The 144,179-nt window shown below is 40.4% G+C and overlaps 1 protein-coding gene across 6 annotated transcripts; it reads right to left on the minus strand.

Moving 5' to 3' along the window:
* Positions 1-29,859: 29,859 nt before the first annotated feature.
* Positions 29,860-97,491, minus strand: PUM2 (pumilio RNA binding family member 2; the record flags this gene model as incomplete). 6 transcript variants are annotated; one of them, XM_080711684.1, is made up of 20 exons in its annotated part: positions 29,860-29,991; positions 31,846-32,038; positions 33,670-33,791; positions 34,010-34,135; positions 34,844-34,981; positions 36,774-36,902; positions 39,474-39,603; positions 41,921-42,188; positions 54,112-54,348; positions 58,870-59,157; positions 59,268-59,411; positions 64,887-65,025; positions 67,580-67,722; positions 69,456-69,581; positions 77,456-77,549; positions 78,054-78,324; positions 83,673-83,842; positions 84,369-84,556; positions 89,848-89,956; positions 97,426-97,476. In XM_080711684.1, 20 exons carry the CDS (start codon positions 97,474-97,476, stop codon positions 29,860-29,862), a joined length of 3,198 nt encoding a protein of 1,065 aa, XP_080567810.1. The 6 variants fall into 6 exon arrangements, with proteins under 6 accessions (XP_080567810.1, XP_080567809.1, XP_080567813.1 ...); XM_080711683.1 differs by having other exon boundaries at positions 36,768-36,902; XM_080711687.1 differs by lacking the exon at positions 54,112-54,348 and having other exon boundaries at positions 69,456-69,566.
* Between the last annotated feature and the right edge of the window lie 46,688 nt (positions 97,492-144,179).

Genomic DNA, 144,179 nt, shown 5'->3' on the forward strand with positions numbered 1-144,179 from the left:
CGCTTGGGAGGCGGAGACAGGAGGATCGCGCAGGTTCGAAGCCAGCCGTGCTGGCGTAAGAGACCCTGTTTCAAAAATATAAAATAGGTCTGGGAGTATAGCCCGGAGGTAGAAGGGCTTCCAGGAACCCCAGTACCACCAAAAGAAAGAAAGAAAGAAAGAAAGAAAGAAAGAAAGAAAGAAAGAAAGAAAGAAAGAAAGAAAGAAAGAAAGAAAAGACTGCAGCCGGGCATGGTGGCACACACTTCTAATTGCAGCCTCTGAGTTCAATCTCCAGCAACACAAAAAATAAATAAAATAAAATAAAATAAAGAATATCTAGAGGAGGAAGAAGGGATGGGAACAACGTAAGAGAGCCTTCATGTTTATTCTGTAGTGGGGGGGGATTAAACCCCCTACCTTCGAGCTACACCCTCTTCCTAGTTTTTTGTTTATTGCTTGGTTGGTTTTTATTTAGAAACAGGGTCTCTCTAAGTTGCTAAAGCTGGCTTTAAACTTGTGATCCTCCTGTCTCAGCCCCAACTACTAGGATTACAGGTGGGCAGCACCATTCCCAGCTTGTATTTTTAAGTATCTATAATGAGAACATATATTAACTTGTTTTTTTTCTTTTTTTTCAGTACTGGGAATGGAACCCAGGGGCATTCTACCTTTGACCTACACCTATTTTTTTATTCTTTATTTTGAAACAGTATCTCACTGAATTACAAAGAGCCTCACTAAATAGCAGAGGCTGCCCTCAAACCATGATCCTCCTGTGTCAGCCTCCAGAATGCTGGGATTACAAGCGTGAGCCACCATGACCGGCTTTGTTTGATTTTTTGAATTTACTGAATTGGTCAAGACACTTCCAACCTCAACCAATTAAGCTCTCAAGAAGCTTGAATAACAGGAGATTTATGTGTTCCAGTACCTGCATTACCCACCATACAACCCAAAACCCAGCACTACCAAAGCTCAAGCTTTTTCTGCCCTTCAAGAAATTCTTTTATTTATTTATTTATTTATTTATTTATTTTTATTTTTTGTGGTACCTGGGATTAAACCCAGGGGCATTCTACCTCCAAGTTACACTCACAGCCCTATTTTTTTTTTATTATTCTTTATTTTGAAACAGGGTCTCATTAATTTGCAGAGGGCCTTACTAAGTAGCTGAGGCTGTCTGCAAACCACGATCCTCCTGTCTCAGCCTCCCAAATTCTGGGATTACAAGAGTGCGCCACCACACCTGGCTCAAGGAATCCTTCTTTGTGTGGCTCTATCCTCAGGATAGATGTCCGCCTTCCTTCCAGCCATCACACGTACATTTCTAACACAGCCACGCCCAGAAAGCATCTCCTCGTTTTTTTCCTAGGAGTGAAAAAATAGCTCGGGAGACCGAGTAAAGAGCTACCCAGTAAAGATCTATCAAAGGGCAATGAGAAAAGTTCCACTCTTTCTACATCCTCTCTGGATGAGCATTATTCAGTCCTTCGAGGGCCTGGTAAGGTCGGGTAGGGGAAGGGCAAATTCTCTTTCTCTCCTTGATCTAAAACATCTATCTATCTTCTTTTATTGGACACTGGGAATCCTGGTTCTCAGATCTCTGTATTCAGACTACAGGGTGTGAGACTTCTCAACCTCCATAACGTAGTGAGCCAATTCCCATAATAAATATATTCTCACATCTCTACAAACGTAGCTCTAGACCCTATTAGTCCTGCTTCTCCAGAGAACCCTGACTAATGCACAAATACAATTGGGTTTTCGCAACTTGGGCTTTGTTTTGACCTGTATCCATGTTGATACGTGTAGCCTTGGCTCGTTTATTTTAATTGCTGTATAATAATTCATTGCATTATAAAATGCCACAATTTATCCATGAACGTCTTGTTGTTTCCAGTTGTTATTCTTTCAAAGATATTACTCACACAATGTTACAGTCAGGTCTTTGTTATTTGCAGTGCTGGGGATCGAACCCAGGGCCTCACACATGCTAGGCAAATGCACTCTCGCTGAACCCTGCAGTCTACTCTTAGACCTGTCTCCTCCAGCACGTGTGTGAAACTTTCTCCACAAGTGGAGTTTCTGAATTATAGGTGCAAACATCTTCATCTTTCTTTGACTTTCTTTCCTTCTTTTTCCTTCTTTTTTCTTTCTTTCTTTATTTTTTGGAGTGTATGTGTATGATGGACCCAGGGACGACATTCTATCTCCAAGCTACCACTCCCAGCCCTGTTTTATTTATTATTTGGAAACAGGGTCTTGCTAAGTTGCTGAGAACTTGGCTAAATTGTTTAGGCTGCCCTCAACTCTGTGATCCTCCTGCCTTAGCCTCCCAAGTAGCAGGAGTACAGGTATGCTCCACCATGCCCAGCACATCTTCATCAATTTCTCTAAGCGAGCAGGCTTATAGCAATGTGCGTTGTCAAGGGCAATAAGAAGAGTTGCCTGTCTAGGACCTGTTTTATTTTGTTTTTGTTTTTGCACTACTGGGGATCGGACCTAGGCACATTCTACCTCCAAGCTACACCCCCAGCCCTATTTTTTATTCTTTATTCTGAAACAGGGTCTCATTGAGTTGCAAAGGGCCTCGCTAAGTAGCTGAGGCTGTCTGCGAACCGCGATCCTCCTGTCTCAGCCTCCCGAATGCTGGGATTACAAGTGTGCGCCACCACGCCTGGCTCCTAGGACCTGCTAATGCTGGACCTTGTACGTGTTGCTGAGAAGACTCAGGTTAAGGTGACATCTCACTGTTGTTTGATCTTGAATGTCCCTCCCGTTGTGAAACGCTTTACTGAAGGCTCATGCCTTGGGAAGACACTTCTGGTTGCTTCTGACATCTGTTCTCCTCTTTCCCAGTGTGAAAACCCTCCCATTTCCGCAAGGCTCATAGTCACTCCAAATAAAGGATCCCTTTGCCAGCATCTCTGAAAGCTGTGCGTAGCCATGTGATTAGGATTTGCCAATGGGACTGGCCAGAAGCGATAATGCAGCATCGGAGAAACGTCAAAAGAAGGAGGCTGGCCTCTTTCCTTCCTTTTTAGCTTTCCTCCTGGCTAGAAGGCAGAAATGATGGCTACAGCTGGAGCAGCCATAATGGGCCTCAAAGTGAACTTAGGAACAGAGACCACGCCGGGCAGAGGAGCAAGTGAGAAGCAGCAGGTCCCTGTTCCCTGGAGAACAGCCACAGTCCTGGGCCGCCCACAGGCCCTGGATGGGAAGCGGAGTGCGCTTCTTTTTTCTTTAAGAAACAGTTGTTCTGCAGCTGGGCGTGGTGGTGCACACTTGTAATCCCCGCGCTTGGGAGGCTGAGACAGGAGGATCACACAGGTTCGAAGTCAGCCTCAGCTACTTAGTGAGGCTCTCAGCAATTTAGTGAGACCCTGTTTCCAAATAAAATATAAAATAGGTCTGGGAGGATAGCCCGGAGGTAGAAAGCCTCTGGGTTCCACCCCCAGTACCACCAAAAAAAAAAAAAAGAAAGAAAGAAAGAAAGAAAAAAAGAAACAGTTATTCTGGATTTCCTAACACTTCCTATTAAATCTAATCCTCATGCGATGATAAATGCAGTCTTGTACACATGACTAAATGCACAATCCCAGGAGATGTGGGGAAGATAATTAGGAGAGAGGAAAAGAACTTTGGCCATGACTGGGCAAGCCTCCAGGAAGCAGCCTCGACAGTTTCCCAGGCCTGGACACCTGTTCAACTTGGAGATGACAGATGTGACCCAAGTCACCCAACATCTCCTGCCCCCAAAAGAAGTGAAGACAAGCAGGCTCGCTTCACAGGAGGGGCCCTGTGCTCCTCTAAGGCTCCCACGTGGGCCACGTGCAGGGCCACGTAGAGGGACCCCCGAGAAGTCCCTCAGCCACAATGGCTGTGGGGCTGCCCTTGGCCCCACTGCGAGGCACAAAGACCAGAAGGCACTTGAAAACTTTTGCTTCTCCCAAGGACCCAATGGGATTGCGCTCACCGGCCTTGAGAACTGTATGGCTAAGCGCATTTCTGTCTTTGCTTTGGTAATTAGGCAGCTCCAAAACAGCAAGGGGAGCCGGGCGTGGTGGCGCAGGCTTGTAATCCCCGTGCTTGGGAGGCTGAGACAGGAGGATCGCGCAGGTTCGAAGCCAGCCTCAGCTACTTAGTGAGGTTCTCTGGAACTTAGTGGGAGCCTGTTTCCAAACAAAATATAAAATAGGTCTGGGGGTGTAACCCAGGGGTAGAAAAGCCCCTGGGTTCCACCCCCAGTACCACACACACACACACACACACACACACACACACACACAAACCAGCAAGGGGTTCCGCACTCTGCAGGCATACTGGACTCCTGTGCCGGCACCGTCCTCATCCAGGACACTGGCCTTATCCAGGCTACCAGTCCATTTCCAATGTGTAGTTTTCTTTCCCTGCTAAGTTGCCTTTAATATTTGGTAAAATGTCAGCAAGAGCCAGGCGTGGTGGTGCACTCTTGTAATCCCTGCGCTTGGGAGGCTGAGACAGGAGGATCGCACAGGTTCGAAGCCAGCCTCAGCTAGCTTAAGAGACTCTGTTTTCAAATAAAATATAAAATAGGTCTGGGAGTGAAGCCCAAAGGTAGAAAGCCCCTGGGTTCCATCCCCAGTACCACCAAAAAAAAAAAAAAAAAAAAAAAAAAAAAAGTCAGCAAAAGAGAAACAGAATAAATGCCTTTTGTCGATATCATTGGGATTGACACATGTCAATCAGAGTATCCACTTCCTCAAAGGGTTCCCTCAGGAGCCACACTTATCACCTGATGCTGCCTGTCATCTTGCGGGCGGGTGGGGGGGGGCCTCCGGGAACCTTCTGTCTATGGGGATAGTTATTTGTTTGGTTGGTTTTTGAAGGAGGGGGGCGCAAGCAGTTCATTTCATAGATGTGTCCGGAGCTGCAGCATTTCCCAACCACAGGAAGCACAGCTCCCAGTGTCCTCCATGTGAATGGTGTCCCTGGGACCTGTGCCCCAGGGACTGTGCGCCCCAGCATCCGGCACGAACGGTGCCACAGAGTCGGGCAAAGTGGCAGCACCACAGCTGCAGGAAACCTCTGCGAGCCAGGCTCGGGCTGGAGGCTGGATATACAAGAGTGAAAACATAAGGTTTCCATTTTCTAGGAGTTCACAGTCTTTGGGGAGAAACAGATATAAACAATCCTGATAAAACAAAGAAGTGTGTATAATACTAGTCTGTTTACCAGCAGCTGGAGGGAACAATGGAGTCCAAATGCTGGGACAAGTTTCCAAAAGGTTTCACGGGCGAGGGCGGGGTGTGGCAGAGGCGGGGGATGCAAGCCATTAGAACCTGATCTTGGATGAAGAAAAAGGGTTAGCGCAGAATATTAGTTTCCTGTGACTGTTGTAACAAATTACTACCAATTTGGTGGCTTAAAATAACACACTGTTCTCTTAGAGTTCTGGAAGCCAGAAGCCCCAAATCGGTTTCACTGGGCTGCAGCTGAATTCGACAGGCCTGCGCCCCTCCTCAAGCTCTGGGGGGAGTCTTTCCCCGGCCTCTTCCAGCTTCTAGCAGCTGCCCCAAGTCCTTGCCAAATGGCTGCATCACCCCATCCTTTGAGCCAGCTTTTTTAGCTTCTCTCTCCTTTCTTTCTCTTTCTTTCTCTCTTTCTTTCCTTCCTTCCTTCCTTTCTTCCTCCTTCCTTCCTTCTTTCTTTCTTTCTTTCTTTCTTTCTTTCTTTCTTTCTTTCTTTCTTCTTTTTCTTTCTCCCCCCCTCTTCCAGCAAAATACTGACTTCTCTGTGTGTAGTGAAATCTCACTTTGCCTCTTTCTCATAAGAATACAGAGCTGGGTGTGGCAGCGCATACCTGTAATCCCGTTACTTGAGAGGCTGAGACTGGTGGGTCACAGGTTCAAAGCCACCCTCAGCAATTTAGCAAGGCCCTCAGAAGTTTAGTCAGAACTGTTTCAAAATAATAAATAAATAAATACATAAATAAATAAATAAATAACCAGGTGTGGTGGCACACGCCTGTAATCCAAGTACTTGGAAGGCTGAAACAGGAGGATCCCAGGTTCAAAGCTAACCTCGGCAGCTTAGTGAGGCTCTTCGGCAACCTAGCAAATGCTTGTTTCCAAATAAATAAAATTGGGCAACTGGGGTTGTTGCTTGGAGGTAGAATGCCTCTGGGTTTAATCCCCAGTACCACAAAAAATAAGTTTTTGTCAACGGTACTGGGCATGGAACCCAGGGACATTCTACCTCCAAGTTATATCCCCAACCCTATTTTTTATTCTTTATTTTAAAACAAGTTCTCACTAAATTTCAGAGGGCCTCACTAAGTAGCTGAGGCTGGCTGTGAACCTGCAATCCTCTCCCTTCTCAGCCTCCCAAGTACTGGGATTACAAGCGTGTGCTACCATGCCCAGCTACAAAAAAAAAATTTTTTTTAAATAAAATATAATAGGACTGGGGCATAGCTCAGAGGTAGAATGCCCCTGAATTTGATTCCAAACATCACACACACACACACACACACACACACACACACACACACACACATACACACACACTACAGCTGATCAGACCGGAGGCATGGCTCAGTGGTAGGGCACTTGCCAAGCACGTGAGCACGAGCCAAATCCTAGGTTCAGTCCCCAACACCACAGACACACAGCGAAGCAAAAACAAAAACCAGGCGATTGCAGTTAGGGCCCACCCAAATAACCCAGGATAATTGTTCCCAAAATGTTGAATCACATCTACACCTGTAAAGGTATCACCATCTCCCCCCCCCCCTTATTGTCTGTCTTATAAGGACACACGAGGAATGTCATGGGGAGACCGGCTCAGGTGTGCACCCTGCAAGGATCCTCTGGCCACTGTGAGGACTGGCTGCAGGGAGGGGAACTGCAGGCTGGATCAGCGGGAAGACCAGCGAGACCCAGGCATCGCGAGGGTGGCAGTGCCTGGGGCAGCGAGGGGACAGGCGAATATGGAGGCCAAAGGGCCTGCTGGGGCTTGGAGGTGGTTGAGGGCGAGGAGGTGTGGCGTGTGGGGAATCCTCGGTGAGGGTGAGTTTCCACCTGGAGTGTGTAGGTGGCCCGCCTCAGAGGGGCCCACAGGGTGTGGGAAGTGGCTGCCCAGGCAGGGCAGCGCTGGACATCACCCTGGGACTTGTGACTGGGTCTGGGCGGCCTCAAGGAGCCGCCTTTGTTGGAGGCTTGGACAGGAAGTTCTCTGAAGTGAGGCGTGCCAGCACAGCCACACCTCTCAGGTGTGCCAGGCCCAGTCACCCTGAACCACTTCCTGGGGTGTGGCGGCTGGCCCCCAGCCCCAGCCGACATCCCCAGGTCGTCACGGTGACCTGGTCTCTGAGCCGCAGGGGCTCCCTCTGACTCAACTGCAGCCTGTGGCGGGAAGGAGCAGCGAACCTCTGCCCCGCCCACCCTCAGGACTAGCAGCGGATTCACAAAGTCCCTGCCAGGTGTAATTTCCTTGCACACATTCTTAGAGCTACTCTGGCCGGGTGACTTTGGACAGGTGGCACCGCCTCTGCCCTTTCATTTGCCGCTCTAAATTGGGGAAGCTGGGAGACTCAGGCCTGCGAGGAGCGGATGAGGTGAGCCCTCAGAGCAGGTGCCTAACATGGTGTAGGGCTCTCACTCCCCGCCTGCGGACGCTGGGAGTACCCACGTGGGAGTCAGGAGGGGCCGAGTGCATCTCAGCTCTGGGCTCTAAGCTCGGAAGTTCCTTTAGCGATCTGAAAGCATTCTGATATAGCGCATATAAAACACATAACGCACCGGGCGTGGTGGCGCACGCTTGTAATCCCCGCGCTTGGGAGGCTGAGACACGAGGATCACACAGGTTCGAAGCCAGCCTCAGCTACTTAGTGAGGCTCTCAGCAACTTAGTGAGACCCTGTTTCCAAATAAAATATAAAATAGGTCTGGGAATATACCCCGGAGGTAGAAAGCCTCTGGGTTCCACTCCCAGTACCGCCAATAAATAAATATATAAAACATACAACACTTTACCTGGCACAAAGTGGGACCCTGGAAAAAGGCATTCAAAGCCTGTCATGGGATCTCAGGTGGGCTTTCAAGGGACTCTGGGCTTGTTGCTGCATGTACTGTGTGTAGCACAGGTGTGGGTGTGCACACCTTCACAGACACACAGCTGTGCCTCACCTCCAGGCCCAGGATACGTATGCAGAATCACAAGTGAATGGCTGAGATCCTTCAAGTAAAGGCGTCTGCTCATTGCATTAAGGAGGCTGCGGGGGGCACAGATTGCAAAGTGACAATGTGCAAGGCTGCATCTGACCTGTGGTGTTTTGCTTTTACAGTGTTCAAAGAGAGAAAGAGAAGCCGGCTGCTGGCACACACTTGTAACCCCAGTACTTGGGAGGCTGAGACCGTAGGACCTCGGGTCCAAGGCCGGCCTCAGCAACTTAGTGAGACCCTGTTGCAAAATTTAAAATAAAAAAAAATGGGCCTGGGGATGTAACTCAGAAGTTGAGCACCCTTGGCTTCAATCCTCAGTGTCACAAAGATAAATAAATAAATTTGTTAATTAATTAAAAATAAAAGAGAAAGAGAAGCTGGGAGTAGTGGCACATGCTTATAGTTTCGGTATTTGAGAGGCTGAGATAGGCGAGTTGCAGGTTTGACAACAGTCTCAGCAACCTAGTAAAACCCTGTTTCAAAGTAAAAAATAAAATAAAATAGGGTTGGGGGTGTAGCTCTGAGATAGAAAGCGTCTGAGTTCAATCCCCAATGAAACACACACACACACACACACACACACACACACACACACAAACACACACACGAAAGAGAGAAACTTCCTTATGGGAATTGTGTATAAAAATCCCTACTTCTGGAACAGGCTAGCTGGGGCATGCCTATAATCCCAGTATTTGGGAGACTGATACAAGAGGGTTTCAGGTTCAAGGCTAGCCTCAGCAAATCAGTGAGCCCCTCAGCAACTTAAAGAGAATCTGTTTCAAAATAAAAAGTAAAATAGGTCTAGAGTGTAGCTCAGAGGTAGTATGTACCTGGGTTCAATCCCCAGTCCAAAAAAATAATACATAACTGGGTGTGATAGCACATGCTTGTAATTCCATTACTACTTGGGAGGCTGAGACAGCAGGATCACAAGTTCAAGGACAGCCTCAGCAAGTAGTGAGACTTTTCATCAACCTAGTGAAACCCTGTTTCAAAATAAAAATAAAGGCCGGGCGTGGTGGCACACACCTGAGACAGGAGGATCGCACAGGTTTGATGCCAGCCTCGGCTACTTAGTGAGGCTCTCAGCAACTTAGTGAGACCCTGTTTCCAAATAAAAAGTATAAAATAGGTCTGGGAGTATAGCCCGGAGGTAGAAAGCCTCTGGGTTCCATCCCCAGTACTACCAGAAAAAATAAATAAATAAAAACAAAAAAGTAAAAATAAAATATGGTTGGGATTGTAGCTCAGAGGGAGAATGCCCCTGAGTTAAAATCCCCAGTACCACAAAAGAAGGGCGAAGAAGAGAAAATAAAAGGAAGAAGAAGAAGAAGAAGAAGAAGAAGAAGAAGAAGAAGAAGAAGAAGAAGAAGAAGAAGAAGAAACATCAAAGAATCCAGACTTCTGTCAGGCACAGTGGTACATGCCTGCAATCCCAGCTACTCAGGAGGCTAAGGCAGGAGGGCTGTGAGTTCCAGATCAGCCTGAGGAACTTGCAAGACTCCCTCTCTCTTTCTCTCTCTCTCTCTCTCTCTCTCTCTCTCTCTCTCTCTCTCTCTCCCCCCCCAAGCTATAACCCCAGCCCTATTTTTTATTCTTTATTTTGAAACAGGGTCTCGCTGAGTTGCAAAGGGCCTCACTAAGTACTAGCTGAGGCTGTCCGTGAACCGCGATCCTTCTGTCTCAGCCTCCCGGATGCTGGGATTACAAGCGTGTGCACCACGTCCGGCTCAGCAAGACCCTATCTCAAAATAAAACTAAAAAGGTCTGGGATGTGGCTCAGTGATACAGCACTTGCCTAGCATGCACGAGGCCCTGGGTTCAATCCCCAGTACCGAAGGAGAAGAAAATGAAAGAGAATCCAGACTTCTGACTTTTCTACCAGAATTAGAAGAGCTGGCTCACTGAGCCTTGGCCTGTCGTGTCCATGCCGAGCAGCCACGAGTCACGGTGTGCCATGTCCAGCTCATCGTTGGGCCCTCAGGGACCTGGCTCTCAGAGCAGCAGACTGTCAGGACTTTGAACCTCTATAAACCGGGTCTCTTCTGTAAAATGGTTGTATGGAACACCACAGGCTGAGTGACTGTAATGAGCTGAGCACGTTTGGCTCAGTTCTGGAGGCTGAGAAATCCAGGATGGAGGAGCTGCATGTGTAAGGGTCTCCTAGATGCATCCTCCTATGAGGAGAAACAGAGACAGAGCAAGAAGCGGCAGGGCTTGTCCTCTCCTAAAGAACCCACTCCTGAGAGGACCCATCCAGGGGCTGCACCCTCACGCCCTAGTCAGCTTTGGAAAGCCTCACCTCTCTGCATCTCCACCCTGCGATCAAGTTTCCAGCACAAGTAGCTGGGCATTGTTGGCGCACACTTGTAATCCCAGCATTCGGGAGGCTGAGACAGGAGGATTACAGGCTTGCAGCCAGCCTCAGCTACTACTTTGTGAAGCCGTTTGCAACTCAGTGAGACCCTGTTTCAGAATAGAGAATAAAAGCCGGGTGTGGTGGTGCATGCTTGTAATCCCCGCGCTTGGCAGGCTGAGACAGGAGGATCGCACAGGTTCGAAGCCAGCCTCAGCTATTTAGTGAGGCTCTCAGCAACTTAGTGAGACCCTGTTTCCAAATAAAACATAAAGATAGGTCTGGGAGTATAGCCCGGAGGTAGAAAGCCCCTGGGTTCCACCCCTAGTACCACCAAACAAAAAATAGAGCTAGGGGTATAGCTCAGAGGTAGAATGCCCCTGGGTTCCAACCCCAGTACCAGCATAAGAAGCAGCATCGGGGATGCATTCAAACCACAGCCAGGGAAAAATGAGATGCCAGAGGTAAAGCCCTTAGTGTCTGGACTTAGTAGGCGCCCTGTGATTTCCAGCCATTGTTATTATTGTGGGGTTTGGAAGGGACCCTCCTTAACTGGCTGGGCTTGTTTTCTCAGGTCTCACCCTGTCCGCTGATAGTCCCTGCAGAGCACGGTGGCCACTAGAGCCTCTCCAGGGCCTGTTGTCTCCGCGAGGCACCTGCCAACCACCCAGTCTCTGGCACCTGCGCTGCGTGGGCCTCCTCCTGAACCTCGCTCCTGTTGACCTTCTGTTCTTACAGAGTGTTATACTTGGCTATCTTTGCATCCACCTTAGAAACCCCTTGGTAGTCAGGCGTGGTGGCGCACGCTTGTAATCCCAGCACTTGGAAAGCTGAGACAGGAGGATCACAGTCTTGCAGCCAGCCTCGGCAACTTAGTGAGGCCCTCTGCAATTTAGTGAGACCCTATTTCAAAATAAAAAATAAAGCCGGGTGTGGTGGCGCACGCTTGTAATCCCAGCATTTGGGAGGCTGAGACAGGAGGACAGAGGATCACGGACAGCCTCAGCTACTTAGTGAGGCCATTTGCAACTCAGTGAGACCCTGTTTCAAAATCAAGAACAACAACAAAAAAATAGCACTGGAGGTATAGCTCGGAGGTAGAGTACCCCTGGGTTCCATCCCCAGAACCAAAAAAAAAAAAAGGCTGAAGTCCAAAGGTAGAATGCCCCTGAGCTCAATCTCCAGTACCAAAAAGGGAAAAAAAAAAAAAAGGGAAGGAAGGAAGGAAGGAAGGAAGGAAGGAAGGAAGGAAGGAAGGAAGGAAGGAAGGAAGGAAGTCCTGTGGCATAGGGTATTGATAACACTGAAAAGGAATTCCTTTTGACCCGGGCTGTAGGGACGCTGAATAAGGAGACAGTCCTTGATCTCCAGGGCTTCACCAATCTGAGACAGACACTCATTGCAGACACTGAGCCCCACAGAGTCACCAGGAGGACTCCGATGGCCGGCCAATGGCACAGCAGAGGGGGAGTGCCTCTGGCGGGGCAGGGTGTGACAGCAGAGAAGAGACTGGCCCGGGGTGGCTTTCCTGGACACCAGTCACGGGCACCTGGTGGAGAGGTGGGGTAGGCAGGGGTCATGAAGCCTGAAAAACCCAGATCCGGGTGGTGGCTGCTCCCGTGCGCTGTGGGCATGAGGGCAGGGCTGGAAAGGCACGCTTAGAAAACAGACCTTGTGTTTGTTTGTTTTGATCCTGGGGATTGAACTCAAGAGCATTCTACCTCTGAGCTACACCCCCAGCCCTATTTTATTTTGAAGCAGGGTCTTACTGAGTTGCTAATTTAGCCTCACTCAATTGCTGAGGCTAGCCTCAAACCTGAAATCTTCCTGTCTCAGCATCCCAAGTACTGGGGTTACAGGTATGCACCATTATGCCCAGCAATATCACCAGTCTCCTTTCTCTCTCTCTCTCTCTCTCTCTCTCTCTCTCTCTCTCTCTCTCACTTGGGCTTGAACCCGGAGGCATTCTACCTCTGAGCTACATCCCCAGTCCAGCTTTATTGATTCATTTACTTTTTATTTAGAAACAGGGTCTCAATAAGTTGCTGAGAACCACATCAAGTTGCTGATGCTGGCTTTGAACCTGCAATCCTCCTGTTTCAACAGGTGTGAGCCACCATACCTAGTTTTTCATTTACCCATTTTTAAAATGACAAATTGGGCCAGGATTGGTGACACATGCCTATAATCTCAGTATGTGGGAGAATGAGACAGGGAAATCACAGGTTCAAGGCCAGCCTCAGTAATTTACCAAGACCCTTAGTAATTTAGTGAGACCCTGTTTCAAAATTTAAAAAAAATTTTTTTTTAAAGTCTGGGAGTATGTCTCAGAGGTAGAATGCCCCTGAATTCAATCCCTAGCAACACACACACACACACACACACACACACACACACACACACACACTGGTTCATGAGTCTCTCATAATGCTACCTATTTTTTTCTTAGTTTTCTTATGATCTCATAGGTGTGTGTGTGTGTGTGTGTGTGTGTGTGTGTGTGTGTGTGTACTGGAGGTGGAACCCAGGGGCTTTTCTACCTCCGGGCTATACTCCCAGACCTATTTTATACTTTGTTTGGGAACATGGTCTCACTAAGTTGCTGAGAGCCTCACTAAGTAGCTGAGGCTGGCTTCGAACCTGTGCGATCCTCCTGTCTCAACCTCCCAAGCGCAGGGATTACAAGCGTGCGCCACCATGCCCGGCGATCTCATAGATGTAATTAAGCATATTTGATGGGTCTCAACGCACTGCAGTTACTGTCCTTACTAATTCCCGCTTGTCCCATCTTTGTCCACAAGGTGGTGTTCACAGGACCTTGGTCATCTTTGGGAACTTCCTTGCTTTCTAGTACGATCCAACCTTGCTGGCCCATCTTGTACATTTTCTCTTCAAGATTTGCAATCGGCTGTTTCTCCCCGGAGCTTGTTTCCTTTCGATGGGAAATCATTTATCCATGAAGGGTGTTCATTGCTCCTAAGCTGGTCACGGTTTTTTGTATCTCTCAGCAGACAGATCTAGTGTTCAGAGGATTTGAACCTCTTCTCTTTTTACCTGTGTATCTGCTGCTTTTATCAGTAACACCCAAAGCCAGCTTTCCCAGCTCCTGGGGTCCTTTATCCTCGGCAGATCCACCTCCCCCTGACAAACAACAAAGGCACACATCCTCGCGTGGGCTCCTGCACACAGAGCACGAAGCTTCCTTAAGGCAAATACAGGCAGGCTGTCTCGGAGGAGGTCCTCAGATCTCTGCAGACTTCTCTCTCCAAAGGCTGTCCTTCTGTGTGCTCCTTGGGATGACTCTTAACGTGGTTCTGAGCGTCTATTCTCCCCCACTCTTGCTACTGGGGATGGAACTCAGGGGCATTCTACCTCTGAGTTACACCCCCAACCCTTCCTTCCTTCCTTCCTTCCTTCCTTTCTTTCTTTCTTTCTTTCTTTCTTTCTTTCTTTCTTGTTTGTGTATGTATGTATGTATGTATGTATGTATGTATGTATGTATTTTTGCAGTACTGGGGATGGGACCCAGGGGCATTCTACCTCCAACCTATACCCCCAACCCTATTTTTTTTTTTTTTTTTTGTGGTACTGGGGTTCCTGGAAGCCCTTCTATCTCTGGGCTACACTCCCAGACCTATTTTTTTTAAAATATTTTTTGAAACAGGATCTCTTACACCAGCGCGGCTAGCTTTGAACCTGCGCGATCCTCCTGTCTCTGCCTCCCAAGTGCGGGGATTACAAGCGTGGGTCACCAAACCCGGCCCCAGCCCTATTTTTTATTCTTTATTTTGAAACAAGGTCTCACTGAGTTGCAAAGGGCCTCACGAAGTAGCTGAGGGTGTCTGCAAACTGTGATCCTCTGGTCTCAGCCTCCCAAATGCTGGGATTACACGTGTGTGCCACCATGCCTGGCTTGTGATACCCTGTTTTAAAATGAAAAGTTAAATAGGGCTTGGAGTGTGTAGCTCAGAAGTAGAATGCCCCTGGCTTCAAACCCTAGTAACACACACACACACACACACACACACACACACACACACACACACATTTATCAAGTGTTTATTATTTGTATATTATAGACAAGAAAGTCTGGGATTAGATACTTGATTCCCCCCCTACTTATCAGTTTTCTGAATAATCAGTTTCCCCACATGATCAAAAGTGATCCATTGAAACAAAAATATTGGATGAATTCAAACATTGCAGTGTTTTAATCTATTTGTAGTGATTATTATACTAATCACTAGCTAAAATTTCCTAGTTTGAGCCAGTGGTGACTTCTTCAGTTTATCTTCTGAGTCCTTTTGGCATGATCCCAGTAGTTTTAAATAATTTATCTTCTGTGGCAGATTATATTTTTCAAAGATGGCTGTGTCAATATACCCTGTCCCACTTGCTTTTCTGACTATGTGGAATTAACCACCCTCTTCCATCCAGAGATAGAGTCTATTTCCCTTCCCCTTTAGTGAACTTTATTTATTATTTTATTTATTTACTTTTTTTTTGCGGATCTGGAGATGGAACCCAGGGGTGTTCTACCTCTGAGCTACACCCTCAGCCCTATTTTTTATTCTTTATTTTGAAACAGGGTCTCACTGAGTTGCAAAGGGCCTCACGAAGTAGCTGAGGCTGTCCGTGAACCGTGATCCTCCAATTTCACCCTCCCCAATGCTGGGATTACAAGTGTGAACGACCATGCCTGGCTTTATTTTATTTTTTATTTTTTATTTTTTTGGTGGTACTAAGGTTCCTGGAAGCCCTTCTACCTCCAGGCTACACTCCCAGACCTATTTTATTTTTGGAAACAGGGTCTCTTATGCCAGCGCGGCTGGCTTCAAACCTGCGCGGTCCTCCTGTCTCTGCCTCCCAAGCGCGGGGATTACAAGCGTGCGCCACCACGCCCGGCCTTTATTTTATTTTATATTTTGCGTTACTGGAGATAGAACTGAGGAGCATTCCACCTTTGAACTACATACACCCCCAAGCCCTATTTTTATTTTTATTTGGAAACAGGGTCTCTCTAGGTTGATGAGAGTCTCACTACTTGCTAAGGCTGTCTTCAAACCTGCGGTCTTCCTGTCTCAGCCTCCCAAGTACTGGGATTACAAGCATGTGCCACCACGCCTAGCTTTTTAGTGAACTTTCGTGATTGTCTCCAGTGAGTCTGTGTGACGCTGGAGACTAAGTCATAGTCTACGATAATTCAGTTTTTCTCTCCTAGACCCCAGGCATCATGAAATGGGAAAACCCGCATGACAAGGACAGCTATGTGTGGGTGCTGTGGCTGACAGCTCCCCTTCCAGTCCCAGCCGAAGCCGACATCCAGCATGAAATGCTAGACATGTCAGTGATGAGCTGTCAGATGATTCTAGATACTTCCAGCCCTGGCCTCCAAGCTGCTCCAGATGATACCAGACGGCACAGACAAAACGCCCCACAAGTCCTGGCCCACACTGCTAATCTGTACGCTGAAAGACAGAAAAACTAAAACAAACCCAAACCAGTTTTGAGTGTTTTAAGTCCTCGTGGCTCATTACACAGCAATCCAGAAGTAAAACACATTAAAATGTGACAGAGCAGTCCAGGCACATCTTGGATATTTTCTTGACCTATAATTAGTCAATGAGAAATATTATTTGGAGACCACCGTTTGAATTTTTTGGGTGAACTGCTTTAATAGATGAACTTGGAGAGAAATACCAATTTACAAAATTGAATATTTCTACCCAGGAATATAGTGTCATTGTTTAGTTTTTTTTTTTAACCATAATTCAGTAAAAGTAAATTTCTTGTTTCATGTATTTTTGTTATGATCATAATTTTTCAAAATTTGACTCTTTTTAATGTATATATAGAAATGTACATTGTTAGCCAGGCGTGGTGGCGCGCGCTTGTAAGCCCAGCATTCAGGAGGCTGAGACAGGAGGATCGTGGTTCGAGGACAGCCTCAGCTACTTAATGAGACCCTTTGCAAATCAGTGAGACCCTGTTTCAAAATAAAGAATAAAAGCCGGGCGTGGTGGCGCACGCTTGTAATCCCTGCGCTTGGGAGGCAGAGACAGGAGGATCGCGCAGGTTCGAAGCCAGCTGCGTGCGCTGGCTTGGAAGACCCTGTTTCCAAATAAAAATGTAAAAATAGGTCTGGGAGTGTAGCCCGGAGGTAGAAGGGCTTGCAGGAACCCCAGTACCACCAATAAATAAATAAATAAATAAATAAAGAAAGAAAGAAAGAAAGAAAGAAAGAAAGAATAAAAGCCGGGCGTGGTGGCGCACGCTTGTAATCCCCGCGCTTGGGAGGCTGAGACAGAGGATCGCACGGGTCCAATGCCAGCCTCAGCTACTTAGTGAGGCTTTCAGCAACTTAGTGAGACCCTGATTCCAAATAAAATATATAAAGAAAAGGTCTGGGAGTATAGCCTGGAGGTAGAAAGCCTCTGGGTTCCACCCCCAGTACCACCAAAAAAAAAAAAAAAAAAGAATAAAGAGCCGGGCATGGTGGCACACACTTGTAATCCCAGCATTTGGGAGGCTGAGACAGGAGGATGGTGGTTGGAGGACATTGGAGGACAGCCTCAGTTACTTAGTGAGGCCCTTTGGGACTCAGTGAGACTCTGTTTCAAAATAAAGAATAAAAAAATAGGGCTGGGGTGTAGCTCAGAGGTAGAATGCCCCTGGGTTCCATCCCTAGTACCACAAAAAAAAAAAAAAATGTAGATTCTTAGTTGTATATTAATCTTGTATCTGGCCACTTTCTTGAACTTCTGTTAGTTCTTTAAGTTTCCAATCAATTCTCTTAGGTATTTTATGTAAAGCATCACGTTACTCCCTTCCTGTCTGATACTCATGATGCCAATACTTTTTTGTGTGTGTGCATCAGCTAGTACGTTTTTTATAGTGAATAGTAGTGGTGGTAACATCGTCTGGACTTTGTGTGTGATGCTGGGGATTAAATGCAGAAGCATTCTATCTCCAAGTTACAATCACAACCCTGTTTTATTTTTATTTGGAAACAGAGTCTTGATAAATTCCTGAGAGCCTCACTAATCTGCCAAGACTGGCTTCAAATCTATGGTCCTCCTGCCTAATTAGCCTCCCAAGAACCAGGATTATAGGCATTATTTCTGTTTTTAATAGAATCACTTCTAACATTTCGACATTACACTTGTTATTTGGGCCATTTGGGTTACCTGTAGATTATATATATATATATATATATATATATACTTAGGACAAAAACTTCTGAATATTGTTGACTTGTTATATGTTTTTTTTTGTTTATTTGAATGATTCTGTGATACCACCATGCCTGGCTTTATATGTTTTATTAAACATCAGAGATGCAGCCAGATATAAGCGGTGTGCACTTATGATCCCAGTACTTGGGAGGCTGAGACAGGAGAATTGCTGGTTTGAGCCCAGGCTTAGCAAGTTAGTGAGACCCTGTTTTAAAATAAAAAAGAGGTAGGTATAGCTCAGAGATAGACCACCCAAGGTTTCAATACTAAGTAAAACACTCACACACGCACACACACACACACACACACACACACATACACACACACATGGCACACCCCCCATATTAACCATCTTTAAGTGCACAGCTCAGCAGTATTAAGTATAAACTGTGTGTACGCAAACTGTGACATCACAGCAGAGCTCTGTGACATTCCATCTTGCAAAACTAAAACCATTGCATTCGCTAAGTAGCAACTCCCTGTTTCGCCCTTCCCCAGCCCCTGGCAACAACTATTTTACTTTCCGGTCCCAGGACCTGGACTGTGTTAGGTGCTTCATAGAAATGGACTTATACAGTATCCTTTTTATATTGGCTTATTTCACTTACCATAATGGTCTCAAGATTCATCCGTGTGGAAGCATGTGTCAAAGCCGCACTCCTTTTTAAGGTTTATTAATGATATCCCATTGTATATATACTAGATTTTGTCCATCTCTTCGTCGGTCAGTAGACCTTTGGGTTGCTTCCTCCTCTTGGCTGTTGTAGAGAGTGCTGCTATGAGCGTGGTTAAGCCGGCATCTCTCAGAGGTCTTTCTTTTCATTTTTGAGGCTGTGTTCACAAAAAGGCTATAGCCGGGTCATATTCTGTAATTCTATAATTTTTTTTTGTGTGTGTGTGGTACTGGGGATGGAACCCAGGGGCATTCTACCTCCCATCAACACCCCCAGCCCTACTTTTTTTCTTTTCATTTTTTTGCGGTACTGGGAATGAAACCCAGGGGCATTCTACCTCTGAACTACACCCCCAGCCCTATTTTTTATTCTATATTTTGAAACAGGGTCTCCCTGAGTTGCAAAGGGCCTCACTAAGTAGCTGAGGCTGTCTGCAAACTCGATCCTCCTGTCTCAGCCTCATAATTCTAATTTTCTGAGGAATCACTATGCTTTTTAATTTTATTTGCTACAGGAACTGCAGTGTTTTATATCTCACCAGTAGTGCACAGAAGTCCCAACTCCTCTACAATGCTATCACCTTGCCAACACTTACGTTTTTCTTTTTGTTTGGTACTGGGTGGGGATGGAATCCCAAAATATCCTACTTCTGAGCCATACCCACAACCCTTTTTATCCTTTATTTTGAAATAGGGTCTTGCTAGATAGATTGCTGAGAGTCTAAGTTGCTACGGCTCGTTTTAAACCTGAGATCCTTCTGTTTCAGCCTCCTAAGTACTGAGATTATAGGCATGCGCCACTACACCCAGTTTATAGGTAGACTTTTGATACATTATTCCTATAATTATTTTTATACTGGGAGATTAAACCCAGAGGCATTCCACCTCTAAGCTACACTACTAGACATATTTTATTTTGAAACAGGTTCTCACTAGGTTGCTGAGTCTCACTACTTGCCGAGGCTGTGGTCGAACCTGTGATCCTCCTGTCTTAGCCTCCCAAGTACTGGGATTATAGGCATGAACCACTACCACTCTAGTTTTCTTTTTTCTGGTTTTTCCTTGTTGTTGTTTATTTGTTTGCAGTACTAGGGATGGAACCCAGGGACATTCCACCTCTGAGCTACACGCCCAGCCCCATTTTTTATTCTTTATTTTGAAACAGGGTCTCACTGAGTTGCAGAGGGTCTCACTAAGTAGCTGAGGTTGTCCCCGAACCGCGATCCTCCTGTCTCAGCACCCAAATGCTGGGATTACAAGCGTGCGCCACCGCGCCCGGCGCTTACTAGTTTCTTGAGTTCATTTATCTTCACATTTTCTTAGTTAAACGTTTTTCTCCATAGCTTTTGGCCTGAATCCCTCAGGTTTTGATATATATAAGACACTCTTTGTTGTTAATTTTGAAATTAGCCTATAATTGTTTATTCCAGATTCCATTAGCTCTAACCTGGGAGTTATTAAGAAGACTACTAAAAAAATTTCCAAGCTAAATTTCTTGTAACATAATTTCTAGTTCTAAACAACAGGCTTTTCACTAGTAGCATAGTTCTGTTTCCAGGATATATTTTTGGTCTCCTTTTCTAATTCTACAGCAGTGTCTCCAGTGAATGTGCGCTGCGTGACCTCAGCTTTTTGGAATTTACTAGGTTTTCATTACGGCCTAATAAACACACAGAGAAAGGTTTGGAAATTACATACCCAGCTGTCGATAGTAACTACCCTTGAGTGGGGAGAAGAACCAGAGGTGGAGACAGTAAGGGCAGGCTTTTTATTTTTATTTTTATTTTTATTTTTTTTTTGCGGCACTGGGGATGGAATTCAGGGGCATTCAACCTCCGAGCTACACCCCTGCCCTATTTTTTATTCTTTATTTTGAAACCGGGTCTCACTGAATTGCAGAGAGCCTCACTAAGTAGCTGAGGCTGTCCGCGAACGGCGATCCTCCAGGTCTCAGCCTCCCAAATGCTGGGATTACAAGCGTGCGCCACCACGCCCAGCTGGCAGGCTTTTTTGTTTGTTTGTACCTTGTATGTTTTTATTGAAAAATTTCAACCATAAGAATCCACTCAAAGCCGGGCATGGTGGCACACGCTTGTAATCCCAGTGTGTGGGAGGCTGAAACAGGAGGATCGTGGTTCGTGGACAGCCTCAGCTACTTGGTGAGGCCCTTTGCAACTCAGTGAGACCGTTTCAAAATATAAAGAATTAAAAAAAAAAAAAAGACTGGGGGGTAGCTCAGAGGTAGAATGCCCCCTGGGTTCCATACCCAGTACCGGAAAAAAAAAAAAATTGCTGAGATTGGCCTTGAACCTGTGATCCTTCTGTCTCAGACTCCCAAGTACTAAGGGGGCAGATATGCATCATCACACTTCGCTGGGTTTTCAAAAGTAATTTAAGAACCCAGGCGTGGTGGCACATGCCTATAAGCCTAGTATTTGGGAGACGTGAGTCAGGACTCTCACAGGTTTGAAGCCAGCCGCAGCAACTCAGATTATAGTGAGGCCAGGTGGCACACGCCTGTCGTTCCAGCTACTGGAGAGGCTGAGGCAGGAGATCACGTTTAAGGCCATTCATGTCAACATAGAGAGACTGTCCCAAAGTAAAAATAAAAAGGGCTGAAGTACAGCTCAGTGGTGGCATAAAAAAAAAACAAAAACAAAAACCACAGAACAACTGAAGAAAATGGCATTGTAGGCCACTGGAAAAAACAGCAGTGACACTGCCCTGAGAGCGTCATTACCGGCCAGCTCTGGACTGAGATGGACGGCTCAGTCCAGGCGCTCGCTGGTCCAGGAGAAGCCGGCAACTGGCTCATCCCACAGGGAGGTCCTAAGGGTTGCCAGATTTAGCAAATAAAACTATAACTAAATTTGAATTTCAAATGAATATTGTAGCACCAGTGTACTTGGGCAGTACTCGCAATAAAATCAGTCGACTCTCCTGATGGTTTTAGGGGCATCAGTGCAGAGAGGGAGGAGGAAGAGAAGGTTCCCGAGGTGCTCGGTTTCCAGCAGGTTTGGGAGAAGTCGGTCGGTGGGACTCGGGGCTGGAGATGTTAGATTCCAGGCTGCGGGATTTTAGGGTCTGGGTCATTCGGGAGAAGTTTGGGTTGGCTCAGATATTGGTATCACATATGATATGGCATATAGGGTGAACCCCGGGGTGATAAGTAGAAATCTTTCCTTGATTAAGAAAGGAGGGCAAAAGTTGGGTGTGGTGACACAAGCTTGTTATCCCGGCGCTTGGGAGGCTGAGACAGGGAGATCGCACGGGTTCGAAGCCAGCCTCAGCTACTTAGTGAGGCTCTCAGCACCTTAGTGAGACCCTGTTTCTAAATAAATAAAATAGGTTTGGAAGTGTAGCCTGGAGGTAGAAGGCCCCTGGATTTCATTCCAAGTACCACCAAAAAAAAAAAAAAAAAAAAAAAAAAAAAGAAAGAAAAAGAAAGAAAGAAAAGAAAGAAGGAAAAGAAAAGAAAAGGAAAAAGAAAGAAAAGAAGGGAAGGCATAAACTGGGCGTGGTGGCTCAAGCCTGTAATCCCAGTACTCCGGAGGCTGAGACAGGAGGATCACCTGCTGGCTGCCAGCCACAGCTACTTAATGAGACCATGTTTCAAAATAAATAATATAAAATAGGGCTGGGAGTGTAGCTCGGAGGTAGATGCCCCCGAGTTCAATCCTCAGGACCAGAAAAAGAAAAAAAAAAAAAAAATCACCTTCCTTGATTAGAGGGCGGGCCCTGGGGCAGCTCCAGGGACTCTGCTGTTCTTGCAACTACACTCAGGGCAGGGGCTGAGCTGCGATCGCGCCTCCCCGCCCAGGGTCAGAGGTGCAAACTGGCCCTTTGGGAGCTGGGAGGGCTCGGGGCCTGCAGACCGCCCTCGGGGCCTGCGTGGACTCAGGTCCCCACCCTTCCCGGGAAGGGGGCGGTAGCCTTCCCCGCCCTAGACCCTAACCGTCCTGGAAGGGGCGGGCAGAGGAGGCGCCCGCGGCCTCTCCTCCTGCAAGACCATGGGCCCCTAGGCAAGGAGCCGCCCAGAAGGTGGAGGGCGCCCCCGTCCTGTCCAGAGCGGCCTCCCTCCTGCAGAAGGCCCGGGAGGGTGACTCCTCAGCCTCTAGGCCGAGTTTTGGCCCCCTGAGCTCCTCATTCCCCAGCTCAGGGAGGCCGAGACGGGAGGATCGCAGGTTCAAGGACAGGCTCAGCAATTTCGTGAGGCTCTCAGCACCTAGTGAGTGAGACCCTGTATCCAAATAAGAAATAAAATCAGTCAGAGGATGTAGCTTGGAGGTAGAATGCCTCTGGGTTCAATTCCCCAGACCACAAAATCAAACAAACAAAAAAAACCCAAAACAAACAGCAACCACAACAACAGAACTATGATGTGAATACATTGCCAAGGGCAGTCTTGTTAGACCTGGTGCTCAAAAAATCTATGGACTGAGCTCCTGCCCAATTTATTTATATTATTATTATTATTAGCACTGGGAATGGAAGCCAGGGGCATTCTACCTCCGAGCTACACCCCCAGCCCAAGTTTGTATTCTTTATTTTTTGAATCAGGGTCTCACTGGGTTGCAAATGGCCTCACTAGGTAGCTGAGGCTGTCCTCGAACCGCAATCCTTCTGACTCAACCTCCCAAATGCTGGGATTACAAGCGTGTGCCACCACGCCCAGCTCTTATTTAATTTTTTATTTTGATCCTGTCCTTTATTTTTATTATTTTGAAACAGGGTCTCAGAAGCAGAGTATGGTGGCAGAGGCTTGTAATCCGAGCACTTGGGAGGCTAAGACAGGAGGATCACAGGTTCAAGCACAGCCTCAGCAAGTAATCAGAGTCTCAGCAACCTAGTAAGACCCTGCTTCTAAGTAAAAATAAAAAATAGGGTATTTTTTTTATTACCCTAAAGGTAATATGTCCCTGGGTAGAATGTCCTTGGGTTCAATCCCCAATGCCAAACAAACAAACAAAGTCTCTTTGAGTTATAAGGATCTTGCTAAATTGTTGAGGCTGGTCTCAAGCCTGTGATTCTCCTGCCTCAGCCTCCCAAGTACTGGGACTACAAGTGTGGGCGACCACACCCAGCTCTTTTACCCCTGTAACTCAGGGTGCAGTAGCACCAGTGTCCCTTGATTCCCGAATCCATCTGAAGCTTCTGAGAATTACTCCCCACCCCAACACACACCACCACCATCACGACCACCCTGCTGCTGACCACTGTGCTGCTTTCAAAGTCCCTCATGCTCAGTGTGATTGTATTTGATCAAGAAATGATTACATTTCCCCACAGTGCACCAGTCTCGGTCAGCTCCGAGAGGTAGGTGCTGTGGATACAGTGACGATAGCCCTTTTTTTTCTCTCTCTGTGTGTGTGGGGGGTACTGGGGATGGAACCCAAGGGCATTCTACCTCTGAGCTACACCCCCACCCAGCCCTATCTTTTATTCTTTATTTTGAAACAGGGCCTAAATTGTGGAGGACCTAAGTACCTGAGGTTGGCCTCGAATATGCGATCCTCCTGTCTCAGTCTCCCTAGTACTGGGATTACAGGTGTGCACTAACATGCTCAGCTTGGACCCTGACTTTTTTTTTTTTTTTTTTTTTTTTTTTGCGTGTCTGGGGATGGAACCCAGAGGCATTTGACCTCTGAGCTACACCCCCTGCCCCCCTTTTTTTTTTTTTTTTTTTTTGCGGGTTTACAGATGGAACCCAGGGGCATTCAACCTCTGAGCCACACCCCCTGCCCTATTTTTTTTTAATTTTTTATTTTTGAAACTGGGTCTCACTGAGTTGCGAAGGGCCTAAGTAGCTGAGGCTGTCCACGAACCGCGATCCTCTGGTCTCAGCCTCCCAAATGCTGGGATTACAAGGGTGCGCCACCATGCCCGGCAAGGACCCTGACTTTTAAGTACATTACTTTGCGTCCAGGCTGAGGCTGAGAGGGGATGGCTTCCGGCCGCAGGCAAATTTTTCTCCATTCAGTGCTTTTCTTGCTATATGCCCAATTAGCAGAGCTTTACTGAAGAGCATTCGTGGTTTTGTTTGGGCTGACAGACGCAGACGGCTTTCCCTTACCTGCTATGCCTGTGGCTCAGCTCTAAGAGATATCTGTGAAAGGTGACGGGATCGCTGGCAATTAAAAAATAACGTATGATTGCAATTTATAAAAGAAACTGCAAAAGCTGCCCAAGTGCAGGGAGGTACTGAAGCTCACTAAAAGCCACACCTAGCATTGGGCTGTTAGGTTTTGTGTGTGTGGTACTGGGAATCGCCCACAGTGGTACTCTCTCCAACCTTGCTCTGACACAGGGTCTCACCCAGCTGCAGAGGCTGGCAATGAACCTGTGAACCGCCTGCCTCGGCCTCCCTGCTACTGTGGGGAGTGGGTGGGCCCAGCTGACCCTCTGCGACTCGGTGTTCTCCCCAGGGCAAGAGCCACAGGAGGAAGCACAGCAGTGGGCTCCAGCCCTCCTTACCTCGATGGCCAGACTTGTCTAGGGCACTGGAGCCCCAGCAGACACATCAAGCTGCGTCCTTTCCCGTTAGGTGAGGTACATCAGCACTGCCCCAGGAGCGCCCTGCCCTTAAGCTCCTTCCTGAGAACTGCTGCCCCGACAGACTACTGCTCAGATCATTTTAGGAAAGGGCCTCGTACACTGGGAAGCCAGAGTGGAAGGGTGTGCTATTTCTTTTTGTGGTACTAGGCATTGAACCCAGGAGCATTCTACCTCTGAGCTACACCTCCTGCCCAATTTTATTATTATACAATTACTTTTTTGGCATTGGGGATGGAACCCAGGGGCATTCTACCTCCAAACTACACCCCCAACCCTATTTTTTATTCTTCGAAACAGGGTCTCACAGAGCTGCAAAGAGCCTAAGTAGCTGAGGCTGTCTGCAAAGCACAATCCTGTCTCAAGTCTCTCAAATGCTGGATTACAAGTGTGCACCACCACACCTGGCTCGATCTTATTTTGAAACAGGGTCTTCCTAAATTGAAGAGTCTATTTCGTAAGGCTGTCTTGAACCTGCAATCCTTATGTCTTAACTCCCAAGTACTGGGATTGCAAGTGTGTGCCACCACTCCCAGCTTTATTTCAAGATCTTTGTATATGAGTGATGTGTACATGTGTGCCTCTACCATCTTTTACCCCATTAGAGCCAGGCATGGTGATGCAAGTTTGTAATCCCAGTACTTGGGAGGCTGAGACAGGAGGATCTGGGTTCATGGCCAGCCTCAACTACAGTGAGGCCATCTGCAACTTATATACTGTTTCAAAATAAAGGTTAACAAATAGAGCTGGGGGGTGTAGCTCGGAGGTAGAAGACCCCTGAGTTCAAACCCCAGCACTACACACACACACAAATAAAAAGCGTATGACATTTTTTAAAATAAAAATAACTTTTTTTTCTGGTGGTACTGGAGGTGGAACCCAGAGGCTTTAAACCTCCGGGCTATACTCCCAGACCTATTTTATATTTTATTTGGAAACAGGGTCCAAGTTGCTGAGAGCCTCACTAAGTAGCTGAGGCTGGCTTTGAACCTGCGCTATCCTCCTGTCTCAGCCTCCCAAGCGCGGGGATTACAAGCGTGCGCCACCACGGCCGGCTAACATTTTTTAATTAGTAAAAATAAGATCTTTGTGTGTGGTGCTGGGGATTGAACGAGGGGCATTCTGCCTCTGAGTGACACATCCAGCCCGACTATATTTTTATAATTTTTGGTGGTACTGGGGGTGGAACCCAGAGGCTTTCTACTTCCAGGCTATACTCCGAGACCTATTTTATATATTTGGAAACAGGGTCCAAGTTGCTGAGAGCCTCACTAAGTAGCTGAGGCCGGCCTTGAACCTGTGTAATCTTCCCGTGTCAGCCTCTCAAGCATGGGGATTACAAGCGTGCGCCACCACGCCTGGCCCAGCCCAACTAGATTTTGAAAGAGTCTCACTAAACTGCTGAGGATGGTCTTGAACCTGTGATCCTCCTTCTTGGCCTCCCAAGTACTTGTATTACAGGCATGTGCCACCATGCCTGGCTACTACCTGCTTAGCAGATCTCCATTTGAGAGTTGATCTGGCTTAAAAAGCAGCTGTTGAAGGAATAGAAAAATGAAAGTGACACAAGCATGTCAAGAATTAAGATTCTAGATATTTTCATGTAATCTCAATTCTCACCCCACCCAGCAAGGTGTGCAGTGCTGTCTAGTGGTGCTGACAGAGCACTAGGGCTCAGTCAACACAATCCTGTTTATCAGGCTTGCAAATGGCGGCCAACTTCAAATCGAGGACTGACCCTAAGCTGTATCTTCCTTTAAGCACTAGGAGTTCAAGTGGAAAGAAGCACACACCTACGTGTCAAGGCGGTGGTCTCCAGAACCACTTGAAGGGTCTTTTGACTGATCAGAAGCAGATGATTCTGTTTTTCCTATCAAGTATGTAACTGTACTTATTCTGTGTTCGTAACTCGATCTTGCATTAATCAAGATGGGATCAATGCCATCACCAGTATCCACTGGATAAAAATACTCTTCCCTTTAAGTGAGAATAAACGTGAATGGCCATTTTTAATTAATTATAATTGAGGTACAGATGGGTACTTTATCTAGAGAAAAACACAAGACCAGGTTTATTTCATACAATGTTATTCACACAGTTTTCATTTTCTAATTTATACATAATATACAAAGTGAAGATAACATTTCATATGAACCAATAAGAGCCAGGACTTAGACAAACTGGTCCAGAAACAAGCTATGTCAAAAGGACACTCCAGAGTCAAACCCAAGTGGTTCTGCCCAGTTAGATGTCTTTATTCTGAAACATCAAAGTTACTAAAACTCCCTGCCAACATATGAAAAGGTGAGATTGGGGTGGGCCAAAAATGGCAGAGCATAAAATTTCTACAAGAACGGACACTTTTCTAGACTATGCCTAAAAGTATTGTGAAGATTGGGTTATGGGCTTTGGGAAACGTGGGAACAGCAGGAGCCTAGAGGATGGCTCCGTTTCCCATTTTATCATTTTTCTAAAATCGCAGTGACAACTGCCTGTGCCAACAGAGGGTAAGGATGGCGGCAAACTAAGAATGTGTCAGTAGAGCAAAGTCATTACCAATCTCCAGCCGGGATAGCTTCGATCCCGCTGTGGGCTGATACTAAGAAGCAAAGTTCAACATGGGGCCAAGACGCTCAGAGGCTGGCAAGCAGTCAGAGAAGATGGAAGAGAGCTGCTTCACAGGGCGGGCGGGGTGCGTGGACGGCGTGACAGGGACATGCAGATGAGCCAGTGTGACCGAGAAGAGAGGTGACGAGTGACTGGATTTAATGGCCTCACCGAGGAATGTTGGGTTAGAAAACCAAAGTAACTCAACATGGAACACAAAAAGTATTCCTGGCACCCTAAACTGTATGCCATTATTTTAAGGTTCATGATATTAACAGCTAAGTGATAAAAGCTTTATAGTTAATATTGTGCTCAGAAGATTACTCTTCTGCAGATCTCTAGTAAAAAGTTCCTTCCATGTTCAACTGATAGAGATAGCACGTTCATTTTAGTTTTCAGCATTAAACTTAAGTGGGTCAACATAAATGTTTATACAAAATACTGACTTCAACAAAATACAAAGCACTTTCTTTATCTTTCAGAAACTGAATATACAAAGCAAGTTTTTTTCCAAAATATTTTCATAGGCAAAGGATTAAAAACGATTTTAATTATACACATATGGTCACAATTTTGCCTTAAAAAGACTGTTGGGAAATGTACATAAGGCCGCTTGTAAATGTACATCATGTTACTGTCATAGTCTTATGTCCAGAGGAAAAAAATGTTATCATACAGATCTGCTCTGACGTGGGAGTAGGCTATTCAAAAATACAGTACTCTTCTGTACAAAGAAAAAAGTCACATCACATTTAATCAGATGGAAAAGCATTGGCCTCCACGGTAAGCAAACATCTGTCCAATACTTCCTGTTATGCACAATACCCTGACTTCAGCTGAAAGTGACCCAAAGCCTCGCATGTCCATACTAACCGAGTCAACAACTATGTTATACAACAAATGTTTTCACAATAATAAAAAGAAAGCTGGTTCATACTTCTGAAACCATATAAAGATAAAAAAATTTTTAAAAAAATCACTCTCAATTTGGAGAAATAAATTTACATTATACAACACTATATTGCCAGGTCAAAGAGGGCAGGGACATAAATGTACACTAAAATGCATATGTTTACCAAAGAGATAAAACAAATTCCATTTACAGCATGAAGGTTTACAAATGTACACCTGTACAACCAAGGAAAGCATCACTACTAAATTAGCAAGGCTTTTGTAATTAACATCAAAACAAGATTTGCTTTCGAAGTGTAAACTTACATCTATTACTACACACACAATGCATATATTTATAGGAAGCAAAAAAAGCTATCTGAATATGTAATCATGCTTAAATGTTGAGCTATCAAATTCACTTTTCAGTGGCCCCTTTTCACCTCTATCTGGTTCCTACTTTCTGCATCTACTATGAAAAGGCAAAATAAAGCTCAACACTTCTCAACATATCTTTGTTATTCTATAAGCAAAACAAAATACAAATTTCCACTCTTTCTCATTGCAAACCAAACTGAAAAGCTCATATGAAACTTCTCATTTAGTGCACTTAACTGGATGGAAGTGTCACCATGATTTTGTTTTTTCTAACTCTTACAACAATTACATAGGTAAGTATATACAATACTTCTGTACATTGCCAGACTTTATAGGGCAGTAATTGTATTAAAACCTCATCCACTGTAAATAAATGTTAAGTTCTTATCTCAAGTCATTTTATTCTTGTCTTACTTGCTGAGTTTTATTTGCATGATAGTTTGTGAATTATCAAAATACAACTTAACTTTCTTTTTAAAATATTAATAATATTTATGCAGTTGATTGTTAATCTGTTATAAAAAGCTTCACGCAAAGAAAAAAAAATGACTATAATTCTATATACATCTCTATAAACCTGTTGTGCTATGGGGTTGTAGACCTACCAGACTGCAAGCCAGTTTATTAAAAGAATACTGTACTTTTTCCTTTAAAAACTATTTTTGTGACTTTACAAGGTAAAAATTTACAAAATATGTGACAGCTTTTTTTTTTTTGATACAGTTACATCATATACAGGCATTCTGTGCTTTGCCAGCCGTCCAATCTGATAGGTCTGTACTCAGGGCAGAGTATAATTTATAATTCACCCCCACCCCCAAATATACACAAGAACCTTAAAAAATTTACAAATGGATGGATAAAGTCAATAAATAGTTTTGCTTTAAAAAAACTGAAGATTCATAGTTGAGTTGTGTTTTGATAATTCACAAAAGAAATATTCTTTTCACATGGTTGAATCATCTTCCTTCGTTTTCCTTTACAACATTCCATTTGGTGGTCCTCCAATAGGCCCTAGATCTGGGCTATTTTTCAAATAATATTTTTCCAACTTGGCCAGTATATGCTTCCCATATGTATATTTGCGCAAAGTAGTAATGTGAGGTCGAATCTGAAAAACAAAAAATCTGCTTAGGAAAACTAAGTCGCTTTAGTTGCTGATTTCTTTAAAAAGCACCCTCAAATCTGGGTATTACAGAGGAATAATCACAATTGAAAAATTAAAGCTACTTTTTGCAAAAGAAGTTCTGAACCACTTAGTTTCTTCAAACATCTGATTTCAAAATTGTTCAATAAACAAACGAACCACTATTTTTAAACTATGCCACATGCAAACAGAGAGAGGTTCTAAACTTTTACATGGCAGTGAAATATCACTAGAGACCTTATCTCTTTTCTTTCTTTCTTTTTTTTTTTTGGTACTGGGGGCAGAACCCAGAGGCTTTCTACCTCTGGGCTACACTCCCAGACCTATTTTATATTTTATTTGGAAACAGGGTCTCACTAAGTTGCTGAGAGCCTAAGTAGCTGAGGCTGGCTTCGAACCTGTGCGATCCTCCTGTCTCAGTTTCCCAAGCGCAGGGATTACAAGCGTGCGCCACCACGCCCGGCTATCTCTTATCTTTCAACAGTCCAGACTGGCAAGGTTTTTAATAAATATAGCAATTGTTATTGATAAACGTACAATAAAATAGGAACTCTTTTCATATGCTAGACAGAATTTTTTGAGTATAACTTGGCAGTATCTATTAAAATGTAAAATGCCAACAGACTTTGACCCAGAAACTCCAATTTATACTACTTAGCTAGGGATCCCTACACCAAAATACAGGATGGCATCTTTTTTTTTGTTTCTGGAGATTGAACCCAGGGGTATTCTACCTCTGAGCTATCCCTCAGCTGTATTTTATTTTGAAATCGTTTCATTGCATTGCTGAGGGCCTCACACCTGTGACCATTCTGCCTCCGCCTCCCAAGTACTGGGATTACAGGTGTACACCACCATGCCTGGCTAGAAAGGGATCTTAAAACCATTTCTGCCAAGCTGGGTAGAATCCCTGTATCCCAGTACTTGGGAGACTGAGACAGGAGGCTCTCAGGTTTGAGGATAGCCTCAGCAACTTAATGAGACTGTTTCAAAACAAACAAAAAAGGGCTGGCAATGTAGCTCAGAGGGAGAACACCACTGTAACACACCAAGTAACACTCCACAACACACACCGTTTCTTCTCTATATGAGGAGAGGTCCAAAGAAATTATATCCTTTGTTTTTGTTTCCCAATGGAATAAATTTAGAAAATGATCCAGAGTAAATATTATCTCTCGGTGTTCTTTTTAATAAATTTTCCTATGGCCATTGATGGTTTTAAAGAATCATTAGGTTCTCAGAAGAAAACAGGCTGAAGATATTTATTATAAGAGGAGGGAGAGAATTGAGTTAAATCAATGTGAAGTTTTTTAGAAAGATGTATTAAGTTAATGAGAAATCTAACTGCAATTTAACCTCAATGTTCAATTTATGTATTTGTAAATCAAGTACACCTAAAAAAGATAGATGTGTGCTGGGGTGATGGGGCATACTTGTAATCCCAGCATTTGTGAGGCTGAGATAGGAGGATCGCAGGTTCGCAGACAGCATCAGCTACTGAGTGAGACCCTTTGTAACTCAGTGACACCCTGTTTCAAAATAAAGAATAAAAAACTGGGCTGGACGTGTAGCTCGGGGGGAGATAGGTGTGCATAGAAAATAATGCTAAACCTAGGTTAACACATGAGAAATGAATAATCGATTTTACTGAGTATATTGCCTTAAGAATTTAAAAACACAAGAATATCTGCTGAATCCATGGGTTTAAGTTTTTTTCCCCTTAATTATAACAAATACAAGAAAATTAACACCTAGGGAAGTTAAATGTATAGCCAAAGCCACACAAATTACCTACTTAAGTGCTACATACTATATTACCTTGTGCATGATTATCTTCCTTTGAGCAGGTTCGGCCATATCAATCATCTTCTGAACCACGTAATTGGCATACTGATCCTTCATCATGGTGTATAAGGCACTGTGAGGACCATCGTTCTGGCAGCACACCTCGTCAATTAGTAAAGCTCTCTCAGCGCGGGAAGCATGAGTAACACATTTTTCTACTACATTGCTAAAAATTAAAATACATATACAAAAATGTTACTCTTTTCTTTATGGCAAAATGCTCTCAATTTTCCATAGAATTTGTTCCAATACACTAGAAAATAGAAGTGGCATTTTCTTGCTTTATGATTACTTTTAAACTAGAAATTTGGGCTGGTGAGACATGTCTGTAATCCCAGCTACTTGGGTGATTGACACAGTTCTAAGCTAGCCTGGGCAATTTAGCCAGCTCTTGTCTCAAAATTAAAAAAATAAAAAAAAGAGCTGGAGACGCAGCTCAGTGGTACTTACTTGCCTGGCCTATATTAGACTTTGGCTTTGATCCCCAGCACCAAAAACAAAACAAAAACTGCTACCACAGGACAACCTACACTTCGACATCTATAAATTTAATTATGGGTCTCTTAAAAGAAAAACATCATTAATAAGGTCTGACTTTCAGAAACATGTACTATATACATACGCTAAACATATACTAAATAACATGTACTAAAATAACATGTACTAAATAAATGTATTTAGTACAAATATGTACTAAATACATTCCTTAATGGTCTTAGGAACCAATATATCTTTTCTTCTTCCTTTGGTACTAGGGATTGAACTTAGGGGCATTCTACCTCTGAGATATAACCCCCAGCCCTTTGAACTTTGAAATAGCATTTCTTTAAGTTGCTGAAGCTGGCCTCAAACTTGTGATCCTCCTGTTGTAGACTCTTAAGTACTGGGTACTAGGGATTAAACTCAAGAGGCATTCTAACTCTGAGCTACACCCCCAACCCCATTTTATTACCCTTTTAAAATAGGGTAGGAAGGGATCTTAAGACACCATTTCTGCCAGGCATGGTAGTATCCCTGTATCCCAGTACTTGGGAGAACGAGACAGGAGGCTCTCAGGTTCGAGGAGAGCCTCAACTTAGACTCTGTTTCAAAACAAACAAAAAAATAATTCCAATAAGTTGTGGAAGCCACACTAAATTGCTGAGGCTGTCATCAAACCTGCGATCCTCCTGTCTTAAACTCCCAAATACTGGATTACAAGCATTTGCCACAACATCTGGCTAATATTTTCTAAATATAGACTAAAAAAAGAGAAAGAAATAGGCTGGTTTCAATCTCATGTGCACAAGCTATTATCCTATCCCAGCTCCTGAGTTGCTGGGGTTATAGGTATGTGCCAAGAGGCCTGGCTTTGTATTATGTGGTACTGGGGACAGAACACGGGGGCATCTGTACCACTGAGCTACATGCTGGCCCTGAACTTTCGATCCTTCTTCTTTTTTTGTGGTGCTGGAGATGAAATCCAGGGGCCTTCTACCTCCGGGCTATCCTCCCAGACCTATTTTCTATTTTATTTGGAAACAGGGTCTCACTAAGTTGCTGAGGGCCTCACTAAGTAGCTGAGGCTGTCTTTGAACCTGTGCGATCCTCCTGTCTCAGCCTAAGTGCTGGGATTACAGTGTGCGCCACCATGCCCGGCTTTCATTCATTCTAACTCAGCCTCTTGAGTAGTTGGAGATTACAAACATGTGCTACCACATTTGGCTTTATGTGTTACTTTGATGGCTATATCCACATGAATTTTTAGGCTTACACAGAAGTAGAAAGAATCCCTGGAATTAGAAAATACTATAGTACCTGGCAAATTTGTGTTGACTCAGGGCTAAGACCTTTCCTCTGATTTCAGAAACAATTTTGCTCTTGTCTTCAGGTCGACCGTGTTCTAGTACATGCTGAATAACATAATTGCCATACTGATCCTATGAACAGATATTTAAAAATTACTTTCCATCAATCATTCAATTCCTTAAGATTAATGATTGTTCTTTAAAAAAGCTATGTCTAGAAGTCTGGCAATTTTATCATAATTCAATAAACCTTTTTGTCTCACTGTTGCTATCGTTTGGTAATAAATTGGTTTCCTTTGAAAAATCAGAAGAATTTCCAAAAATACACAAACATTTCAAATGATTAATACCTGTACCAACTGCTCTGTATGTTGGTGAAGTTCTTCTAAGATGGGTAAGGTTTGTTCTGCAGTGCAATGTTCCAGAATACGCTGAATCACTCTGCAGCCGTAAGGATGGGTTGAAAGCACAAATACCTTAAAGCAAATAGATTAAATTAAAATGTGCATTTCCTGGCACTTTTGAGCGGTTCTATGAGGCTGTCATGCTTTTAGTGACATCCTGAGTTAGTTTAAAAGGATGATGGAATGGCCAGGCACAGTGCTGCATGCTTGCAATCCGAGTACCTGGGAGGCTGAGACAGGAGGACCACAGGTTTAAGGACAGACTCAGCAAGTTGTGAGACTCTTGTCAACCTAGTTGAGACTCTGTACCAAAATAGATTCACATTTAAGTACAGCCCCTACTAAGTTAACAAAGACTTGGAAGTGAGGGGATGGAGTGCTTAATTTAGGAGCTAATAGCTATTTTGGTCAAAAGATACCTAATCAGAAGATGGAGGGTATATTATTGGGAGTGAATAAACGGGGGAGTAAAGTTTAGAACTGTAATTAAGAATTATGAACTGCTGTGTATCAGAAGCTAACTGCTATGGATCTTCTGTGTTTTTAAAACTTCTTCCCTCCTTTCACTCTCCCTGGAAATCTGGAACGCACTGTGGTGTATAATTCAATAGTGATTATCTTTGCTTCTTAAAAAAGATAATAAATTCCTATTTCTATGAGTGTCTCCTATTTTCATATGCAAGAGTTGGGTATTACCTTACAGCTTCAGAAAAGATGAGTTAATATTCAAATTCTAAAATAACATTCTACTTAAATTTAGAAGCCAAAAGTCAATCTTACCTGTCCTTTGAAAGCATCAATAATGAACTGCAGTGACTGTGGCTGAACACATTCAATACATTTCTGCACAACATGGTTTCCATTCTGATCTTTCACACATTTGAGTACATGACCATCTAGCTCTTTTACCATTTCACTCTGCAAAAAAGAATTACCACATAAAACGACGTAAAAAAATTGTCAAATTACCACATAAAATAATGTAAAAGAATTAAAAATACTGAGATAAAACCCCAAAATATTTCCTATTTAGAATTTTTAAAATATATGAAAATTTAAAAATTTTCTGAAGTATAGAGACCACTGAAAGTGAAAATTACTAAAATATTCATCAAGATTGTAATGTTAATGATACATGGTGAAATATAATTTAGTGGTGTTGAATTTGCCATATTTAAACTACTATATTAACTGTATGTATCTCTCAGTAATTTTTGTGGGCTGGTACCTAACACATAATTTTAGAATTCTATACTTTTGTCTTACCTCTACAAAATACAATTTTTTTTTCGTACTGGGGGTGGAACCCAGGAGCTTTCTACCCTCCAGGCTACACCCTCAGACCTATTTTATATATTTTTATTTGGAAACAGGGTCTAAGTTGCGGAGAGCCTCACTAAGTAGCTGAGGCTGGCTTTGAACCTGTGCGATCCCCCGTCTCACCCTCTCAAGGGCAGGTGTTAAAAAAATAATCTTTTATAGCTGTATAGTCTTATCAAGTATAAAGAAAAGGATAAAAAACCGAGTACTTATGAGCTATGAAGTTTTTATATATCTCTAATTCCCACAAGAGAAGGAATTATTATTACTTTTTTTTTGCGGTACTGGGTTAAAACCCAGGGACATTGTACCTTCGAGCTACACCCCCAGGCCTTTTGTTTAGTCATTTTATTTTCCTTTTATTTATTTTTTTTGCGGGTCTGGGGATGGAACCCAGGGGCATTCAACCTCCGAGCTACACCCCCTGCCCTATTTTTAATTCTTTACTTTGAGACAGGGTCTCACTGAGTTGCAGAGGGCTTCACTAAGTAGCTGAGGCTGTCCGCAAACCGCAATCCTTCGGTCTCAGCCTCCAGAATGCTGGGATTACAAGCATGCGCCACCATGCCTGGCTAATTATCATTACCTTTAAGAAAAATTATTTCTTTCACTTACTATGTTTTAATATATAAATCACTTACATATAAAACAGTACCCATATACTAATTAATTCATATAAGAAAATCTGCCCAATCCCATACTAGAACTCTAGCAATGTTTGGCATATCACAATATATATGAAAAATTTGATATATCAGCATTTATCTTCATTCCCTGTCAATATTCTATTTCAAATACTTTTAAAATTCTTTTTATTAGTTCCAAGAAAAGTACTAGAAGTGTATGATCAGAATTCCATCAATCTCTTACTAATTTAAAAGTATTCAGACTTTCCATACAAGGACATAATATATTTATCACTTGATTTACATGTGTTCTCTTTTCTCTAAAATAACCGTAAGTCTTGTTAAGAGGATTATGGCTTTACTTTCTATTTGGGTTAGAGTTTAAAATATGTATACATAATTTAACCAGCATATATTAATGCTATTGATGTCAAATTCTTATTCTTTTAATACTGGAAACAGTGTGGACTCTGGTATTACAGAAAATCAAATAAGCAAGTGATAGCAAAACCTGCATCACATGGCACTCTCCATCACAGTATGTGCTCGAGTATCCTCACTCAAAGATGGAAAGATACAGAAGGGAATAAATGGACAGATCAAAGATCTGCTTTCTAACTCTTAAATATAATGTGTTGAGACAGATTTTTAAAAAAGATATTAGTCTTGTTGTAAAACTAAATTTGAATAATTTTTCTTCAAGATTATTGTATAAAAACCAGTAATAATTTAAAAACTGAAATATTTTCTTAACTTACAATTACCTGCTGGTCAGAAGAAATAGACTCTAATGCTTTCTGGATGACTCGGCAGCCATACATCTGTAAGGCTAAAGGTAGAACGTGACCACGAATTCGAGTAGCCAGGGCTAATTTTTGATCCAAACTCCCAAACTGACAGAAAAGAAAGTAACATTCAGAAAAGTGCCCATAATATTATTTTGTTAAATTTATTCAATCCATTTAAAAAAAAAATCACACTTGGAAATTAGAGATAGTGAGGAGGTGTTAAGAACAATCGAATTAAAATATACTCAGAAATTATTACACTGAGCAATGAGAGCACTAATAACCTATTTTTTTTTTGGTACTGAAGATTGAATCCAGAGATATCCAACCTCCAGGCTACATTCCCAGCCTGATTTTCTTATTTGGAAACAGGGTCTTACTAAATTGCCAAGCTGGCTTTGAATCTGCAATTCTCCTATCTCAGTCTCCCAAATTCTGGGATTACAAGTCTATGCCACTACGCCTGGCTTCTAATAACCTTTTAACCCCCCCCCCCCCCTTTTTGTGGTAGTGCTGGAGATTGAACCCAGGGGCAATCTACTTCTGAGCTATACCCCCAGTTCTATTTCATTTTTTATTTGGAAACAGTCTTGCTAAATTACTGAGAGCCTAAATAAGCTGCTGTGGCTGGCTTCAAACCTGTAATCCTCCTGTCTCCACTTCCCAAGTACTGGGATTACAGGTAAGCACCACTACATCAGCCTGAAGTAATACTCTTTTTTTTTTTTTTTTTTTTTGTGGTACTGGTGATTGAACCCAGGGGTATTCTACCTCTGAGCTACAGCCCCAGCCCTATTTTATTTTTATTTTGAAACCAGCGTCTCACTACTTGCTGAGGCTATCCTCGAACCTGCAATCCTGTTTTAACCTCAAGTACTGGGACTATAGGCAAGCACTATGATGTCCTGTTTGAAGTAATATTCTTTTAAAAGATAAACATCTTCATTTTTAACAATCAGGAAAAACCTCATTTTTAATATATGAGCTTTGGAGCCCTACATTCAGACCACTAAAACTACTTTACCAAGCCAGGCATGGTGGTGCATGCTTGTAATCTCAGTACCTAGGAAGCTAAGACAGCAGGATCACAGGTTCCGGTCAGCCTCAGCCTCGGCTATTTAGTGAGGCCCTTAGCAACTCAGAAAGATCCTTTTTTAAAATAAAAAATAAAAAAATAGGGCTGGGGGTGTAGCTTGGAGGTAGAATGTCCCTGGGTTCAATCACCAGCACCCAAAAGGACCATCTTATACAGGTAATTCTCAAACTATATTCTGGTACAATAAAGGAAGAAACTGTTACAATAAGCTAAATTACTACATAAAACACACCTACAATTCAAATAAAGGCTATAATAATATTCTTTAACTGGTAAACCTAATTATTTCTAATTCTTTACATTTTACCATAGTAATCAGGATTAATAGAAAACTTTTAAAGGTAGATTCACAGCTAATAAAACACAAATACAGATACAACATAAAATTTGCTTTTTTAACCATTTTTAAATGTCTAATTCTGGTGACCTTAAGCTGACACTGTTGAATAACTATCATCACTACTTGTTTCCAATCTTTTAGATAGCCTCAAACAGAAATGATGTATCCACTCAACAATACCTTTGTATATTCTCATCTTTTCTCAGCTCCTGGTAAGCCCTTAATCTACTTTATGTCTCCATGAATGTACTTCTGTAGATGTTTCATTCTGCTCTTTTGTGTCTGGTTTATTTCAATTAGCTTAATGTTTTCAAGTTTCATTCATCTGGTAGCCTGGATTAGAACAATTCTTTTTATAACTGAATAACATTCTATCTTTACTATGTAACATATTTTGTTTACTCATTTATCTGTTGATAGAAACCGGGTTGTTTTCCAATTTTGGCAATTTTTAAGTAATGGTATACTTAACCCTGGGTATTCAAGTTCTTGTTTTCCATTCTTTTGGGTATTTACCCAACACTGGAATTACTAAATTGTCTGGTAATTCTATGTTTTTAGATGAACCACAAAACTGTTTTCCATAGCAGCTGCACATTTTATATTCCTACCAGCTATGTATGAGGGCTCAATTTATCTATGACGTCACTTATACTTGTTATTTTCCTTCTTTTTTTCCTTTATTGTAGCCATCTTAGTACAGATAAACTAGCACGTGTATCTCATTATGGCTTTAATTTCCATTTTCATAGTAACTAAGAATGCTTAGGTATCTTTTGATGGATTAATAGCCACCTGTACTTTCTTCTATGGAGAAATGCCTATTCAAGTCCTTTATCCATTCTTAAATTAGGCTATCTTTTTGTTGCTGAGTTGTAGGACTTCTTCATATATTCTGAATATAAAATCTTTAACAGATTTGGCTTACAAATATGAATATGAAAATGACTGCTAACCAACTTTCATATTTTTCTCTTAGTGTTAAACAGATTTCTCCCCCTCCCCGTGATACTAAAGATTGAACCCCCAAGAACATTCTACCTCTGAGCTATACCCACAGCCTAATTATTTAATTTTGAAACAGCATCTTCACTAGGTTCCGGAGGGCCTTGCTAAATTGCTGACACTGCTCTCAAAGCTGCCTTCCTCCTGCCTTGGTCTGGGGACTATAGGTATGTGCCACCAAGCCTGGAAAATACATAGATTTCAATTGAATGAACATACAAATAAGCACGCATACCTCAAAAAACTTCTGTATAACATAGTTGCCAAAAACATCCGTCATTAATTGATAGGCTGCCTGTAGAATCTCATTAAATACCATCTGTCGCTCAGCTGGAGTAGCTCTCTCTAGCTTTTGCTGTATGAATCTATGTGGGACAAAAATTTAAATGTCACAATCATAAATTGAATACAAATGGTATTTTTTTTTTTTTTTTTTTGGTACTGGGGATTGAGCCCAGAGGCATTCTACCTCCAAGTTCTATCACCAGTCCTATTTTATTTCTTATTTGGAAACAGGTTCTCACTAAGTTGCTGAAGGCCTCACTAGGTTGCCAAGGCTGGCTTTGAACTTGCGGTACTCCTGTCTCAGCCTCCCAAGTACTGGGATTACAAACTTGCACCACCACACCCAACTTAAAATTTATTATTTCTTAGTTGAGCATTATATTTTTTCTCTTATGTACATACACACAAAACTATTATGAGAAACAGTATTGACAGTTTATACACAAAACAGCTAATTTATTAAAAAATGCACAAAAGTCTATGGTTAGACTGGAAAAAGGAAAAAACCTGTACAAACAGATGTTTAATCTTTTTTTTGTGTGTGGTACTAGAGATTAAAACAGGAGCATTTTACTTCTAAGCTATACCTCCCCAGCCCAATTTTATTTTTTTGTTTTGAAACAGGGTCTCATTAGGTGGCTGAGAGTCTCATTATTTGCTGAAGCTGTCCTCAAATCTACGATCCTCATGTCTCAGCCTCCCAAGTACTAGGATTACTGACATGCACCATCACAACCAGCTTAATCTTTTTTAGGATAGTTCTTTTTCTTGTTTTGCAGAACCAGAAATTCAACACAGGAGTACTCTAGAACGGAGCCACATCTTCAGCCTTTTTTAAGACAGGGTCTTCCTAAATTCCCCAGGTTGTCCTACAACTTGAGGTTCTCCTGCCTAAAACTCTCCTGTAGTTGGTATTATAGGCAAGTTCTACTAGGGGGTGTGTGTGTGTGTGTGTGTGTGTGTGTGTGTGTGTGTGTGTGTGTGTGTGTGTGTATACTCTCTAGATATATGAATACATGTATATGTATATTAAATTTTTTTTGTGTGTGTGGTGCTGTGGATAGAACGCAGGGGTTTTCTACCTCTGGGCTACACTCCCAGACCTATTTTATATTTTATTTGGAAACAGGGTCTCACTAAGTTGATGAAAGCCGCACTAAGTAGCTGAGTCTGGCTTTGAACCTGCGCAACCCTCCTGTCTCAGTCCCAAGTACTGGGATTACAAGCGTGCGCCACCACGCCCAGTTTATTTTTTAGTATTTTAAAATTATTTATTTGGAAACAGGGTCTTACTAAGTTGTTAAGAACCCTGTTAAATTGCTGAGACTGGCTTCAGACCTGCAATCTCTCCTTTTCTCAGTCTACCAAGTACTGGGATTAAAGGTGAACCACCACACCCAGTTCTTTTTATTATCACCAAAAAAGGAAATTACAATAACTTTGCTGGTAATTTGCTTTTCAAAATAACACATTACTAAATATCTATTTTTATAACACAAACACAATAAAAAATCTTTAGATATAAAGTTTATCAAACATAAATTAACTATTAAGCCAGCCATTTTATGTTATAAAAGGTTTATGTTAGCCAGGCGTGGTGGTGCATGTTTGTAATCCCGCGCTTGGGAGGAGGAGACAGGAGGATCGCGCACGTTCGAAGCCAGCTATGCTGGCTTAAGAGAACCTGTTTCCAAATAAAAACATAAAATAGGTCTGGGAGTGTAACCTGGAGGTAGAAGGGCTTCCAGGAACCCCAGTACCACCAAAAAAGAAAAGAAAAGAAAAAAAAGGGTTCAGGTTACTCTTAAGAACTTTCAGCAATGCCATGCATGGCTGCACACTCTTGTAATACCAGCATCCGGGAGCTGGAGACTGGAGAATCGCGGTTTTGGGACAGCCTCAGCTACTTAGCGAGGCCCTGTTTCAAAAAATAAAAATATTAACCAGGCGCAATGGTGCACACTTGTAATCCCCACACTTGGGAGGCAGAGACAGGAGGATCACGCTGGTTTGAAAGAGAGCCTGTTTGCAAATAAAAAATATAAAAAATAGGTCTGGGAGTGTAGCCTGGAGGTAGAAGGGTTTCCAGGAACCCCAGTACCACCAAAAAAACAAACAAAAAACTCCAAAACTTTCAGCCAGGCATGGTGGCACATTTGTAATCTCAGTATTTGGGAAGCTGAGACAGAGGATTGCAGGTTCAAAAACAGCCTTAGCAACCTAGGGAGACACTGTTTCAAAACAAAAAGTAAATAGAGCAGAGGGCAGAGGTAGAACACCCCTGTGGTTTCAGTTCCCCAGTACCACCAGTGGGGGTGAGGGGGAATGGAGACTTTTATAAGTTAATAATTTTCAAAGGAAAAACAAAGTGTAAAGCATCATGAATCAGTCACTTACCTAGAACCATGCTGGTCTTGAGAAAATTCAACTATATGTCCAATTAAGTCTCTAAGTTGAAGGTTTGGGAAGCGGTTGTTTCTGAAATCTTCCAATAATCTACTGCGGCCGGAAGGCATAATATCAGACCTATTATACCGAAGCCGAGAAGGAGGGAAGAGCTGGCTGCTGGAGCTAAACAGACTGGAAGTGCTTGAAGCACTTCGATATTTGGCTTCTGCTCCAGGTGCTGCAGAGATGTACCGGCCACTGCCATTTGTCAGTCCTCCTACAACAAAGCAGCCGTGGTCAGTATGTTTTTGACAAAATTATTCCTTAAAGCAATTTACTTAAATTATAATTCAGACAATAAATAAATAACCCGTTTCCTATTTGTTAAGAAAGAAAAGTAAACTTGTAGAGGAAGATCTCAAACATATATGTGACATATGTAACCATATGAAAAAAGACTAGAAAACATCAGAAAAATAAACCTGTTTTTGGTAGCTTAGTTTAAGATATGTCATACACATTTATATCAGTACCAGAATCCTAAAACTATCAACAGAACTTTCAGTATTTTAACAACTGTAATTAGCTAGGGAAATTAGATTTTATGTCACTGAAATTGCTTGATTAAAATTCATTCACAGTGTTAATGGAGTAACACTGAGTGCTAAATCTGTGCTTTTTTGGAATACATTAATACATTGTTTTATATATATATATATATATATATATATATATATATATATATATATATACACACACACACTTATATGTAAAGACAAACCATTTCTTCATTTACTTAATTTTAGTTAAAAATACTCTCCATAAACTGCTAATTTTCTGCAGATAAGAAATAGTAATAAAGAACAATTATTCCCAGAGTCTTTGCCATTTAAGATAAATGAACAAAAAGCTCCTACTTAATGTCCCACTCAACACCAAGAAATTAAAGGGCAGTCAGAAACAAAAAGGTAGGAAACTGTTCTTAATATAAACAATTTAAATGTACTTGACAGTGTCCTTTTAAAAAAGAAAGCGGTAAAGACAATTGCAAATGTAGATTTAGTACTTCAGAAAAAAAAAATTCACCACAGTTTTCCTTTATTATATACCAACTCTATGTAGAGTAGTGCTAATATAGTCAGTCCAGACTATGGGGTAGAGATGATCCCTAGGACACACCATCAGTGCAAAGCCATACAGACACATTAATCAAAAAGATTACAAGGACAAGGAGCAGTAAGAGTTTATCTTGGATGGTGATGTGTGTTAGAGTACTCTTCTTTTACTGTCCCTACTGCCCTAGCATTTTCTTTTCCACTGAACTCCGTATTCCATAGCATACTACACATTTATGTATTTGAATCTTTTTTTCTAGTTTTTTTTTCTGGTACTGGGGATGAAACCGAAGGGCATTTTACCTCTGAGCTACAACCCTGGCCCTATTCTTTATTCTTTATTTTGAAACAGGGCTTTCATGAGTTGCAAAGGGCCTCAATGAGTAGCTGAGGATGTCCGAGAACCGCGATCCTCCTGTCTCAACCTCCCAAATGCTGGGATCACAAGTGTGTGTGGCCACACCCAGCTATGTATTTGAATCTTCAACTCTTTTATTTATTTTTTTTCCTTCAGTACTAAGGATGGATCCCAGGAACATTATACCTCTGAGTTACACACCCCCAGCCCTATTTTTTTATTCTTTCTCTCTTACTTTATTTATTTATTTATTTATTTTAATCAGGGTCTCATTAAGTTGCAGAGAGCTTCACTAAGTAGCCTAAGCTGGCCATGATCCTGTGATTCTCCTGTCTCAGCCTCCCAATTACTGGGATTACAAGTGTGCACCACCATGCCCAGCTTAACTCCTCCAATTCGATAGTGCCAAGTTACATTCATCTATATGCCAGCTATCAGGTGCCTATATTAATAGTGCCTGATATATAGTGAGCAAGTACATAATGTTTACTGAGTGACAATTAGAGAACATAAACATTTTTAGGTAGCATTACCACCTAAAATTTCACTATAGAGTGTCTTGTTTAAAATGTGTGTAATTTAAAAATTCATCTTGTACATAATAATCCCTAACACAAATTCTTTTTTTTTGGTGGGTCTGGGGATGGAACCCAGGGGCATTCGACCTCTGAGCTACACCAACTGCCCTATTTTTTTATTCTTTATTTTGAGACAGGGTCTCACTAAGTTGCGGAGGGCCTCACGAAGTAGCTGAGGCTGTCCGCGAACTGCGATCCTCCAGTCTCAGCCTCCCGAATGCTGGGATTACAAGCATGAGCCACCACACCCAGCTCTAACACAAATTCTTAATGTTTGTTCTACTTCTACACAACTATCTCAGCAACCACAAATGAAATACTCAAGAGCATGAAAAAGTTCAGTGTTTCAAAACTGTCAACACCTCCAAGAGATAACAACGGTCATTTCTTCCATCCCCATTATTATTTTTATAGTTCTGATTTGTTAACAATTAGGATGGCATTTACTAATGCCAACTTAATTGGCTTTTTTTTTGGTACTAAACTAAAGATTGGACCTGGGGGTGTTCTACCTTAGAGCTACAGCCCCAGACCTATTTTTAAATTATTTTAAAACAGGGTCTCACTACTTGCTAAGGCTGTCCTCGAACCTGCAACCCTCCTGTCTCAGCTTCCCAAGTACTGGAATTACAGGAGTGCACCACTTCATCCCACCTGGCTCTTTATCCTATCACTAGTGGCTTTCATTTAGCATCCTTGTCCTTTCTATAGGTAGGTGTTTATCTTATCATCCCACTCTGTACACAAAAAATTTTGTTCTTTCAAAGGCCAATTTGATATGGTAAAAGCCTACAGCATCCTGCTTTAGTATATTCCTCAATCTTTAACCTAGTTTTCAAGTCATTATATTTCAAACCTATTTCTTATGCAAATCCAGAGTACCCTAACTGTTCAATCTCTGTACTGTTGATTTTTTTAAACTGTAAACATGGGCTCCATCTTATCCTTTACCCAATTCCTGATGTATCCTGTGTTTGACAATTGTCTAAGGATGCTAAACACTGAGAAGCAGGTCTTCTAACACCTGTGAGACTGAAAGACATTTTAACTATATAATGAACCTAAACTCTTAAAAAAAATTCAAGTATTGTAATAAAGAAGCAAAAACACTCAAGACTAAAGCACCAAAAAAAATTACAATGTGTGATCACTTAGGCATCTCAGTCAATTGAATAAGAGGCCCCCAAATAAGAAGCCAGCTTCCTCCCTCACAAAACCATCACAGAGACAACTGGCAACACTTCAATAAAGCCAGTTAAGGTGACAGTAGTATTGATTATATCAGCACTAATTTCCTGACTGATAACTATGGTTACATGAAAGACTATCCTCATTTTCAGGAAGTATACATTGATGAATTTATGAGTAAATGACATCATGCCTGTAACTTCCTCTTTAAAGAATCAGAAAAATAAAATTGGGTTTTATGTGCAACGGATGGGGAAAGAATAATAAAGCGAATGTAGTAAAATGATGATATTAGGAGAATATGGGTGAAAGGTGTTCTGGGATTTTTTTTTAAACAACTAATTTGCAGCGTTTAATTCTGAAATAACTCCAAAATTAGTTAAAAACAGTTAAAAACATACGAACAGGTCAATCCTATTCCTGCTTCTGCTGTTAGTTTAAAAGCACCTACGTTCTACACCAGATGCATTAGAGGGATACCAGGCCCATTCAGTGTGTTATTTAGTCTCCACTACCACTCACTCACTACTACTTTCCTTCCTTCCTTCCTTCCTTCCTTCCTTCCTTCCTTCCTTCCTTCCTTCCTTCCTTCCTTCCTTTCTTCTCTCTTTTCTTTTCTTTCTTTTCTTTCTTTCTTTACAAGTGTGTGCCACTACGCCTGGCTCTTTGATCACATTTCTAAGGAATAATTTGGAACACTCAAAGTAGACTTTAACAACCATGAACAATCTGACTTATTACTTGTTTTGGCGTTACTGGGAAAATCCAAAGTTGAACAGTGAGAAAAAGGTGTTAAAGCACTGCTTTTCAATATGCACCAAATCACCTTGGGATCGTGATTTTGTACTTTGTGTGTGTGTGTGTGTGGGGGGGGGTACTGGGGGTGGAACCCAGGGGGCTTTTCTACCTCCGGGCTATACTCCCATACCTATTTTATACTTTATTTGGAAACAGGATTATGTACTTCTAAGTACATATACTTGATAGTATATGCTAGACCTTGGGTCCAAGACATATGGTAAAATATTTTATTGAGAAAGAAAAAGGCAGCTATCTGTGAACATAATAAAACTTACTATCTGAACATTATACATGACCTTCTTTATCTTTCTGTAAATAAATGTAAAAGGTGGCTACCACTTATTGAATATTCTGTATCTCTATGATAGGCAAATTTTGAAAAAATGCTATACTGTGTTGTGTCTTGCAAAAGATCATTACTAAAAATCATTGTTAAAAATGTTTTAGGCCACTTGGCTGTGGTAATTTCTTCTATCATGTGGCTCAAGGTTCATTCGCCTTCTATCACTCAATTTGGCTAAGGCTTTGGACTTTAAGCTGGGGGACCAGAATGTACAGGGTTGAAGTAAGTCCCTCCCTAAAAAATATGTTCAATTTCCAACCAATGGTACCTGGGAAAATAAGGTTATTTGGAAGTAAGGTCTTTGTAGGTACAATCAATTTAAAATGAGGTCATACTGGAACAGAATGGGTCCTATACATTGATATCTTTACAAGAAAAAGATTTAGACAGACTAGCATGATACATCTATACAAGCCATTAAGACAGAACTGCCAGCAACTACTAGAAGCTAGAAAAAGGCAATGAAAGATTATTGTTAAAGCCTTCAGAGTATGGCCATGCAAACACACTGACTTCTAGTCTTCAGAACTGTGAAATAAGTTTCTATTGTTTAAAGCCAACTATTTGTAGTAATTTGTTACAGTAGCCCCGGGAAACTAATAAATGGCCAGCCTCTTCTTTTTTTTTTTTTTTAAAGAAAATCATACAGTAGCTGAACTACTTAATGTTACATATGTCTAAACATATAATACATGCACACAAATGGTGAAATGATGAATAGAACAAGATACATATACAGCTTTCATTTTAGTTACTTGGCTAAGGCCACAAATCTTTCAAGAAGCAATTTGGCTTAGTTTTTAAGATCTACTTTATGATCCTGTGCTTCCTCACATTACAAGCAAAGGGCAATGACACAAACTCCAGGTGAATTGTTGGAATATTAAATCTGAAAAATCATAAACAGCTATGGTGGTACACACTTATAATCCCAAATCTTGGGAGGATCACTAGCGAGATTCTCAGCAAACAGTGAGACTATTTCAAAACAAAACAAAAGCATCAGGGTTTAGCTTGGAGGTAGAATGTCCCTGGATTCAATCCCCCGTACCACCCAAACAAAACACTAATATTAACTACAAATTATTCCAGCAAGTCATAAATTTTTAACACAAACCTATACCTTCAGGATACATAAATGGAAAGTCCCAGCCGGGTGTGATGGTACACGCTTGTAATCCCAGTACTTGGGAGGCCGAAACAGGTTCAAGACCAGGCTCAGCAAGGAGTTGAGACTCCCCTAGTAAGACTCTTTCCAAATAAAAATAAAATTGGGCTAGGGGTATATCTTGGAGGTAGAATAACCCTGAGTTCAATCCCCAGTATCACAAAATAAACAAACAAAATGGTAAGTCCCAAATAATAAGATGGAAATGATAAAAACGTAAAATTTCCATGTAAGGCATATAAGACTTCTAGGTTTTTTATTTTTTCTTTTGTTTTTGGTGGTACTGGAAATTGAACCCAGAAGCATTCTACCTCTGAGCTACACCCCCAGCCCTATTTCATTTTATCTTTTTTTTGGAAATAGGATCTCACTACATTATGGAGAGTCTTAGGAGGTTTCTGAGGATTATAGGTTCTGTGAACATGTGATCCTCCTGTCTCAGCCTCCCAAGTACTGGGATTACAGGCATGTGCCACACTCATGTAAGAGAAAAAGTTAAAAAGCTGAAATGCAATAGGTAAGAAAGGTAAGCCCAATGAAGAAATAAAAACGATAAAATAATAATATACAGAATTAAGAGTAATCAATATTAAAGAAAAAGCTCCACTCTGTAAAATATACATTGAGGGGGGCATTTCAAAACACATGTAAAAAGATCAAACTTTTTTATTTTTTCCTTCCCATTCCATAAGTCCCCCCCCCCCAAATTTAAAATACTCAATAACTGTTCAGGCTAATGTTAGGTAAGACAGAAAAAATGCATTAGATGTGATGGAGACAAAGGCAAAGGCTCACGTGGACATATGGGATTCCAGAATTATGGGCTAAAAACCAGGTGTGATATTGGAGTAAATCTGTATGTAAATTATAAATTATTTCTATTTGGTATCTCTTCATGTTGGAGCTGCTAGAAACTTCAGCACAATAATCTCTTAGCTGTGTTATGGCAAGTGTAGCATATGACCACTGGGCATGCGATAAGACTCCCCAAAGCCAGAGACAAGCAGAAGCTTTTGCCACACATTTCCAAACTACTGACTTCCTTGTGTTATCTATTATAAATAGTGTCCCTAATCGAAAATGCTTGGAACTATAAGTGTTTTAAATTTGAGCTTTTCAGATTTTGCAATATTTGTAGAGAATTTCAGCATTCCTAGCCTAAAAATCTTAAAAATGCTCCATTAATAAAAATAAAAAATAAAAATTTAAGGTCTTATCTCAAAGTTTCAGGTTTTAGATTAGGATGCTCAATCTGTAGTAATTATTTTAAACATGTGCCTTAAGTGATTCTAATTCCAAATTATGGGATCAAATCAAGTATTTTCTAGTCTAAAATCTGTGATTATCCTAGTTGGGTATGGTGGCACATGGCTATAATCCTAGTAACTTGGGAGACTGAGATAGGAGGAACTCAGGTTTGCAGCTATCCTCAGCAACTTAGTAAGGCCCTCTGTAACTTAGTGGGACCCTGTCTCAAAATTAAAAAATAGGGCTGGGGGTATAGTACAGAATCCCCTGGGTTCAATCTCTCTTACCCAACACGTGGAAAGAGAGGGGAGTGGAGAGTGAGCAAGCCATCAGACTGCCCAAACCTAAGTTAAATGACAAAAATACAAAATGCTACTTTATATCTAAGAAATTCCATATCAGCTTAATTACTATGAACATAAAATTAGGTCAAATAAGAAATAACCAACACTGTATTTCAAAGGTTTACTAAAAGGAAGAACAGAAGAGAAGCTCTAGGTAGAAGAATAAAATAATACAGGTAATAATATATATGTGTATATGTATATGTGTGTGTGTATGTATGTATATATGTGTATATATATATAATTTTTTTTTTTTGGGTGAGTCTGAGGATGGAACCCAGGGGCATTCTACCTCTGAGCTAAACCCCTTGCCGTTTTTTATTCTTTATTTTGAAACAGGGTCTCACTAAGCTATGGAGTGCCTGAGGCTGCCCGCAAACCGTGATCCTCCAGACTCAGCCTCCCGAATGCTGGGATTACAAGCGTGCGCCACCACGCCTAGCTTTAATATTCTTTATAAGAAATTAAGTACTGATGTTCTTTGACATATGACTGGGTTAAATCCCAATAAGCCTATTGTAACCTGGAAATATTAAGAGTATAATGCACTTAAGTACATCGACTCTCCTAAACTCTCCTATAGCTTAGCCTAGGCTACTTTAAATGTGTTCATAACTTTTTAGCCTATAGTTGGGTAGAATCAACACAAAGTAGAGTTTATAAAGTATCGAATATCTTATGTAATCCACTGAATACTGGATTGAAAGTAAAAAAAGAATGGATCTATAGGTATGCTTTTGCTCCACTATATAGTGTTAAAAAAATTGTTAGGATGAATCATCCCAAGGTAGGGAATCATCTGTAGAGAAAGAGAATTTTTTTTTTTTAAACACAGTACTGGGGATGGAACCCAGGGTGGTCTACCTCAGCTGTACCTCCCATCCTATTTTTAACTCTTTATTTTCAAACAGGGTCTCACAAAGTTGCAGAGGGCCTAATTAAGTAGCTGAAGCTAGCCAGAGAACCCGCAATCCTGTCTTGGCCTCCCAAGTACTGGGATTACAAGGGTGTAACACTACATCCAGCTTGAGAATTATTAAACAACTGCAAACTACATTCCCCCTTCATCTCTTATGATCGATATATATAAAATGAGAAAATAATTCTCTGAATTCTGAATGCTGAACTTGAAACACAGAATTTTACACTGTCTTCTGCATTTCGGGACAGAACTACTGAAGGTGCTAGGACATCGATCATTATTTTGAAAGTTAGAAAATGAGGGAAAACAATCAAGCATTACCTTTTTATGACCTGTCTTTCATGCTAACGTTACAACTGCTGAAGAAAAATTCTTCATAAAAAAATCTCCATATAAATGCAGAAAGAATGACAAAATCAGACTACTACTATTTGGCAACTTCTGAAGAAATATTTAAATAATAATCAATGGTTCTTAAAGAAGTAATCTGGCTGGTACTCTCACAATGGAGACAACTAGATGTGGCTCCCTGATATCATACAACAGAAAAGCACACAAAACCAAATAACCCACCAACCATCTGACCAAGTTTATAGATGAAATTCGATGGAAAGCAATTGGTAAAATTAGAAATATGAAAAACTCATAAGATCAAAGATTTTAAAAAAAATCAATGGAGAAGAAAACAAAGATGAAGGAGAAACAAATACAGATTAAAAAACATCTAAAGCCGGGCGTGGGGATCTCAGGTTGAAGTTGCCAGCCTTAGCAATGGCAAGAGAGACTTTGTCGCAAAATAGCAAACAAAAAGGGTTAGGGGTATAGCTCTAGGTTTGATCCCTAGCACCAAAAAAAAAAGAAGTAAAAAAAGGTCTATCAAAAGAATGCAACATATGAACCTTATTTGTGTCCTCATTCAAACAAAACGTCAGCAAAAGACATATAAGTGAAGTAGGGGAAAAAGATATGATGGTGATATCATGGTTATAATTATTATTTTTTTTGTATTTATTTTTTTAGTGGTACTGGGGTTCCTGGAAACCCTTTTCCGGGCTATACTACCAGACCTATTTTTATATTTACTGGGTCTCCTAAGCCGGCGTGCTGGCTTCGAATCTGTGCCATCCTCCTGTCTCCGCCTCCCAAGCATGGGTATTACAAGTGTGTGCTACCACGTCTGGCATAATTACTTTTTAAAAGGAATCTTTCAGATATCAAATATTAGAAAGCACAAATTTGTTTTGACTTCAATATGGTAAAAACCATTTTCAAATCTGAATAGAAATGTTTTAGGTAATTATAAAAAATGAACACTCAAACCTGTATATTGAAATAATTTTTCTTTAATCAAAAAGTAACTATTAAAGCTGGATGTGGTGGTGCATGCTTGTGATCCTAGTACTTGGGAGGCTGAGACAGGAGGATCACAGGTTCACCACCAGCCTCAGCTACGTAGTGAGGCCCTGTCTCAAAATAAAGAATAGAAAAATAGGGTTGGGGGTGTAGCTTGGAGGTAGAATGCCCTGGAGTTCAATCCCCAGTACCACACACACACAAAAAGTAACTACTAGGTATCCTGCTAGTATGCTGATTAAATACCTACTATTTTTTTAAAATCATCTTTTTTGGAAAGCCAGACAGAATATTTCTGTTAGGCATCTTCTATAAAATAGGAAGAGATAGGTTTAAAAATAAGTCCGTTTCATCAAATGCTTTCGGAATGCAGCTATCAAGGCCTGATAATTATAATGATTATAATGTGCATGTCTTAAAAGCCCTTATGGGAATAAGCCAGGATTAATTCCAACCAATTCTAATGAGAATGAGAATTTGTATCTTAAGACTTTATATTGTCAATTGAGTAAAATGATTTATAAAATGAATATGCAATTTCATTTCTACAAATATTTTATATATGTATCAGCATTCTTGAGACTTGATTAAAATGTATTTCAAGAACATGCCATTTAAGCATTTTTAATTAGAAAAAAATGAAAGCCTTGCATCACGATGAAATATTAACAAGTTGTTTTAACAAGTACATAAAAGATTATTTTCACCAATAATATGCAAAGAGGGACCTTATGAAATTTGAATTGTTTTCAACTTAGCAAAGTTTGTTCTTTGTTAACAATGTTACCATGCATATTACTACTAAAGCTAAGGAGAACTTGGGGATCATGTGGGAAAATAAATAATGTTTATTCATTCCAATCAGAGGTGTGTTCAGATACCAGATTTCAAGCTGACAGAGTTTAACTGTAGGCACAAAAGTACTAGGCTAGAATACAGAGCTTCTGGCTCAAATGATGACTATTTACCCAAAGCGATTAGAATCCCTTCCCTAAGCACCTATTAGGCTAGTTTCTTTATAGTCCCAAGAAAAGTGGAGAAGCAAATATCTAGATTGTGGCTGACAATTACAATGGAGGTATTTAAAAAGTCATTTATATCCAATTTTTAAGCAAGCTATGGAGAACTACACAGCTTATACAGGCTCCAAAGCAACATACAAGCAGAAACATTTGAACAGGAATCTAATCTAGAACTTACCTATGAAAAGATGACAGGACACAACAAATATCTTAACAATAAAGCACAAAACTATTATGAAAAGATTTGTTCTTTTTTTTGTAATCCAAAGTTTTGGTAGATTTCAAAGGCATGCAATTATGAAGTGGAGTGAGACTGAGTAGTAATAATAGAAAATGGGAATTGAGCGGCAAGAACCGGTGATAAGTAAGGAAAATATTAGGCTAAAAACTGGCCATATTTGGTAAGATCATACAAACAGTTCTGCTAAGCAGATTTTTAGGCCTCTATGTGAAAAAAAAATTGGGTTATAAATATTCAATATCCCCAGAAAAGCAATATCATCTTAAAGCACAAAGGTCTACAATGTGGGGTGAAGAGACACAGTATTAAAAACAAAAACCTAGCCCACTGTGCAATAACAAACCGAAGTAACGATCACTGCAACAGATTCTTTTGTTAAACAAAAATTTACTTTTTTTTTTCGGTACTGGGGATGGAACCCAGGGGTATTCTACCTCTGAGCTACACTCCTAGCCATATTTTTTTATTCTTTATTTTGAAACAGGGCCTAAGAAGCTGAGGCTGTCCGTGAACCTCAATCCTCCTGTCTCAGCCTCCCAAATGCTGGGATTACAAGTGTGCGCCACCACACCCGGCTGAAATTTACTATTATTAACAGGTGTGAGGAAAAAATAGTTATACCTATGATCAAGGGTCAAACAGAATGACTAAACAAGAGTCTATACCTGCTTACAATAGCAACATTACTTTTTGAAATCTTTCCACGTACATAAGATTCAGCAACAGAATCCTTCAGTTTTAGTTGAGGTGATCAGAATTCCAAATATTCAAAGCCTAACTGTAATAAATCATTTCTTTAATGAGATAAGGACTCATACACAGCCTCTAAGGTCCAAAACCCTTCAAAATACTCTCACTAGAGATTATAGGTAGCCCTTTTTATTCCTCACATTTTAATAACATGATGGTAGAGACAATTTTTTAATATGAACAAAAGTTCTGTATGTTCCAACTTTAGGAGTTCGACAAGCCTAAAACATTGTTTTATCAACATATTCAAAATTAGGAGAAGTACATCCGCTAAGCCCATCAGCTTTTCCAATACACAAACATCCTTAATTCATATTCTTTGGTAAAATGATTGAGCATTCAAGGGCCAAAGCGAAAACCACTGTACTAAACTATTTTTAAGTTTGGTTTTGTATAACTAATGCTTTTCTTATGTTGTGCAAAAACTTCTGATAATAAAATTTTATTTTACTATCATGTAGAAATAGTTGACTTTTCAGATGCTCTAAAACACATAAATTAAAAAAAGCACAGACAAGAAAAAAACACACCATTGTACTTTTAAAAGGAACATAAGATACAATAGGGGGTCTTTACCTTACTGTACATTTAGACCCTCACTTTGAATTTTCAGGAAGGTAGAACTTTTTCAAAAGGCTAGTATCTAAAAGCAAAAGCAATTTGGCATGTTTTATCCAACATCAAATATTTTACATATATTACAAACACACACACAAACACACATACATGTATACATACAAATAAAAAGGGTTTTGGGTTTTTTTTTTACCTAAATGCAAACTGGATGAGGATCCATGTGATGAAAGTGATGGCGGTGGCGTAAGTGAATGTCCTGGAGTTTGGCTTGGCAGAGGCATGCCTATTGGACTTGGAGAGGAGGAAAATCCCAGACTATTGTAAAATGGTTGCCCTATGGGTGCTAGGCTGCTACTAGATCTTTTGTACAAGTCAGAGCTAGTAGATAGAGACTCTCTCCTTGTGGCACTACTACTTGCAGAACTGCCAACTGAAGAAGAAATAAAAAAAACCCTAATTACATACAGTGTTAACTGAATAAATCCTATCCCCAACTCTTGCTGGGCAATAACAGAAGTGATCACAATAATTACTTTTAGAAACATTATGGAGAAGATAATTACTGTGATAACTATATATACTAACTTATTGTTAATCATAAAAGGGTATGAATGCACCCCAATAAAGTAACCAAATACTTAACAGTCATATGTTCATTATTTCATACATATTTACCACTGACAAATATGATTACTGTGCTTTAATACCCTGGTATGATTTATAAACCCTCAAATTGCAAGTTGTCTGCTTTTAGGACATGCTAAAGTTTAAATTCCAATAAAATTAACTTTTGGTATCATCCTAATCTCTGGAACCTGGTTCCTAAGATTTCAACTCAATGCTAAGAAAAAGTTATACTAATAAATGGAATATTAAAACATTTCCTTCACCATTCACATTTGATTTGGCTTCTAGCTATATTTAAAGACAAAGCCCTTTAAGTCCATATTGGCCCGAATATTAGTCAGTTGTAAAAATGTAGATGGAAGCTAATTCTTGACTATATTTTCATATTACATATTCTCCCTCTAATCCAACTATACTGCACTATATGAAAATACTAAACTTTCCTTTAAATAATTAATAGTTCTCATAATTGTTACCACAAAAGACATGCTTTTATTGCCTATCCCTTAGGATTTGTCTTTCCTAAGATTCTAGTACTGGTCTCCTGAGCCCCTTACTTCAAGAAGACTGATGGCTATTTTTTTCTCATATAATAACACAATCTAACCTTATTTCACATTTCTTATCACACTACATACTGAATTCTTTGACTTCTATTAGCCTTCTTGTGCTCCACAGAAACATAAAATGTTTCTACACACTAATATATATGCCATGGTGAGCTATGCAAGCTCGGAAGAACAACACAAAATTTGGTTGTTCATTAACAGTTAGAAAATCAAATTATTTACCATGTATAGGAGCAGTCCAAAACTCCCAATTCTCAGTCTACTTAAAGACCATTAGTTTAAAGTATATTTCCTTTCTATTTCTATTAACATCTAACATCTTAAGAGGATTTCCTATTACACTTCTTAACCTGTCAAATAAGGTTTTAAGGGACAAACACCATATTCGGACCAATATGGCAATTCTTTCCAAGGAACCATAAAGTTTCTATTAAATCTTGGTTTTCTAATCACAAGTTATACATAAGTATGTCATACCAGATATGGATTAAAGAAAGCAATTAAGCAGAGTACATGATGGGTAAACCAAGTCTGTAACATAGATAGGAACTGAAATTATACTGGCTTTGCCAAGTTTAAAATTTTATAATGAACCAAAACAAAAAACAGAAAAAAAAAACCAAACAAACCCCAAACAACAACAAAAACAACAACAACAAAAGGCTCATACCACCATTTTGTGTAAAGAATTACAATGTTATTCAATCTTTTATAGCAGCCAATGCAGTTTCTGCGAAACTGATGTTTTATTGAAAATTTCACATTTTAAGATCTCATATAATAGGAAATGGCTAGGTAGTTAGATGCATTTTAATAGCAAAACAAATAAAAACATTAATGTTAAAAAGCTCTTCTCGAGTTGGTTTTGGCAAAATTGTCAATGCACACTACATTAACTATGCTAATTTAAAAGGACACTGTCAAAGCAATTTTTCAAAAACATATTACATACATTTTTACTTCCTATTTATCTCCAAAAAATTTTTAAATCATAAGGAGAAAGACAACAGCTCTCTAATGAGAGCAAGAGCATTATTCCTCTGGCACAAAAAAAAAAAAAAAACCTGATTTTGAAACATACAGCATTACTTTCCTCCAAAATGAAAATTAAGTCAAACATTTACTTTAAGCATAAAGAAGCTGGCTCTTTAAGCTTTACTACATGCCTAAGTTACCTGTAACTCTTTATAACTATAAAATACTATGAGATACAAAATCAAATGTACCTAAAATAGGTACTAGACAATAGAACTACTTATCACTTATCAACTACATATAAAATGTTAAATTACAAACTTCTAGTTCTTAACATTTTTTTAAAAAATGCACTGGGGATTGAACCCAGTGGTGTTCTACGTCTGTGTTATATCCCCCGGCCCTATTTTATTTTCTATTCTGGATCAAAGTTTCACTAAGTTTGCTGAGTCTGGCCTTGTGTGATCCTCCTGTCTCAGTCTCCCAAGTATTGGGATTACAGGCATGTGGCAACATGCCTGGCTTGTTAACAGCACTTTTTTTTTTCTTGGTAGTACTGGGGTTCCTGGAAACCCTTCTACCTCCGGGATACACTCCCAGACCTATTTTATACTTTTTATTTGGAAACAGGGTCTCTTAAGCCAGCGTGCCTGGCTTCGAACCTGAACGATCCTCCTGTCTCCGCCTCCCAAGCGCGGGGATTATGAGCGTGCGCCACCACGCCCGCCTTAACAGCACTTTTAAAATAAAAGAATGATTAAACCACCATAATACAATGGCTAGGTTTCCTGACTAACTGCATTATAAAATGGGGTATTCAACACTATCCAACAATAAAATTTGATCATATAGATAAGAGAATGATTATGTGTATTCACATGTGCATAACCATATTATATTTTAGTTTTCAAGTAAGTATGAAATCACCGTAGTGTGGACAGACTTGTTAAGAGCATATATGGGCACCGCCTGAACGAACCCTCACAAAACATCCAAGAGGAGAGAAGAGGATAGACTTCAGTGGCAGTCAGGGGTGGCATCTGCTAATGTCCTCTAAGTAAAATAAAATGAAACTTTCCCAGATTAGATATCAGAATTGAGTGACAGCTATAAATAAGGGAGGCTTAAAGATCACTTTTTGGGAAAGAGGAGTCTGAAAGAAGCAAAATGTTTGGTTTTTAAAGGTAGAGGAAAAGGTCTCAACTGAGAGACAATAGAAATCTAGAAGAACTGAGTAGGGGTAAACCAGCAAATCTGTAAGAGGCCACCAGGGACAAATTAGAAGAGGAAATATGGAGCTCCTCAACGCTTTTTCCTGAATTTGTCAGAGTTGACAATCTATAATTTAGGAACTAGTTATTTCCACAAGGTTTAAAGTTCTATGTTCTTTCAACTGTCCTCAGAATATTTAGGATTCCTTGGGGAAAACAATCCCAATTGTGTTAGGAATTAAGAATGAATCAGTTTCACAAGTGTGTGTGAGATAGACATAAAAATACTAAACTCCAAAAGGACAAAAAAGTGATAAAATGAAAGTTTGAAGAGCCTCTCCATGTTTACTGAATTTTTCTTCAGTTCTTATGCTTAATCTTTAGAAAATTTCGTGTTATGACTATTGTGACATTTCCTTATTATGTTTCATTATAACAATCCATTTTGATCTAAAAGTTTATAGCTGTTCTAGACCATCCCTCCTATAAAATAAAAAAGTTCAGAAGACACTTTCTCATGTTGGCATTATGCTAGTTCTGTCATTATCCACCCCAAACAAGAACTTAATTTGATGTGGAGGGAGGATAAATATGAAACTTATTAAAGATTATAGGATGTTACATTACAGAAATAGAAAATCTCTTGAGGTCCAAATTAATATTACTGCCCTTGTGAAGACTCCCTATTTTTCAATCAATAGAATTTGAATAAGCTACTTTTTCCTTAATGTGAAACTATTTAAAATTATGACTTTGAGTATTACATAAAGCTAAGTCATCCTTTAAAATAAATTTTAGTAACAAAGGCTAAATTAATTTAATGTAAAGATAAATACTTTGGTAGTTTCTTTTCTTTGGCAGTATTAGGGACTGAAGCTGGGTTGTACCACTGAGCTACATACCCCAAACCTTTTTATTTTTTGAGATAGGGTCTAAGTTGCTGCAACTGGCCTCGATCTTGAAATCCTTCTGAAATCTTAGCCTCCTGCGTTAGCCCCTAAGTATCTAAGGACCACAGGTGGCACTATCTTTCCCAGCTCACTGGTAGTTTCTTAAGGACTTGTTCACAAAAACCCATTAGAGCTTATTTGGTATGTTTCATGATATTACATATATTTTAGATATTATGCCAAATAAAGAAAATCATGATGAACCCCACCATTTACTAAGAATGACCCATCTGATAAGCACACCGACAATTACTTTAAAAATACCAAAAAATTAAGATGACGAGGTACTTATTTCCTCAAGTGTTTATATGGAGAATAAGAAAGAGCCAGCCATTAGCATAATAGTATTCCAAACAAATTTTACTAAAATGAAAATTACAGTAATGAATTCTTAAAACTGGAGGAAACGTATATATTTGTGTAAAGGATGGGTACTAGAAAGGAGCTAAACATTCATAAAAATTTAGAAGACTCGTAGGAAATATTTTTCTTCTACAAAACTAAACCAACCCTTTATTCTTGTTTTTCCTAAACTATATGTTATTATTTATCTTAATATTAAAAAGACAAGCACAGGTCATGTCCACTTAGCAGAGTAACTCATCTTAGAGAAACTTACCTGATGAACCAAATCCACTGAGGGCTGAGCCTATAGCAGCACCCAAAGAACTACCACTTCCAAAACCAAGAGATGTACTTCCAGGTTGACCAGGTCCGTGGGAAAATAAAGAACTGCTCTGGGAGCTATTAGTCAAAGAACTGCTCCCATAAAATGAATTAGACTGCAGATTAGTGCTTGGCTGCTGTTGCTGTTGCTGCTGTGGTGGCTGAGTGCCAATTGGCCGAAACAGACCATTTGTGCTGCCTGTAAGACTATTTGCAGTTCCTCCAGCTGCTGCTGCCGCTGCTGAAAAACCAATTTCAGACAACTCTTAAAACTACCCAGAAAAATATTCTACATTTTAAAAATGGTATCTCAACACTAAAACAAAATATTATCCAAGAAGTAGCACTTACCAGCTTGTGCTGCTGCTGAACTAATTAAAACAGGTGTTGGAGCCATTAATCGAACTGGAGCTCCAAGGCCAGTTCTTGCTCCAGGGCCAACCACTAAGGCACCGGTCTGATCATAGTAGGCAGTGGGAGCTAGTACTTGATAGCCTAGGTAACATGAAAATAAATGTTTACTAATAAAAACACTTAATTTTAAGTGATAACTTTAACAGAAATGTCTTTTATTTATGGACCACAAAAAGAATCATTTTCCTTAATCCATTAAACCCCAAGTGTTTATTTCTGCAAACATATTAAATATATAAATGTTATGTAAGTTGGCATAAGTGGAATATTTGTTGCTCAATTTAAATTTTTATAGGTATGCCAGGCATGGTGGCACACACTTCTAATCCTCGGGCTTGGAAGGCTGAATAGGAGGATCCCACAGGTTCAAAGCCAGACTCAGCTACTTAGGCTCTCAGCAACTTAGCGAGACCCTGTTTCCAAATAAGTATAAAAGAGGTCTGGGAGTATAGCTCAGAGGTAGAAAAGTCCCTGGGTTCCACCCAGTAACAAAAAATAAATTTTTATAGGTGTTCCACATCTGGAATTATGTAACAAAATGAGTTACGCAGAAACTATAAGCTACTTTCTGATATTGGCCCTTTAGTTAGTTTTGGGATGATGAGCATAACAATTAGTGGAACTGAAGTAGACCACTATAAAATGTTTATTATACAATTTAAAGTTCTAACCAACTGCCTCATTACCAAGATTCCTCTAGATTTTTCATTTGTATGCATCTCTTTAAAAATTTAACATATAATCTAAACACATATGTAAAATCAAGCAGGCATTTGCTTTATCATAAGCTTGAGAATAAAAAGTAATCTGCATTATTCAGAACTATGGGAGAGTAGTTTACCTCTTAGCAGCCTTTCTCAACAGGATTCCTTCCTTGAACCAAAAAACAAAATGATTCAAGTGACTATATTGTCAGTTCTCCCAAGAATGGTATATAGCAAGAACTGCTCTAGAGGAACAGGAAAGAAATTAACTATAAATACGGACCAATACTTTAGGGCAAGAAGGGTTAATTCTCTCCTGGAACTCAGGTTGAGAAAGGCTGTCTTATACAGTGACAGGAACTGAGGCCCAAATACCTGATAACTCTGTGAAAATGTTTTGGAAACTCCTAATACTTTTAAAGGTTTTAAAAACAGAACATATTTAATTATACTCCAACATCATTTTTTGAGTTTTATATTGTGGAGACAGTGAAATTATAGTCATAAGGGAACATGAAAACTTATTACCATTAAACATAGTAGACTAAATTTAGTTCAAAAGTAGTAAGTATACTAGGATAAACACTTTTTTTTTTTTACCACTAACACTGAAATTTTCACATTCAATTACAGCAATTCCAACCAAGTAAAAGCATTAGCAAAATGCTCATAAGGCATCAACATGATTAGCAAATCCTAAACTGTAGAAACCAGTCAATAGCTTTATTTAGTACACATGATCTAGCCCTAAATTCAAGACACAGAAAATACTCTACAGTCAGGCAGGGTGGCCATACCTAAAATCCCAGTACTTGGGAAGCTGAGAAAAGATCACAGGTTCAAAGCCAGTCTCAGCAACTTCATGAGACTCCCAGCAATTTGGTGAGACCCTATAAAATTTTAAACGAGCTGAGGGTATAGCTCAGAAAAAAAAAAAAAAAAAAAAAAAAAAAAAAAGAAAAAGAAAAAGAAAAAGAAAAAGGAAGGAAATACTCAGGTTCAAAATCATTATCTAGCTGGGCATGGTGGCGCACACTTTTAATGCCCACGCTTGAGAGGCTGAGACAGGAGGATCGCACAGGTTTGAAGCCAGCCTCAGCTACTTAGTGAGGCTTTCTTTTTCTTTTCTCTCTCTCTCTCTTTTTTTTTTTTTGTGGTACTGGGGGTGGAACCCAGAGGCTTTCTACCTCCGGTCTATACTCCCAGACCTTTTTTTTTTTATATTTTATTTGGAAACAGGGTCTCACTAAGTTGCTGAGAGCCTCACTAAGTAGCTGAGGCTGGCTTTGAACCTGCGTGATCCTCCTGTCTCAGCCTCCCAAGCGCGGGGATTACAAGCATGCGCCACCACACCCGGCTCTTAGTGAGGCTTTCAGCAACCTAGTGAGACCCTGTTTCCAAATAAAAAAAAAAATATATATATATATATAAAAAAGTCCAGGAGTATAGTCCGGAGGTAGAAAGCCTCTGGGTTCCACCCCCAGTACCACCAAAAAAAAAAAAAAAAAAAAAAAATCATTATCTATTTAACATCTGAATCTAAATTTAAAATCAAAGAGGATGGGCATGGTGGCACACATGTATAATCCTAGGACTTGGGAAGCTCAGATAGGAGGATTACAGGTTCAAGGCTAGAGAACCCTTCTTAGCTTAATGAGACCCTGTTTAAAAAAGATAAAAAGGTTTGGAAGTGTAACTGAGAAATAGAATGCCCTTGGGCTCAATTTCTAGTAAAAAAAAAAAAAAAAAGAAAAGTAAATAAAACCACCCAAACAGCACTTACCTGCTACTTAACTAAAACAGTATACATGAATTCCAAGGAGAAGATTTTGCCCAAAATCTCTCCCCCCATATCTGTTCATTGGACTTAAAAATCTTTCACAATCTCATTCACATTTTCCTGGTTGCTACTACCTAAATCTATGTGGTTTATCTATGTTCTTCTGCCCCAATTCTACTATGTATTCTTCAGTGATTCCCCCCAACCCGCACTAGGGATTGAATTCAGGGACATCCTACCTCCAAGCTATATCCCCAGCCCTAAATAATTTTTTTTTTTTTTTGGTGATACTGGGGTTCCTGGAAACCCTTCTACCTCTGGGCTACACTCCCAGACATACATACATACATACATACATACATACATACATACATACACACACACACACACACATTTTTTTTGAAACAGAATCTCGTATTAAGCCAGCAAAGCTGTCTTTGAACCTGCGCGATCCTCCTATCTCCACCTCCCAAGCGTAGGGATTACAAGTGTGCGCCACCACGCCTGGCTCAGCCCTATATATTTTTTTAAACAGGGTCTCACTAAATTGATGAGAGTCTTACTACTTGCGGAGGCTGTCCCTTCCTGTTTCAGCCCCTGAAGTACTAGCATTACAAGTATGCACCACCACATCAGGCTCAGTGGTCTTTTAATATACAATCTAACACCATACCACTGCTAAAAACCTTCTGTAGGGTTTAAAAGGTAAAAACAAAACTCTGAATCTCGCCTACAATATGACCTGGAGATCTTCTGCCAACTTTCTAGTTTCCTTGGTGCTTCCACTATTATCCTCTGGGAAGAGGGAAGTTTCAGACTCCTCAAGGGGCTTTGGTATCCTGTTTCCTTGCCACAGAATGTTTTCTTTGCCTCTCTCATTGCTAATGTAGCTTACCTAATTAACTGTTCATGCATTCATCCATTTGAGAAATATTTATCAAGTAGCTACCAAATGCCGGGTACTATTCTAAGTACTGAAATATAGAAAGAGATAATAAAAAGAATTATCTTCATTCCCAAGGAGATTATTTTCTACTGCAAAGAGACCAAGCAGCATCTATCTTTGAGCTACACCCCCAGCCCTATACTTTGTATTCTTTATTTTGAAACAGGATCACATTATTCCTTTTGTAGCCAAGAAAGAAAGATTAAGCCAGGCATGGTGGTCCATTCTCATAATTCCAGTACTTGGGAGGCCGAGACAAGAGGATCCCAAGTTCACAAACAGTCTCAACTACTTGGTGAGGTCCTCCATAACTTAGTGATGCCCTGTACTAAAATAAAAAATAAAAAATAGAGCTGGGAGTATAGCTCAGACGTAGAATGTCCCTGGGTTTAATCCCCAGTACAACAAAATAAACAAATAAATTAAGAAAAGGCATGTTCCCCATTCTGAAGAATGCAAATTACTACAAGAGAAAACACCCCCCCCCTTTTTTTTTGGTGGTACTGGGGTTCCTGGAAGCCCTTCTACCTCTGGGCTACACTCCCAGACCCATTTTTACATTTTTATTTGGAAACAGGGTCTCCTAAGCCAGCGCGCATGGCTGGCTTCGAACCTGCGCAATCCTCTTGTCTCTGCCTCCCAAGCGCGGGGATTACAAGTGTGCGCCACCACGCCCGGCTAAAAACACACCCCTTTTTAAATCTTAAGAAGTCACCTACTTTAAGACCATGGTATTGATTGGATCAATTTCCCTTCAGAAAGAGCTGCTAATGTCTAATTCAGGACATTTTTCACTGTTAAACATGTTAAAATAAATATTTTTAGCAGGCCATGATGGTGCACGCTTGCAATCCCAGTATTTAGAAGGCTGAGACAGGAAGATCACAGGCTGGAGGCCAGCCCCAGCAACTTAGGAATATTGCTCATTAGCCTTATAACTCTAACTAGTTGGATATGGGAAGTCAGAATTATTTCATCATAGTCCTGAGCAGAATGAATTATCAAACAAAGTGTTTTTTTTTTTTTTAATTTTATTTGTGGTACTGGGGATAGAAACCAGAAGCTTTCTACCTCTGAGATACATTCCCAGACACATTTTCTATTTTATTTGGAAACAGGGTCTCACTAAGCTGCTGAGAGCCTCACTAAGCAGCTGAGGCTGGCGTTGAACCTGTGAGAGCTACACCTCCTGCCCTATTTTTTATTCTTTATTTTGAAACCAGGTCTCACCGAGTTGCAGAGAGCCTCACTAAGTAGCTGAGGCTGTCCGCGAACTGCAATCCTCCGATCTCAGCCTCCCGAATGCTGGGATTACAAGCATGAGCCACTACGCCCGGCTTCAAAGAAAGTTTTTGAGAGAGGGAAATATGCAAACAGCCCACAAGTTACTTGAGACATACAAAGTCTAATTTTAATATAGCCCATTACATCACTGGTTTTTACATTTTCTTTCTGAAAGGTCTAAATGTTGTAGCCCTAAAGATTAAGTAAAATAATCTTCTGGAAAACTGTTACCTATTTTTACCATCACTTCAAGTTATAGTTGTTTTCATACAAATCTAATGTAAGAGAGGAGAAGAAGAGGAGAGAGGACAAGAGGGAAGAAGAAAGAGAGAAAGGAAGAGAGAGAGAGAGAGCCCTATTTTTTATTCTTTATTTTGAAACAAGGTCTCACTAAGCTGCAGAAGGCCTCACTAAGTAGCTGAGCCTGTCTGTGAACTGAGATCCTCCTGTCTCGACACGTTTGTCCTGGGATCACAAGTATGTGCCACCACACCTGGCTAACTAACTGGTCTTAATTCCTAAGTACTATGAAAATTCTGGGCTGGGTTCAGCTGTGGTTCTTATCATAAGCAATAAGAAAAATATGGCTACATTGAGAATTCTGATGTGAATTTGCCATTCTGTCACTAACAGTCACACTCAGTACTCATTTCAACTACTGACATTTGAGTTCTGAATGAAACTCAAATGAAAGGTAAGATTGCAGACACTTATGTGATTTATTCATCCTTCAGTGCAATTCCACATTTACATCTTAAATCTATTTAAATTTCTACAGACCCAATACTCCCTCCCTCCAAAAAATTTCCAAACAACAAAACTATAATTAACCAATTATATACCTGGCATGCCTGTAGCTAGACCCTGACCAAATGCCAAAGTTGGATTTGCAGCTGCAGCTGCTGCAAGTGATTCAGCTTGCTGCCCTTGCTGACCCTGATTGGGAGTAAGAGGACGCTGACCTGCTCCAGCACGAAGAACCTACAAAGAACAAATGACTTTCTTAAAAGAAATACCATAAAATTTATTTGCCTTGTACAACTATGCATATATTACAAGTATACTTTGTATACATTTGAACACATTTACATGCAATGAAATATACATTTAGCCTGAGAAATTGCAAAATATTTTCATATCAAAAACATCACTGGAGCAAACATGATGGCCCACACCTATAATAGTAGTACTTGGGAGGCTGAGACAGAAGGACTGCAGGTTCAAGCCCAGCTGACTTAATGTAAATTAACTGACAGTAAATCCATTTTGTCCTGAATTGTTTGACTATTTGTGGAATTCATGATCAAGTTATCCTGCTTCTGTTCAATGCCTTTACTACAACAGCTATGTGGTGCAAGTAGTAAAACTTGACCGGCCATAACAACTTTTCACTTTGTTTTTGATGTTATCTTGTATTTTTTTTCACACTAAGGTTTTACATGGAAAAGTAGCCTTTACTCATCACAGTGAGACTCTCTGCAACCAAGTTATACTCTGTTTCAAAACAATAACATAATAAAGGCTGGCTCCGGGAGGGGTATAGCTCTGAGGTAGAATGCCCCTGGAGTTCAACCATCAGTACTTGCCCCCCACCCCACACCACACAAAAATCACTGGCTCTTCACAATTAGAACAATCTATAAAACCCAGGCGTGACGGTGCACGCTTGTTATCTCAGTACTTGGGAGACATAGGAGAATCGTAGCCTCAGCTACTTACCTTTAATGCAACTTAGTGAGACCCTGTTTCAAAATAAAGAAAAAATAGGAAAATAGGACTGGGAGTGTAGCTTGGAGGTAGAACCCCCTGGGTTCAATCTCCAGTACCAACCCCCCCAAAAGAATCTATAAGGCAAATGGAGCTTATAGAAGGTTTTTGAAAAAATTAGTCTGTTCTCCTACCAAAATAGTACTTAAAAAAAAAAGATAAGAGCAGAAGATGGCAATATCTTAAACAATTAGATTTTATTAAAATTATTTTTTAAGTCTGAAAACTAAAACACAGAAAGCTTAAGGAAAAATATTATTTAATTTTTGTCTGTTATAAGATTTTCATACAAAGCAAAAACTTCAAATTGAACCAAGTTTTCAGAATTCAGAAACTAACAAATGAGTAAAGGCTACTTTTCAATATAAAACCTTAGTGTGAAAAAAATACAAGATAACATTAAAAACTAAGTGAAAAGTTCTTGTGGCCGGTCAAGTTTTACTACTTGCACCACATAGCTGTTTAGTAAAGGCATCGAACAGAAGCAGGATAACTTGATCACAAATTCCATAAATAGTCAAACAATTCAGGACAAAATGGATTCACTGTCAGTTAATTTACATTAAGTCAGCATAAAATACAGGTGTGTGTGCTGTTAAGGTATATGATATTTTTATGGTTGGCCAAGGAAGACAGGTTAAAAAGTAACTTATTAAATGATGTTGTGATATACTGTATAAAGACTGAGCTCATGAACACCTTCCACAGAGCATCAATATGGTATTAAAATCAATCAAAGGAAACTTAGAATTAAATGTAACTGCCAAGTAAGAAATACCATACTTATTAATTTGCTTCTTTGGTATAAGTTTGATGAATATAACAGAATTCTGATATTTATCTATAGTGTGTTTGCATTTTTCACAGTTGTTTGAAAATGGGCTGAAATAAAAACTTTATGATAAACATTTTCCTTCTGTTTTAAAGAAATTTAACGTAAACTTTAGTGAAAAAATTTCACCTCTTCTAGTTTAAAAATATGAAGTACCTTACTCATTAGGCTGAAGGTAGAGAACTGCAAGTTCGAACCAAGCCAACTTAGGAAAATCTGATCTAAAGAGGGGGAAGTCTGAGGGGATAAGCTCAGTGGTAGAGTGCCCATGAGTCCAATTTCAGTACCACAAAAATAACTAACAACTAAATAACAAAGTACCTAATAGTCTCCTTTTACTGGCCAGAAACATACTAATATTTAAACTTGTAATTTAAATACCTAGAAAAAAAATGAAGAGGCAATTATTTTGATAGGAACATTAGCATACTTTGAAGAAATGATGAAAGCAAATTTAAAAATTATTAAAGATCTCAAAACAGCAAAATAACAGAAGCAAACATGAAATACAACCCAATCTTTAAATGCATTTAATTCTGATGGGGGTTGGGCGGGACCTAAACAATGAGAAATTTATGTACCAACTATATGGCAGGTACTGAAAAAGATTCTAAAAACAGCGGCTCATGGAATTTAAAACAATCCTCAAATTGGGCATGGTGGCGCACGCTTGTAATCCCGGTGCTTGGGAGGCTGAAACAGGAGGATTGCACAGGTTCGAAGCCAGCCTCAGCTACTTAATTTAGTGAGGCTCTCAGCAACTTAGTGAGGCCCTGTTTCAAATAAAAGTATAAAAATAGGTCTTGGTGTACAGCCTGGAGGTAGAAAAGCCCCTGGGTTCCACCCCCAGCACCACAACAAACAAACAAACAAACAAACAAACAAACAAACAAAGTAAAACAATCCTCCAATATTACTTAACAAAGGAAGGCCTACCTGTTGCTGTCCAGGCTGAGCTTGTGAGGCTGCTTGCTGACTGGCTGTATTGTTTGCCGCAGCTGCAGCTTGTTGCTGAAATAAATTGGCTGGATACACCCCCCATGGAACACCATAATACTGAGGAGGAACCACAGCTGGACCTAAACCCCACATACCCCACCAAAAAACAACAACAAAAAAAACTCAGGTCATTGGATTTTATACATGAGGTCAGTTACCATTAGATTATAAAAGGGAACAATCATAAGACTTAGAATATGTTCAGTACAATCTATCCTCTTACACTTTCTATATCTTTTCTATTTTTTTTCTGGTTCTATTAGAAAACACATGTCATTCTGGTACAGAATGTTATGATAGAGATGTGACAATAAAAGTCTTAATTGGGAAATAAGAATTAAAATTCAAGACCAACAGTGAAATGGCAGAATAGTTACAATATAGACAGGGAATATTAGACACCCAAAACTATTATGGTTTCTTAAGGTCAATACATCACTTCTTGTTTAAAAAAAAAACTTGACAACTAAAATGAACTGCACATTTTATTTTTCTCTTTTGCTTTGCCATGTTTAATACAAAACTAGAAAACATTCTGGTATCAAGAGTGCCACAATAGTATTTAAATAGCAAAATTTGAATTTAAGAATATTCTTCACATATAGCCGGGCGTGGTATCTTATGCTTGTAATCCCCGCACTTGGGAGGCTGATACAGGAGGATCCCACAGGTTCGAAGCCAGACTCAGCTACTTAGTGAAGCTCTCAGCAACTTAGTGAGACCCTGTTTCCAAATAAAATATAAAATAGGTCTGGGAGTATAGCCCGGAGGTAGAAAGCCTATGGGTTCCACCCCCAGTACTACCAAAAAAAAAAACAAAAAAACAAAAACAAAAACAAAAACAAAACTTCACATATGAAACAGAATTAGTCACAATTCTCACAAACAAAGCAATAGAAAATTATAGAAAAACAAGACATCAGTGTTCGTGTGGTTAGGAAAATGAGACTAGTGTTTCAAGACAAGAATGAACTTGATATAAAAGCACAGAGAAAAAGATAAAAAAGCAAACTAAGAAAAACAAAATGGAATTGTTCCTCCTCTACTTTACCTTGTTCAAGATAGGCAATTTCTGAAGAATAATTAGAATTATGCAAAATAAGCCCCAAAATTAATGAATGTCATGATTCCTGATTGATATATGTCCTAAGATCTGGTATCAGCCAAGTCTTAGGACATTTACTTTGTATATTTTTAAAAGTCAACTCTTGGTTTCACTTTGTTGTAGACATGCATTCTCTCAAGATTGCTGGAAATTGTTATAGTATCCCTGACCTGGGCATTCATACCACCTACTTCCAATTTATTTTCTAAAAAGTAACTTTCCTTTGGCATCACCTCTGTAGGTATTGGGATTTTTTTTTTTTAATGCAGGTCTGGGAATGGACCCAGGGTCATTTGACCTCCAAGTCACACCCCCTGCCCTATTTTTTATTCTTTATTTTAAAACAGGGTCTCACTAAGTAGCTGAGGCTGTTCACGAACCGCGATCCTCCAATCTCAGCTTCCCAGATGCTGACACGCGCCACCACGCCCGGCTGGGATTTTTAATTAAATGGAAATGTACAGTGTTAAGATTTCTAAAACTACAAAGTGGAATTGCAAGCCAGCTACACATAGAAAAGAATGTTATTGCTTAGGCTTTTTCCTTCAGCACTGCAGTTGAAAAATAAACTCCCTAGAAACTTCAGTTCATTCTAGATAATATTTGTTTTTCTTAGAAATTTCAAATTGCCCAAACAAATAAAAATAAAGCTTATACCAAAATTAAAACTAAATCCTTAACAAGCAACAAGGATGAACAGTAAGTTACCTGCTAATGTTGCTGCTGCAGCCAATCCTGCTGCAGTATACGGATCGGTCCCTGGAGGAGCAGCACTAATAATATATGGATTTGGCACAAATGCAGCTGGAGCAAGGCCTGCTGAGAACACACCAGCTACATTTAAAAGGAGGAGAAATAATGAATAAAAATGCAAAGCATCATTTTCCTTATTAGGCAAAAACATTTCTAAAACTGGTGTGTAGAAGCAGAGCAAGATAATGGTTCAAATTTTTACTGAGTGTGTAACTACCTGATTCTCCATTTTTTCATTTAAGAAACTGGTGCATCACCAGTTGGCTTGTATGATTTGTGAGAATTAAATGTGATGTTAAAAAGGACTGTATAGCCAGGCGTGGTGGCACAAGCTTGTAATACCCACGCTTAGGAGGCTGATACAGGAGGATCGCACAGGTTCAAAGCTGGCCTCAGCGACTTAAGGGAGGCTCTCAGCAACTTAGTGAGACCCTGTTTCCAAATAAAATAAAATAGGTCTGGTTGTACAGCCCAGAGGTAGGAAGCCTCTAGGTTCCACCCCCAGTACCACCAAAAAATAAACAAGAAAAGGACTGTATAGTACCAGAGCACAACAGACACATATTAATTGTTTAGAAGTTGGGTGTAGTGGCATATGCCTGAACTCCCAGTAACTGGGAGGCTGAAAAAGGAGAAATGCACATTCAAGACCAGCCCACAGTAACTTAGCTAGATCTTGTTTAAATAAAATCAATAAATAAAAACCTAAAATACAGCTGGAGGTATAGGTCAGAGTTGGAATGCCCCTGGGTTCAATATCCAGTACCCACCCTCCCAAAAAAGTTTAGAATGAGACTGTTATAGGTCTATAACAGTTTCTCATTCATTTTTGTTAAGCTGTATGACATAGGAATTGAGCAGTGAGGAGGATAAAATCTGCCCTTACAAAATACTCCTAAGAAAAATAAACAAATTAGCATTTTAAAAAGTATAAGTGCATGCCAGGCGTGGTGGCGCATGCTTGTAATCCCAGGGCTTGGGAGGCTGAGACAGGAGGATCGCACAGGTTCGAAGCCAGCCTCAGCTACTTAGTGAGGCTCTAAGCAACTGAGACCCTGTTTCCAAATAAAGTATAAAATAGGTCTGGGAGTATAGCCTGGAGGTAAAAAGCCCCTGGGTTCCACCCCTAGTAGCACACACACACACACAAAAAGTATAAGTAGAGCTAGGCATGGTGGCGCACACTTGTAATCTCAACATTTGGGAGGCTGAGACAAGAGCATCGTGATTCGCGGACAGCCTCAGCTACTTACTGTGAGGCCCTTTGCAACTCAGTGAGACCTTGTTTCAAAATAAAGAATAAAAAATAGGGCTGGGGGTATAGCTTGGAGGTAGAATGTCCCTGGGTTCCATCCCCAGAACAGCTAAATAAATAAATAAATAAATAAATAAAGTATAAGTGCAACGAATATAGAAAAGAAACACACTGAATGAGCTTTGGAAGGGTTGGTGGGATGAAGGAAGTTTAGAGTAAAATGAAATAAAACTGGAGTTACAACCAGAACAAAGACTCATGAGTATCCTAGGTGATGTTAAATAGTTTGACTTTGCTTTCAAGGCAACAGGGAAACAAGGAAGACTTTAAAGCCAGGAGTGTTGGTGCACGCTTGTAATCCCTGCACTTGGGAGGCGGAGACAGGAGGATCGCGCAGGTTCGAAGCCAGCCTCAGCTGGCTTAAGAGACCCTGTTTCCAAAAATAAAAAAGTATAAAATAGGTCTGGCAGTGTAGCCCGGAAGTAGAAGGGCTTCCAGAAACCTCAGTACCCCCCCCCCCAAAAAAGAAGTCCACTTCTGAGTCTAATATATGCCCAAATAGATTTAGATAGATTTAGTAAAGGCTAAAAATATTTGATATACTTATATGAAGAGAAGAAACTATATGAGGAACTACCATGTAGATAGTTCACCAGTTACTAAAAAGCTTACTTTGTGTTATCAGTATTGTCTCTTCTGTAAAGTAACAGAGCTAAGTGTTATATAAAAGATTTGTAATTTGTTTAAAATAAATATTAATGAATGTTTGACAGGCAAAAAAAATTCTATATGGAAAAGTGATCTTATTAATTTTTTCATTTTTATATAGTTTGTAAATAATATCTTTTAATAGTTTTATAGACTAGAAAGAGACAAATAGTAAGAAAATAATGAGTAAGGATATATTTAAAGAAGATTTAAAAGGTTCAACTTTAAAAGATGATGAGGGAATACAGGTTTAAAAGTAGGTGAATATATAGTAAAATTTAAAAAAGTATCCAAATGGTTACTATGGCACAGGCTTATAATCCCAATATGTGGGAGGCTGAGACAGGAGAATTGCAGGTTCAGGGTCAGCCTCAGCTACCTTGCTACCCAGAAGAAAAAATTTTACCCTAAATTCCAGTGTACTTTATATTGTACTGTACTCCATTTTTTTCTGTTACTTTCTATATAATCTATTTGATTTTTAAATCAAATAGATAGTTTTAAATAGTTCAGGTCGCAACTTCCAATACTGGTTTCATGCCAAGGCAAAAATAGTCATTTTAACTGTGGCATTAGAACAACCCCTATACTTAAGTTCATTTGATTAGCGTCACATTCTTAACTGTGCCCTAGGTCAAAGGTGTCAAGATTTTCCTCTGATTCATCTATCATGAATTTTCACAAAAACAGAAAATTATATTGGCCATATGTCTTTTAAAAATGTACCTTAATGCCAGGCGTGGTGGCGCACGCTTGTAATCCCCGCGCTTGGGAGGCAGAGACAGGAGGATCGCACAGGTTCGAAGCCAGCCGCATGCGCTGGCTTAGGAGACCCTGTTTCCAAATAAAAATGTAAAAAATAGGTCTGGGAGTGTAGCCCGGAGGTAGAAGGGCTTCCAGGAACCCCAGTACCACCAAAAAATAAAAAAATAAAAATGTACCTTAAGATTTTATCATGAAAAACATACTTTTGATTTTTATAGATTATTTCAGTGTTCTGGGAGATTTCCTGTTCACTTAACCCTAGGTGATACGAATTCAGTTATGTAGGCCACACAGAACTATTCTTTTCAATGAATTTTATTTACAAGATGCTGAAATGAGCTAGGCATGATGGCACATACTTGTAATCCCAGTACTTGAGAGGCTGAGATAGGAGGATCACAGGTTCATGGCTAGCCACAGCTACTTAGTAAGGCCCTCTCCAACTCAGTGAGACTGTTTCAAAAATAAAAAATAAATTTAGGGCTGAGGGTATAGCTCAGAGGAAGAATGTCCCTGGATTCAATTAACAGGCCTGAAGGGGGGGGGGTCCTAAAATGGCTCATTTTCAAATCATTTTAAAGTTTTAGGACCTAATGATTTAGATGGAATAAGCCTTTAATGTCCTTGTATTTCTACATCTTGAGCTTGTTTTCTGGCTACTTTTCTTTATTTGTACTGTCATTTTTGTTTGAAACCTTTTAAGTTTTGTTTTTTTTAACGTTCACCTGTCCGTTAGATGGCACCACAATGACCTCAACTACATTCTACAGGATCAACCCTCAAAACCAAATCTTCTATTAATGGCTTGAAGCTCATTACAGAGTCAGCACAATTCAAACTCCAATCTTGGTAGTTTCTCTCTCAGTCCTTTATAGGCTTTACTGACTATTATTGCTATGGGTCTTCCTTCATTTTCCTGTACTATACAAATTCTGAAACCACTTACATAACCTTGCCTTTTTCTTTGAGCTCATAAGCAGCTACATTCACACATGTGCTCATGCACAACTCTGACTGACAATGTCTATTTAAAAAATATATAAGCAGGACGTGGTGATCCATACTTGTAATCCCAGTACTTGGGAGGCTAAGGCAGGAGGATTGCAGGTTTGAGGGCAGCCTCAGCAAACACTAGTGAGACACTATTTCAAAACAATAATAAGCTGCAGGCTGTGGTGGTGCACAGCTGTAATCCCCATGTTTGGAAGGCTGAGACAGGAGGATCACAGGTTGGAGGGCAGTCTCTGCAAGGAGTGAGACTCACATCAACCTAGTGAGACCCTGTTTCCAAATAAGAAGTAAAATCAGGCTGGGAGTGTAGCTTGAAGGTAGAATGTCTTTGTCAATCTCCTGTACACCACACACACACACACACACACACACACACAACTAAATAAATAAATAAATAAAAATAAAAATTAGGGTCGTGGATGTAGCGTGGAGGTAGAATGCTTCTGAACTCAGTTCCCAGTACCAAATATATATTTATTTCCCTGGGCATGATGGCACATATCTATAATGTCAGTACTTAGGAGGCCACAACAGGAGGATTTCAGGTTCAAGGACAGGCCTTAACAACCTATAGAGACCCTGTTTCAAAAACAAACAAACAAACAAACAAACAAACAAACAAACACAAAGGCAGGAGGTACAGCTTAGAGGTCAAATGTCCCTGGGTTCAATCCCCACTACAAAAGAGGAAAAAAAAAAAAAGGTATCTATTATCTCTTTCTAGCATGGTGCAAACTCAGCCTGTGACAATTTTAACAATTCTAAGTGGTTGAGACAAACGTTCCTAAAATAAATAAAAGTTCCTAATGTGAAAATTAGATAAAATTCTAATTTCAGCATCCATAAGTTTTACATAGTGGTACAAATTCATGTATCATTTATTACACACTGTACTAGAGCAGAGTCTAGTAGTTGTGACCGAAACAATATGGCTTACAAAGCTTAAAATAAGTACTATTTGGCCCCTTCTAAAAAAAGTTTAATCTTCAGAACTATGCTGACCAACATAGTGGCAGGTAGTAGCCACATACAGCCATTGAGCATGTGACTAGCCTAACTTGATTTCAAAGATTTAATAGGAAGAATATAAAATTTCCTACTAATAAGCTATTTATACTGATTATATTTTAAATAATATTTTAGATATAATGAGGTTAAAATAGTCCATTAAAAATAAGTAGTTCAAAATGAATTCACCCATTTTTACATTTTACCTTGTGGCTATTAAATAATTTTAAATTACAAACAAAATATACTATATTTCTACTGAATAATGCTGTTCTAAATGAGCTATCAGTCAGCCAAGACATGACTGAGAAATCTGGCGAAAAATGACTTTGACAATGAATACCTTTCTTTTTTCTTTTCTTTTTTTTTTTTGGTGTTGTACTGGGGATTGAACTCAGGGGCATTCTACTTCCAAGCTACATCCCCAGCCCTATTTTTTATTTCGTTTTTAAATTGAAACAGGATCTCACTAAGTTGCAGAGGGCCTCACAAGTAGCTGAGGCTGGTTGCAAACCACGATCCTGTCTAAGCCTCCCTCCCAAAGCACTGGAATTCCAAGTGTGCACCACCACACTCTGCCTAACAACAAATAACTTTAACTGAGAAACAAAGAATAAAATGTGGAGTCAGTCCTGAGAAAACCATTGAGGAGACCACACCTGATTAAGATCACCTGCTCTGGCAACAAAGATAAGCCTACATCTATGCAAACTCCCAATCCTTGCCCTCATTCCCCTTTCCAAAAAACATCAAAAGTCACTGTCAACCCTTGGAAGGCAAGGCAAACGACATGGGTCCCCTGTCTTTCTTGTGTACCTACGCTGATCAAAGTTCATTTTAGGCTTGTCACAAAAACAAATGAATATATTAATGTGGTATCGATTTTGATAAATTTTGATTTGAATAAATATTTCTATTTTATTCAGGTTTCCAAATTTATTTGCATTGAATTTTCTACATGGTTTCAGAACTTTTCTGACACATCTTTAAAGATTACATAAGCCGAGTGTAGTAGTAAAACCCTATAATCCCAGTACTTGGGAGGATGAGACAGGAGGATGGCGGGTTTGTATGATGTGAGAGCCTGTTTCAAAATAAAATAGGGCTGGGGGTACAGCTCAGAGGTAGAATTCCTCAGAATCCAATCACCAGTACTACACACAAAAACCATATACATATATGTATATATAATATGTTACTTAATGTACTCTATAGCACTAACCCATTAAGTCCCAAGTTTTCAATTCTTCAAACACAATAAATATTATTTCCAAGTCACCATAACAGTGCATTTGTGGCTTAATTTAAGATTTTACAGGTGTTCACATCTGGGACAATGACAATTAAAAAAGGAGTGCCTCTCAATTCTTTTTTATGAAGCTTACTATTATTGTTGTTGATTTAAAACAGTATTTTGCTATCAAAATTTGACAAAAACCTAATACATATAGCGAGCCACATCACCTATACATACTGATACAAAAATCCTAACAGAAAATTTCATTCATATACCCTAATACACTATATTCAAGAGCTTCCATAGATGCTTTTCTTTTTTTTTTTCTTTTTTTCTTGGTGGTACTGGGGTTCCTGGAAACCCTTATACCTCCAGGCTACACTCCCAGACCTATTTTATATTTTTATTTGGAAACAGGGTCTCCTAAGCCAGCGAGGCTGGCTTTGAACCAGCGTGATCCTCCTGTCTCCACTTCCCAAGTGCGGGGATTACAAGCGTGTGCCACCATGCCCGGCCAGGAATAAACTTATTAACACATTTGTAAAACTACATGAGAAACTTTGAAGTACTCATGAACAACACTAAAGTAGATTTTAACAGATGTAAAGATACACTGTATGACTTGAATAAGAATACTTAATGCCACAAAGATGTTAATTCTCCATAAGTAAATTAAAAAATTTAACCTTATCTTCTGGAAGTGGACAAGGCCATTCTAAAGTTCATATTGAAAAAGCAAGTAAACAATAATAAAAATTCAAAGAAGAGCAATAGGTGTTAACAGCTTGCCAAATATTAGAAAATAACAAAAGCTTCAAGTAATAAAAACTGTGATATACCATGAATAATAATTATACATTTTTAACAATGAGAAAAAGATTAAGTACATGAATAAAGAGAATTTGGGGGGGGAGAGTCACAGTGTAGACACTGCTATTAGTGGTCAACTATAAATGTGGATGGACATCTTTGATTAAATCCTAAAGTGAAATCTGGGACCTAGGAAAACTTAACTGCACTGATACAGAACAATACAAGTTAAGGGAAGAGAACCTTTGTACTGTATATCCCTCCTTTCCAAAGTATGTTAAGAGTATTTACAGTCTTTCCAGCCAGAAAATAAATCAGGTTTAGCCAAAGTCAGATATACATAAGCACAGTTATACAAATTTACACAAGTGATAAAATGACATAAAACTATCTACTCGCTACATCAATGTCCTCTGACTGGTTTTGATAGTGTACTATACGTTATGAGATGCAGCCATTAAAGGAAAGCAGACAAAGCAGTATGAGGAATCTCTGTATTCCTTACAACTTCATAACAATCTATACGTATTTCAAAATAAAAGATAAAAAGAAAGTCATCCAATCTATTTTACTCCACATTCAACTAAAGAAAGGTCAAAATCAGAGTTGGGAGTGGAAAAACAAATCAAATAGCTACTAATAAGATTATCTGTATTGTATTAGTAAAGATTTGCACTTGGTTGAAGCAGATGGTGGAGAGAACAAAAAGTAAACAAATAAATCCCAATACAGACAACCTATACGAAGCTCAAAATCTAGCAATAACAAATAAATAACTGTAATAATTCACAGTACAGTAAGACTTAAGAGTCAAAGATCAAATAGCTTCATTAAAGCAATTACTTTAAAAAACTTTTCCTGAAATTCCTATTTCCAACTACATTTGAATTACTAGGCATTTCTCTTGGATTCCCATTTTTTTTTTTTTACAATCATATATGCTATATATGCTGACAACTTTTATCAAGTTAGAATTTTTATTTAACCATCAATGTAAATAAATAATAAGCAGAAACAAATCTTCATTAATCAATACCCTGGCCATACAATCTATTACTATTGATCTAAATGGGATGTTTCAAAAGAGAACAAAATATCATCAATCAGCAAACAGACAATGAAACATCCTAAACACTTTAACAGCCAAAATGGAAGACTCACCTATATGTGGCTGCTGAGCAGCTGCTAATGCATATTGTTGCTGTTGAGCTGCAGTTAACTGCTGAACGGTTAGTGCATTAGTCCTCTGAAAGAGCTATCAGGGAAAATATTTAATAAAAAGATTAACATAAAAACATCTCATTTTGCAGGGGGCTGTTGAGGATTGAACCCAGGACCTTGCACATGTTAAGCAAGCATGCTACCACTGAGCTAAATCCCTAGGCTAACATTTCACTTCTAACTGGAAAGCTGTAAATAAAGCATGTTCTTAACTACAAAGACATTTTAGTCAATAAAACCTGAAATGTTCAAGAGCCCCTATTACTCATGTCAATGTGTAATATTGCATCAGGCTATACTAGTACACACTTTAGAGGACTTTAACTCAGAGGCACGCTCAGCAGGTGCGGAGATGCATGCCTATAATCCCACCTACTCAGTAGGCTGAGGCAGAAGGATCTTAAGATTAAGGTAAGCCTGAGCAACTTTGCAAGACACTGAAAAAACTTTTAAAAAAGACTGGGGATGTAGCTCGCTGGTAGTGTTTCTGGGTTCAATACCCAATACAAAATGAAAAAAAAAAAAAAAGCATGCTTACCTGCTGCTGGGAATTATAGTCAAAAAGGCCTACAGTAGCTCCCGAAGAGTCCATGGGTACCTGGTTACCAGGATAGTCAAACTGTAAGGAATCTAGACCAACTTGTTCCATGGCATCCAGATTCTGAGATTCGGGATTTGAAAATTCCTCAACAAGTGGTTTATTAGCCGTGGGATTAGGAAGAGGACCCAATCCTTCTGGGGGATTAGTATTGGGGCCGAGGCGCTCAACTACTTCAGTTGGAGAGGCTTGACGACTTCCAGGAGTACGACTGAGAGAGAAAACAAAAAAGCATTATGAATAAAACATGTCAAAAGCTAAAAAAGCACAGTATGAAAATCATAGAAAACAATGGTCATAAAATAATGCGCATAGATTAAAAATTTATTCTACTTTATCACATTTCTTCTATTTAATGTAACTTCTTGAAAAGGTGACATTGTTGCAACATTTTCATATTAATGATACCCTCCATAGTAATGATCACAATTTGAATAGCATGATCAATTTTACAGATAAGAACTCTCCAGTATTAGTTACAATCCGTCTATACTACCTGAATCCTTTGCCTCAAAACAAATCAAACACAAAATAAATGGCAAGTATGAAGAGTATACATGTGTGTATGGGGGTATACTGGGGATTGAACCCAGAGGCATTCTAACCTTTGAGCTATGCCCACAGCATAATTTTTATTTTCTGTTTTGAAACAGGGTCTCACTAGGCTTCCAAGGCTGTCCTTGAACCTGTGATCCTCCTGTCTCAGCCTCCCAAGTTCTGGGATTACAGATGTGTGCCATCATGCCCAAATAAAGCAGACTCTTACGTAGCAAATACAGGAAGGCTCAAAACCAAAACACACCCATCGTACTACTGTCCTGTTGACCAGCACATAAATTTGCTAAAGCATCCTAATAATATTTACAGAAAAATAAACTGACTATAGATTACTATGTCCTTCAAGATTTAAGGGAGTAAAACAAGGGATAAACAGAAAATGACATTAAGGTAAGGCAAGGCTGACTCCTGACTCTTTTAATTTCTGAGCAAATCGTTTCATCTTTCAGGCCAGCTTTCTTACTGAAGCTAAATGGTCCCATCTGTATCATTCCAAATTATTTCAGTTTAAGCCATTATAAAGAAATGCAAATGTATAACATTTATCAAAAATATACAGAGCATGAAAAATATTATTTTACACTAAAAAGAAAGTAAGCAGACAAAACCTTTTCCCACTGAACTATGGCCTTCTTAATTCTCCCAAGAAAACTTTAACACTGGAATAAATTTTAAGCATTTTTATCATACCTCTTTTCATTAATATTCTTCAGTCTAAATTTTACTTTTACCCTTATTTTCTTTTTGTGGTAATGAAAAATTGAACACAGGGGCATTTTACCTCTGGCCTATACTCTGAACCTTATTATTTATTTGTTTTAATTTCGGAGGTGCTAGGGACTGAACTTGGGCATTCTCTCTCTAAGCTACATACGCAGCCGTTTTTATTATTTTATTTGAAAACAAGATCTCCCTAAATTCTTGAGGTTGGCTTTGAATCTTGGGTCTCCTGTCTCAGCCTCTCAAGTACTGAGATTATAGTCACCACACCCAACTTATTTATACCTTATTATAAATCCTCATTTACAGTCTATCTTTTTCTCCTAATTTTTATTGCAGTACCAGGGAATGAACCCAGAAGCATACTACCTCCGAGCTACATCCCCAGCCTTATTTATTTTGAAACAGGGTCTAAGTTGCTGAAGGCCTTGCTAAGTTGCTGAGACTAACCTTGAATCTATGATCCTTCAGTCTCAGCCTCCCAAATTACCAGGATAACAGGTGTGAGCCACCAGACCCAGCTACATAAAATATTTTATATAGGATAGTTTCCCTTACAAAATGAACATTTACTATGCTGAGGAACTATGCATTCATAATATATTTAAATAAAGCTACACTACGTCAATGGCAGTAAGCATTTTACCTGCCTTTTAATGCTAATTGTTACATTTCACTCTGTCCCTAAATTCAGATTGGCATAATTTACCAACAAACACAAAGTGGTTTGCAAAGCAATTCCTAATTATTAAAACTTCTCCAAGCCGAGCATGGTGGTGCACACCTGTAATCCCAGTTCTTGAGAGGTTGAGAGAGGAGGATCACACGTTCACAAACAGCCTCTGCAACTTACTGAAACTCTATTTCAAAATACAGAGTAAATTAGGGCTGGGAATGTAAATCAGAGGTATAGAATCTCCCTGGGTTCAATCCCCAACATCACACAAAACAAAACAAAAATTTGTTCTCCTGATACTTATGGGATAAATCGTTGTTCTTACAATGTAAGAAGATTTCAAACACATTTTCCCTTTAGCCATACCTAACTTGGATGGAAACATTTAAAAAGCTCATTTTTTACTTGGGACATAGAGAAGAAGAAAACAAAACTGAAAAGAATCTTTAAAATCAACAAAGAGAAAACAGAGAAAATAAAGTCTCCTATGATACTTTCATTCATTTCAGTTCTACTCCAGTAATGTATACTGATGATACATCAGATAACACACACATTAACGATATGCTGAAAACACGGACCACATAGTCATAGCTATTCTTTTGCAACATTTTTATGCTGTTTAGTGATTAATATTGTACTTAAAATAATTAGTAATTTAAATGTATATCTAATGGAATAAAATTAGAATTTTAAGTTAATTCTAATTAAGTTTACTTTTGTTTGATACTGGGGATTGAACTCAGGAGCATTCTATTGCCCAGCTACACTCTCAGCCCTTTTTATTTTGAAATAAGATCTTGCTAAGTGGCTAAGGGCCAAGTTAAATTGCTGAGGCTGGCCTAGAACCTGTGTCCTCCTTGTCAGCCTCCACACCTAGCTCAACAGTTTTAAATACATGTCATTAACCAATAAACTGAGAATAATAGAGGAGAGCAAAATCAAAGTAAGGTTCTAAAACAAACTGAAGAGCGTTAAATTTATTTCTCATCAGCCAGGTGTGGTGGCACACACTTGTAATCCCTGCACTTGGGAGGCGGAGACAGGAGGATCACGCAGGTTCAAAGCCAGCCTTGCTGGCTTAAAAGACCCTTTTTCCAAATAAAAATATAAAAATAGGTCTGGGAGTGTAGCCCGGAGGTAGAAGGGTTCCATTCTTAGTACCACCAAAGAATAAAATAAAATAGAAATAGAAATAATAAAATTATTTCTCATCAAAAGAGGTTTATAGTTCTGGATGCTTTTCTACACTGAGAACATATAGAAATGCCACTTTTTTTTTTTTTTTTTTGGCGGTACTGCGGATGGAACCCAGGGGGCATTCTACCTCTGAACGACACCTTCAGTCCCATTTTTTATTCTTTATTTTGAAACAGTCTCACTGAGTTACAAAGAGCCTAAATAGCTGAAGCTGTCCGAGAACTGCGACCCTTCTGTCTCAGCTTCCCAAATGCTGGGATTACAAGCGTGTGCCACCACGCCCAGCTAGAAATGCCACTATTTATAAAAGAGCATTGTTATTCTGCTTTGGTGATTAAAGCAGTTAAGTGTAAAAGAATACAACCTACCATGTACCTAAATTCTGTTTTATAGAATTCCATGGTTCACAAGATCTCAAAGAAACAGCTCATTTTCAGTAAAGGCTCTAGAGGCTGTTGACTTTTAAAGTATAAAAGTACACAAATCAGTATAAAGCAATTAACTTCCCAGATAAATGTACACTGCCTAATCTAGAACCAAACGTTAACAGAACACAAAATATTTAATAGAGCCAGGTGTGGTAATGCATGCTTGTAATCCCAGTACTTGGGAGGCTGAGACAGGAGGATCCAGCATCAGCTACCTAGTGAGGCCCCCACAACTTAGTGAGATCCTGTTTCAAAATAAAGAATAAAATATTTAAAAGACTAATGAGACAAGTAGAGCCAGATGTACTGGGCATGCCTGTAACCCCTGATGCAGGAGGATCTCAAATTCAAAATGAGCCTAGACAACTATGCAAGACTTTGTCTCAAAACAAAGTGTTACTGTTATTTTAGTACTGAGGATTAAGCCCAGAGGCATTCTACCTTCCAAGCAACCACTTCCAGTCTTGTTTAATTTTTATTTTGAAACAGGGTCTTGGTAACTTGTAGGTCTGTTAAATTGCTCAGGCTGTCCTCAAACCTATGATAAACTCCTGTCTCAGCCTTCCAAGTCCTGGGGACAGATGTGTGCCACCACACCTGGCTTCCCAAACTAAAATTTTTTATAAGTACAGAAAGGGCCGGGTGTGGTGGTGCACGCTTGTAATCCCAGTGCTTGGGAGGCTGAGACAGGAGGATCGCACAGGTTTGAAGCCAGCCTTAACTAATTAGTGAGGCTCTCAGGAACTTAGTGACACCCTGTTTCCAAATAAACTATATATATATGGCTGGGGGTATAACCATGAGGTAGAAAGCTCCTGGGTTCTACCTCCCAGCTCCCCCCCTCCAAAGTATAGAAATTGTGGCTCCATTGTACTTTCCTAGCACATATGAGGTCTTGAGTTCAATCTCCAGTATTTTTAAAAAAGTAATAAAGAGTAATATGGAAAGAAAACGTGCATGTGCATGCACAAGAGAGGTAAATACATACATACAACTCAAAAGATATAAAACTAAAGCCGGGCATTGTGGTACACGCCTGCAATCCCAGTACTTGGGAGACTAACACAGAAGGATTGCAGGTTCGCAGCCAGGCTCAGAAACTTAGTGAGACCTCGTTTCAAAAAATAAATAAAAATAGGGCTGGAGGTATAGTCCAGAGACAAGATGCCTCTGGGTTCAAACTCCAGCACCACCAAAAAACAAAATCAAACAAAGACAAGGAACTGAGAGATTAAAGCTAATTTTCTTTTGAGGTCTTTAATGTTTTGCACAAAATCATAGTATGAGAAGAAAGGTTCCTAATCTAAATTTGTCTCCTCATTTCTAAGACTAAAAAGTAAATGGGGGTGGAAGAAACAGAAGAATAGAAAAGAAAAATTCCACTGAAAGGTCCTCAAATACAACCTTAAGAAGAAAAAATTATAGAACCTATAATTCACTTTTAGTAGAAAGTTAAAAGTACAAAATTTGGAGTACCATATTAACAGAGAAGTAATAGCTTCTAACATTAGTCCTTCAAAAGAATACACTGTTTTAGACACTATTTTGAAGACTTCTTTTTAATTGCTCATAATTATTAACTAAATTTTCTTTCCTTTTTTTGTGGTAATGGAACGAGAATCTAGGGGCTTTCTACCTCTGATATATAGCCCTAACCCAATTTTAATTATTATTCTGAAACAGGATCTTGTTAAGTTGAAAGGGCCTCAGAAATTACTGAGGCTGGCTGAGAGTTTGCAATCCTCTTGTCTCAGCCTCCCATGTGCTGGGATTACAACCATGCATTACCATGCCCGGCTTAATTTTCCTATTTAAAACAACAACAACCAAAAAAACCTCATCCAGTGATTAACACAAGTTACAAAGGAAATAAACTAAACCTAAAATTGGAAAAATGTCTAAATCAGTAACATCAAATAAAATTGTAATAAACCCTAAAAATATACACTTTTCTTCTCAAGAAAGTTAAAATCTTACTTAAAATCTTTGCAATCGGCATCCATTCCATTTGGCAAGCCTCTGCCATTTATTTTAGAATCATCACCATCCCCTTGTTTAAGATCTCTGTTTTGGTCCTCCTCAAATGGAGAAGCCTTGCCTTGTTGATCTCCTTTCTCAGGTCCATCTGTTTCAGCATCTCTAGTGCCCTAAGGAAAAAGAATTTGATTCTAAATACTCGATAGAACACAAAAAATGGCACCATATAGTGACCTAAAACTATACTATCATGCACATAAATAAAAATCACTGAATCTTACTTTAAGTTCATAGTCAACTAATTTAGTGAAGGCCAAAAAACTGAGTACAAACTAGTGACTTATAATAAGAACTAAGGCAACCTTAACTGTAGTAGTGCTGGAAAAGCAAAACACCACAAACCAGATTAAATATCTAAAGCACAGACAGCCTTATTTAGTTATAGTCACTTCCACATCAATGACTACCAGGAATAAGCAATTTTACTTGCAAAATATATTTTTAAATTAATAAAGTTTGATTTAAAATATTTTTAGTAATTCTATCATTTCATATACTTCAGGATGTGGTAAAGAAAACAAAAGTACAAATAGCTATAAAATCTCAGCTCTAGGAAAAAAAGATTAACTTAAAAACTAACTATAACCTAATAACTATCAAGCATATATTAAATATTTCCTTATTCAAAATACTTACAAAAGTTCCCTTCCTAAATCGAGAATCCAATTTATCAGCAGGAGAAGAACTTAATACATATTCTACCATGCTCACGCCAAGGCCTCCACTTTCTGATCGCGGAGACAGTATTGCATTTACTTCACTGTTTCCATGAAAACCCTGTCCAGATCTTCTCTGTACCATAATAGGCTGGGACATCGAATGATCTGTTCAGAAGAAAGAATACAATCATATTTGTACTTTTAAGCTAAACAAAATATAGTTCTACAAATTAATATACTGAAGAAAACTCACCACTTCATTTTATTTTGAATATTATTATAATCCTACAAGTTTTTCACCACTTAAAAACTTACTGGCTGAGATACATCTCTTGAAAATATAAATAAACCATTTGTTTAGTAATAAACAGGCAAAAGTCTGCCTGAAAAACAGTCAAACCAAAAAGATAGAAACATTAACCTGAAGGCCAAGTTGCTTATAAGCATTCTATTAAAAAACTAATGTTCCTTTGGTGAATTGTAAACAACTGATAATGAAAACCATTAGGTATAAACCTAAAAGAATAACAACACCTTCCAAATTGGCGGCACTACTCAAACTCAGTTATATACTAGACACATTTTGAACACAGTGCTATGGAATTTTCTATTTTTGGTAAGAAGCTAAATATCACCTAAATATTTGTATACCGCTTCTAAAGTTTCTCATTTATTTTAAAACAAAATTATTAACCTGTTATGAATATTCTATATATTCTATGATGAAAAGAAAAGGCAATTTTTAGAAACTGAGAGCTAGTGGGATACAAATATACATCTGAAGTAACATTCCAATACTTTTTGCTGAAAATTCTTTTTAAAGGAACCAACAAGCTACCAATTACTTCTGGCTCATTTGTTAACAGATTTAATACTTCATGGTAGGTCTAGTCTTTATTTATTTATTTATTTATTTATTTATTTAGTTAGTTAGTTATTTTTGTGGTACTGGAGGTGGAACCCAGAGGCTTTCTACCTCCGAGCTATACTCCCAGCCCTATTTTATATTTTATTTTGAAACAGGGTCTCACTAAGTCGCTGAAAGCCTAAGTAGCTGAGGCTGGGTTCGAACCTGCGCGATCCTCCGGTCTCAGCCTCCCAAGCGCGGGGATTACAAGCGTGCACCATCACGCCCGGCTAGGTCTAGTCTTTAAAATAAGTTAAATACAAGCCGGGCATGGTGGCGCACGCTTGTAATCCCAGCATTTGGGAGGCTGAGACCGGAGGATCGCGGTTCGCAGACAGCCTCAGCTACTTAGTGAGGCCCTCAGCAGCTCATTGAGTCCTGGTTTCAATATAAAGAATAAAAAATAGGGCAGGGGGTGTAGCTCGGAGGTCAAATGCCCCTGGTTCCATCCCTAGACCCGCAAAAATAAACCAAAAAAAAAAAACAAACAAACCAGGTTAAATACCATGGGAGTATCCAGTCTTTTTATTAACTACTAATTTTGAAATGACTGCTACTTTTCTTAAATTATATTAAAACATTTCAATACCTGTACCTATGAGATTAGCCATTAGATCCTTTTATTCAATCACTTATCAGCACAATTCAAATACTGATTTATTAATCTCTTGTATGCTAAGCACTGTGCTACATAAAGGGAATCCAATAATAAAGCAGTCTCTGACCTCAAAAAGCAGTACAGGAAATCATAATAGGGTAAATGTTTCAACAAAAACAATCCAGGACACCATCAAAACTGAAATGAGGGGGCATAGATTCTTCCTAGTCTTAGAGTGAATTCCAAAGGAAGCGGTATTTAAAATGAACATGAAGGGTAAAGAATTAACATGAGCAAATGGGGTGAGGGTGAGAGCCATTTCAGTTACAGAAACCGGTATGTTCAAAGGCCTACAAGTACCAGGAGCACATAACCCGACACTTGGGGGTTTAGCTAGGGAGCAAGGCACAGTCAAGGGAAGAGGATCTATCTTGAATGACGACTCCTTAAAACAAGGAGTGTGCCATTCTTACTTCTATGTACTCTGCAGTCAACAGATGTTTGTTAGGTAAACAAAATTCCATTTACTTCTGATTTTCTCATGTTTTCTGATAGAACACTGACATTCATCATCAAAATTTTATGCATACAACTGGAGTTAAGGTACAGGAATGATACAGGAATCTGACCAAAATGATAAATTTGACATTTTCTCTGTCATCCATCTTGAAAATAATATTTATTTTCCATGTTGTGTTCAAGATGCTTTGCTACAGAATACCTTTAAAAACATTAGGTTCTGTTAAAGAATTAGCAATTCAGCTTTCAAAACACACCTATTAACTTAGTTATCAAGAATGAATACTTTCCAGGTATGATGGTGCACCCTTGTACTGAGGCTGAGACAGGAGGATTGCAGGTTCACACAGCCAGCCTCAGCAACTTAGAGAGACCTTGTTTCAAAATTAAAAAAAAAAAAAAAAAAAAAAAAACCCTCAAAGGTAGAAACCCTGGGTTCAATTCTGAGCACCAAAAAAAGAAAGAATGTTTGAGCCAGGTGCCAGCTGTGGTGGTGCATGCCTGTAATCCCTGTACTTGGGAGGCTAAGAAAGGAGGATCAGATTTAAGGATAGTCTCAGCAACTTAGAGAGACCCTTGACAACTCAGCAACACCGTGTTTCAAAATGCATGCTCTGCCGGGTGTGGTGGTACACGCTTGTAATCCCCGTGCTTGGGAGGCTGAGACAGGAGGATCGCGCAGGTTCAAAGCCAGCCTCAGCTACTTAACTTAGTGAGGTTCTCAGCAACTTAGTGAGACCCTGTTTCCAAATTAAAAAAAAAAGGGGTCTGGGAGTATAGCCCGGAGGTAGAAAGCCTCTGGGTTCCATCCCCAGTACTACCAAAAACAAAACAAAACAAAAATCAAAATGCATGCTCTTAGCTGGGCGTGGTGGTGCACGCTTGTAATCCCCACGCTTGGGAGGCGGAGACAGGAGGATCACACAGGTTCGTAGTCAGCCTCGCTGGCTTAACAGACCCTGTTTCCAAATAAATAAAAAATATAAAATAGGTCTGGGAGTGTACCGGAGGTAGAAGGGCTTCCAGGAACCTCAGGACCACACACACACACACACAAAATAGCATGCTCTTAGTAAAGATTGTGCCATTTACCGAGCGTGGTGGCGCACGCTTGTAATCCCCACGCTTGGGAGGCAGAGACAGGAGGATCGCGCAGGTTCGAAGCCAGCTGCACACCTGGCTTAGGAGACCCTGTTTCCAAATAAAAATGTAAAAATAGGTCTGGGAGTGTAGCCCAGAGGTAGAAGGGTTTCCAGGAACCCCAGTACCACCAAAAATAAATAAATAAATAAATAAATAAATAAATAAATAAATAAATAAAAAAGATTGTGCCATTTAAGGGAACATGTACCTCAAGACAAATTCCTGAATATTTTAAATTATGGGCCTGATGGCCAGGTATGGTAGTATATAGTATATATATCTGTAATCCCAACTACTAGAGAAGTTTTGACAGGAGGATCATAAGTTCAAGGCTAGTCCTGACAATTCAGTGAGACTTGTTCAAAATAGAAAAAATAAGCAGGGTGTGGTGATGCATGCCTGTAATCCCAGCATTTAGGAGGCTGAGACAGGAGGATCATGGTTCATGGACAGCCTCAGCTACTTAGTGAGGCCCTTTGGGATAGAACCCAGGGGCATTCGACCTCCGAGCCTCACCCTCTGCCCTATTTTTTTATTTTTTATTTTGAAGCTGGGTCTCACTGAGCTGCAGAGGGCCTCACTAAGTAGCTGAGGCTGTCTGCGAACCGCGATCCTCTGGTCTCCGCCTCCCGAATGCTGGGATTACAAGCGTGAGCCACCACACCCGGCTCGAGACCCTGTTTCAAAATAAAGAATAAAAAAATAGGGCTGAGGGTGAAGCTCAGAGGTGAAATGCCCCGGGTTTCATCCCTAGTGCAGGAAGGAAGGAAGGCAGGCAGGCGATATCATTGAACGGCAGTGTCTCACTGAGTAGAATTCTCAATATCAATATAACTATAATAAAATGAACACAAACAGATTATGGGTCTAATCGAATGTAGGTGAGTTCTAATCCACAGGAAAAAATATTCCTTGAGGGTGAGGAATATATCTCATTTATTCTTCTCTTTTTCAAATATGGCAAAGTACCTTTTCACACTGGTTAAACTGAAAGAAAATTTCCAATATTTTAAGAAAATATCAGCTTAACTTTTCTGCTACCAGAAATTTCTATTTTGACTTATTTTTTAGTAGTACTTGGGATTGAACACAGGGGCCTTCTATGTCTGAGCTATATCCCCAGCCCTATTTTATTTTTGAAACAGGGTCTCACTAAGTTGTGGAGGGTCTCACTAAGTTGCTGTAGCTGGCTGTGAACCTGCAATCCTCCGGTTTCAGCCTCCTACGTATGATTGCAAGCATGCACCACCACTCCTGGCCTTATTCTGACTTTAACACAAGCCTACACTTTATCACTCACACATTTCTAGACCTTCCTAACTCTTTTGGGTTTTACCTTCTTGGCAATTATTTTAACTTAACAATAACAAAATTTTAAAATAAATTTTAGTGATATGGATACTAAAAAAATACCTGGCAATTTATATTCACTATATAAGCTGATTTGGTAATTATTATCTGGGAATTTGGTTTCTTACTACTTTGATCATTTTGCACAGTTTAAGCAAGCTGCATTAAACTCTGTAAGAAAAAGAAAACTTAACGATAATACTATTTAAAAATGTAACTGTGCCGGGTATGGAGGTGCACGCTTGTAATCCCCACGCTTGGGAGGCAGAGACAGGAGGATCGCGCAGGTTCGAAGCCAGCTGTGCTGGCTTAAGAGACCCTGTTGCCAAATAAAAAGTATAAAATAGGTCTAGGAGTGTAGCCCAGAGGTAGAAGGATTTCCAGGAACCCCAGTACCACCAAAAAAATAAAATAAATAAATAAATAAAAAATATATATATGCATGCTTTTTAGTGATAAGTACTGTCATTCCTGCAAGTTATATTCCTTATATGCTAGTTCCTTTTCCTGTTAACAGTTTCTCAGACCCAACTCTGCCTATCTCTACAGTACTTTCAAATGTGCTCACTTTCTAGAGCTTCTAAGTCATCAAAACAGTTTGCATCCTTTCTGGATGTGGCTACTGAAAAATTAAGTCTGAGCTACAACCAGATAGACCACTCACTATCATCAATTAAAGATGGAAAATTTCTATGGTTAAACTAATCAGAGTTAATTAAGAAAACAAGAGCAAGAAAATCTTAATGTGATATGCATCTAATCAATCAGTTGTAATAATTAAGTGTGCCATCAGGTAAGAGTTAAGTGCTGAAGAAAATAAGACTTATAATGATCTATGAAATCTTCAATAAAGGTACAATGTTTCTCACAATATTGTCTAGTGAAAGAATTTTAAAAAATCATCTATTCTTAATTCTTACACATACACCAATAACTTACGAGAAGTTCCCCATGCAGTCTCTCTCCATTCGTCATCCCCAAGAAATATGCCTTTTTGTCCATCTTTTGTTGAATCATCAGGTTCCCAAAACTTTTTGGTAGGCAAAAGCTATTTTGGAGGGAAAAAATTATATTTAAATTTTATTCTAAGCACAAGATTAATATACAAGGACTAGAAAATATATCGATATGTACACAATATTTTGACTTTATTTTTTAGTTGTACTTGGGATTGAACCCAGGGGCCTTCTAAGTCCAAGCTATATTTTTTGGTGCTAATAAAAATTCAGAATAATCTGTTTTCTAAGTTGTCTTATTTATAGTAAAGTAACTGTCCACTTGTTTATGTACTAGCTCTAATAATACTGGACCTAAACATTATAATCAAAGTTCATTTCTGACTTTTCTCTTTCAAACATAGTATGTGACTTTCCTTACATGTAATTTCTTACTAAAGAAATGATAAAAATATTCATAAGTGATTTTTTTCCTTCACTTCCAAGAACTACCTTTGGACAAACCTTCTCTCCTACAGCTTCCTGAACAGAAAGTTATGTTTCATTCTTCAGCTATTCAAAGGAAGTGAGCATTACAACCCTTACTAGCTCTTGAATACTCTCATCTGCCAATTCCAAATCAGAAAATCACCAATGATGAAAAACACTCAGGAAAATCCTACAAATATTTTTGAGATAATGGTCTCAAGACACTGTGTACTGTCCTACACACATAATGCATCAAAACCAAGTTAACATAACCACTTGCAGGTTACTTAAAATGCACATTTGAGCAATTCCTAACTATTCCTTAATATCTATCTAGGTCTCTCATTGCTATTCTCTCTGACACTAAGGAGGCTGACTTGGGCTATGTTTGTTTGAAAAGACTGGTATTCTAAGACATACACGTGGCATTTTACATATGCATTCATAAGACTCATCATTCTCAGCTCCCAAGTACATGCTCAGCCCTTCAGTGCTCATCATACCTGTGTATGCTTCTATTACTACACTCATCACAATTACCTGGTATTTGCTTCTTTAAAAGCATGTTGACTTCATCTTTAAAGAGCTCAGAGTCTTTATTAAAATATAACTTTATCTGGGAGATAATACAATGTATGCAGGGGTGGGGTGCTAGAAGTTGAAAGTGGGAGCATAAGGCAAGGAAGACATAAAGCCTTAACAAAATAGTAAAGCATGAACATAAGCAAAACTTAAGAAAATTCATGGAATGTAAAACAGGATGTAAGAGTGAGAAACAGACATAGGAAGGTTAAAAATTGATACTAAAGCTAGCCAGGTCAATTATGAGGACCCTTAAAGACATAAGGAAATAGGATATTACACTGAAACAACAGAAAATCAAGACAGTTTAGCAAGTGACATGCTTTAGAAAACTCAAGTAGAATGGAATAAGGGATAGAAAGATTAAGACTAGAGTCAAAACATCAGCTTAGGAAAATTATAATATAGCCAAGATAGCAAGAACTGAAAGAAGGTACTAGCAAAAAGAACCGAGAAAATAAAATGAATTAAAGAGACATTCTGGAGAGTCAAAAAGACCTGAATACAAATGGTGAGGAAGATGAATGAAGGGGATAAAACTTTTTTGTGGTACTGGGGTTCCTGGAAGCCCTTCTACCTCCGAGCTACACTCCCAGACCTATTTTTACATTTTTATTTGGAAACAGGGTCTCCTAAGCCAGCCGCGCACGCTGGCTTAGAACCTGCGCGATCCTCCTGTCTCTGCCTCCCAAGCGTGGGGATTACAAGCGTGCACCACCACGCCCGGCATGAAGGGGATAAAACTTTAATAACTCGGATACCAAAGTAAATAGTGTTGACTAAGGGGGGGGGTCCCTCTGGTGGCGTTTGAAGATCAGGAAAAGCAGCTCTGAAGGGAAGGGTAAAGATCTCAATTTAAGCATGTTCCAAATTTACAGATCTTTGGTCAAATAAACATGTAATTTTTAAAAAAAATTTTTTCTGGAGGTTAAGATGTTCCTGGGTTACAAATTATTTGTACTGAGCCAGGCATGGTGGTGTACAACTGTTATCCCACTTCTTGGGAGGATCACAGGTTTAAAGACAGCCTCAGCAAGCTGTGAGACTCTCATCAACCTAGCAAGACCTTATTTCCAAATAAGAAAATTGGGCTAGGGATATACCTGGAAAGTAGAATGCCTCTGGATTCAATCCCCTGTACTATACACCACAAAAAGATCTGTATTTACATAGTATAGATATTTAAACAATAATCTACTCTAACAAGCATTACAGTAAGTAAACCAAAACAACCTCCATCTCTTAACTTTAAGTCTCACTATGAGTTTCATGAAAATATCCAAACAAAATATAAAGCTGATAATACTAATATTAAAGCATCATTAGATATATTTAAGTAACTGAACAGTTATTCATAGTCAAACCCAAGATAACCCCTTAAAAATACTGTATAAATAAGCCACCGTCGGCAGAAGAAAAGAAAATCATCTCTGAAATAAAAGAATACTTTGCCCGTACTTCATGAAGAAAAATGTTTCAGTATCAAAAATAAAAGTAACAAATAAGAAATGTAAAATAGTTATAGTAATATTAATCAGACACAAAAGTGGCTGAAACATTCATCTTCTGAGGTAGCAGAGATAACAGAACTCCTGTGGAAGCTATTTCAAAGTCTTCTGAGATACTATTCTGTGAGTACTTTCACTGGCTACTGCTTTAAATGAAAATTGCTTAAGTAAAGGGAAAAGATATATGAATATCAAGTGTGTCTTCTTTTGCCAACTACTGCATTATGAGTATCCCTTCATTTGCAAACATTTTAAAGTTATGCACAGGGAAACACCTTAGTATTAAGCACTTCCACTGAAGACCTAACCCAATATTCCAAGAAACTGCTTTCTGTGCAATTTAGACAGTTATTCAATACTTCCAGAGAAAGTATTATCTTGTGAATAGGTTAAAATGGACTAAATATAAGGAGAGGCAACAATTCAGGAAAAAGGACAGTTTTAAAAAAATATTTTTCTTTTGGTACTGGGGATTAAACTCAGGAGCATTCTATCTCTGAGCTATATTCCTAGTCTTTATTTTGAAACAGAATCTCACTAAGTTGATGAGGGTATTTTACTATATTGCTGAGGCTGGCCTTGAATCTGCAATCCTACTGTCTCAGCCTCCCAAGTACTGGGATTACAGGTGTACACCACTATGCCTGGCCAAAAAACAAAACAAAAGGAACCCCCACAGAAAACTGTTTAAGATCAAACAATGAATTGATCAAAACAAAAACAGATTTGCCCTAAAATATTATTTTTACTGTAGTGGAAACAAAATAGGCCCCCTACAGAAAACAAGGTAAACAAACCTTAAATGTCTACATATTATCCACTAGGACTCATAATCATTGTCTAATTCACAAAAGCTCTAAGTCAAGGTCAGGATATCAATATTTCTATCAATCTGCCCTTCTAACTTTCTAACTCAGATTTGCTTGAGTGGACATACAGTGTTCTTTCCTTCCTACAAGAAGTACTTAGGGCTTGCCCTCTTCATTTACAAAGAAATCGGTCCAGCACCCTAGCAAACTATCTCAAAAATAAGTCAAATACCTGCTCCAACATTTATAGAAGGCATATTTTAGATCTAATACCAACTGTTAAGTAAAATCACAAACCAATTGCATTAACATAAGCCAAAAGCTTAAAGGATTTAAAAGCTAAATGTTCATATCATGATATTTTAAGAAGTTTATGTAACTTGTCAAAGAAACTACGACCCTTAAAAGGGATGCTATCAGTGATTATTGTGCCACGACAACAGATCCATAAATGGACTATGCTGAATAAATTAGGATATAAGGTCACTAATCTACTTATAAGAGTTCATAAAAGACAAAAATAGATGCTAAAAACTAAGTTGTAGAGTGAACAAAAAACACAAGGTAATTCCTTAAAACCCAAGAGTAATGCTTTTCTGCACTTTTATCTTTTCTGTAAATATATCAATATTTTAAACTTTCCCATTTTTGCCACTTTCCCCATCTTCTGCATTCCTAATATTCCGTAATATCAACCATCAAACATTAAATATTGTCATTTCTCATGGAAAATAGCATTGTTAAGTAGTCAAGACACTCAGGAGTTCAAACTGCTGTTAAAGCCTTATTATGTGGCACGGCAAGTTAACCTTTCTGAACTGGTTTCCTTGTGTGTAAAAGAAAGGTAATAATAAGCTTTTGTCATAGAGTTACAAGATTAGAATGAAATTGCATTAACTGCTTAACATTTCCTCTAGCACACAGCTGTCACAGAAATATTAAAAGCCTCTACTACTTCAAAAAACAAATCCTTTAATATTATAAAACTTGATTTAAACACACTGATCTGAAACATTCAACTAGCTAAATATTTCAAATAATTACATAACTTGTTACAAAGATTTTGTCTGTAGCTGTTTGCCACCATAATCCAATTCTGATTTCTAAAAACTTCCAGTAATAAGTCAACACTGTGTAAAATGAAAACAGTTTAAGATATTACTGTGATATTCTGCCCATTATGATGCATAAATTTAAGATGGAATTGTTTTCTTGAATCAGGTTTTATGTAGACAAACTAGGATCAGCTTCTTAAATATTATCTCAAACAACTGATTTTGATTCCAGTTATCTCTAAGAGCACAGATCTAAGTTGAAACATTTGAAAAGATACTGATTCATACTACATACTATTTCTATTTCTACTTCAAAGTTGGTCAGTCTTATTCAAGGTCATACTACTAGTGAGAGATAAGAGAGAAGATAGATGTTTCACTTCCCTACCCAATGTTTCTACTTCCTGGGATCTTTGGTACATAAATTTTCTTTAATGTTTTCTTAAATATTATCCTATCAGAAAAGGAGAAAGTATTATTTATTGTACTATAAAAATATTCTCAAAATAAAACACATTAACTCAGTGATTTAAAATTAAATTCTGGGTTCCCTAAAGAACTTCAAGTAGATTCCTCCCACCACCACCCCCCCCCGTTATTTAAAAATAAGAACCCAACTATATTCACCTCAATAACTTGAAAACAGCAACACACATGTGCCTCTGCAGTGTGTATTATTAAAATACCTCTATACTAATAAAGCTATTGGCACCTATGGACTAGCTTTGTGCTTATTAAGCCACACAACATACTGCAAATCAGTAGGGATTTTGGCAAAAATGTGCTATCTGGTAGAAAACAAAAAAGGTGAGCTTATGAAGAAATCTTGTTTCTGTTTCTGGATGAACAACCAAGAGACTGCTCTTCTGCTGATGGCTCAGCAAAGCCACCGTGACCTACAAAAACATTTGAAATGAGTTCTATATGTAAATGCAGTGCTTTGTACATTAAGAGATTTATAACACTTAAGGCATTATAAGCAAAACTTTATCTTAAAGGAAAAATATCAAGAATAGGGAAATCCATTAAAAAAGAATTTTGAATTACCAGAAGGGAGGGAGGGTGGGGAAACCAAGCAATTCCAGAAAACTCAAGAGCCAGAAACTCAAGGCTACTTTTAACTTATTCCAATGAATGAATTCTGGGATAAAACAAAAACAAAAAAAACCTCACCTGTCAGTAAAGGAGGAGAAGACTGGTGAGAGAGAGTGACAGGCAAAGAAGGAAATCCCAGAAGGTTCCCTGCTGCCTGTGAGATGAGGAAAGATAGAAAGCCTTGTGGGAGAGAACCCAGAGAGAAATCTGAGTAGGTTTCTTAGCTATCTCTTAGAGGTAACAATATTAGTTGGTAAACTGTTAAGGAAAAAAAAAAAAACTGAATTAGTAAAAAAAAAAAAAAAAACCAGCTTATTTAAAAACACAATTTTACTGGATGAAGATTGTACTGATCTGTTGCTATCCACCAGAGAGCAGGCAATCTAAGCTCAAGTTACCTTATCTCTGCATTTCTGGCATGTCCATAACAAAGCCTAAATTTAAACTAATTTCATTTAACATATATCTAACACAGCTCTTCTTCCAACCCCACATAACTAAAAATTTCAACTGTTTCTGACCATGATGTTTTTTAAGCTGCAAAGACCTTTAGATTTACCAATTCTATTATTTAGAAAAGAAAAATAGAAGAGTCCATTTGCAGACATGTACACACCATATATCTGTTAAGTATAGGAAGTGCAACTAGAATTAATGTAGGAGTATAACTATACTTGCTCTTAAAAGAAGTTCAGTATGTCACAAGACTAAAAAGCGAAAACACTACTTAAACCTGCTTCAGTCTCATTCTATCTTCTTAAAAACGAAAAAACACCAAAAACCAAAACACAAAAGGCTGGGAAAGAACAAAAGCCTTTTTCAACTGCCGTAGTATAAATAATGCCTACCCAACCATGGCACTGCAGTGAAGGTAGGTCTTTTTTAATCCTTCCTCTCTCAGAGTTTTTTTAGGGCCCAGAATTTTACCTTATGCACTGGACTAACAAGTTCATTTTGGAAATACTTAAGCTTAAGCACCTTAACTCACCCTTAAATCAGTCCTCTGAAAATGACAAACTCTTTGGAAAACGCTGTTCTGAAGAAGGGGAGGGTTAGCTAGCTGCAGGGTGCCCTCTTGTGGCCCAAAGGAGTGACTGGACTCTTTTTCTGCATCTGAAGAGCACAGCATTGCATGGAGTGAGTCTCATGAAGGTCTCTAATCTACCAAAGTAAAATATCTCCAGGTGCAAGCAGTTAATTATACATCTTAGGTCCATATACTGTTATTTTTCTATTATCAAAGTCCACACTATGTTAGTAGTATAGAATAAGACAAAGATATGACCACAAGAGTTTTCATAATCAAAGTTTTCTAAAAATGTTTTCTAAAATTATCATTAGGTAGATGAAACACTAAGCATTTTAGATGCCTTAAAATATATAATGGTGAGGTTAAATTTGGTGCCTCAAAGAAAACCACAGATTCACAGGAATAAAATTCATTTAAAAACGTGGAATACCTACTATGCTAGTCTTTCAAAGCTAGCAATATACAGGAGAGACAAATATAAAACAAACTGTAACCAGTAATATAAGTATACATAAAGAACTAGGAGAAGTCAGATGAGAAAGTAATTCATTCTAGTGCAGACAGCCTTGGGACAATAGATAACTCTCTTCAGGAGAGGTTTGGAGAGGATTAGAAGTTTAACAAGCAAACAGCTTTAGGTGAACAAGAGAGATTTGGGGAAGGGCAAATAATGAACAATCAAGTGTTGCTAAAGCAAACACAGCATACATATATAAAACAGCAGAACAAAAGAACACAGTAAGTTTTATTTTCTGAGCAAAGCTAGTTATATATGGTTCATTTTCAAATTATAAGACATTGTAAATCAATCAATCATCTACAAATAATCACAATAAAAACTACTTACTGTCATAGATTTTAAAAAAGCAGCTGAAAAATCACTAAACTGAGATTAAAAAAAAACATTTAGGTTGGAAGAAATACAACCACTATTTAAAAAAAAAATTACAGTTTAAAAATTACATCTGAATGATTCAAATAATTAATGTATGAGCTCTTAGTATTGATATTTACCTCTCCCATTCCCCGAGATTCTAATGCAAGAGCTTGAAAATCATGATTCATTTCATCCACAGATCAAACCTGTTGAGTAACAAAAACAAAAATTAGTAGAAAGAAATTTTTATGCTCAGCATGATGGTGGACTCTTGTAACCCTAGTACTTGGGAGGCTGAAGACAGAAGGACTGCAGGTTCAAGGCCAGCCTTAATAACTTCTCACTAAGACCCTGTTTCAGAATAAAAAATAATATAGGGTTGGGGATTCAGCTCAGAGATAGAACTTCCCTGGTTTCAACCCCTAGTACCAATATAAACAAGGTATCACCTATTTCTACATTACATTACCATTACTAATATTAGCATGATCTGAACAAAGGATTTTTCCGTGAAGACATGTTTTACCAGAGTACCTGAGAGCAATACTACAGAAAAACAAATAGATATATGGGGACAAGGATTCTTGAATTAATTCTGTGTGCCAACAGAAAACTTTTAAAGTACTTAGTGAGGCTCTCAGCAACTTAGCGAGACCCTGTTTCCAAATAAAATATAAAATAGGTCTGGGAGTATAGCCCAGAGGTAGAAAACCTCTGGGCTCCAACCCCCAGTACCACCACTACAGCCCCCCCAAAAGAAAACTTTTAAGTTCTTGAGCAAAGGGAATAGAAATAGAGCAAAGAAAAAACAAGCCCAAGCACTAAAATAGGGATCTTTTTACATTGCTTACTCTTATAAAATTATCTTGTATTACTTTATCCTTTCTAAAATTTTTCAAAATAATTTTCCCAGTTGAATTTGAAAGCTTGTAAATTTTATAGTGGCTTCAGTTTTGGATGGTTTTCCCTTAGCATTCTTATTGTAAAAGGCAAGGGGCCACTGATTAACAAATGGTCACAGAAGAGATTAAACAGATTCCTAAGAGTGGGAAGACACAGAAATATGCTTTAGTTTTAGTTTGAAGGGAAAGTAAGTATTCCTAAGGAAACCTCATTCTCAATACTATTAACTACTCCCATAGTAGATTAATTTATACGTTGCTTTTAGATAGAACTGGATCACCATTTGATTGATTGAATATATTTCGCTACTTAAATATTCACAGTGAAATATTTTGAAAGATTTTAGAAGTAGGAACAAATAGTACTACAGGAAGGGAGGAGTGCTTTCACATGTCAAACAGTAAAGAGTTTTTAGGAGGGAAAGAGCTGACTGGGGCAAAGATGTTCCTACTTCATCTGACAATTATCCTTTTTTCTTAGGTCTCTAGTTGCTAAGACTCCTATGTATTTTCTTACCTCTTAAATGTTAGTGCTTTTTAGTATTCTGTCCAAGATACTCTCTCCTCTACCCTTTATCCTGAGCAATTTCATCTACCAACAATGCTTTGAGATCTATTCACGTGCACAGGACTCACCTCCACCTTCAAAATTTCCAATTATTTTTTTGAATAAAATTCCCAATTTTATTCAAAATTTCCTCCAGTCCCTGAAGGTAACACAAGAAACTTCAAGTTTATTTTTTTCTTACCTACTTTTCATTTTAATTCTTTTCTTTCTTATTCATCTAGTATCTAATCATTTGCCATGTCCTACTAAAATAGTCTCAGAACTCATTTAAATCTATCCATTTTTCAGCAGTCCGGTTGTTAGAGATCACCATCATCTCTTATCTAAAACAATGTACTTCTCCCAATCTACAATCTAATTTCCAAAATAACTACTCATTCTAAATAGTTCTATCATGTGACTATTGTGTGTGTGTGTGTGTGTGTGTGTGTGTGTGTGTGTGTGTGTGTGTGTTACTGGGGTTTGAACCCAGGGACATGCTAACCTTTGAGCTATATACCCCAGTCTTATTTAATTTCACTAGTTGCTGAGGCTGTCCTTCAAACCAGTGATCCTCTTGTCTCAGCCTCTTAAGTACTGGGATTACAGGCATGTGACACCAAGGCCAAAAGTGACTCCAATATTGTAATCCTTCCCTAAAGATAAAGCTCAAACTCCTTATTATGGCTTACAAAGAGACAGAAATGGATTCAAATACAAGTTCTGGTACCTAAGAGTTCTATACCTGAATTAGAAATTAATTTTTTTTTCAATTTTCTCATATGAGGATAACAGGCAGTAGTCATGTGGAGTTACTGTGAACACTGAATGAGATAACAAGACTTAAAAAATGCCACATAAGCATTCAAAAGCTTCATTCTATCCATCATATAGAACTGGGACAGATTTCCCACCCAAAACAAAAACACCATATACCTTAAACCTTAATACAAAATTAATTCAAAATGGCCAGGAGTTAGCCGGATGTGGTAGCACACATTTGTAATCCCAGCATTCAGGAGGCTGAGACCGGAGGATCGCAGTTCGCAGACAGTCTCAGCTACTTAGTGAGGCCCTCTGCAACTTAGTGAGACCCTGTTTCAAAATAAAGAATAAAAAATAGGGCTGGGGGTGTAGCTCAGAAGTCGAATGTCCCTGGATTCCATCAACAGACAGACAGACAGACAGACAGGGCAGGCCAGCCAGGCAGCACACACCTGAAATCCTAGTATCTGGGATGGTGAGATAGAAGGGTTACTGATTCGAAGCCAGTGCCTGCAACTTAGCAAGCCTTTCAGCAAGAAAGGCTTAGCAAGATCTTGTTTCAAAACAAAAAATAAGGGCAAGGGATGTATCTCAGAGGCAGAATACCCATGGGTTCAGCCTCCACTGCCATTAAAAAAAAAAAAAAAAAAAAAAACTTAAAATATATTATATGCCTAAATGTAAAACCGAAAAACTTCTTTGAGAAAACAAGGGAGAAAAGCTGTGTGGCCTTATGTTTCACAATGACACTTTTGATCAAGATCAAAAGCAGGGTCCTTAAAGAAAAAAAAAAACTGGTAAGGTGGATATCACTAAAATTAGAAAAACACTCTACCAAAGTTAAAAGACAAACAACAGCCAAAGAGAAAAAATACTTGCAAATCAAATATCCAACAAAGAACTTATATCCAGAATACACAAAGAACTCTTAATGGGCAAAAGATCAGAACCGATACATCCAAGTAGACAGCAAGCAAGCTATTCTTTTCTCTTGTGAATTTGCTAGATAAGCTGATTCACTAAAAATTCGCACAGTGAACAAATTGGGCATTCGAGGCATAAGATGTTAGAGATTAGAAAATCTCAAACATGGTCACTATTCACAAAGAATGTATGTGTTTCTCATGTCTTGTAATGAGAAAGTAGTTCACCCATCATATCAAATCCTAATTATAAGCTTGAGAAACAATATAAAAACTACTTATGGGCAAGGGAAAACTACACAACAGAAACCGAAGGATAGTCTACACTTACAGGACTGGCAGTTTTCTCTCTTTTTTTTTTTTTCAACAGCTTTTTTTTTACCACCAGACAGGTCTAGGTTTTAGGTGATCCCTAAAATTCCTACTGAGAACCTGATCATATTACTAGCTTGACGAAACATAAGACAAAAATCCGGGGCAACCAGAGCTGCTAGAAAGCAAAGAGGAAAATCCAAGAAAAGACACAATCAAATTCTCTATGTAAATTAAGCTGAGATTTGTAGACGACCATGAAACTACATATGTTCACAATGGTCTCCCAGTAGCCCAATGAAAGCTAAAAGAATTGAGTGCAAATTTCTACTGCTGAAAACCAGAGAAGTCACAGGAAACAGGAGTTTGAGTCTCATCAAAACAAAACTTAACGTTCTCCATATGCACTTAAAAATAGAATTTATAGTATTTTGACATATTAATCATGAAGTCTGGAACACATACTATTAGGCCTATCAGGAAACAGGTATATATGACCAAGGGAAAAAATCAACTAATAACGACCAACCCCGAAATAACCCAAGTCAGAAATATCTGATGAGGAGCCAGGTGTAGTAGCACACACTAGTAGTACCAGCTATGAGGAGTCTGAGGCAGGAGAATCTCAAGCTCCAGGGCAGCCCTGGCAACTCAGGAAGGCTGTCTCAAAATAATAATAATAATTTTTAAAAGGCTGGAAATGTAGGTCATATTTCAAAATAAAAAATAAAATAGGAGTGGGAAATGTGGCTCAGGTAGAACACCCCTGGGTTCAATTTCTGTACCACCACCACCAAAAAAAAACAACAAACCCACTAAGACATATATACTACCCTTGTCTATACAGGGTCAGGATAAATATTGTAATTGAAGAAAATCTTAAATCTTCCAACTTTTAGTTAATTTTATTTAACTAATTATTCATTTTTGCAATACTGGGGACTGAACCCAGGGGCATTCTACTTCTACACCTCCAGTTCTATTTTTTATTCTTTATTTTGAAACAGCGTCTCACTAAGTAGCCGAGGCTGGCCATGAACCTCCTGTCTCAGCTTCCCAAATACTGAGATTACAAACGCACACCTCCCCAACCCCCGCCTCCAGCCTGGCTGACTTTAAAAACACTAATTTTTGGAGGGCATGAAGTTGAGCAATATTCCTAATCTCCCACTAGTTTGACTGTAGATGGTGTCTCCTGCTGAAGCCACCTAATGGGTTACAGCTCTTTTCCCATGCTGTCCAACAGAAGATGTTTTTTGTATCTGAATGCCTAAGTGCAAGATTAGCTATTCCTAGGAAAAGAAACTGAAGAGACGCCAGTCTCAAAATTAACTAATCAGCAACTTTTCTCTACATTTACAGAACCCAGGATATCTGATAGTCTTCAGATAACATCAAAGTGTGGGCCAAGGATTCGATAATCATTTCTTTAATTAAAAATAAAATGCTTAACTTGCAGGGCAATAATGTGTTTATGTAAAAAATTATAGGGACTGACCTAAGAGACAAAAGTTGATTGCAATCTCAAGGATATGGCAGCAAAAAACAAAGGCCCTGGTTGACTTAGAGCCTGCTCAGTATTTAGCCTTCCTGCCCACTGCTCCTGCCCTTTTCCTAGACAAGGCCTTGGTGCCTTTGAATTTCCTAAGATAGTCTTTGTTCACAATAGCCTCCCATCTTTGGTTTACTAGGTTGCCAAAAAATCTGTTTCCTGGCCCCCAACAACTTGTCCTCTGTCACTGGCCTTTTTCGGAGTGGGAGTAACCAACCCGATTTGGTTCCATCTCCAGACTTGTCTCCCTGGAGAATTTTCAAGGGCAATAGCACTTGTGGAGCTATCATCTTCTATAATGTCTTCCTAATTAATTCATAATAATTTTTAATAAGTAAAAGAAGACTCTAAAATAATGACAAAAGTATAGTAAACCCTAAGTCAGTAACACAGTCATTTGTGATGGTGTACTATATACAATTGTGCTACAGTATATAAAACAGCACAAATTTGTTTATATAAAACCAATTAACGCCTAAACACTTAAGATGTTATGGCTGTAAAGGTCATGAGGTGACAAATTTTTCAGCTCCATAATTTTATGGGACCACTTCTGTACATGTGGCTTGTGATTGAAATGTTATTGCCATGTACTATAAAATATGTATTTGGACACAATGGAATTCTACTCGGCCACAAAGAACAACAAAATTACTTCATTTTCAGGAAAAAGGATAGAAATGAAGAATATTATGCTAAGTGAAATTAGTCACAAAAAGTGAAGGGTTCGATGGTCTCCCTTATATGCAGAAACTAGGGAGAAAATGGGACACAAGAGGGACTCCAGGCAAAGGAAGAGAAACCTTACTGGAGTGAAGAAGACTTAACTAAAGGAAGTGCAAGGGGAAGGAAGACTTGAAAGAGAAACACTTCAATGGTCATGATGTACATATACAAACTTACCAACGCTAATCAATGTGTTGGGCACAAGAAGGAGGGGAGGGAGGGGGAATGGGAAACTGGGGGAGGACTCAAAAGGTGCTGTGTGCACGTGTGTGCCTCTATCACCCTGAACTTCATCAAGATGTATGATTACAATGCACCAAAAAAACCAAAACATGTATTTGGAAATCTTTCCTTCTGGAAGCTCAAGAATAACAAGTGTCTTTTATATACTAATTAGATCACTGGTGGCTAGGGGTTCCTTAGATAGCCTCAGGATGGGAACTGTTAGCTAGGTGAATCAAGACATGATCAGAGGGTTGGAATTTTCAGTCCTACCCATTCCTACCACAGGAAAGGGGAGAGGGCAGATGGGTTGAAGGCTGATCCATGACCAAAGAGTGAATGCCTACCCAATGAGGCTTGCACAAAAATCTAAAAGGAACGGGTTATGGAGGCTTCTAGAGAGCTGAACTTGTGGAGATTCTTGGATGGTGAAAAATCCAAAACAAGCATAGAAGCTCTGGCTACTTTCTCCTATACCTTGCCCTACAAATCCCTTCTACCTGACTCATCTGAATCCTTGGTAGTATACCCTAAAAAAGATGGGTAGCTGGGCATGGTGGAACACGCTTGTAGTCCAGCATTTGAGAGGCTGAGATGGGGGATCATGGTTCACAGACAGCCTCAGCTACTTAGTGAGGCCCTTTGCAACTCAGTGAGACCCTATTTCAAAATAAGGAATAAAAAATAGGGCTGGGGGTGCAGCTCAGAGGTAGAATGCCCCTGGGTTCCATCTCCAGTACCATTAAAAAAAAAAAGAGAGAGAGAGAGATGGGTAAAAAGAAGTGTTTCCCTGAGTTCTGTAAGCTGTTTTAGCAATTTGATAAAAGCACAAATGATCATGGAAAGTCCTGGTTTATAACATGGTCATAAGTGTGACAACATATGATTGGTATCTGAGGTGAAGGACATTCTTATAGGTCTGAGTTCTCAATCTGTGGGGTCTGAAGCTCACTTCAGATAGTACATAAATTGAGAATACACAGCTGGTAACCACTGCAGAATTCTCTGATATACTAATTGCATGAGATGTAGTAATACTGAGGCAGAAAGAAATATGCAAATACAGTCGGAGGGCCACAATGAAAAGAATAAAATTTCCTGAGGCAGCAGATCCTAACTAAATTCCAAAACTCCTGAAAAGACCAAACCTCTAATGTGTCAAGTGCTAACAAGATCAAAAGCTTCCTGAAAGTGACTAGATGTCTGCAAAACTGTAGTTGTTCCTATGGATATGGAATCCCAGGAAAACAGCACCTGGGACCCCAACTGAGAGGAGACACAAAAGGGCACTAGATCCCAGGAAACCAGCTTTGAGACTCAACTGGGGAAGGAAGCTCAAAGGACCATATAAACCTCTAGACAAGCCACCCTAAAGAATTACCCACTCAGGAAACCCTCCCCCGGGGAGCATATTCCTCTCTCACAGGTGGGGTTGGCTTTTGAGAAAGCAGTGTTTAACTGATGGCAAATCCTAAGCAGTGACTAGAAGATACTGACTGGTGGAAGCCCCTGAGAGGGGGACCTGCAACTCTCTTCAGTAGACTGGGTGGACTCCGAGAGAAAGCAATTTGCAAATGACACTGTGAGGGGAAGGCCGACTCCTAAGTAGTGCCTGGAAGGCAGCTGCTGGACACTAACGTCCCCACTGCCGAAATGGTGATCTGCCTCTTTTCCCCTTCCATTCTAACATACCCTCTGCTTGCCTTTCTGCTGTCTGTGAATGTCATTCTTCATATTTCAAAGACAAGAATCTTGGAAAGGAAAAACAATACCCTCCAATACATCTGGAGTCACTGAAGTCATACTGTGTTGAGAGAGTACAGTAAGAGAAACTGAATGTGTGTGTGTTTGGTTTTTTTCTTGTGGTGCTAGGGATTAAACTCAGGGGCATTTTACCTCCAAACTACACCCCCCACGCCCTTTCTTTCTTTCTTAATTTGGAAACAGAATCTCACAAAGTTGCCAAGAGCCTCACAAAGTTGCTGAAACTGGCTTTGAACCTGCAAGCCTCCTATCCTAGCCTCCCAAGTACTGGGAGCACAGGCCTGCGTCACCAGGTCTGGCTTTGGCTTGAGTATGTTTTTTTCTTATAGCCTGACATTGGTAAGTGAGATTTGCCAGCACAGCCCTGGCTCACAGAAACATGTGATTTGGGAAAGGATGAAAAGGTAAGTGATGGAGAACTTTTGATTCCTAGGTAACCATGTTGCCTATGGTATGGAGCAGTAGCTGTTCTGTGCTTATTTACTATCTAAGTTACCAATAGAATTTAGAGATGAATCAAACTCCTAGAGAGTTTGGCTCACTAGATACTTAAGGAAATGCAAACAAGTTAAAAACAAAATATTTACTGCTACCCATAATAACTAAAATAAAATTTAAAAAAGAGTGCTGGGTCAGATCTTGATAATTCCAATATAAGTGAGTATGAGCTTCATCCCTATGAGCCTTGAAACTGTCCAAGGGAAAAATTATGCAAAGACAACAGAAAGCACCTCTAGGAACAGAGATCACCTACCCAGAAAGCAGCCAATGTAGGGGAAAGGCCAAACTAAGAAACTACTGAAACCAAAGGGGGTAATGTGAAGAAATTTTTACTTTGTAGCAAAGGATCATAAGCTTCCTGAGGAGCTAAAATGGATTCTAAGATTAACTAATTTAGGAGCATCAAGTAGGGACAGAGGTATAATCCCAGCATTCAGGAGGCTGAGACAGGAGGATCCTGGTTCTCAGACAGCCTGAGTTACTTAGTGAGGTCCTCTGCAAGTCAGTGAGACCCTGTTTCAAAATAAAGAATAAAAAATAGGGCTGGGAGTGTAGCTCGGATGTATTAGAATGCCCCTGGGTTCCATCCTCAGTACCAAAAAAAAATTTTTTTAATTTAAAAAAATCACAGAGTAGGAGAGCATGTTAGGATCAATATACAACCCACAACTAAGGAACAATCCCAGATGGTTTTAAGTGATCTACACAAAGGTTATCCCTGATGGAAGAACATGCCTGGTTGCATGCATGGGTAAAAGCCAGCTTAAGGTATGTTTACTCTAAGAGAAGACCGTCCTAGTCCACCTTTAAGTTCTATAACACAGATATATAAAATACAGTACTATGCCAGGAGTGGTGGCGCACGCTTGTAATCCCCGCACTTAGGAGGTAGAGACAGGAGGATCCCGCAGGTTCGAAGCCAGCCTTGCTGGCTTAGGAGACCCTGTTTCCAAATAAAATATAAAATAGGTCCGGGAGTGTAGCCAGAGGTAGAAGGGTTCCATCCCCAGTACCACCAAAAAAATAAAAATTAAAATACAGTACTATGTAGCTATTGCAAACATCTAGGTAAGTAATTAAGAAAACGCATGCATAGTAATTTTAAGGTTGAAAGGAAAAAGCTGGACATGCTGACACACACTTGTAAACCCAGTTCTTGGAGGCTGACACAAAAGGATTTCAGGTTCAAGGCCAGACTCAGCTACTTAGTGAGGTCCTGATTCAAAATAAAAAATTAAAAATAGGGGATATAGCTCAGAGGTAGAATGTCCCTGGGTTCAATCACCAGTACTGAAAAAAAAAAAAAAATTCAGTCTTTGATCAGAATACAACCATTTTTTTTTCCATTTGTATTTTAATGCCTTTGTACAACAAATCTATAAAATTTAGGAACAGGAAAAAAATTATAACTTTTAAAAACAATAGAAGAGCTGGGCATGATGGTGCACACCTGTAATCCCAGTATTTGGGAGGCTGAGACAGGAGGATTCTAGGTTCACAGCCAGCTTCAGCTACGTAAGTGAGGCCCACCGCAACTTAGTGAGACCATATTTCAAGCTAAAAATAAAAAATAGAGCTGGGGGTATAGCTAAGAGGCAATATGCCCCTGGGTTCTAACTCCAGTACCACACCCTCCCCAAAAAAGAAAGACAGTAGTATATCTAAGAAATTTTCTCAAGAATAAAGTATAAGAAGCCGGGCGTGGTGGCGCATGCTTGTAATCCCCGCGCTTGGGAGGCAGAGACAGGAGGATCGCGCAGGTTCGAAGCCAGCCGCGCATGCTGGCTTAGGAGACGCTGTTTCCAAATAAAAATGTAAAAATAGGTCTGGGAGTGTAGCCCAGAGGTAGAAGGGCTTCCAGGAACCCCAGTACCACCAAAAAAAAAAAAAAAAAAAAAAAAAAAAAAAAGAATAAAGTATAAGAGCTTTAATTGGTGTCTCTGTTTTGCTTCTGTGTTATATCTGTGGTTTACATAGCTGGGGTCAGCCGGGCATGGTGGCGCATGCTTGTAATCCCAGCATTCAGAAGGCAGAGACTGAAGGATAAGGGTTCGCGGACAGCCTCAGCTACTTAGCAAGGCTCTTGGCAATTCAGTGAGACCCTGTTTCAAAAATAAAAAACTAAAAACTAGGGCTGGTGGTGTAGCTTGGAGGTAGAACGCCCCTGGGTTCCATCCTGGCGTTGCAATAAACAAACAAACAAACAGGGTCATAAGCTAAGAACCCACAGACAATTTAGAGAGGTCTCAGTCTCAGCTTCATGTATTCATTTTTACTGATATGGTTGGTAAATCATGCCCCTCACAGTGTGGGGGTCAACAAACATTCCCATTAAGGAGCCAGATAGTAAACATTTAGGCTTTGCATGCCAGATGGTCTCTGTTGCCATTCCAACTATGCCTCTGCAACATGAAAGCAGTCACAGAAAATGCCCAAATGAACGAGCGTGAATGTACCTACCTAATAAATTTTACTTGTGAAAGGAAAAATTTGAACTTCCTATTTTTCATGTGTTGCAAAATATTCAGATATCCCTAACAATTAAAAAATGTAAAAACCATTCCTAAAGAGCAGGCCTTGCACAAATAGATGGGACACTCACATAATTTGCCATTCTAGTGCATCTACTCTTTCAGATGCTCTGCAAAAATTAAACACAGATAACAAAGAGTCCCAAATATGAGCAAACCAAATGTTAAACACTAGGGGTTTTTTTGTGTGTGTGGTACTGGGGTTCCTGGAAGCCCTTCTACCTCCAGGCTATACTCCCAGACCTATTTTATATTTTTTAATTTGGAAACAGGGTCTCTTAACCCAGCATGGCTGGTTCTGAACCAGCACAATCCTCCTTTCTCCCCCTCCCAAGCGCGGGGATTACAAGCGTGAGCCACCACGCCCGGCCAACACTAGGGCTTTTTTAACTTTCTCATTTATAATACTGCCACCCATATATTTCTTATGAGCTGGATTTCATATTTAAATGAAGATTTTAATCATTAAAATATAATCACTAGAAGCTGGGTGTGGTGGCTCACGCTTGTAATTCCAGCATTTGGGAGGCTTAGACCGAAGGATTGTGGTTCGCGGACAGCCTCAGCTACCTAGTGAGGCCCTCTGCAACTTAGTGAGACCCTGTTTCAAAATAAAGAAAAAAATAAGGGGGCAGGAGGTATAGCTCAGAGGTCAAATGCCCCTGGGTTCCATCCCAAGACCCGTAAATAAATAAATAAATAAAATCACTAGAAAGTATAATTATTTTTCAATGGCCAGAGAAATTATGGGGGAAAACAACCTTTTTTTTTTTTAAACGGATCTGGGGAGATGGAACTCGGGCATTCGACCTCCAAGCTACACCCCCTGCCTTATTTTTTTTTTATTCTTTATTTTGAAACAGGATCTCACTAAGTTGCAGAGGTCTCTGTGAGGCTGTCTGTAAACCAAGATCCTCCAGTCTCAGCCTCCCGAATGCTGGAATTGCAAGCATGCGCCACCACGCCCGGCTGGAAAACAACTTTAAAAAATAAACACCCAAGCCAGATGTGGTTGTGCATACCCTGTAATCTCCCTTCTTGGGAGGCTGAAACAGGAGGATCACAGGTTTGAGACTAGTTGGCCTCGACAATTTAGTGGGTCCCTGTTTCAAAAGAAAACATTAAAAGTGATGGGGATGTAGTTTAGAGGTAAAAAACCCCTGGTTCCATCCTCAGTACCCCAATACAACACAACACACCCTAACTGTCCCTACACAGCAGCTCTTCAGCTTAGCTCTCAGTATGAAATACATAGAACAGTCAAGACAATGAGATAGGAATAAAACAAATACTTTTTCATTTCTCCTGTAACAATCTCCTGATTGACAATAACAAAACCAAAGGTGCAGGGGTCACAGGATGCACTTAAGCGGTACTCCAAAAAAAGACTGGAGTACCAGTCTTAACATGTTAATCCGCTGGCTCTTCAGCAGCTACAAATGTTATCATCTAATGACACAGGGAGGAGTTAGACTTTACACTGAATGGTGGATCTTAGGGAGAAAATCTTATCTTCTAACAAGCAAGAGAACCTATGTAGCAACTGGTTACATAATACCCAACTTGACTGCTTACTGAAGAAAATGTACTGAGGAGTTAGGGAACTTGCACTGCTCAGAGTGTAAATTCTGTCTTCAACTTTGTGTTATTAAGCTTGAAACTTCCCAATATCATTTTCTGAAAATGAATAATTAGAATTTACTACCATAAAGCCGGGCGTGGTGACGCACACTTGTAATCCCAGCATTCGGGAGGCTGAGCCTGGAGGACTGTGGTTCTCCGACAGCCTCAGCTACTTAGTGAGGTCCTCCGCAACTTAGTGAGACCCTGTTTCAAAATAAAGAATAAAAAATAGGGCAGAGGGTGTAGCTCGGAGGTAGAATGCCCCTGGGTTCCATCCCCAGATCCATTAAAAAAAAAAAAAAAAAAGGAATTTGCTACCATATAAACTGTCCTTTTATCATGACTTAGTGTGACCTTTAGGTAAATTTGGACAACAAAAATATTTTTTTTTGAGGCTAGAGTTTCTTTTTTTTCTCCTCTTTTCTTTTGATATTGAGGATTAAACCTGGGAGCTACAATTCCAAGCCTCCTTTTACTTACAAACAAATCCTAAATTGCTGCAGGCCTTGTTCAGAGTCGCTGAGACTGGCCTCCAACTTGGGATCCTCTGGTCTCAGTCTCCCATGTGCTGCAAATACAGGAATGTGCCACCACACCTAAAGCCTTTTTTTTTAATTAATTCCTGTTTTTTTTTTTATACTTTTTTCTATTGTTTTTTTTATGGGGCCAAGGATCGAACCCAGAGCTTTGCGCGTGCTAGGCAAGCGCTCTGCCACTGAGCCAAATCCCCAACTCCTAATTCCTGTTTTTTTAAATTGGTACATTATGACTATGTTCTGTGGTAATGGTGTGTTTTGTGGTACTAGAGATAGAACTTAGGAGCATTCTACCTCTGAGCTACAACCATAAGCCTTATTATTATTATTATCATTATTATTATTATTATTTTGAAACAGGGTCTTGCTAAATTGCTAAGGGTCTAAATTGCTGAAGCTGGCCTCAAACCTGAAACTCTCCTATCTCAGCCTCCAAAGAACTGGGATTATAGGCAGGTGTTACCACACCCAGCAGAGAAAACAAAATGTGAGCAAGGAATGGTATATACCTGTAATCCCAATACTTGGGAGGCAGAGAGGTGAGGATCACTGGTTGAAAACAACCACAATAAAGCAAAACTTTGCAATCTAAGAGAATCTATTTCAAGACAAGAAAAAATAGTCGGGCATGGTGGCACACGTTTATAATCCCAATACTTGAGAGGCTGAGACAGAAATATCACAGGTTTGCAGCCAGCCTCAGCTACTTTAGCGAGGCCCTCTGCAACTTAGTGAGACCGTTCAAAATAAAGAATAAAATAGGGCTGGGGGTGTAGCTCAGAAGTAGAAAACCCCTGGGTTCAATCCTCTGTACAATAAATAAATAAATACATAAAGTAAAACAGGAATGTAGATGTAGCTCTGAGGTAGAATACCACTGAGTTCAATCCCCAGTACCAAAACAACAAAAAAACCTACAAAACATTTTTTTTTTAAATGAAACAAAGGCCCGGCATGGTGGCGCAGGCTTGTAATCCCAGTACTTGGGAAGCTGAAACAGGAGGATCACAGAGGTTCAAAGCCAGCCTCAGCTACTTAGTGAGGCTCTCAGCAACTTAGTGAGTGTTTCCAAATAAATTACAAAATAGGTCTGGGAGTATAGCCCAGAGGTAGAAAAGCCCCTGGGTTCCACCCCAAGTACCACAAAAAAAGTAATAAATAAATAAATAAATAATGAAACAAAGCAAAAAAAAAAAAAGGGTCAGACAGCCATAGTGCCAAATGCAGGAATACCTATACCTGGGAGGCTGAGATCAAAAGCCTCAGGAATTTAGTGAGACCATCTGCAACTTAGTGAAACCCTGTTTCAAAGGGGTATGGGGGGGGGCGCTGAGGGTGTAGCTCAGAAGTAAAATGCCCCTGTGTTCAATCCCCAGTATTATATACAAATAACAACAATGATAATAATAATAAGAAGAAAAAAGCAGCAGCAGCAACAAAAAAAGTTAGAAGTAGAGCTTATAGGTAGAATGCCCCTGGATTCAATCTTCAGTGCAGAAAATAAATAAGATAAACTGCAGGGCATAAAGGGGGTTTACTTTATTCAAAGTTAAATAGCTTAGGGTCTAAACTATTGTATAAACTTACTTCCTCAATCATATTTTTGACTAGTATATGAAAAATATTCCCCAAAACTAATTTTTTTCCCTCGTGGTACTGGGGTTCCTGGAAACCCTTCTACCTCCAGGCTACACTCCCAGAAACCTATTTTTTATATTTTTATTTGGAAACAGGGTCTCTTAAGCCAGCAATCCTCCTGTCTCCTCCTCCTAAGTGCGGGGATTACAAGTGTGCGCCACCACGCCTAGCGCCCAAAAACTAATTTCTGAATGAGCACAAATGTTTTTGGACTAATTTGTAATCAGACAACTCTCTCCCACAGAGAAATAACAGAACTGTGCACTCAACTTTAGGCCAGAAATCACACTAGAGACATTACTGCCTATTTCTCACTACAATTCCCAAAGTACAGTATTCCTATTTCACAAATAAGTAAATCGTGGCCATTTACCTACCCTAATAAACAAATCTACTAAAACAGAGGCTTCAATATTATCAAGACTCCAAAAAAGCATCATGCTCTTTCCCATACCAATAAAAAAAAAACATTAGTTAGTTGATACTTCCCTCAAAATGTGGCTCAAATAGTTATGAGGGATGACCAAAAGGAAGGACATTAAGGAGAGTGTTATATGGATGGAGGAAAAATGGTAAAATTACTTCAGGAAGATGGGCCTCACTGCACACACCTGCAACCCCAGCTATTCTGTAGACCCACCAGGCAGGAGGATTCTATAGTTCAAGGCCAGCCAGAATTTATTTACATTACACTTCAATACCTATTATAGTACCTCAAAGTATACCTTCATGATACTTTGGGTTTTCTAAAAGATTGTAGATCTAAAAATTCTCTCATCATCTAATTTAAAAGAATAGTGCATCTAGGTTAATCCTCCTCTCCTTTTTTGTTAAATTCCTCAACCTAAGAAATGGATTCAATCAATCACAAATATAAATTCAATATATTTGACAATATGACATGATAAATGTAATTTACACAGTTTTGGCTTCAGATATATTTTAGTACTGTCCTTTGCTTTACAATATATACTTTGATGATAGATTAGGAAAGACTGCAAACTAGCTTGAAAAAATGTCATTACTCCTGCTACCCAAGACTATCAGATCTGAATTCAGAAAATACCAATGGAAACCAAATTATTTCAGTTCTAAAGCTTTGTTTCACTCCTAATAACATGCATTAGATAGGATCACTAAGCTAACTCTTTAGTGCCCAGAAATTTTTTTTTTTTTTTTTTTTGGTGTTACTGGAGATGGAACCCAATGGCACTCTACCTCTGAGCTCCACCCCCAGCCCTATTTTTTATTCTTTATTTTGAAACAGGATCTCACTTAGTTGCAAAGGGCCTCACTAAGTAGCTGAGGCTGACTGTGAACCTTGATCCTCCTGTCTCAGCCTCCCAAATGCTGGGATTATATGCAAGTGCCACCATGCCCAGCTTAGTACCCAGAAATTTTATTTATTTATTTTTATTTTTATTTTTGGGTGGTAATAGGGGTGGAACCCAGAGGCTTTCTACCTCCGGGCTATACTCCCAGACCCCTTTTTTTTCTTTCTTTTTTTTTTTTTGCAAACAGGGTCTCACCAAGTTGCTGAAAGCCTCACTAAGTAGTCGAGGCTGGCTTCCAACCCATGCAATCCTCCTGTCTCAGCCTCCCAAGCACGGGGATTACAAGTGTGCGCCACCACACCCGGCTACCCAGAAATTTTAAACATCTTGGGTAAACATCTTGGGTAAAATAAACCAAAATGATATTTAGGATGGATCAAAGTTCTATCTTTCTTAGTAGATGTAAGGACTTGTTCATTAATTTCCAAGAGGACCAAATAACAGACATTTTGAAACTCTCCCCTCAGATTCACAGCTTTACCTTGTCAAAAGCTTTCCCCGAGCAGGTATGGGAATGCATGTCTGTAATTCCAGTATTTGGGAGGCTAAGACAGGAGGATGACAGGTTTGGTTTGGGGGCAGCCTTGGCAAGGAGTGAGACTCTCATCAACCTAGCAAGACCCTGTCTCAAAAAATAAAATAAATAAATAAATTGGGCTGGGTATGTAGATCAAATGTAAAATGCCCGTTTTCAATCCCTATATTTCCCTATATTCTCATATTCATTCTCATTCATTCTCTCTCTCTCTCTCTCTCTCTCTCTCTCTCTCACACACACACACACACACACACACACACACACACACACACACACACTTTCCCCAGATGAACTTGGTGGTGATCAGCCATAATCTCAGCACTTGGGAGGCTATGATAGAAAGATTGCAGGTTTAAGGTCAGCTTCAGCAATTTAGCAAGATGTTGTTTCAAAATAAAAAAAATACTGGGGAAGTAGCTCAGTGGTAGAACATTGAGGAAGGGGGAAAGAAAAAAGGAGACACTCAAAATAAGAAATAAAAAGGCTAAGGGTATAGCTGAGAGGTAGAATGCCCCTGTGGTTCAATCCAAGTACCAAAAGGAGAAAGAAAAAAAAAGCTATTCCTGACCTCTGCATTCTCTACCTACAAGAGCCCAGTTAGTATGTCACCAATATCAAATTTAGTCCTCAATCCTCTTTCTCTACACTTTACAGTAAAATCTTAAGAACAAGGACCATGGCCAGGAATGGTGGTGTACGCCTACAATCCCAGTACTTGGGAGGCTGACACAGGAGGATCAAAGGTTCAAGAACAGCTTTCAAGCAAGCAGAGACTCAACCTACTCTGCTGCTCTGCTTCAAAATAAAATTAAAAACCGGGCAGGGTGGTGCACACTTGTAATCCCAGTACTTGAAAGGCTGAGACAAGAGGGAGGCAGGTTCACTGGACAGTCTCAGCTACTCAGTGAGGCCCTCAGCGACTTAGTGAGACACTGTTTCAAAATAAATAATAAAGAGGGATGGGGTGTAGCTCAGAGGTAGAATGCCCCTGGGTTCATTCTCCAGTACTGCAAAAATAATAAGATTCAGGTTTTACCACAGAAAACTTAAATGTTTCATATTTAATCACACTGAAAGTACTGATAAAATACTGTATAGTTCATGTGGTTAAGGAAAATCACACAACACAGCTGGGTGTGGTGGCACACGCTTGTAATCCTACTTCTTGGGAGGCTGAGACAGGAGGATCGCAGGTTTGAGACCAGCCTCAGCTACTTAGTGAGGCCCTCCATAACTTAATGAGACCCTGTTTCCAAATAAAGAATAAAATAGGGCTGGGGGTGTAGCTCAGAGGCAGAATGCTCCTGGGTTCAATCCCCAGTATCATCAAATAAATCTATCTTTTTCTCTACCTATAATTTGTTTCACTTGGCTGTACTGGAATGGCCTAAAGAGTCACCTTGCCTCTTACCACTCATTTACCTTCTTTAATGTTTGAATGAATAAAACGAATTACTAATTAACTAATTTAGTTAAGGCTATCTCACTGATATTACGTCTTTTCAGAAACAGCCATCTAAAATCAGGAATCACTACTTTAAGATCTAAAACTTGTCACTCTTTACATGTTTACTACTAAAAAGAAACCACAAAAATCAGGTCCCTTATATTTTTACTGGTACTTTTTTCAGTACTGAAAAAACAAAATTATCCCTCCATTCTTCCACAAGGGCCCAACACATTACATATATGTTGGCTGTCAGTTATAAGTTTTATTTTCCTAGGCACTGTGAATAGATAAAAGTTTTAGTGTATCTGTCTATCCAAATACATCAAATCTCTTCCAGGAAACAAATTTTGCCCCAAGTAGGTGAGAACGATCTTTTCCCCCTGTCCCATGCACAATCAGAACATACTGACACTTCCACTACCCACCCCTCCACATTTCATACTCCTTCCCCTTTTTTTCTATTTGGAGCTACAGAGTGCACATCTGGATGCTTCTCAGTACTCTCAAATTTTTTAATCCCTCTACAAGAGATAAAATAAATGAAGTGAAAACCAAGGATATGTAACTTGAAAATGGACAGAATTTTAGTAGCTAAAACTGCATAGTGAAACTTACTGAAAAACTATCCTTTTACCAACAAGCTTGAACAATTAATCATTTTAAATTCTTTTTTTTCTGTGTGTGGTACTGGGGATTCAACCAGGGGTTTTCTAGTTCCAAGGAATTCCCCAGTGCCCCCCCCCTTTGGAAACAATCTTGTTAGGTTGCTGAGTCTCACTAGATAGACCCTATGTTCCTCCAGTCTGTCTCCTTAAATATAAGGATTAAGGATATTCACTATATCTTGTGTGTGTGTGTGTGTGTGTGTGTGTGTGATGTTGTGGGGTTGTTTTTTTTTTTTTGGCAGTACTGGAGATCAAACCCAGGGGCATTCTACCTCTGAGCTATACCCCTAGCCCTATGTTTTATTCTTTATTTTGAAACAGGGTCTCACTAAGTTGCGGAGGGCCTCACAAAACAGCTGAGGATGGCTGTGAACCTGCAATCCTCCTGTCTCAGCCTCCAAAGTACTGGAATTACAAGCATGCACCGCCATGCCTGGCTCATTTTAAATTCCCTAAAACATTTTAGAGGAATATAAGCAGCAGCATCCAAGCAGGGATGAAAAAAGGTCAATGGAAAACAAGTGTGTTTACAATTTCATTAACAATCAAAATGATTCTCCAGAACCAGATAGTTGTTAATCAGGCAACTTCTTTATAACTTCATTTGTAAAGAAGTTAAATCTTTTGAATCCAGAAATTTCAAAAAAAAAAAATATTAACTCTGTCTCTAAATATATTGCTACTTGAAACAGAAGAAAAAAAAGTATCATGTACCTCCTTAAATAATAATTCATAGTATTTCACCTACTAGACATGTTTAAAGATGTACCTCTGTACCACAAAAAATAAATAAAAATATACCTCTGTAAAATCACTTTCCAACCAAAAAAAGGAATACATTACAAATGAAAGTCTTCTATCTATATTGTCAAATATAAGAATCACTATTAAAATATCAGCTTCTAGCTGGGCTCGGTGGCATAAGCTCATGCCTAAAATTCCATTACTCGGGAGGCTGAGACAAGAGGATCACAGGTTCAAGACCAGCCTCAGCACCTAGAGACTCAGATACCTATTAAGATCCTGCTTCAAAACAAAAACTTTTAGGCCATATAGCTAAACAAAATAAAGTACAATAATAGCTTCTAAATGATATGGTTTGAGGAAACCTTTTACTATGCACTAAAATTGAGATTGAGTGAAAGACACCAGTTAAACTGAAATGGTGATTCAAACTTCTCCTTTACTGCTTATAAAGCTATATTGGAAGGCATAACTTAGTCAAAGGCCAAGTGGGCATCCTAACACCACACCACCAAACTATCCTAACCCAGTCACAAGTAGCATTGGACAAGTACTGTCCTCTCCTTTACGTAAGGGAGTCTATCCCTGATGGCCTTATGAAGCAGAACAAATGCTTTCTGAAGAGGGCCAGGTGAAAGGGGCTCAGTTATACTTGATCAATTCCCTTTTACAAATTCACTAAAATAATAAGAAAGGCAATAGAAGCAACACAGCTTGTTTTTATGTCTTTTAAAAAAAAAAAAAACATATTGCCAGGCGTGATGGCGCACACCTGTAATCCCTGCGCTTGGGAGGCGGAGACAGGAGGATCGCGCAGGTTCGAAGCCAGCCTCACTGGCTTAAGAGACCCTGTTTCCAAATAAAATATAAAAAATAGGTCTGGGAGTGTACCCTGGATGTAGAAGGGTTCCATAAAAAAATAAATAAATAAATAAATAAAAATTAAAAAGCCATATTAAATACCTCACAAAAAGCAAGCATAATGAGAGCATGTCTGTAATCCCAATACTTGGGAGGCTGACACAGGAGGATCCTAGGTTCCAGGATAGCCTCAACAACCAGTGAGACTCATTAACCTAGTGAGACCCGGTTTCAAAATAAAAATAAAACAGGGCTAGGGGTGTACTCAGAGGTAGAATGCCCCTGGATTCAGTCCCCAGTAAACACACACACACACACACACACACACACACACACACACACCTTCACAAACCAATACAGCTTCATGGTGTGAATTCAAGTTAATGCCGTTTGGAATGTGAATGCTGATACTGAATGTTAAATAATCCATAAATTTTAAGGCCATGAAAAGTGCAGAATATTTTTGTAATTTAGAAATCCAATAGTCTTTAAATTACAAAGTATGTAGAATTTGGGACCGGGAGAGAGAAATCAGCATCCATTTAATAAAGTCATGAAAATCTTGTCACTGTCTATAAAAAGGCAAGGTTGGGGGTGTAGCTCAATGGTAGGGCACTGTTGTAGCCTATGCAGGGTCCAAGGTTCCATTCCAACACAGGGAAAGGAGAGAAGACAGTCTGGTCACTGAGAAGATGGGCTCTGAATGTTACACCTAGCCCAAATTTCTGCTCACAATTACTCAGGAAAACAAATTATCTTTCACTGCCAGATAAAGTATGAAAGATTTAAGACACTGCTTGTTTTATAAACAAGTATTAAAGATTTAAGGCAAGCAAAACCCAAATAATGATATGGTGCATTTTATGCACCTACATTGCCTAAATAGCAAAGTGATAGTCTTGTAAAATCAACTTAAATGTTAAGTATTTTAATTAAGTTTTTTTATTTTACAGTTAACCTTAAAGTCTCACTCAATATCGAAACACCTAACAAACTGTAAGAAAAATTAAGGAAACTATGTAATAAAACTGAAGTTTAAATTTGTTAATGGCAGATCTACCTGGAAGGTAAAAATACTTGTACGCAAAATAAAACTAAAGACATTCTTACAACAAGGGAAAAAGTATCAATTACTTATGACAATGCACATGAATCATTTTTCAAAAACAGGATATTAAAAGACTAAAAACAGAAACTTAGTAACTAATTAAAAAGTTCATCCCTGGATTTGTAACAACAGGATTCCTAGCCAGAATTTCTTCAATCATCCTCCAATACTTCAGGTCACATGTTGAAGAGTCACCTATGAAACACGAATCTAAGCAGTGAACAAGCTTTTAAAAATGCTAAGGTATCTCCCTCTTTTATTAAAACTGCTTTCTTGACACAAAGTATCTTTACAGGTATTACATTTCTCCTACGCGGCTTAAAGCCCTTTTCCTAAAAACCTTTACCAAAAAATCCCGCCACCGCTCGTCTTTAGTAAAAAGACAAAGCTGAAAGTACTAAGTTTCAGGACGATTGGTCTTCCTTCACCTAACATGTCGGCAACCCGTTCCCTCCCCCAAAAGTTTAAACGTGTTGGGATGAAAACCTTAAAGAGGAGAGCGCGTTTGGGTCTAGCCGTGTCCTCAGAAGTAGCACTAACTCATACACACGTGTTTGGGCACAAAACTTTACACGATCCCCCCCCGCCCCCCCCAAAAAAAACTCCACCAGTTCGGATCAGGAAAGAACAGACGATCGCCGAGTCGTCGGGGGCCGCTCGCCCGGCCCTCGCGTTGACCCGCGCGCTGGTCCCGAGCAGCCCGGCCGGGCCCTCTAACAAAGCCCCGGCCCCGGCCCCGGCCCCGGCCCGCCCGCCCGCCCGCCCGCCGGCCCACGCGCCCCGGGGCCCGGCTCCCGCGCTGGAGGAGCGCGCCCCCTCCCCCGCCGCGCACACCCCCTTCCGCTCCCCTCCCCCGGCTTTGTGCGAGCCGCCCGGCCCGCAGGCCCACACAAAGCCCGAGCCCGCCCCGGCGGCCCGCGGCGCGGAGAGCACGCGAGCGCGGGCGGACTTACGGGGCTGCCGCGGCCGCGCTGCCTCAGCCGGGGACACCGACCGCTGGGCACCGGCGGCGTCGCTCTCGGCCGTCCTCCCCCTCCTCCGCCTTCGGTGGCGGCAATGTCTTCTTTCTCCTCCTACCTCCCTCCCCCCCACCCCACCTCCACCTTCTCCTCCCCCTCCTCCTCCTCCGAACCACCGAAGTACCGAGGGTGAGACACAGAGACTCACAACAACATGGCTGCCACCGCCGCCTCCCCTCCCCTCCCCCCCGCCCACCGGGCGCGCGCAAGGCACTCCGGGAGGAAGGGGAGGGGGCGCACTCACCGCGGCGCGCCGCCTCTCAGTGGCCGGCGTCGCGGCGCCCGCGCTCGGGGCTCGGGCCGGCGGCGGCTCTGCGCGTGCGCACGCCGCTCCGCGCCCGCACGCGCCCCCGCCCCTCGCCTTGCGGGCTCGCCACCCGGCCGGGGCCTCTGCGGCTCGCGCGCTCCCGTGGCGCCGGCCCCCGCGGGAGCGCGCGCCGGGCGCGGGCGGCGCGGGCGTGGGTTTTGCGAACGCGGCGTTCGGCTGTCTTCCCGCGTGGGGGCCTCGACTTCCGAATTCGCTCCCCCTGGGCTTCCTCCCGAGCAGCTCATTGTTCTCAGCGGCTGCCCGTGCAGGTGTCGGCGCCCGCGCCCCCCACGCACAGCTCGGGGTACTCGCACCCCAAAGCTGGGCTTTTGGGTCCAGGCCTCTAGCTTTCGTCCTTTACCTCCCTCCCCCTCAGCCCAGACCTGGAAGATACTCTAGGGGTGAAAAGTTACGCCCCATAAGTGGACTGACATTCCTCGGGCAGGGGAGGGAGCCAGCTCTGAGCGCATCGTGGGCCCCAGGTGGTTGGCTGGGTAAGCACAAAGGAAACTAAACCACCGAGCCTCCCAGGCGTGCACCATCCCTGGCCGCACGCGCCCCCGCCCAGCTCACCGGCCCGTTGGAGACTCCACACTTGCCCCGATGAGCTGCAACCCTCCTGTTGGCTTAGAGCCTTTGCAGAGAATAATGAAGACTTAAGGATTTGAACCCAATTTGTGGCCACGCCCTGCCCCCGAGTGTGGGGCTTGTTCTTGACAGTCTGCACAGGTCCTGGTTCCCCTGACCTTCTGTGCTTCATAAACATCCGGGGCCTCTTGACTACCTTGCTTAGAGTGTCTTCCCTAGGCAGCTGCAAGCCCCACCAGGACAGGCGCCCTGTGTCCTTTGTCTCCCGTGCCTGGTAAATGCCTGGGTTCTTAAGTTTTCATTATTACCAGAAATGATTGAAATTGAAATGCATCCGTCTTAGTTTTGTGTTGCTTTAACAAAATACCAGACTGGGTCATATATAAAGAAAAAATATGTCTGACAATTCTGGAGTCTGGGAAGTCCAATATCGAGGTCCTTCCATCTGCAAGGGCCTGTGGTGGAATACCAAAGGGCACGGGAGTAGGGGAACTGAACTTGATGTCGCAACAACCCATTCTCAAGATAGTACACGCTCCCCTGATAACACTACTCCACCAGGAGGACAGCGCCCTTATGACCTGATCACCTCTTATTAGGTCCCCACTTCCCAACGCCAGCACATTATGGGGGTTAGTTTCCAACACCTGAACTATGGTGGACACATTCAAGCTGTATCGCCATCTCAAGCCTTTACCTCTAGCCCAAATTATCAGGCTTCTAGATATTTCCAGGATATTCTTGATGTCACCAAACTTAGTAAGTCACAAGCCCATCCCCTAACTCCAACTCTTGCACTGTCTCCACAATTGGCAATGCCATCACCTATTCATTCCCCAAATTACTCCTCTGAACCATCCTTATGTCTTCCTCTTATTCCTATTTTCCACAAAAATGACTTGCCAATTCTTACAGAGTTTTGCTTCTTACATATTTCTGCAGTCTCTTCCTCTGTCTCCCCCAGGAATACAAGCTTCGCCTTATGGGGCTGGCTTTTTGAAGTGGGTTTATAATCAGCCTTCCTGTCTTTAGTCTCACTCCCTCCAATCAGTTCTGCTCTCTATCTAAAAATGCAAATCTGACTCAGGGCACTCAGACCCCTACTTCAAAAAAAAAAAAAAAAAAAAAAAAAACCTCTCCTTCTCACTCACACCAGCATTTTCCATTTCCCCATTCAGTATTAATAGAAACTGCTTTAAGAAATGTCCCTGAATTCGGTATGAGAGGTACTGGGATGTGCACATTTTAACCTGCCTCCTTCCCATTTCATTGAGCTGATAATACCAAACAAAGAGTCTTTAGTGCTTTGTCTGAATGAACATAGGTAGACCCATCAAAGGCTGTCCCTCGGAATAAGGAATCAAAACTAAGCCACCCTTTTTAACTTTTTAGCTTGGGATCTTTGGGGCTGATGTGGCTAGGAATTCTTTTTAACTTGGGATCTTTGGGGCTGATGTGGCTACAACCAAGTCCTAGCTAAAAGCCATGTATACACCATAGTGGTTACTTGGTGTTCACAGTGGGCAAGCACTTGCTATATAGTGTCTCTTTTAATGCTCCCAGTATCCCAGTGAACAAGGCCGACTGTGGGCGGTTGGACAAGCCTCACTCAGTAGGGTTCCTTCAGCAGTTACCTTGTCGCCATTCAGAAAGTTTTTGGAAGTTTCATTTTGCATTAACTCTACAAATTTTATATTCTTTCCTGCCTATGAAGTACTGTCTCTACCTTTGAGAAAAGGTTTCTTTGCTACAGGTTAGACTTCTTAGCACCTTTAAAATCAAAATAGGCATTGCAAATGTTCAAGTGAGGGACATAGTATATAGTTTTCCAACCAAATTTGACCCACGAAGACCCCCTTTCACGGAGAATCTCTTACAGTTTTGTGCTCTGCGGGACACGGATTAAAGTCCAGCCCTGATCTCACCAGCTCATGGTGCCCAATACCCAGGGAGCAGTTTCTTGCTTCTGCGCCTTCACATATGCTCTGCAATCTGCCATGCTCATTAAGCACTTCTGATTATAATTGGCTTCTCTTTAGATTTACCTACAAAGAAAGAATGTATTCCTCAGCTAATATAAATATCTTGTGTGCTTGGTAGTTGAGGTGGACATTGTAATTGCCATCTCAACAGCCATGCTAATCACCTGGGAGCTTGTTAGACATGCCTAAGCTTGGCCCCTCGCCAGAACTGCTGAATCAGAATCTGCATTTTAACAAGATTCCTGGGTAATACCTATACACAATAAAGTTTGAGGAGCATTAGTAAGCCGATTATAATAGCTCTATCATGCCCACTAGACATTGGTGCTGTAATGGGTGTGCCTTACCATTTTGACCCACTGAAACACAAAGAGGAACCAACTTGGAGCATGTGAGGGAAAGAAAGCCCCTCTTTCTTTCTCTCCCTCTCCAGGATGTAAACAAGAACACATGTTGCCTGGGTTCCTGTTGACAGGCATCTTCTACAAGGGAAATTGGACTGTGGCTGAGACTACTGGTAACTTACGCAGTGTTTGTTCTCTCCTTCTTCCTTGGCAACTGGTCGTGGTGTGGATCCTCTTTTGGGCTGGGGGAGGGATAAGATAAAGTGTCGCAGTCAGGTGTGGTGGCACACGCCTGTAACCCCAGGACTTGGGAGGCTGAGATAGGAGGATCGAAGGTTTGATGACAGCCTCAGCAAGTAATGAGACTCTTATCAGCCTAGCAAGACCCTGTTTCAAACTAAAAAATAGGGCTGGGGATATAGCGTGGGGGTAGAATGCTCCTGGTTCAACCCCCAGTAAAACACATACATACACGCACGCACGCACGCACGCACGCACGCACGCACAGGAGTGTCCTGACTCTCTAGCCACATGCCTTACATCTTGGGACTATGCTTGTATGCCCTGTCAAGTCAAGTTCTTCTCAGCCACCATTGCACATCAGAATCACTTGGGGAACATTTAAGACCTATCAGTTCCCAGGCCCCACCCCCTGAGATTTTTATTTAATGGGCCTGGGCTGAAGCCTAGACATTGGTATTTTTTTAAAAGCTCCTTAGTGGCTATAATGTGCAGCTATAATTGAGAACCGGCAATTTAGATAGATCACATCTTAGAACATAATGCCATTTTAATATCCCCTATGCAAATGCCTCCTTCCCACTGAGACAGTTTGTGAAACTTCTTGTAAGCTCATTTTGTAGCTGTGTTATCTTTACAAACATAATACAGACCCTTTATAAAAGTGTCCAGAAATATGGAGAAGTTCACATCATCCCAATTTTTACTACTATAGAAATTACAATATCCAGATTTGTTGAACACCTTATTATACAAGCACAGAAAGGATGGGTAAAGAGATACAGAGTGACCTCAACATTAATAGGCTCCTGCACATGCTATTTTTAAAATACAGTATTGAATTTACTCCTATTTTAATTGAATCAAAGAAAAGCTTGGAGGAACTGCTCAGAGGCATGTTACTCCATCACAGGAGAAATTGGTTCCTAAAAGATTTCTCAAAGATTAAACAAAGTTACAAAAGTCATTAATAGGACAAAGGAACTTTTCAAACTGTATGTTTCCACATTGGTTAGTACTAAATTCCCTGCTATTGAAGATGGATTAACACTTTTTTTTTTTTTTTTTTTTTTTTTTGCAGGTCTGGGGATGAAACCCAGGGGCATTCGACCTCCGAGCTACACCCACTGCCCTATTTCTTTATTCTTTATTTTGAAACCGGGTCTCACTGAGTTGCGGAGAGCCTCACTAAGTAGCTGAGGCTGTCCGCGAACCGTGATCCTCCAGTCTCAGCCTCCCGAATGCTGGGATTACAAGTGTGCGCCACGATGCCCGGCTAACACTCTCACTTTCTGCCACCCCTACCTCACCTCACACTTCCTAATATTTTGCTTATCTGATTTTTTTTTTTTTGTCAGACTTTGCAGCATCTACTTTCTGTTTTACCCATCATTTCCCCAATGACTTTCCTTCATTTCAGTATTTAGAGGTAGTTGCTCACTGGCTCTTTATTTATTTATTTTTGCTTCATTTTGATTTGGCCATATGGCTTTCATCACAAATCAATCATTCTTTACTTGTGTTAAAAACCACCCCCAACAAGCAATGATTAAATCAGTTCTGCAGGGTGGTGGTGACTTGGGCTGGGTTCTTCTGCAAGGTTCTGTTGATGTCTTCCTGGCTCACTCAGAGGAGTGCGGTTGGCTGGTCATTGGCCTAGGGCTCAAGGAGCGAGCTCTGGCCATCAGCCAAGGCACCTGGTGGCCCCTCCAGAAGGCTAGCTCAGGCTTGCGCACAGGAGAGCAGAGGGTGAGAAATCGAAGCTGCAAGCCAGACCTATATATTGGCAACGTATATATTGTCCCCTCTGCCACAGCTTGGTATTCAGAACAAATCACAAGCGCAGCCCAGGTTCAAATAATAGACAGATTACCTTTTGATGGGAGGAGTTACAAAAAAAAGTGTGTCTATTTGTAATCTTTCATAACAGCTTCATATTCCCTGACATATTTGATGTTTGAACATGTCTTCACGGCCAAGTCTGGTGGCACACCCCTGCAATCCTAGTACCTGGAGAATGAGACAAGAGGATCGCAGGTTTGAGGACAGCCTCGGAACGTAGTGAGATCCTGTATTTCCAAACAATAAAAATAAAATAGGGCTGGGGTATAGCTTGGAGGTAGAATGCCCTTAAGTTCCATCCCTAGCACCCCCCCCCAAAGAATATGACTTCCTGATTTATTTGCTTATTGTGGTACTGGGGATGGAACCCAGGGGCACTCTACCTCCGAGCTGCACTCCCAGCCCTAGTTTTTATTCTTTATTTTGAAACAGGATCTCACTGCGTTGCAAAGGGCCTCACTAAGTAGCTGAAGTTGTCCGCAAACTAAGATCCTCCTGTCTCAGCCTCCAAATGCTGGGTTGCAAGCATGCACCACCACCCTGGCTTGTTTTATTTAAATTTAAACAACAACTATTCTTTGGCCTTGGGTTTGTTTTATTTTATTTTATTGGTTGTACCGGGAATTGAATCCAGGTGCATTCTTCCCATGAGCTCTACTCTTGGCCCTATTTTTATTTATTTTTTATTTTGAAACAGGGTCTCAGTTTCTGAGGGCCTAAGTTCCTGAGGCTGGCAGAGACCTTGAAATCCTCCTGTCTCAGTCTCCCAAGTACTGAGATTACAGGCATGTGCCACCATGCCTGGCTATGGCCTTGGTTTTTAAAAATAAAATATTTTAAGCTGAGTGTGGTGGTGCACGCTTGCAATCTCAGCATTCCGGAGGCTGTGACAGGAGGATTGCGGTTCACGGACAGCTTCAGCTACTTAGTTAGGCCCTCCATAACTCAGTGAGACCCTGTTTCAAAATAACGAATAAAAAATAGGGCAGGGGGTGTAGCTCGGAGGTAAAATGTCCCTGGGTTCCATCTCCAGACCCGCAAAAATAAATAAATAAATAAATAAATAAATAAATAAAAACGAAAAATAAAATATTTTCCCCTCAGAACTTTGTTAACATTACTCTGATGGAAATTTTTGAGGTTTGACTTAACCTATGTAAGATTTTTTTTTTCCCTCTACTTTTGAAGTTTCATTTTTTATCCACAGCTGGGTACAGTGGTACATACCTCTAATCTCAGTTCTTGGGAGACTGAGACAGGAGGATCACAGGTTCAAGGCCAGCTGTAGCAACTTAGCAAGACTCTGTTTCAAAATAAAAAATAAGAAGGGCTAGGGGTGCAGCTTGAAGGTAAAATGACCCTGGTTCAATCCCCTGTATCAAAAATAAAACAAGCTGGGCATGGTGGCGCACATTTAATCCCAGCATTTGGGAGGCTGAAACCCAGAGGATCGCGGTTCACAGACAGCCTCAGCTACTTAGTGAGGCCCTCTGCAACTCAGTGAGACCCTGTTTCAAAATAAAGAATAAAAAATAGGGCAGTGGGTGTAGCTCGGAGGTCGAATGCCCCTGGGTTCCATCCCCAGACCCGCAAAAATAAATAAATAAAACAAAATATCTTAACCATAGTGTCTCAGTGCCAATTATTTCCTCACAGATTTTCCTGGTTTTATAATTTATTTGGAAACAGGATCTCACTAAGTTGCTGAGAGCCTCACTAAGTAGTTGAGGCTGGCTTCGAACCTGTGGGATCCTCCTGTCTCAGCCTCCCAAGCGCAGGGATTACAAGCATACGCCACCATGCCCGGCATGCATAAAGTTTTCATTTCGGTGTTTTCTCTGTCCTGCAATCATCCTTCTCATCTTGTTTTGAGGTTTTACCAAGTCATTTTTACTGATTACCCATCCTTGTCTCTGGGCTCCACACTTGCACCGCTGAAGTAGGGGTTATGCACACTGCACTTCCTTGCAAGCCAGCTCCCTGCCAGCCTTTGCCAGCAGTGGGCAGCTGGAGGGACAGTGGAAGGCAGAAGACTTTTACTCCTTCGTGTTTGCATGTAATTCCTGTCAGAATGACCCACTCAAAAATAGCTCATCAGCAAAACTGCAGCATCTAGTTCCTATTTCCTAACTTCTTTACCCATCCCTAGAACTAGCCCTGATGCCTGAGCAGCAGCTGGGCACGGTGGTACATGCCTGTAATCTCAATATTTGGGAGGCTGTGATAGGAGGACCTCAAGTTCGAGGACAGCTTTAGCAATCTGCGAGATCTTCAACCATTTAGCAAGACCCTGTTTCAAAATAAGAACTAGAAAGGACTGGGGGTGTAGCTCAGAGGTAGTATGCCCCTGGGTTCAATCCCTAGGACCAATTAGCAAAAACGAAGCTGAAGCCGCGTTTGGACAGCACCCTTTCCACAGAGCTAAAGGCCGGGTTCCACCAGCTGCTTCTCCAAACTGCTGAGACCAGGAGCAGCCAGGGCATCCATCTCTTCAGGGGTCCACGTTCCAACTGCATGGGACTTCTTCTCTAAGACTCTAAGTTAGAAAAATGCCATCTCAGCCGGGCGTGGTGGCGCACGCTTGTAATCCCAGCGCTTGGGAGGCAGAGACAGGAGGATCGCGCAGGTTCGAAGCCAGCCGCGCGCGCTGGCTTAGGAGACCCTGTTTCCAAATAAAAAAAAAAGTAAAAATAGGTCTGGGAGTGTAGCCCGGAGGTAGAAGGGCTTCCAGGAACCCCAGTACCACCAAAAAAAAAAAAAAAAAAGAAAAGAAAAATGCCATCTCTTTCCTTTGTTGGTCCTGTACTCCTTTATTTTCCTGGGAGTGATCACTGTTTACTGCGCACGCGCGTGTGTGTGTGTGTGTGTGTGTGTGTGTGTGTGTGTGTGTGTATTTTCATGGGCAGACCTGGCACACCTTTCCTGGGGGTTGAACCCAAGGGCATTCTACCTCTGAGCTGTACCCCAGCCCTATTTTTGTTTTGAGTGAGGGTCTCATTAAGTTGCTTTGACATCTGCTTTGCTACCTGGTTTGTCTCACCAGAGTAACCTGGTCTGTTAGAATCCTGTCTCAGCCAATGCACGGCCTACCATAACGCACCCTCTGCTTCTGAGACAGGGCCCAGTTGCTACAGGATTTCTGTGTTTACTGAGGTTTGGTTTACATCAACTTCTCATTTCCAGATCGTGAGGACATTTCTCCGTGCTCATACTCTGATACACATCACCCTTGCTCTTCAAGTGGAACATCGACCTAGTCTCAAGGAGAGGATTTCTCTCCAAAGCCTTCATTCCCAGTCTTGCCGTCTCTGCTACAATTTCTTTCTGTCATTCTAATGATGTTCTAAGGAGCAGCATGGCTCATGCTGGCTTCAGTTCTACTCCTCTGCCCCAAAGCCTTTACACAATGAAGACTCCACTATTAGCTAAATATCGATTACCTATTGCTTTTCTATGATGTGCAGTTAAAAAAATAGGGGTTCGGTTTTTACTGTTAGGGTTCTGGGAACTGTTGTTCTAGCTACAGGAGACCGGTGCTATTCTAATCTTACATGTTGTATTGACTTCTGAAGGAGAGGCTAACTGAATATAAGGGAGAACCAGGGGCATTTTTCTGAATATAAACATGCCTGGGTAGAGTGGGGCTTTCCCAACTTGTTGGGGGAGGGAGGGAGGCTGTTACACTCAAGAAGAGCAGAAAGTGAGCGTTTCCTTGGATTAAAATTGAAATGAAGCTGTATATGCTGATGCCCGCCTGTAATTCCAGTACTTGTGAGGCTGAGACAGGAGGATCGCAGGTTCAAGGCCAACCTCAGCTATTTAGTAAGATTTTTTTTTTAAAATGTGGAACATATTGAAAATGGCATACATTCAGACTATGCTTGGTGCTCTCCCCCACTTCTCCTTCTCCCCCTCCCAACAATGAGTGTCCAGGTTAACCATGCTATATTTATATTTTTACACAAATTCAGAAGTAACTCCTTCATTAATCAACCTCAGCCTTCTTTCTCTCCTGTCCTTCCATTCTAGCTTTGGTGAGGTTTCCCCTCCATCGTCTGGAGTCCCTCTGGTATTCCTAATACTCCCCAGTTTGAGTATATTAGAGAAAACATAAGTTCCTTCTCTTTCTGTGCTTGGCTGATCTCACTTAACATATAATGTTCTCCAGGTCTTTCCATCTTCTTGCAAATGATATGCACTAGCAAAACAAATAACCCAATCAAGAAATGGGCAACTGAATTGAATAGACACTTCACAAAAGAAGAGATACAAATGGCCAATAGATACATGAAAAGATGTTCTACATTATTAGCCATCACGGAGATGCAAATCAAAACTACGCTGAGATTCCATGTAACTCCAGTCAGAGTGGCAAGCATAAATAAGTCAAATGACAACAAATGCTGGCGAGGATGTGGGGAAAGAGGAACGCTTTTACACTGTTGGTGGGAATGCAAACTAGTTCAGCCGCTATGGAGATCTGTGTGGAGATTCCATAGAAAACTGGGAATAGATCCACCATATAATCCATCATATAATCTCTCCTGGGTATTTGTCCAAAACAGTTGAAATAAGAGAACTACAATAACATATGCATACCCATGTTTATAGCAGCACAAATTATAATAGCCAAAATATGGAACCAACCTAGGTCTCCATCAAGAGATGAGTGGATTGCAAAATTATGAGAATTACACACAATGGAATTCTACTCAGCTATTTAGTAAGATTTTCAGCAACCTAGTAAGTCCCTGTTTTAAAACAAAAAGAATAAAAAGGGCTGAGGATATAGCTCAAGGCAAAATGCCCCTGGGTTCAACCTACCCATACCATACACACCAGATGCACGCACGCATGTACATGCACAGAAAAGAAAATAGAAATGGTATTATTTAGGCACAAGGGGAATCTATGACCTTTCAATTTCTCTGACTAAGACAAGAGAAAAACTTGACCAAAAAACCCTACATTATCTTGTACACACCACACTTCCTTAATTCCTGAGCATGACCTGCATAGCATGGGGGTAAATCTCAGCTTGTGAAAAGGAGAGTCAAATTATGCTTATAAATTATAAAATAGAGCCGGGCATGGTGGCACACGCTTGTAATCCCAGCATTTGGGAGGCTGAGATGGGAGGATCGCAGTTCACGGACAACCTCAGCTACTTAGTGAGGCCCTCTGCAACTCAGTGAGACCCGGTTTCAAAACAAAGAATAAAAAATTGAGCACGGGGTGTAGCTCAGAGGTCAAATGCCCCTGAGTTCCATCCCCAGACCCATAAATAAATAAATAAATAAATAAATAAATAAATAAATAAAGTAAATCACTGTTAACCCATGATGTCAAAATAATCTGCTGGCACCTTCTACTTTATAGACTGCTAGGAATTGACCTTTTGAAAGTTGTGTCTTTAAATATTTTTTTATTAAGCTAGAGATGCATTCCTACAGGGAAACACACACACACACACACACACACACACACACACACACACACACACTTGAAAACTGCCTGACTGTCTAGCAGGCTTGGGCTTGGTGTTCATGGTCCCCTGGGTGCTGTGTGCAGAATGGCTCTTCTTAGAAGATATATTGGTAGTTTTTCTATTGTTATGATGAAATACCGGCAACTGGGTAATTTGCAAAGGAAGAGGCCTGTTTCGCTCACAGAGACCGAGGCCTGGAGGAGGAGCCCCATGATTGTGTCACATCACAGTTGATGACATCATGGCAGGACCATGTTCCTGAGGGAGAGGTTGTGGGGCAAGGTTGAGGAGCATCCTCGCTCTTTTATAGCAACGCCGCTCCTGGGAACTGACTCACTCCAGGAGACCCACACCAACCCCTCCTGGGCAGTGCCCCTGTGACCCCCATTGCCTTGCACTAAGCCCCGCCTCTTAAAGGTCCCACCACCTCTCAACATCGTCACACTGGGGACCAAGCTTGAGCCTGTGAATCTTTGGGGAACACACTCAAACTCCATCCAAACCATAGCTGAAGGGATTTAAGAGATCCCTCCCACCAGGCACGGCGGCGCATGCCTGTAACCCCAGCTAGTAGGCAGACTGAGGCTGGTGAACTGCAAGATCAAGACCAGCCTGGGCAACTTTGAAAGACCTTGACTCAAAGTAAAATTGGTTAAAAGGGATGGGGAGGTAGCTCAGTGGTCCTGGATTCAGTCCCCAGGACCATAAAACAACTATAGTAACAATAATGAAATCTCCCATTGCTGAAGCTCACAGAGTAGGTAGATCCCAGAGAGATAGCATAGCAGAGAAGATAAAAAAAAACTACCCCATCGTGTGAACTTCAAGCTGGAAGTAGAGCTGGCCTTTGACATTTTGTGAAGCATATTGAAGAATGACCTCTTTGAATAAGATCAAGTAAGCATGCTTGATCAAGATTAGGGACTGATAGTTTGAAGCAAGAAACAAATGTCCCAGAGCAAACCGCACTGTGTGGGATGAGCTCTGCGCGGTTCCCGCTGAGCTGAGCAGAATTGAGGGGAACCCTTAAAGGAACCCTGAGAGGAAAAGACTATACTCTTAGCCACACTAGTCATAAATTTTTACCACCTTCCAAGTGAGGAGACACTGGAGTTTAAGATTAAACCCTCCTGTGCAGCTCTTATACTTTACTGTCTATGAGAATTTAGAATAAACTGATTATGATTCTCATTCTGGAGAAAGAACTCTTCAAACACAGAGTCCCAAACAAAACTTCAAGTTTTTGCTATAGAAGATTCTGGAGATGGATGAACCTTGTGGAATGATTCATGTCAAAAGTCTAGTACAAGCCAGGCAGGCGTGTTGCTGCATGCCTGTAATCCCAGTGCTTGGGAGGCTGAGATAGGAGAATCACATGTTTGAGGCTAGCTTCAACAACTTAGCGAGACCCTATTCCAGAAAGAAAGAACGAAAGAAAGAAAGAAAGAAAGAAGGGAAGGAAGGAAACGAAGGGGGAGAGAGAGAGGAAGGAAGGAAGGAAGGAAGGAAGAAGGGAAGGAAAGAAAGAAGGAAGGAAGGAAGGAAGGAAGGAAGGAAGGAAGGAAGGAAGGAAGGAGCTGGATGCAGTGGCACATACCTGTTATTCCAGTATTTGGGGGGCTGAGACAGGAGGATCACAGGTTCAAGACCAGTCTCAGCAACTTAGTAAGACTCTCAGCAACCTAGTGAGACCCTGTTTCAAAACAAAAAATAAAATAGAGCTATGGACGTAGCTCAGGATGCCTCTGGATTCAATTACCAGCACTGCCATAAACAAACAGGCTGGGGTATAACTTAGAGGTATAATGTCCCTAGTTCAATCTCCAGTGTTTTGCTTTTTGTTTTTTTAGTGCAGTACATATATTGGTCAAAGCAAGATGAGTAATTGCCCTTCAGGCTGCTGTGTTAACTCATCTGGGTGCACTGCGTGGGACGTGCACATCCCACAGCACACCTGCGGTGTCACCCTCTGCACATGCACTGCACATCTGCACCTGGACCCACGCCCACCACCAGCGTCAGGGGCCTTCCTGTGTCCCTCAGCACGCGCCTTTGCAGAGTCAATACTTCAGTGGACTATGACCGCTGTGCCAGATCCTTTTATTTATTTATTTATTTTCAGTACTGGGGATGGAACCCAGAGGCATTCTACCTCCAAGCTATACCCCCAGCCCTATTTTTAATTCTTTATTTAGAAACAGGGTTTCACTAAGTTGCAGAGGCTGGCGGGGAGCCTGTGATCCTTCCTGTCTCAGCCTTCAAGTACTGGGATTACAAGCGTGCGTCACCACACCCAGCTCTGGATCCTTCTTTTGGTTCCTGATTTTCATCTTCTTTGCAGAGAAATACAAGATCCCAGGGCTGAAAGCATTTCCTTGTGGCAGCTTCTTTCTTCCTGTTTGCTCAGATGAGTCATCCCCGGTGTCACCCTTGACTTTTATCTCTCTCTACAGCATTGCATGCAGTGCACGGGAGAATACCATTGGCCCTGCCTGGTTTACGTACCTCCTGTCACCTCCACGATGACCACCCTAGTCCAAGTCGCCCTCATCCCTGACCTGGATCACCACAAAGTCTCCTACCTCACTGCTCCCAGCCGCGCCCAGGTCTAGTTTAGTTCAGGTCCAGCCAGCGAATTCCTTTTATTTTTCTTTTAATTTGTAAATCGACTTATTTTTTATTTTTATATTTTTCAACAACACTTTTTATACTAATTTTTCTTTGCATTAATTTTTTTTCCGTATGTTTCTTTTTTCCTGAAGGATTTCCTCTAGCTGTTATTTTATTTATTTATATTTATGGTTTTTTTTTTTTGCGATACTGGGTATGGAACCCAGGGGCAGTCTACTTTCAAGCTACAGCCCCAGCCGTATTTATTTATTTATTTATTTATTTATTTATTTATTTATTTATTTAGCAAGTATGGGGATGGAACCCAGGGGCATTCTACCTCTGAGCTACAACCCCTGCTCTATTTTTTAATTCTTTATTTTGAAACAGGGTCTCACTAAGTTGCAGAGGGCCTCACTAAGTAGCTGAGGCTGTCTGCGAACCACCATCCCCCGTCTCAGCCTCTCAAATGCTGGGATTAAAAGCATGTGCCACCATGCCTGGTCTCTCGCTTTTAACTGTTGATTTATTTTTGCAGTACTAGAAATTGAACTCAGGGTTTCATGCATGCTAGGCAAATGCACTGGTTTTTTTTTTTTTTATTCTTAACAATTATGTATTTATTTATTTGGAACTGGGGATTGAACCCAGGGGCATTCTACCTTTGAGCTCTGCTCCCAGTCCTTTTTTATTTTATTTTTGAAAAGGGTTTCAGTAAGTCGCTGGAGGTCTTGCTAAACTGCTAAGACTCGCCTTGAACCTGTGATCTTCCTGCCTCAGCCTCCCAAGTAGTGAGATTACAGCCATGTGCCACCACACCCAGCTTTTAGCCCTATTTCCCGCCCCTCTTTGGTACTGGGATTGAAACTCAAGGGCTTTCTATATCCCTAGCCCTTTTTATTTTCTTATTTTGAAACAGTCTCACTCAGTTCCTGAGGTCTTGGTAAATTGTTAAGGCTGGCTTCAAGCCAATGATCCTCCTTTCTCAACCTCCCAACTACTTGGATTAGAGGTGTGACACTATACTCTCATTTTTTTTTTTTTTTTTTTTGCAGGTTTGGGGTTGGAACCCAGGGGCATTTAACCTCTGAGCTACACCCCCTGCCCTATTTTTTATTCTTTATTTTGAGACAGGGTCTCACTAAGTCACTGAGGCCCCACTAAGTAGCTGAGGCTGTCCTCTAACTACGATCCTCCAGTCTCAGCCTCCCAAATGCTGGGATTACAAGCGTGCGCCACCACGCCCGGCCATTTTAGCACTATTTTTAACTGACATAATTAATGATATTTGTGGGGTACAATGTCATTATTTTTTAGCAGGATACTTGGCAATTTAGCAAGACTCTTTCAAAACAACAACAATAATAATTAAAAAAAAAACCCTCAGGAATTTAATGAGACCTGCAATCCTCTTGTCTCAGCCTTCTAACTCCTGGGATTACAGGTGTGCACCGCCACGCTGGGTTTAACAAAGCCCTTCTTCTGGGTATTTTGAAACATACAGTACATTATTGCTAAGTATATTCACCTTGCTGTGCTACAAAACATTAGAACTCAATCCTCTTATCTAAAAGTAACTTTGTACCTTCTAGCCGACTTCTCTTTCTACTCCCTTTCCTCCTCCAGCCTCTGGCAACACTATTCTACTCTCTGCTTCTGTGGGATCCCAGGATATCAACTCTTCCACGCATGAGCGAAAGCATTCAGTTTTGTCTTTCTGTGTCTGGCTATTTCCAGTGTTATTTATTTATTTATTTATTTTTGTGGTACTGGGGTTCCTGGAAACCTTTCTACCTCCGGGCTACACTCCCAGACATTATATACATATGATATATATTATACATATGATATATATTATACATATTATACATACATATTATACATATGATATATATATATACATATGATATATATTATATTATATATAATATATATCATAATATATACGATATATAATATATATAATATATATATAATATATAATATGATATATAATATATATGATATTATATAGTATATATACTATATTATGTAATATATTACATATAATATATGTACTATATATAATATATACTATATATTATATATCATATATAATATATCATAATATATATGATATATACTGTGTATTATATAGTATATATCGTATATATTATATATAATATGTTATATATAATATATGATATATAATATATACTATATATAATATGTATAGTATATATATATATATATGTATATATATATATCTTAAGCCAGCCAGGCTGGCTTCAAACCAGCGCGATCCTCCTGTCTCCGCCTCCCAAGTGCGGGGATCACAAGCGTGCGCCACCACGCCTGGCGCCAGTGTCTGTCTTTTATAACCTAAGTTGGGTCCAGATACTCTTCCTCTGATGGCTGATTCACATTTGGTCCTTCCCAGTCATTCTCTACCCTCTTGCTCAGATGACTTTTTCTGTTAGTGCTAATCGCCACCTGAAACAACCTCATCATCATTAATTGTTGTTAATGCTGGGGATTGACTCCAGAACATTCAATCACTAAGCTACATCTCCGGCTCTATTTTTATTTTTTATTTTTATTTTTTGCAGTAATGGGGATTGAACCCAGGGGCATTCCACCTCCAAGCTCCACCCCCAGCCCTATTTCCTATTCTTTATTTTGAAACAGGGCCTCACTGAGCCGCAAAGGACCTCACCAAGTAGCTGGGGCTGGCTGCGAACCTTGATTCTCCGGCCTCAGCTTTCCAAATGTTGGGAAGCTGTGCACCACCACGCCAGGCTTCTATTTTTATTTTTGATTTTGAAACAGGGTCTCACTAAGTTGCTGAGGCTGGCTGCAAACCTGTGACCCCCCTGTCTCAGCCTCTTAAGTACTGAGATTACAAGTGTGTGCTGCCGTGCCCAGGTCTGAAACAATATTTATTTGTTACTGCCATCTTCCTGCACTGGAATATAAACTCTGTGAGAGCCGGGACTTGCTTCTGTTTCTTGCTGCACCCCAGTGCTGGGCATAGGGGGAGGCGGTAGGAACAGACGAACTCATCCTGGGAAGGCGTCTCCTCATGCACATCCTCAGACCCATGGCACCATGATCCAGGAGGCCTCTGGTTTCTCACACTGTGTTATCTGCCCTCGCTTCCACCCTCACTATGGCGGGTACCTGCCCCAGTAGGGAGCGGCTGAGCTGTGGGAAACACGATGCCGAGAGGTATCCAGGACGCTGTTTTGAGAAGAGCAGGTGCTGTGCAGTCATCTGAACTGGTCCAACAAGAGTGAGGCTAGGATTCCGGCAGGCTGGAGACTCACAGGGAGTCCCAAACCCACTCTCCACCTGCAGAGGGTGGAGAGCGCGGGGGCAGGCCTGAGGCAGTGAGGGGAACCAGGCACCTTCCCAGTACGCAAAGGCTATGGAAGCTGCCACGTGGTTTCCATGAAACCAGCAGGTGCAGGTGAGCAGGCCTTATTTCCGGAGTCCCCCATGCATCCCATAGACATTTACTCAGTCTATGGTATGTGTCAGGCACCATGCGAGCCCTGGGAGGGACTGTTCTAGGAATTGAAGTCTCCTGGGAATGCGAACTGTAGGGGCCCCAGGGAGGGGCCAGTGCTCAGCTCAGGAGAGGGACCAGATTCCCTTGAGCTCCCAGTCTTCCCCTGATCTCTCTGGGGAGGGGAACAGCTACAGGTATGGGGCACAGATGCCTCCCCATATCAAGCAGAGATCCAGCAGGGTATGGTGGTAGACGCTTGTAATCTCAGGGCTTGGGGGGCTGAGACAGGAGGATCGTGTGCAGCTGCTGGACTTTCCCACCACTGCTCGTCATGGGGACCCTCAGCCCCTCCCTCAGCACTTGCCAACTCCCTGACAGACTGACAATGTCTCTACCAAATGTTGACCTAGAGCTCACCTGCTAATGCCCTGAGCTGGCCCCTGGCAAGAGCTTGTGGCTTGGTGTAGCCAAGAAAGAGGACCAGGCCAAGAGGAAAAGCAGAAAACGGTGCAAGATGTATCCTTAGGGTGCAGTGTTCTGAGATGCCCGCGTGCTGTGGTTGAGGAGGTCTCCAAAAGAAGTAGTCTTTCCGTAACCTATAAATGTCATCATGTGAAGTATGATGTGTGATTTAAGGGCCACAGATATTAGCACTTGTAATTGGAATGGAAGCTTGGCATGGTGGTGCCTGCCTGCAATCCCAATACTTGGGAGGCTGAGACTGGAGGGTTGCAGGTTTGAGGCCACCCTCAGCAACTTAGTGAGAAACTGTTTCAAAACAAACAAACAAAGAAACAAACAAACAAATAACAAGGGCTGGGGGTATAGCTTGGAGGGAAAATGCCTCTGGGGTTCAATCCCCAGTAGCACGCGCGCGCGCGCGCACACACACACACACACACACACGAATAGAATAACAGAATGTGTTATTCTAATGAATATCAAGTGACTCTTTAATATTCAGTGAATAGCAACCTATGGAAGTAGTAAAGCTTGTGAATTCATTGTTGTTCAATAATCCTGACATTGTGGAATGATACAGATGTTTTGGGTCTATGTTAATGGCATAGCTCATCCATGACACTAGACTTTTGTGGAGAAGGTTTGGATAGGGACAGATAATTGAGAAATTCTATTCCCCTGGGAAATTCACAAGGCACTTTACCCATTTGCAAAGCTCCTTCGCAACTTGAGCAATAAACAACCAGATAAGGACTGGCCAGTGCTGTGCTCTGATATTGCCTGTCTGGGGGCCATTGCCTGCTTTGCCCACTCTGGACACCAGAAGCCAAACCACAATTAACAGTTGAGTCTACTTAACCTGACTATACAAGACCCTCGAGCCCTGCCAATTTGACGCATACAAATGTTTCATTTATATTTAATGGGAAAGAAAAAAGACTCAGCTATCTGAGAGAGTTGAAAATTACCAGAATAACTCATACAAACTGGGCATGGTAGCACACATCTGCAACGGAGTGAGATGTTTGAAAATAAAAAGGTAAAAAGAGCTGGGAGTGTAGCCTGGAAGTAGAATCCCTCTGGATTCAATCTGTAGTACAAAAAAAAAAAAAAAAAAGAAAAAAAAAGAAAAGAAAAGAAAGAAAGAAAATAAAAAGAAAAGTAAACAACAACAAAACAAACCAAAAACCTAACAAAATAAGCCCAAAATAAAACAACTCACACAATCTAACAGTCAATTAAACAATGACGATAAATTCTATGTAACCACTCTGTTTAATATAGTAGCCATTAGCACACGTTCCCATTAAAACATTTTATTTATTTATTATTTTGTGGTACTGGAAATTGGACCCAGGAGTATTCTACCTTTGAGCTACACCCTCAGCCCTAATTTATTTTCATTTTGAAGCAGGGTCTTGTGAGGTTGGTGAGAGTCTCGCACTTGCTGAGGCTGTCCTTGAACCTGCGATCCTCCTGTTTCAGCCTCCCAGGTATCGGGATTATAGGTGTGCACCACCAGACCTAGCTCTATTTAAACACTTTAATTAAAATTAAAAAATTGAAAACCTAATTCCTTAGTTTTGCTAGTCACATTTTTTTATTTTTTTGATCATATTGAAAATGGCATACCTATTTAGGGTGTCCCCCAACTTTCCCTTCCCCCTCCCAACAATGAGTGTCCAGGTTGACCATGCTACATTCATACTTTTATACACATTCGAATATAGGTCCTCCATTAATCAACCTCAGCCTTCTTCCTCTCCTACCCTTCCATTTCAGCTTTGCTGAGGTTTCCCCTCCATTATCTGGAGCCCCTCTGGTATTCCCAATACTCCCTGGTTTGGGCATGTGCTAGCCACATCTTAAGTGCTCAAGAGACACATGTAGCTAGTGCTTCTGTATTAGCGCAGGTACAGGACATTTTTTTTTTTTTAATATCACGAGAAGTACCTCTGTTCTGGAGTGTCATTCTGGAATTAAATTCAACCTCTTCAGAATATGGAATTGGGCCAGGCGTGGTGGCGCACACTTATAATACTAGAACTTGGGAGGCTCAGACAGGAGGATTGCGGGTTTGCGGCCAGCCTCAGATACTTAGTGAGGCCCCCTGTACCTTAATGAGACTTTGCTTCAAAATAAAGAATAAAAATAGGGCTGGGGGATGTAGCTCAGAGTTAGAATGCTCCTGGGTTCCATCCGCAGTAACCCCTGCCCCCCAAAAAAGAATATGGAACTGGAGGAATGCTTATCTGGGTGTGATTGACGTCAACACTGATGTCCTCTGTCTCCGTCTTTAATCCTGCTGCTTTCCCCTCTGTGCCATGCCGTAGCCCTCGTGATTTGGCTTGGCATGGGCACCTCTTGGCATCTTTGCTCATCTGCCAGGACACTGACGAAAAGTAGGGCGGGAGGAACTATCTTTCCATCTACAACTGCTTGAAGTTTGCACTTTAAGTACAGAGTCTTCAGGACTAGCTTTATACCAATGGGCTTAGACAGTGAGTATTTAAAAAACTTCCTTTTTGGGGGGAGAGAGGGACACTTGGCTGGGTTATCCCCAGAGCACGAGGCCCCGCACTTAACACAGGTTTGAGTCATTGAAGTTCCAGACAGACAGTCAAGGGCCCGCTTGTCCTCCGTGTTAGACTCACTTGGGCTTTTGCAGTCACCAGCTGGTGCAGGGGGCTCAGAGCACCTGCCTCTGTTCGCCCCAGGCAGCTTCTGCTGATGTCCAGAGATGGAGAGGAGCGAGGAGGAGAGGGAGGGTGGTTGGGGTCAGGGCCAGGGCCGGGTGGGGCACTAGGAGGCGGGTGCAGAGGGTCTAGCCTGTCTCTGATTGGCTCCAGCGCCTTTTTGTCATGTGTCACACCTGGCATTGCAGCTGTGTGGCCCCCATGGACAGATGTGGGGCCAGCTGGGGTCTGGAGAGCATGTGAGATCATTCTCACAAGGGCTCCAACATCTTCGGCTGTGCTGTCCCATTATGCAGAGGCCCTCCACGCCAGCACGGCCTCCCACAGCCCGTGCCAGGCTGCCGTCCAGCAAGGACACTCTGCTCCCTGTCTGGGCTCAGCCACCCCAGGATGGGATGCTGTTTGACTCAGATGTCTTCTTTCTGCTCAAGACCAAACACAACTATACATGTGTGTGTGTGTGTGTGTAGCTGAGGGTTGATTCCAGGGTATTCTATATCTGAGCTACACCCTCAGCCCTATTTTATTTAAATTTTGTGTGTGTGTGTGTGTGTGTGTGTGTGTGTGTGTGTGTGGTCCTGGGGGTGGAACCCAGGGGCTTTTCTACCTCTGGGCTATACTCCCAGACCTTTTTTTTTCTTCTTTTTGCGGGTCTAGGGAACCCAAGAGGCATCCAACCTCCGAGCTACACCCCCTGCCCAATTTTTTATTCTTTATTTTGAGACAGGGTCTCACTGAGTTGCGGACAACTTCACTAAGTAGCTGAGGCTGTCCAGCAACTGCGATCCTCCTGTCTCAGCCTCCCAAATACTGAGATTACAAGCGTGCGCCACCACGCCCCACTCCAGACCTAGTTTTATACTTTATTTGGAAATAGGGTCTCACTAAGTTGCTGAGAGCTTCACTAAGTAGCTGAGGCTCACTTCAAACCTGTGCGATCCTCCTGTCTCAGCCTCCCAAGTGCTGGGATTACAAGCGTGCGCCACCACGCCCGGCTTTAAATTATTTTTGAAACAGGGTCTCACAAAGTTCCTGAGGCTGGCTTCGAACTTGTGATCCTCTTATTTCAGTCTGCCGAGTACTGGGGTTACAGGCATGTGCCACCAAGCCTGGCTATACCGCTACTTCTGAGGCTACTCCAGCACCTTCTCCTCTCTACATGCATGCAGTACGTGTGTGTGTGTGTGTGTGTGTGTGTGTGTGTGTGTATGTATGTATGTGTGTGTGTGTGTGTGTGTGTGTGTGTGTGTGTGTGATGGGGGCTTTGGGGACTGAATTAATTCGAAGGGAAAGGAAAAAGAGCACTAGAAAGAAGAGGGATGGTTTTAAATATTGAGTAACATTACTTATACAAATATTGGCAGTAATCATTCCACGTCACTTTTCTCTGGTACATAACATGTCAAATTGCCTCTCATTTCAGGAACTTTATTTCTGCACTTTTTTTGTTGTTATTGTTCCATTGTTTTGCTTTTCTTCTTCCGCTTTTGATCTTCACTGTCAGACTTCTCTATGTATCAATATTTAAAATATTTTAAAGCCCAGGGTGGTAGGACATGCCTGTAATCCCAGTACTTGGGAGGCTGAGACAGGAGGATTGCAGGTTCGAAGCCAGCCTCAGCTACTTAGTGAGGCTCTCAGCAACTTAGTGAGACCCTGTTTCCAAATAAAATAGAAAATAGGTCTGGGGGTGTAGCCCGGAGGTAGAATGCTCCTGGCTTCTATCTCCAGTACCAAACACACAAAAACAACAACAAAAATAAAACCTGTATTTTCAGGGCTGGGAATTTAGGCTAGTGGTAGAGGGCTTACCTAACATACACTATGCCCCAGATTCAATGTCCAGTACCAAAAAATAAAATAAACTATATTTCCATTTTGTTTTATATATTTGTTTTGCTTCTCTTGTTTAACCTTTTCTTTTCAGCACTGTGGATTGAACTCATGGGTGTTCTGCCATTAAGAACATCCACTGCCCTTTAAAAATTTATTATTAATTATTATTATTATTATTATTATTATTATTATTATTATTGTATAATTATTTTGGTACTGGGGATTTACCTCCAGGCTACACCCCAGCCCTATTTTGTTTTATTTTTTATTTGAAATGGTCTCACTAAGTTGCAGAGAGCCGAGAGCCCTGAAAAATTGTAGAAGCTGGCTATTATTTATTTCTCAAGATCTAGGGATTGGACCCAGGGCTCAGAAGTGCTCTATTACTGAACCACACCCACAGCCCTTTTTAGTTTTTAGTTAGACACAGGTCTCACTCAGTCATCCAGGCTGTCCTTCCAGGCCTTCTGCCTTGGGCTCGCAGGTAGCTGTGATCACAGCTGTATGCCACCATGTCCGACGAACTTTCTTAAATAAGTTGATTCTACATAGAAAAGTACGTTTTTGTGAATAATGACAACTTGGTTTTTTTCATTGTCAATTGGAATTCTATTTTTATTTCTGCACAACGCTTAACAGAAGCAGCGATCACAAGCTTTCTTGTCTTGTTCCTGACTTGGAAGGGGAAACCTCTAACATTTATTATCAAGTATGAGAAAGAATTTAAAAGGTCACCAGAATAAGGTCACAAGATTCCTTAGCCTGGGGAGACAGGAGGCCCGAGACCACAGTCATCTAGATCATATTGACCCAGCGCAGAAGGTTTCTGCAGACTCCGCAATACCATGAAAATAAATACCCCCAGCAAAAGCCTTTTCTTGCTTATCACAGTGCTTACCTGGAACGTGTAGCAGAGGTGGCCGGTGACCGATGTCCTGTGCTCTTGTCAACCAGTGCAATCATAACAGCAGTTTGCTGCAACCCCCTTCTTGTTCTTTTTAGTCCGTAAGGGAACCCAGAGCCCCTTGGATGCCATTTCCGAAGCACTTATTCTGGACAATGAAAATCCAGGTGCACACCCTCATTCTGGCTTGAGTAGATGTTTTCATACTTGGGGTGCCTCCCCTGCCCTTTGAGTGGACAGCGTCAGCGCCTCTTAAGGGGCCCTGAAGTGACTCCTCACTCAGAAATTGAGCCCACTGTGCTCTCTGTCCACTGAGGCTAGTAAAAAGCCCAGGGCGTTTCCTCTCGGGGTCCCAAGTTTCCTCGATCTTTGGTGGAGATTGGGCTTCATTCGAGATTTTTTTCTGACTCTTCTCCACGAGAGTTAGAAATAGAGTTTGGTAGCTGGAGTTCAATTCTCAGTGCCACATAAAATAAGGATGTCCCACGATGCTCAGGGTCACTAGTGAATTCCTCAGGGACTTTTGGGTTAAGTGGGACTCATTACAGGCTTCCATATTTTATTTTTATTTTTATTTTTATTTTTATTTTTTGCGGGTCTGGGAATGGAACCCGGGGGCATACTACCTCTGAGCTACACCCCCTGCCCTATTTTTTATTCTTTATTTTGAAACCGGGTCTCACTGAGTTGCAGAGGGCCTCACTAAGTAGCTGAGGCTGTCCGCGAACCGCGATCCTCCGGGTCTCAGCCTCCCGGATGCTGGGATGACAAGCGTGCGCCACCACGCCTGTCTCAGGCTTCCATATTAACGTTACATTTTCCTTCTTCTCCCTTCTGTTTCTTTTCTATGTATTTATTTCTTCTATCCTTTATCAATTTGTGCTGCCATAAACATGAGTATGCATGTATCCTAAAGTGTACTGACTTTAATTCTTCTGGACAAATACCAATGGATGGTATATCTGGATCATCTGGTGCTCCTATTTTTGGTTTTTTGAGGAACCTCCACACTGATTTCCATAATGGCAAAATGTTCTAATTTGCATTCCCACCAAGAGTGTATAAGAGTTTTGGTAAAGAAAGTAAGAGGAGAAAGAAGAATTTTTATGTGTTTGTTTAAGAGAAAATCATGTGTGGTCAAAATAATAAGAAAAAAGTATAGGACAAACCTAGAGGTTTAAGTAAGTCATAGAGGGTCAGAATGAGTTAAAAGATTTGTGGAAGATGACCCTTATGCAAGTACAGTTTTATGTGTGACCGAGTCAGCTAAGAGGAAAAGGAATTATATTAGACATATATGAGATTTCTGCCTGCATAAATGTTATTAATACATATTCCAAAAAAAGCCCATGAGATTTCTAGAAATTTTATAGGTCTCGGTGTATGTTAAATTTCAGTTACAATTCTATGTGTGTGTGTGTGTGTGTGTGTGTGTGTGTGTGTGTTTGGTACTGGAAATTGAACCCAAGGGCATTCTACCTCTGAGCTACACCTCCAGCTCTATTTTATTTTTTATTTTGAAACAGGATTGCCGGGTTGCTGAGAGGCTCACTACTTACTGAGGCTGTCTTTGAACCTGAGATTCCCCCATCTCAGCCTCCCAAGTACTGGAATTACTGGTGTGTGCTACCATACCCGGCTTATCAGTTAAATGTCTAAGAGTAAAATTATTGTATTTTACAGAAATAACCAGATTTTTTTTGTCAATTGTGAATAGTTCTCAAATCCTTTATGATGACTATTTAAAGTCTTGTCCACAGTTAAATTACTTTACTCTGATTCTTTTCCGGAAGCTTTTTGCAAAGCAACTATAATCCTAAAGTGTCGTACCTTCAAGAAGG

Source organism: Muscardinus avellanarius (assembly GCF_963383645.1).
Source record: "Muscardinus avellanarius genome assembly, chromosome: 15".
NCBI classification, from domain to species: Eukaryota; Metazoa; Chordata; class Mammalia; order Rodentia; family Gliridae; genus Muscardinus; species Muscardinus avellanarius.